Source organism: Uloborus diversus, chromosome 2 (assembly GCF_026930045.1).
Source record: "Uloborus diversus isolate 005 chromosome 2, Udiv.v.3.1, whole genome shotgun sequence".
NCBI lineage: Eukaryota > Metazoa > Arthropoda > Arachnida > Araneae > Uloboridae > Uloborus > Uloborus diversus.
In genome coordinates, this window is record NC_072732.1 from 69707493 (window position 1) to 69851671 (window position 144179).

Genomic DNA, 144179 nt, shown 5'->3' on the forward strand with positions numbered 1-144179 from the left:
ATAGAATTATTACTAATGTAAACAGATAAGGAAATGGGGTGATTTAGGAACGAATTGAAAATTTCACTAGCACGTTTTGAATGTTTGGGAGTTAAATATAAGTATACCCATCTCATTTCCTATTAAATGGATGCAATTCAAGATGTCTCATTGTATTTTTCTTTTATTACATTATCTACGCAGTTTTTTTAGCGTCTTACATAGGTAAGAAGATTTAAAAATTTTGCTCTCAAAATTTGCTCTTAATTACACGTATATTAATTCTGGATTTTAATTTTAATTTATTTGAATTTAAGTAATCTTCACGTATCTACGTAAAAATATCAATATATAAAGCATACATCTTTAAGTATTTATTTATTTATTGCATATTGTTGTAATTTTATACAAAGACTACTAACTCGTTCCATCATACAAAAAAAAACTTTTTAAAATATAAGTTGAATCTTTAAATGTTTACAGATTTCAAAAGGACGTTCTGTGAGTTGAGTAAATATACTTTTAGAAAGAAAAAAATCGGATTTATAATTCAAATCTTATTTTTGTCAAATCTACTAAAGGAACCTTAAATGACAATGTATAGCATTACTTGTTTACATTTGCCCTCTTCCATTCATTCTGTTGAATGTTGCAGCCAGTGCATTAGACGTTTACTTATCAATGATACAATGTCATGTTCAACTGTAGCTTGCTTAAATGTTTTTGATTCTATTTTTTCACAATTATACTGTGGAAATCACAATTTATTGATGCTTAACATGTCAACCTATGGAAACGTCATCTGAGAATTTCTACAAAATTATAGACTTTATTCCGATTTCGTGGATATTGGAGGGTAGGTAGCGGTTTCCTGCTTCTATCCATATGAACATAGGACAAAAATAGTCGTTTAAGCTGAACCGGTACCCACTACTTACCCTTCTATCGACCATTATGGAGGAGGAGGTTTGACGGTCTGGGCAGGCATCATGTTGGATGGCTTGCATACCCCTCCATGTCTATGAGCAAGACTCTGTGACAGTATGTGATGTGATGTATAGAGATGTGGTCTTGGCGCAATATGCTCATCTCTTGAGGGACACTGTAAGCCCTGAGTTAATTTTAATGGATGTTAACACAAGGCTACATAGAGCTCTTCTGATCGACGAATTTTCTGAAGGGGAGGATATTCACTGAATGGATTGGCCAAGCAGATCTCTAGACTCCAATCCTAAAGAACATGTCTGAGATGCTCTCGGGAGGGCAATAGCAGCTCGCAACACCCCTACGGGGACCATCCATAGCCTGAGAACAGCGTTGTTGAACAAGTGGAAACGATTGCCACAGGATCCTATGAACTGCTTTATTTTAAGTATGAAGTCACACTGCAAATCCTATGTGTCTATTAGAGGGGACCATAACTCAGACTAACCCATTTTTTGCTCACTTTTGCAACTGCTGTTTCATACCATCCTGCTCTGACGAGAGTTATTTATGATCATGCTTGTGTATTTTAAATTTTGGACGGTTATTTGTTCTGTATTGCTTTTATGTATGTCTATACCAAATTTCATTAAAATCGATCCAGTAGTTCTGCAGATAATTGACCAAATCTGAAAATTATTTTATTTTCTTACACCAGTGTAAGTGAAAACTAAGCTGTTATGCATTGTTTATTATACTTAAAGTTCCGATTTCAAAAGGCTCAAATTGAAAAACAAATGTCGAAATGACTTGGTGTTTCGTCTAAACAGTTGTGAGGAGCATGGGTATTTATTTGGCGAAAGCAAAAATGGATACCAAAATCTGAATACTGATGGCGCATTCAGAACTTGAATTGTTGTCACATTCATGAGTAGGTCCAGTAGATCCAAGATCTTAGTAATTGCTCATCACCAAGTCCAGGCATGCTTACCACATTCTTCAGGATAAGATCACATATAGCTTCTGATCAGGTGTGGAATGTGCCGTTTTAAATTTCCAATTAACAATTAGTAGCGGAATAAGGCGAATTAAAAAAACTAAGCGGTAGTAACTGTAAGGTTTATAAGGCTTTTTTTCCCTCTTATCAGTGATGCTACTTTCGCTGTAAATACTAAAAATTTGCTCTTAAGTCATTTGAGTCTATTGCATCTACCTTGGCATCACCATATTTATGCTTAACAAATATTTTTTGTCGGCTTTTCTCCATAAATTACCCTGACTTCGCCAATTATCAGCACATTTTTTCCTTCAAATTCCTTAAACTATGTTTTCAACAAATGATTAAGTATTTAACGAAAATAATATGATACTTCTTTTAATTGCATCTACTATTAATTAATTAACAGAAATATACTTTTTTCAGGTAATCAACAATTTAAATATCTTAGTTTTGAACTATTAATCCCGTTTTGTAATACAATTCTACCATAGGTACTTATATACATCTAGGCACTTCGAAATCACAGTAAGTTAAATTATAAATCTCCAAATTAAGTATTTTAATTATCTCTTAGTTCTTACATCTTATTATAATCAGTCTCTTCATTAATGAATTTAGTCTTTATCTGAGTTACAGTCAATACAAACAAAAGAAATAGTATCTCCTCTGACACATCCTACATGCGCCCACATCTTACATACAATACATTCAACCCAATCACCTTTTGAATAACGATACCCTTCGCTGCAAATTAGGCAATACCACTCTTCAGATTCAGATTCCAAATCCGAATTTAAAACTCTTTTCTTTACTCTTTCTATTCCATCTTTATTGTATGAAGATTTTTTACCTTTGCCTTTTCCCTTTACTTTTTCTTTATTTTTATCATCTTTTTTTCTGCTTCATTTTCATCTTATCTTCATATTCCATTCTCAAAGCTTCTTTTTTAGGTGTGTCTCTCAAAACAGTGGACTTCATTTTACGCCTGTTATTTATATTTGTTTTCCACGGTGGTGCCTTTGGTAATGGTCTAATTTTCGATGGGGAAAATTTGTTTAGATCAGAGCAACTCGGAGTTGGTTCGTTTGCAGTTTCGAGATTCAACGATAAATTTTCAATCACATTTAGAGAAGTTTCTGATTGTTCAGTGGGATCTGGACGATCAGTGACAAAAGAGGACGCAAATTCACTGTCATGGAAAATATCTACATTTAAAGACCAAACACCGGAAGGTAAATTACATTACAAATATCATACAACAATATGGGGCAAGTTGTAAAATGTTACAACATACCCCGAGATTTTGTTAGAATTAACCCCAAACCATAGTTTTTCATATTTAGCGTGTTAACTATTCAAACAATTTTGTAATCTTGAAATCTATGATAATACATCACACATAGATAAATGTTGGTACGAAATAAAATATTAAAAGCTCTATTTATTCAAAAATAATAAAGCTAACCAAAAATTTACGAAGATCAAAAAATACGTTATCTGCCAATAACGGAGGGCTCGCACACACCCACTCACTGCGTCGCCTGGCGGGACACTGGCGGTGATGACGTGACGCGGTACATTATAACAGTAAATTGAGTCAAAAAATAGGTTGATATACTTTAAATTCTTAGTGAAAAAGCACTGTTACTACTTACCCCTGTTACATCAAGCCCCTAGCTCCGCTATGGAAATTGCAAAAAAAAAAAAAAAAAAGACGTTTTTCAAACTGCAGATGAAAAATATAAAAGATGTTAAGACGTATATTGAGCCTTTTTAAAAAAGGCTCCCTAGTTTTTGAACTAAATCCCCTTAATCCAAAAACTCCTGAAAAAACATAATATCGCAATTCAACGTAGCACCAATAAAATTAAAGTAACAAACCAATCTACATTTCACTAATTGACAGTTATGTCTCTGATTTCAAATTTATATTTACATTATTTTCAGATTTTTATTCGCAACCTTGTCTAGGGAAAATGTCTCAAAATTCAGTATTTGAAATTTTTTTATTTTCGATTCGTAAAAATCAAAGCTGAAAAGTAAATTCTCAAAGTTTATATTGTTCTGGTAAAACAAATTTCTAAAAATACAACTTCTATCGAAAAAACTTTCATTATTTATGATAACATTAGCTAATTTCAGGCACTTTTTCATTTTTTTTCACATAGAACGTTTTTAGAGTAGATATTCACTTGTAGGAAATCTGAAACACCAACTTCGACATTAATGTTTTAAATATGAGATTTTTCTTCCTCCCTTAAAAGCTTATAATTACATTGAGAGACAGCACTACGCATATATTTTTTTAAATAATTTAATCGATTCTATATATATTTGTAAACTTAAAAACAATGTCTAAAGAAGAAGCATTTTGTTGGTTTGAAACACTCAGTTTGTCTTTCATTTCGCAGAAACTTCGGATTAATGATTGCTTTTGTTCAAGTTACATTTTTCTTTCCTCTGCCGACAAAGAAGCTGTCATTTGAAATGTTTGGAGAAAAAGTATGAGTGGAAAAGAGTAAAATTATTTCTATAAAGATAGATACAAAACTTGTGTTTTACCCTATGCTTTAAATTACTTTATTTTCTATTTTCACCTCTTAGCGACAAGATGTCAACTTCATCACAAAATTTATCTTCCGATGTTAAAGATTTTATATTTTTGTCTCCTTCTTTAGTCTTGTGAAATATTTGTAAATATACAAGAGGTAGTTTTCAGAAAAGATGAATCTTTCTTTAGGATATTAAATTGGAAATTAAAAATATAGTTTTAACAAAATATGTATTTTTCTTCGTATATGATTCGTAACGTATTTTTAGTACCTAACATAAACGCATTTTTAATATCTAACATGAAAAAAATAAAAACATGATTTCTTGAGAACTACAAGTACTATTTCTATTACAGTTGAACTAGCTTATAACGAAAGTGAAGGGACCGCGATATTTCCTCGTTCCAACCGAGTGCTAGCATAAAACGAGTTTGTGGAAAAATTCCCTAAAATTCATACTTGGTTACTATTATCATTATGATTATTATTAGTTCTGGTTAATTTGCTTTGACTGCCTTGTTATCTCTTTCTTATGCTACTTTGTTCGAGGATTTCTCGTTTTTTCCCCCACCTGCATTATCTTAAATTTACGCTACAATATTTTCGGACGTATAGTTCGAAAGATATAAAAATAGAGTATTCTCTTCTCCACAAACTAAAAAAAAAAAAAAAAAAAAAAAAAAAACGACTTTCGTGTTTCTTCAGAACATTTGAAAGGAATATTTCCAAGAAAGATTAAACTGAGCTGTATGTCAACAGAAATGTTATGAATCACAAAATATTGCTTTCTTTAAGCGAGGCTTGCTCGTTAAAAGAGACTTATGCTCCCATAGACTTAACATTGTACCAACCAAATCTATTTAATTTTCTATTAAATCCGGGTTCTCGTTAAATCAGGGCTTGTTATAAGAGAGTTCCACTTTACTGATAAAAATAATCACTTTACAATTATTCCTTAATAACTCGAAATTCCTAATTAGCAGCTAAAACCTTCAAGCTTTGGTAGTTCAAGTTATGAGACGTTCCCTTAGTCTTCTCAAGTGTTAGGAACCTAATGAAAGCTAAGAGGTTCACGGAATATTCGAGTTATGAGGCTTCGAATCATCGATAGTTGACTGTAAAAATATGAGTATTGTTAATTAAAAAAACAAAACTCTTTATATTTCCATACTTCGCCTTCGTAATTAATTGCGTGTTTTAAAGAAGTGTTTTAATATTACGCTTACTACTAGCGAAAATGTGTATATTATGAACAGAAATTTTTTTACATTTAACCTGGAATAAATAGAAAAAGCTTAAAAAGCAAGGAACGAAAAAGAGAAACACCGTTTTAAGATTGTTACACAGTACAGTAGTTAATATTTGTCGTTGAATAATGTAATCATTTAAAAAAAAAAAAAAACATTCATTTATTGTTAAGCAAGTGTATCGCACGACGACTTTTTTACACAATTCATAATTTCTTACTGTTTTAAATTTCCCTTAGTCTGCGTGTTTTTCTTTTTCTTTTCCCTTTTTTTTCACTTTAAAATGTTTTGTTTTAATTTCTTCGAAGGTAATAGAAGGCATTATTGATTTAACTTTGCATGAATTTTTAATCTGTTAAATCGCACTAAAAATAGTAAACTAATTAAGTGTCAGTTAGGCTATTTTGGATTATTGAAATTAGGTTATCATTCATTAATTCAGAAGAAAAACCCTGAGGAAATTAATCAAAATTGACGACAAGCTAATGATTTTTCTCAACTTACATTTTTATTGCAATTACAAACGTCGATCAAAATCGATCAATACAAAAGTGATCAACACAGCAGCTTTTCTTGTATTTACCAGTAAAGAGATTAAACTTAGTTATATATTTATACTTATCTGGTATAATTACATAAATAATTTGTTTTCGCGCACAAAACAAACGTTACACAAAACAAGTAGTTTTACCCCGCAAGCACATCACATGTTTATAGATTTTTTCGAATTGCTTCAGTTTCAAATATCTGGGAAATGCTTTTGGAATGCATGTCATTTAGCATTTTGCAAAACTTTCAAAACTTCTTTGTTCCTTATCGTTTAATCCATTAAATACATTGATAAAAGCCATCGACCAACTTAATAGCTTCCACTAAATTCCTTATCTTCCCAAGCTTCAAGTCGGTAATGGAAAATCAATCCGGTCACATTTAGGCTGTAGAAAACCGCTTATCACGGCCTCAAATGGGCTTTAATTCATCAAATGTTTCAAATGTCGAAATGCGTTGTGCGGAAATTTATACAAAATAAATTAAACATTAAATGGTTAGTCAATGCCGATTTTTGAAAGAAAGTTAATGATTCTTAATCGAATTCTTTTAGGGTGAAAAAATGTTAATTGATAGTTTTAATCTCAGAATTACCTCCCGATATGCTCGAATGTTTTTGCTTATCTTAATGCAACATTTTTGAACAGGAAGTTTTGATTTATTTGTTGCATTGCATGTTCCCATTTTACTTTTCAGCGCAATATAAATACTCACCCTCGCAAATTCTTTCATTTCTTTGATTTATTTATTGAAGCTCTAGACCAGCGTCTCTTAAATTGCGTTCCGCGGAACCCTAGGTTTCCACGATGATTACTCAAGGGTTCCGCAAAGCTTGAATTCTTGCTTTTAACTCAAAAGCCACTTAAAAACAAAGAAAACAAGGTTTGTGCGAAACTTGTAATGAATATTTTCATTAAGAGTATCAGAGAGAAAGTATCAAAATTGAGCTACGGGGATTAAAACCATTTAGTTTCAATCTACGACCTTTGACTTGCGCCGGACAAGAATACAAAAGTTTTGTTAAAACGACATTTTTGATTCATTTTTACAACAGAAATTTAAATTAATGCCTATATTTTGTTCAAAACGGTTTGGGAGATTTGGGGTTAATTATTGATGTTAAAATTTGCAGATGATAAATATTGTTTGAATAATTTTCTTTTCTGTTACAAAAAACCCATTTTCAGAATGTTACAATCAAACTTTAATGCTTAAGAAATACCAGGGGTTCCGTGAAAAAAGTTTACATAAAAAAAGGTTCCACTTATCCATCAAATTAAGAAACGCTGCTCTAGACTAAAACAACAAGTATCACAATATCCATATTGCAATTTTAAAAAATGATATTTATAGAAGTAATTGCTCATAATTGAGTACAACAGGTAAGAATACTTAATCATGGATGTTACTTTATTTATATTAGAAGAATTGAGATAGATACGTCAGAGATAGTAATATATATATATATATATATATATATATATATATATATATATAATAAAATAAGATGTTTGTGTGTGTGTGTGTGGCGCGCATCCCGGGAAAACGGTAAGGCCTAGAAAGATGAAATTTGGTATACAGGTGTAGTTTTTGCTGAAGTTGTGCACCTCGGGCTTCGATTTTTGATATTTTAATTAGAAAAAAAGTTATTTAATGTTTCATGTGATTTTTAGCACTTTTTAATACTTTTAACCTCACAGACCCCGAACCAATCGCGCCAGACAAATATTTTTTGTACTATAGGGCCGGAAATTTAATTTTAGATATGATGAACAAAAAAATTTTGAAAATAGAGCAATTTCTGTATTTTTTTATAAATTTTTGAAAAAAACTTTATTTTGCATTTTTTTCTCGGTTTTATATTTTTCTAATATCATCCTGCGAGAAATATTAAAGCCTCATTTCTAAAATTGAAGTTGGTAATAGTAAAAATATTTCGCCCTCTTCAGAAGAAAAAAGTTCTTAAAAATACGCAATAGTTTTTTTTTACAATTTTTTTAATGCTGAACACATCATGTCTTTCCACGCATCAGTCGAAAAAAAGCGTTCTTCAATCTTCTATGGCTGTGACGTCACTACTTGGATTTCGATTCGATATTTACGACGAAATCTTAATCGCAAACAATGTTAATCTTTTTTCTTTTTTACTATATAGCTTACTTCTAATTTTATGACGTGATGACCACGTGTTTTTCCGGCAGCGCTTGCTTTTTTTCTTTCCTTTTTTTTTGTTTTATTTAGGGATTGCATTTATTTCTTTTTTCGTCCCCCCCCCAAACTGGACGTTTTGTTGTATCTATATTACGGTACATTTTAAAGTTGTGCGCATTTAAGTCACTAAAAACAGCGATATTTTTTTTCTTTGTCACTTACTTTACTTTGTTACTTCTGGCACACTGCGGGGAATTTTCGAGATAACTTTTTTTTTTTTTTTTTTTGCTCTACTTAAATAAAAAAGCGTTTTTTTGGGTGATCTTTGTTTTTATTAGGAAATGAGCTCGGAGGTTAAAATAAATAGAGATTTATAAGAAATTTTAAAGATAAATCGTAAAGGTAGATAGCCGCCGAAGGCGTCAATCTTGGCGTAAAAATGTGAAAAGCACAAAAAAAGATAGAGATGGATTGATTAATACTGCTGCCAAATTTATTTAAACAGCCGCCAAAGGCGGCAAACTTGAATTAAAATGGTAAATGACAAGTTTGCCAAACAGCCGCCGTAGATGGCTGCTTGCATAGAAAGGTGAATGGCGTAAAAAGGCGATCCAGCTGGTCGCCGCAGGCGGCTAGTATATATATATATATATATATATATATATATATATATATATATATATATATATATATATATATATATATATATATATATATATATATATATATATATATATATATATATATATATATATATATATATATATATATATATATATATATATATATAGGGGAAATCCGGGCAACGTGAATACCTTAAGCTTTTCTTGATTATTGTCGTTTAGTTTTTACTTTGGAAATTGAAACAACTGTGTGTAGTCATTCTTCATTTAATGAACTTACGTAATGCAGTAATAGTTGTCCTTAATATTAATTACGCTATTAGATATAAGGCCAGTTTCAACAATGGCATAAATATCCACTTTGCCCAACACCCCGGGTAAAGTGGATTCGGTACCAGGGCAAAGCGAACACCAACATTATTTGCCATAAAACTAAACATTAAAAATAAAATAACCATCAAAAACTAAAGAAACATATTAGAAAAACATTTTTTTGCTACAATGCTAATTATTGTAGCTATTACAAACAAAGAAATTGAATTTAAAAATAAAATAAACGTCTAAAATTAAAGGAGCATATTAAAAAAAAAAACATTGTTTTGCTACAATGCTAATTATTGTAGTTTTTACAAACAAAGAAATAGAACTTAAAAAGAAAACAAGCATCGAAAATTAAAGGCTCATATTAAAAAAAAAATACAATACTAATTATTATAACAAACAGAGAAATTAAATTAAAAAAAGTCAATATCCAAAATTTAGGAGCATATTAAAAAAAAAAAAAAACATTTTTCTGCTACAATACTAATTATTGCAGTTATCACAATGAAAATCATTATTACTATTCTCGAATGCTGAGCACTTTTTATGACATCACTGAGTACAAATACACATTGTATCCGTTGGCCGATTCTTCAATGAACATTTCCTCACAGAAAATGCACCTTACATCATCAAATTGCTATACTCCATTCTTCTTATCATTCTCTAATGCAGTCCTATGTTTTGTGCCAGAGGTCTTTTTGGTAGTGGTCTTTTTAAAAGTCTTTTGAGAAGCTTTAGTCGAAACATCATCTAGTTACTTCATGACAGTCTTTTTTGATTTTTCAAATTTTTGTTTCTGATTGTCCTTTACCGGAGTACTTGTCATGAGTGTAGAACTCTGTAACTTTAGCTTACGTGTTGTTATTGCTTTAGCAGGCTGAGAAATAGGCCGTAAAACTGAAGGACTGTAGTAGTTCTTAGCACATCCACGGTGAAACGGAGGGAGCATCATTACCTTGGACATATTATGTTGTTTCAGGTCCCATCGGAGTATAAGGACGGTCTGCAATGGTAGCAATGTCTTGAGATCTTAAAATTGAAGAACTTCCAGGTTCGGATGAAGTTACTTGTCATGACCGGGCATAGTGAATATGGTATCCACTTTGCCCAATCCGCTTTGCCCTTCACGTACATTTTTCAGGTTACTAAAAAGTACTAAAAATTCAGAGCATCTAAACTCGTCGTCTACGGATAGATGAAAGCTACATAATCGTACATCAAATCCTAGTCATTACTAAGAACATGTCACAAATAGTATTCAAGTTATAGATGAAACACTAACCTCTGTAAACTAATATTGTTTTCCCCAAAACATACTTTGTTCGGTCACTGGCGTCGCGTGACGCGAACTCGTCCCAACGTGTATGCAGCTCACGGAGCGGCAACAGGCGATCGTTGCTATGACAACACGGCTGCTGGCCAACTAATTATTCGGGAGTTATCGGCAAAATTCGCTTTGCCCGGGGTATCCACTTTAGCCGGGTTTCCCCTACAGTCAGTCTTCAATATAGGATCATCCGCATATACGGTCACTCCGAATATATGGTTACTTTTTTCAATGTAGAATTCATGTTTTTAAACTATCTATCTCTATCTATATATTTTTTTTTCAGATCAATTGTACTTTCTATCTATAGTATTTTCAGATCAATAAAACAATTATTTCGGCAACAAACAGGATGGAACTGAAAATCGAAACATACGTGTTTCAACAAAAGCAATTTTAAAGTCTCTACCATCGTATACGAACAATATTCAGGAAAACTGTATCTGTATATTTGAATTCAATTCATATGTATTCTATTTTTGTTTTAGACTGAAGAAAGGAGAAAATATTTAATAACAAAAACAAACAATGAAAATACATTTTTCTGCAGCAGAATTCTCAAACTTATTTCATTCTTTCAAGGAAATAGCAAATGCCTGTCGATTATAGATTTCCGTTATGCGCCCGTATTTTTTTAACCGTATACCTCTCGTATTTTGCTATGTCACTGGGCTGACAGATATCCTTTTACAGGCGGGAGAAAGCAATTCGTTGTTTTCATTTCAACGTTATTCGCAGACGTACGGAAAAGAATTCGATTTTTAAATGCATTATAATGTGATATTTTGTTTCGGAATTGCTTTTACCAAATCTTTAGTGTTAAATTATTTGTAAAACCATTCTCATTAGTTTTAAGGGTTGCATAATGTATCTTAATGTGTTTCAATATATTAGTTTAATTTCAAATTTGCGTGTATCTTACCTAAAAACTTGAATAGCGAAAGGTCAAAATAATAGGGTAAAATCTTCTTATCAGGTTCCCGTGTGCGATTTCATTCCGTTAAGTTTCTATGGTTTTACACTAGGTGGCGCCACCGGTGATATGTTTTGTTGGTCACGAACAAAGACACTGTTGGTTTGTGAAATAATTATGAGTCTATATGGCTGCATTAACGTTCGCGAATACTTGTTCTGATTTTTAGCAGCGTCAGTGATTATAATGTACATGTTATTTGTGAATTACTAAAATGTGTTTATTTAGTTGTATTTGACAGATTCATTAAGGGTAAGCTATAAACTTAAATGTAAAATAAAATAAATAATAAGTGTATGATAAATAACAAAATAATAAATAATAATAAATTGTAAATGAAAAATTATATTTTCCAGTATTGCGACTTCTTGCTCCACGTAAAGTGAACCTAACAGGACAAGACGCTCATATCTACTATTGTTACCTTCTTTTACAATATGTAATGGAAGGGGATGAAAAGTGGGTTATTATATTCAGTTGTGGTAAAATTGCATTAAAATATATATTTAACGGAAAGTAAATTTACCGTCTATTTTTTATTAGACTACATTTTAAATGATCATTTCTTAATCTAAGCAGTCTGGGTTTTATGTTCCTGGGAGAGTCAACACCGATTACTATTTTTTTAAAGTGTTGGACAGAATCTGCATTAGGGAACTGCATTGACATTTGCGAGGGTTATGGCGACGAGATAACTTTTAAGGTTTTGAGCTTATGTTACCAGATTATCCATGTCGTTCACTTTTGCATGTGCAGGTATACATTGCATAAGACAAGTTTTCTATCTGCAATGCATATTTTCCAGTTTGTCATTTTTGTGAACATTTTGTTAGTCTCTCCATTTTCTATCAACTCGAAGGCTGATTGAAAGCTGATTTCGAATCTGAGAAGATGGTCAAACATTAAGGCTTCGGGCCTCTTTGGTCAGAGCATCTATGTCGTTCATTTTTTGCATGTGCAGGTATCTAATGCAAAAGACAAGTTATGTATCTGCAATACATATTTTCCTGTTTGTCATTTTTGTGAACGTTTTGTTAGTCTATTCATTTCGTATGGACTCGAATGCTGATTTCGAATCTGAGAAGATGGATTAAGGATTTCGGCATCTTTGGACAAATCATCCATGTCCTTCATTTTTTGTATGTGCAGGTATCCATTGCATCGGAGAAATTTTCTTTCTGCCATGCATATTTTCCAGTTTATCATTTACAGTTTAAGTTCTGTTAGTATCTCGATTTTCTTTTTAATGAACTCGAAGTCTGATTTTGAATCTGAGACAATGGCCAAATCCGTTAAATACACTATAGCTTGAAAGCTTGCAGGTATACAGTATACGAAATATTTTAGCCGGATGGCCAAAAGATTGCTCGTGAAGGCCAATGTTTATTTTATACCTACAAAAAAAATGATCAAAACTGAAGGTAAGAAACCGATGTAAGAAAATGACGTTGCGTTGTCTTTTCTTGTCCCTGTGTTGATAAATGTCAACAATGTGCCAAACCAAAAACAATTTTAAGCTTGTAGTATCTTAATTTGCAAAAAAAAAGCGTACACATTTTAAAAAGAATTTGTTTGTATGATTTCCCCAACATTTTTCTTGTTTCAATATCCTTTATAAGGTCTCAAAATACAGAATTTTATATGAGTTTTTCAAAAATTTTCTGGGGGAGGAACTCCCGTTTCCCATAACATAGTGAAGGTACTTCATACTGCATTAAAAAAGACGGACCTTAAATCATTTTCATCATATCCTCTCTCCTTTCAAGTTCAACCGAACACGAGCGAAAGGGGCTGCATTAAAATAAAAATATATAAAAACTTTGTATTTATCAGCGAAAAAGACACTCATTGCGGAAAAAAGTCAATAATAATAATAATAATAATAATAATAATAATAGTAATAATAATAATAATAATGATGATGATAATAATAATGATAATAATGATAATAATAATAATAATAATAATAATAATAATAATAATAATAATAATAATAATAATAATAATAATAATAATAAATTAAAATAAATTAATTAAAAATTAATACATAAATAAAAATTTTAAAAAATGGCTTGTTTTGCCTCACAAGTTTTCCTGACAGCAAAAGAAACCCCTATACCTGATACATCTTAGGTGCTATTTAAATCTAAATCAGGCCATGTATGTGTTCCCAATCTGCACTCAAATGTGTTCTTACGTATAAGTTTTGCAAATATGAGCGCAATACATTTGGCACACTTCAGAAATTATCCTACTCTGACAGAACACACTCATCAGTAGACTCTTTTGTAATAGTGCAAATTCAAAACAAGTCATAAAGTTCCATTTAGCACTAAGAACTCTTTTCCTGAAATAAGGTGCTCCAAACGCATTTAAAATGTGTAATTTGGAGAAAATTTCAGTCAAATTTCTTTTCAACGTAACACATTCGGAACACAGTTTATTGCACATTTGGGAAAGTGGAACACTTCTTAGGATTCAAATTGTTTGAACCGTTTCCATTAGGAGCTGTGAGTTTTTAATGCTGTATTTTCATCTACTGGAAAGATAAAAAAAGGATTCCTCCGCTCCTTCTGTTGAGAAATTTTCCTGAGAAACTGCGGTGATAAGGTACGGTCTGAATACTGTAGCTTTGAAAGAATTTCAGGTAAATAAGCTGTTTGACATTTGCTTGCAATTATGACTTATCTTCGGCCGTATTTGCTTTAGGAGCTATATGTATAATTTAACTTGGAGCGTGCCTGATTTATTTTGTAAGCACGACTGCCTTATATTGGAAGGGTTTCAGAGTTTTGCAGAAAGATTTCAGGTTAATTTTCAGAAGGTTACAGAGTTTTAGCGGGGAATTTTCCTGCTTTTTACCTGACATGTTATTGGTAGAAATGTAACACTCTAGCTAATCATTATTGTTTAAGAAATTATTTTAAAAAATGAAAGTATGACATTAGTCTTTACCTCCAAGATAAATATTAATTTAAATCATAGGAAAAGTATGAATATTATAATGGAAAAAACATGAATAATTATGTAAACGTTCGATAAAACTATTTGAAATAAGAAATAAAATATATTGATCACATTTTAAATTTAACCTTTCGCGTTTGACTATTTACCAACTACCAAAATGCTCGCAATGTAATTTTGCCTTAGGACACATTTACTACTCAACACAATTACGTTGCAACAAACAAACGTATTTATTCAGGTTTTCTCAATTAAACATATATTCTTTTGAAACTAAAAAACGACCCTGGAAACAAATATTAGCGGAACTTATTACTGGACTTAAAAAAACATGTTTATGCGTTGCAAGAATCGGTACGAGGATAAATATATTTCCATTAAATATTCTCAAGCTCAAATGTTTACTTAAAATTAGCACTCAGAATAGTGACGTGATTTCTACTCTTAACGTCTATTTAATAATATATATATATTATATGATAACTATAATCTGTTTCCAATCTAATATATAGAATTTGAACTTCTAAGTTCACTGAAATGTAGTATAACTAAGTTCATTGCCTCCTGAACCCAATTTCATTTCTTCCAACGGAATTCATTGACATTTTCTCCACTGCTGTACTCAGTTATTAAGTTTGTGGGATATCGGGCAGACTCTTCGAATGAAAATCAATGCCCTCTCAATTGATTAGTTAGTTTTTAACTCTTACCTACCTTTGATTTTCAGTGCTTCTCTTTAATTGATTTAAAAAAATCTTGCGCAGTTATGGCGATTTTATTCGTGGACTGAAAGGATTTCGTATCCCTGTAAGTTCAAATTTCAAGCCTTTGGATAAAATAGGTAATTTGAAATAGTTATATTTATTTTGAAGTTTCCGAAGTTCATAAGGTAGTTTATTACACACTCTGTATTACGTGTTTCTCCTGCTCCTACTATTGTCAATTTTTACACCATTGGGAGTAGGTTATAATCTATCCTAGTCCATTTTAAAAGTTTCAATTCAGTTCATATTTACTTTTGTTATTACCGACATTTGAGAGGTGCTTTCAGCAAATTCAAAAATCTGTTTTACTGCAGAAACTTTATATTTTACAAACCTTCTTAGGGACACATTTATTTTGAAAAAAATTGGATTGACAGCCTCATTTGACAAAGTTTAATAATTTTTAACAAATATTTTTATCAGTGAGTACACAGAAATTAATATTTTACGCTTCTGCACATATCATCAAAAATGATGAAATGTCATTCAATGATGCCATTAGTGCACAACGCAAATGGGTGACGCGGTTGACAGCAACCCGGAAACATTTAGCACACCAAAGTACATCACTTGTGACATGATAAAGACCACGCCGTATTTCAAAATTCGACATTTAAAGAAAATAAATTAAAAATAACTGCTGGGAAAATAAAACTTTTTTCTGGCTGCATGTTTTTTTTATTTACTTATTCTGTTAACTTCAGTGACTAAAAGTAGTTTTTACTACCCCATTATACTGCAGATAGAATAAAATCTGCACGAGGGGGGGGGGTTGGAGGCAGACTGGGAAACACGGGGGTTGAGGGTTCTGACACCCTCCACGGGGCTGTCAGACCCCCCTCCCGAAATTTAAAAGTTTTACATGCTGTACAAAAATTGCTAAAAATCTTGTTTTTCGGACTTTAACTTGGAAAAATTCGAGTACGAGCGTTGCTCTGTCTAGAAGGAAATTTCTCGATTCGATACTGGTAGATAAATTTTGATTGAATCACACAAAATTGAGTTAAATGAGCCCATTTATCCAAAGATCTTTGCCAAGTATAGCGTGTTCTGATTTTCAGGAAAAAAATGCCGCCTAGTTTATTAAGTTTATTTTATGTTTTAAACTGATTACACATTTATCTTACATTAATGCACTGACATCCTATTCTTTAATAACAATAAACAATTTGAACCTATTATTCTAATATTAATTTACAAAATACCAACCTAATTCTCGAGAACAAGTTACTATTCTTTTTAACCAAAAATTGTCTTTCGATAGTAAATCCAATGAACACTACGATCTCAGTTAAACAAGACGTCACAACATCGATTCCCGATATCGTCATCGTTTATTCCCAGCATAATGTTAGAGAAAAATGTCTCTACACATATCATCTTTCTTTTTTCTGGAGATGTTTATTTTATCTTTTCTTTATCTATTTTATCTGAACTGAAGTTGTATCACCGGAAAATAAAATGAATGCACTTTTCTTTTGTTGTTTGAATGGAATCGCCTTTGTTCATTTAAGGTATTTTCATTTTCCCTTATAGAAATACTTGATTTTTACTTAAAGTAAGAATTTTTTTAGGGATTGTTTCATAAATAAAATGTTACATCAATTTCTTTAGTATAAAACAACTCAGTAGAAAAAAGAAAATTAAATATGTTTGTTATTAGATATTATCTTAAAATCCTCATATAATAAAATCACTTACTATACAGGGTACATAAGATTATACAATATTTAATCTTACGTACCCTGTATACCTTGTACGTACCCTTGTACGTCCCCCAATTTTTAATCTTACATATATGTATAATATACATATATGGAAGTTTACTTATGACCAATTTCATCTCTCACTCGATTACGTATGTTTTTCGTAACTGAGCTCACAGACACTGTTATACGGTTTTGTAGATCACTTAAGCATGTGGAAAGAGGTGGTATGTAAACATTATCTTTCACAAACTAAAACAAGAAAAGAAACCGTAGGGTGAAGATCAGAAGACCTGATCATAGGGAATGCAAAAATCGTTTGTTCCATAGTAGCCATGTCGCTCTTAACTGATCAAGTTAGTAATTTAATAACAGCTGATGCAACATCATAGTATGCTTCTGGAACACTCTATTGGTCGTATTCAAAACTTAAAATCATCTTTTCTCAAAAATACCTGATCGAATCCGGGTAGAAAGTAAAGTGCTGGAAATACAGCGAATTGAAATTATGTCACTTTTTGAATCACCCTGTGTTGCAATGAACAAGCTGTAGAAGAGTTAACTTTTTCTGTAACTAAGCTTGCAGAAAGAAGCAGTCCTGAACTTTTGGTCGCTAAGTGTTTTTTTCTTTTTTTTGAGTATTTTAGATTGTCGTAAAACCAGAATAAAAATAGCTACTGCTATTGCTTGACTGAAGTAGATGGCTCTCGTTGCTTGCCAGTTGAACTAAAAAAAGAAAATGGTATCTTCAGTCTATAAAACGCAGTGTAACTTGACGTAAATCGAAATACAATCATCGAAAACCGTGCACAGAATGCTGCCCGGATATAATGTAAAGATCCGCTAAGCAGTTGGTAGATCTCAAAGGTCAAACACTTCTTTGCGCGGTCATGGATTATGTCGTTTTCACTAGCCGCGATACAGTATGCGCTTTATCAATGTCTAGTTTTTGCATTGCATAAAAACAAACAATATCCATTTAAAGCTAGCAAGACTGAAAAAGTTTTGCTCAAAAGTTTTTCATTCTTTGAGCAAAGTTTGTTTATTTTCACCAATTAGTACTTCTGCTACAGATGTTAAAAATGGTAAAGTTCTTTCTCGGCAACACTTTATATGGCATTGATTCAATGTTTTACGCAATATCGTAACCACTTAAATCCGTTCCCTGTCACCCCCATCAGCTTAGATTCGCAATGCAACTTTTTCTTGCTTTAGTCACTTTTCATTTCTTACGACTTAAACCTCAAACATTATAAATACTAGTCTTAAATTCTGGATTTCAGTACCAAAACTGGTATCCTTTTATTGCAACAGTAAGATAAAATTTATTCTTATGGGGAGTTTTGCATTCGAATCCTCCATTCATTTTCTTCTAAACCTATCTCTGACATTTTCGTCTCTGCTTCTTGAGCGAAACTTATTCAATCTTTAAAATCTGTCCGTGACAGCTGAAGGGGACAGTCACTTCTTAAAGTAATCTGTACCATCATTTTTCTTCGATTCCCTAGAGTAAAAAAAAAGAGAAAATTCTCAACGAAAGCGGCAAATTGAACTTACATTATTGATTCCCATAAACCTAGTAAAACGCTAGCCTGTCGTTAAAATCCGATTTTTGCTAACGTTGGAAAATTTTCTTTTGGTACTTTGTTTCCAATCATGTTCTCAAATGAGAATGCAAGAGTTCGATAAAGAAGCAAAAAAAAAAAAGTGGGATAAATAGAGGGGAAACAGAACATTCGCTGTTATTTCAGCTTATTTAAATATCCTGACGCAGTATTTGTAGTATAGATTCAAGAAAAATACCAGACGAAAAATATCTTGTAAATATGCATGAATTTCTCGTTGTTTTGCCATTGCACATCATGCCATTTCTTCATCGATTTTATCTTTTGTTTCTTCGGTCTAACTTCTTAGTTAAGATGATTTATTGTTTTTGGATACTGCTCAATTAAATATTTAGCCCAAGATAATAAATTATGTTTTTACACTTTTGGATGCATTCACTCATGAATGTAAAAAAAAAAAAGTTAATTCTGTTAATAAAACTACTGTCAATATTTAGGATTTCTAAGTCTAAAAAGACCGGATAAAACCTTCTAGTTAACTTATGTTATCTCATCTCCTTTTAGCCCTTCCTTAGCCTTTTCTTTCAGAAATAATGTTCAATCGACAGAACACCATGATAATAGTTTAGAATTAAACTAGCAATAAGTACTGCATCAAAAAAATTCTTTACAAATAATAAATGTTAGCAAGATACCTACTCAATAAAGATTTTGACTGTTTGTATTTGTTTTTTTTTTCATTATTAAAAAAAATAAAAACATTAATTTTGTAAAAACAATTTAAGTTCATTTTCCACATGTTTTGCAAGTTAGTTGAAATATAGAGATATCATTTTGGGAGGGAGGAGTGAGGGAAATTTAAAGTCAAAGATTTAATATATATATGCAGTTGGCTCTCTGTTTAACGACTTTCAAGGGATCACAAAAAATCGTCCTTAAGTAGAAAACATCCTTAACTAGAATGCTTTTAACACTACAGTGGACCTTCTGGGACCGTGAAAAGCCGTCGTTAAATAGAGAGTCCACTATATTAATATATTAATAATAAAATAGGTTAGCAACACTTCCTCGAGGGATGTTGATTTAGTCAGTTTAAACTTTTTATGTCAACGATTACATTGCTTTTTAATTCTTTTGAATGTTCATTTCGTAATTTTATACCAAACTGCTGTAGTTAATACATTTTTTTTTTTTCATTTTCTTTAGTAGTATTTTCAACGCACATTATTAGCAGCATAACAAATAGGCATGTAAAGAAATACTAAAAAGCTCGTTACAGTATCCTGTGATTGCAGCTCCTCCTTGTTAGAGCCGATCAATCTAGAAAAGTAATAGGAAAGCAGCAATGCAGTAAACCTATCAGCAAATTTGAGAATGGAACATTGACCCCACATTTTGAATGCAATAAAAAAATTGGAAAATGAGTCTCAAATCTTATGAGCTTTAAGCTCCATATTCCTGGCTAGAAATGAGAAAAAATATTAGAATTTAATTGTTATAAACTTCATTTTAAAATCTCTTAAACTCTTACTTGATTAAAAAAAGATATTTAACATAAAAGTTCAATTTTTCTTCTAACTTGGTTAATACTTTTAAAATTATTACGATTCACGTATTTATTTTATGATACCGAAAGTTTTAAAATTAACCTCCTAATTTTCCAAAAGTTCACTGTTGTCTTAAGTCAGTCTTAATTAAGAGAAAATCCGTTCATTTCTATTATCATATACGAATAATTGAAATATTGTTTTAGAGTTTTTATACCAGAAAGTTAAATGCTCGAATTTTAATAACCTGTACCTTTTTGACTTAGATCTTCTTAAAAGAACTGTTATTCCAAGAAAATTAGTGAAAGGTCTGGCATTGAAAAGTAAAATTCTTATTTTAACTTAAGTATGCTATTAAACAGTATTTTCTGGGATAATTCGAAGTTTAAAGTTTTGCTAGTTTTAATATGCATTTTCTTCATGCATAAATTGCTAATTAATGGGGAATTGTTTTGGAAAAAGGCTGGAACTTTAAAATAACATTGGGAAAATGTTTTTAATAATTCATAAATGTTTTTATTCAATGATTCCGAGTGTAATTGCCTTTGATTGTAAAAACTGCTATATTTTCCTTGAGAATAATTTAATTTTATACTAATTTTAGATTTAAAAATCTTATTAATATTGCTTCAGATATTAATGAGATTTATTACTTTCTCCTAACAAAAAAATATCGATGCCATTACAAGGACTGCAAAGCTCTCTACAAAAACAAAGAACTATTATGTTTCAATGCAATGCAAAAATGAGCAGATTTTTAAGTTTCAGTAAATCCAGTATATGATTGGATAATTGTTAAACTGCGTGAATAAGCTCCTATTTACTGAGAATTGCATGACGCAGTTTAATGTTTGACACTTAAAGAAACACAAACGAAAAGAAAGAAAAAATATTCTTGCGTACTCATACGATTTGCATAGTAAATTTGAATCTTATAAATTGGAAATCTCTCCGAAAATAGACTATTTTGTTCAAAACACAATTGCCAAAGTAGATTTTTAATACATAAGTGTTATTCAATGTTTTACATTTGAAGAAAAAAATAAAACGTTTTTACGAAAAATGTTTCACAGCTCTAGCCTATTTCTAGTTCCCTGAATACCCTGCGGTTAGAGCAGAGCTTGGTAGTCGCAATGGGTGCCCCAAACCCCCAGTGGTTGTTTGTACTATCTAAACTCCCCTCAGAAAAAAATCCATCCAACTTATTTATGCGTATTTCAAGATAAAAATGCAGCTAAACCATTGAGAAATTCTACACCCAAAAACTTATTATCTTCTGAATTACCGCTTTAAAAATTTACACTACACCACTTTGGAGTAAAATTACCTGATATTTTTTTATTCGGTGTGCAAAATGCGTGCCCATAGTGCCAGTTTACGGCTAATCGAGTATTTTGCGTCAGATTTAATATCAATATTAATGCATCTTTTACATATGGATTTGAGTCTTCGTGAATGAATACAACGACTTATTTTTCATATTAATATGAAAAAGCAGCTTAATGAATCAAAGAACTCTTTCCGTTTTGTAATCAAAAGAATACTACGTACTATGGTTTTGAAATTATTTATATTTGAAATAGGTAACCAAAATTTCTTGCAGTTTGAACACTATTTTTTGGTTTGACGTAAAACGACCTCACAACTAGTTATCTCAAAATATATTTACTTGCTATGATAGAAAATTTAGATTTGAAAAAATATCCATTTTTAAACAGTTTTTGAGAATTCAGAATAAAATCGTAATGAAAAGAACACTAAATAAGTTATGAGATTCAAATATTTTGGAAGGTTTACTTATTTTCTATAACGTTCTTCTTCACTCTACTGTTGCTTTTTATTTTCTAAGTTATTTAAACAAGACGCATAAAGTAAAACATTTTTAACATGATTTTTAGGCTGTGTTTTCAATAAAAATTATGATTTATTTTCTTGTCACATTTGTTCAAAAAGAAGCACAATTAATACATGTTTTATGGATATGCAGAATTCACACCATTTTTATATGAAAATATTGAGTTCAACTGCAGGAAATAATAGTAATATTCTCTTCTCATAAAACTTATATTTTCCTAAAATATTGCTTTTTACAAATATAGCTACTGAACCCAACGCATACTGTAATACATTAAAAAATTATATGCCATTTCTTCCTCTTTTACTAATTGCAGGAAAAGTTTTAAAATATTAATAAAATTAGATCTTAGATGATGGCAAAAACTTACTACTCATATTTTACAAAAACATTACTTTATCGAGCGTTTCCAAGCATTCAAATAATGCGCAATAAAACATTAAGATAAATAATATTGTTCCCACTCTAAAAACAGTACATGTTTACTACAGGAAGTACATTAACGATGTGCGGTTTTTTAAGTTTTTTAAAATTTAATAACACAATTAGGGTAATTTAATGGTGATAATGTCACCGTAAGTGGCAAAAGTGGGTTGACCAGCAAATCTCTCTTAAGCGGATTAGGTTAAGCTTGCAGGTTAATAAATACTGACAAAAAAAGGCTTTCTATTTAATAGTAAAATGAAAATTAAAAAATATGACCGAGTTTCTCGGTAAACAAAATATAAGTTTTAAAAAATTCATTTTGATGTAATTTAATGTGCATCTTTATTGTTTCTACTCTTACAGTGCGAACTCCTCTATATTACGGGGAGCTTGTCTCTCGTCCTAAGTGGTGGCACACAAGTCCACTGGAATCGACTTTTTTTTATATACCCGATTCTTTCAACTTTATACGACATCCCTTTGCACGTAACAGAAGCCTGAAAGCAGCATCTAGTATCCAGCTCCTAGCATTAATTTTAATTCTGTCGTTTTCAGTTCAAATTATGTTTATCGCACCTATGATTGGGATTGGAGACATTTGTAGGGGAAAAAACCGTAACGATTAGGGTCAAATCCCAATTCATAACTTCGAAAAACATAAGTTGATGTTTATATTTCAAAACTGAAATTAATGACAGGAGCTGGGTGCTAGATCATTTTTATAGAAATATTAAAAGGTTTCTTTATATTTATTTTCTTTTTCTCATATTAAAATACTATACGTAAAAACATAGTAATAGCAACAACAGTAACTACGTTCAGCCCCTGGCATTCATTTCCGTTTTGACGAATTCAAATTATGTTTTTCGCAATAAAGGATTACGATATGACAATACTCGTAACATTTCGAAATTTTGTAAATGGCTCCTATCAAAATTTGGAGAAACATAATTTAAGTTCTATTTGTGAAAATTTAAATTTTTCTCCGAAGAGAATAGCGAAAAGTCGAGAGCGATGGGTAAAAATAAAGTTGATTCTGGGGCGACATGGAAGCCCCCGCCCCAAGAAGTGGCACTATTTCCCTGAGACCCAAAGACCAAAGTAGTTTTCATTCTAAACACAGAAGAATGAAATCAACGTAACATCAACTACAGTCAAGTGAAAGAAACTGGTGACTCGTGAATGATACATAAAAATGCCACGGGTGACATGTTTTCTTTCCTTTTGTTTTGGTAATATTAGTCTATGTGTACGTAATGTATCTTCATCTACGTATGTCTACTACTAAATGTTTAAACAATTTCGTAAGAATTATAAATTCAATATTCTCTACAGTTACAAACATGACGCATTTTAGGAGAGAAATTGGTTCATATACCGGATAATAATTAAAGAATATATTTAAGACATTGAATGAAGAAAAGTAATAGATATTCATGCAAGATAAAGGAAATATTCTTCTCATGAGCAATTTAATTATTTAAATACCTATACTGTAAATGAGCTTTTTTAATAAATACGAAAACAACACAATGACAGTATCGAGAGTATCTCAATTTTTTCAAAAGCAGCTCACATTCATTCTCACCGCACTCTCCCCCCTTTTTTTGCTTCTATTGTGAATTATTTGTTTAATAAAATATCTTTACTGTGCTTTTTTAAATTATACAAAAGTAACGCATACAAATAATCGTTAGTATTTCATAAGACTAAAAAATAAACATACATCCTTTTCAACAATTTCCATGTTACTACTAGAATTAAGACGTCACTCTCGTGTCTTTACAACTGGTAATCCTTTCCTGAATTACGCATTTTTTTCTTTGCATTGTTACACTGTTGTACGACTTTTCAGCAAAAAAACCTCTTTCGAAAAAAAAAAAAAGATCACTGCTTCACATGCACTTATTTAAAAAAAAAGCCATTTATTTGCACGTAAAAGAACGTCAAGTTCTATTTTGTTAAAAAGGGATTTTCAACTTCCTTTTTTCCATCATTCAACATGTTTTGTACTTTTCGGAAAGTACACGCAAATAACAAAAATATTCAATGCGGGAGTTTTTCTACGTGTCAGGAATTCCCATCGAGCCAGTGGGCACTTTTGCTTTCCACAATTCTGGTTCTTCTTTCAATAGCATTTCAACACCAATGAAAAGAAATTGCATCGGCAACAACATCTAGTATTGGAGAAAAATATATCTGATTTTTTTGGGGTTAGTGCATTTTTTTACACATTTAATGCTTTCCATTTTCAGTCCTTTAATGACCATTCAAATATTTAAAAAAATAATAACAAAGTTTTAAACTAATTCTGAAAATAGTGTTTTTTTTAGCTGTAAAAAGCAGGAAAAAAATTCACTCTCAGAAACCTTTTTTTTTGGGGGGGGGGGGGGCATGGTTGTAAAAAGTTAGGAAAAGATCTGTATCAAAGCATTGAATTCGGTTTAAAATAGTAGTAACTACTCAGAAATGTATGCACTGCAAATAATCAAACACTTTTTGAACACTTTTTTCACACGGACACTTGTCTCCTTTTTTAGAACACTTATTTCGGAACATTTATTAGAACCGTTGTAAGATCACTTTTTAAAACATTTTTTGAACACGTACACTTGCCCCCTTTTTTAGAACACTTTTTGGGGTCAGTTTCCAAAACACTTCTAGAAACACAGTTCGGAACATATATTTAGTTCATCATTCTTTTTAGCGCACTTTTTAAGCACTTATAGGATCGCGTTAAAGACACGTTTTTGAACACTTCATTGAACATTTTGTGGCACACATACAAGTACAGTTTCTATAATGCGTTTTAGAACAATTTCTTCGCACTAATATCATCCGAGGATACTTACCGCACAAACATAAAAGTAGCTTTTATGTTCAATCAGACAGTTAATATCAAGTTCATTAACTAATGCAGCTAAATTTAAAATACGCATGGAATTTATGTTTCAAACTTACTAGGTTCTAAAAAGGGGGCGTGATAGGGAAAATGATGGTCGTATTTGGAAACAAGAGGTCATGGGGGTCATTTAACATAGAAATCAGCCAGAGGAAAGCCTTTTTGAATGAAGACCTGCGATTCAACTCGTATGCAACGTGCGACATTCACATGATTTTTTTCTTCTTTACGTCGCGAAAATTTTTTTGGACATAGGAGTCATAGAAGCTTAGTCTTATACTCTCATTCTGCTCGGAATTTTTTTTTTTACAAACATCTTTTTAAAAAAAAATCAGAATAAAAAGATCGTTTTTCGTGATCTTTTATTTTGAGAGGTTACACTCCCCCCACCCCCCAAGTTCCCCTTTTTGCGATCGGTGTCCATGATCTTGAAATTTGAACCTCTCTTGCCCACCGAAACAATGTTAGCAGTTAATATAAAGCTCCTTTCACCTCCAAAAAAAATAATTGCTCTAAAACTAAAGAAAATTGAAAAAAACTTGGGGGTCTTTAAAAAAAATGGTACGTATAGGGGTGGGGGGAACGGAGGTCATATTCGGATTCAGGGGGTCATTCTACATAAGAATCAGTCGACAAAATGTAAGAAGCATTTTGAAGGTTTTTTTTTTTTTTTTTTTTTTTTTGCCGCGCAGTGTTATTTACAAAATCACTTACGGATTCATTTATTAATTTATTTACATTTCTTCATTCATTAATTCACTTATTTATTCATGCCTTCACCCATTTTCTTATTCATTCACTATTTTATACGGTCATTTATTTTTTTTCATGTATTAAGTATTTTATTTATTTACGTATTCGTTCATTGTTTCGTTATCTTTTTATTATTCATTCTACCCTTCTTTTAATCTTTCATTTGAACAAATACATTTTTTATGAGTAAATAAAACATTTTTCATTCAGAAAAATATTTTATTTTTCACCCTTTCTATGAAAAAAATAAAGGGAAACATTTCCACTTTCTTTTTTTAATGTTCTTTCTTTGTAAAGTGTAATTTTCAAAAAAAAATTCCAATTTGTTCATTTAAAAAAAATCTAGCCAGCTTAGCAATTTCACTTTACCCCACATTCCCCTACTATTTTTTCTATAATAATAATGTTTTCAAAAAAAGCCCCTATATACCCGTCTTCCTCCTTTTCTCTTTACATCATCAAAGATAGCTAAAATGTTTTAGACGCGTCAGTTTTTACAATTTCCGGGATACCCCCCCCCCCTCCAACCAGAGTTTCCTTCCTCTAACATCACCAAAGATAGCTTTGTACTATACTTTAAAAAAAAATCAAAATATTGTGGTTAATAATGCCTTTATTCCTCAAGTTACCTTACAAAAATGCTTTTAACATTTTAGCTTTAAAATATTTTCCGCTGAAATGAACCCCGGAACATAAAACCCAAAGTTCCTTAAAAATGCCCTAAATGTACAGTTTTAAAACTGCATTCTTACATTTTTTCCTAGAGGTATCCTTCCCCCCTCTCCATACTTTTCCCCATCTTTACATAATCAAAGACAGCTTAAACATATTTTAGACTAGATAAATCTCCAAAGGAGATCTCCCTACGCCCTTTCCAGAACTCTAAAAATGGCTTAAACTTGCGTTACTAATATTGAATTCGATATTTTTCTCAGAAAAAGGTCTGATATTTCCTATTTCCTTAGTCTGTGGTCACCCTTAATCTATCTCTCAATGTGATAGAGCATATAACAACTAAATTACAATTGAAATAGTTTTTACACTGCAACAAACATCACGTTTAGTTATCCAACAATTTTTACTAAGTCTTTCATGGAACTTTTCATGGTTCAAAAAAAAAATGTTTTTGTATTTACGTTATCAGGTTGTACCTGTTTACAAAGAACTAAAGGTTTTTTTCAAAGAAATAAAGGGTGAAATTTTTTATTCACATGTTTTTTATCACACGGCAAATTAAAAAGTGGGATTAAAGAAAAAACTATTAAGTATTTTTTCTGAACTAGCGGTTTTAACTGTTTTGAACTCAGATTATTCATTCGAACAATACTTTGTTTGTCATTTCTGCAAAATATCGATCATGAAACTCAAATTTCATGATTTTTTTAGCTGCAACAAATAATAAAATTAATTATCCATTAATAAGATGCTAAATGGTACGCAATATTTTATCCTCAAAATTCAAGATAAAATTGATTGATATGAAACATTAGACAATATATTTTGTCAAACATCATTACTTAGAAGAATCTTGATCTCTGGACCTACGTTCGAATCTCATTCATACTATTGTGGTAGATTTTGATCATATTCAAGTTTAACCTAATCTAAGCCGCAGTACCTCCAGCGATTAATTTTTTTTCGGTTTGTTAAACCAAAAAGTTGTGCACAAGATGATCGATCATATGGGAAGTTTACAAGCAAAAATACTAACGTATCAAAAAATTGCTAACCAGAAAAATAAAATCACCTGAACTATATGTAAAAACAAAAAGTAGATGACAGAATTTATAAAAGCATTTAGATGAAAAAGATGCTTTTTTTTAAAGATTGAAATTGAACAGCGTATGAAATGCCCTTCGACCTTCATTAGAAATATTTTTGGGTCATAACCCGTAGTTTAGTAGCCCTTGTTTAAACCTCTAATTCCGATGCTCTTAAAAAATTCTAAATAGAAAAATAAGGATAGGAGGCCTAAATCAATCGTCAAGTTTCAAAATTAGAATCGTAACACGTTAGTTTTAACGTAACCACACAGTTTTAAAACACAGGATTTCATTTTATTTCAAAACTTAAGCGGTATGGTAAATTATTAGTTTATTTAAAACAAAAGTATGAAGCTCAGTAAATGTACAAATACAAAAATTATCTGTAAAGAACATAAAAAGGAAAGTGGCGTACCTTTCGAGCATTCAAAAATTCGCGGAAATGATTGCGGCCGATCCAGATCGTTTACAAACATGGCGTAGCTAAGAAAGCAGTGTTTTCACAAGCACTCTCAAATCTGCACGCTATGTGTTCTCAAGTGTATTCCCAAACTTCGACTGAATAGAGATTCCCAGTAAAACACATTATGTGCACTTTTGCAACGTTTTCTTTAAAACGGAACGGATTAGTAAAACATTTCAGCTTCATTTCTTTGTACACAACACATTCGAAATACATTTTAGCACATATTCAAGCAACTGGAACACTTAAAGAGTTTCAAATGTGTACTGATTATTTGCAGTGTGGCTGAAATCAAATGAATTTTCCTTAAAAAATACTCATATAAACAGGTAGTGACGTGGGGAAGGGAGTGGTTTTTTCGTCCGGACACATCTCTTAAAACTCCATATTTAACTAATATAATAACAACTAAAATTATTCTATTCTGGGAAAAGTGCACATTTCATTATCTAACCAATATGATGTACAGTGCATTCACATATAAAAGTGTAAAACTTGAATATTTTTAGTTTGAACCCCACCTCCCCCATGAGGTAATTCTTGCTACACCACTATCTCCGAGTGTTCAATTTTCCAAGATTGTCTACAGTTCTTCTTCCTTTCTGAAATATGCTACAATGGATCATTTCACTCTTTCAAAATAAAATTCTATTATTAAAAATAAATATTTCAAAGTAAAAACTAGATAACGCTTGACTGCGTTTTGTGGAAAGCTGCTAACATTAGAAGACAGAAAACATCACTTCTTTACTTTTTATTTTAGGACCATAACAGAATTTTCATCATCCTAAAGCAACAGCTCTTATATATAAGTATTTATATTCTTTCTTATGTTTCATATTCTCCTTACTTGTAAAACAGAAAAACATATAAAAACTTCCCAACAAGTGCGAACGTTCGAGTAATTACTGGTTATCGTTGTAGGTGAACTGTAGCTGGTATAACCTAGCAATGATGATCTGCTCGATCATATTTACCGAATCACGAACCTTGTACAAGCAATGTGCCTACTGCACATGGGAACATTTTGCAGAATAGATGTTTTGTCTTTACGAGTGTAAGACACATATTAATTTTATCGAATCATTATAAAAAGAAACCAATTCATAATAGTTATTTCTCTTTCTCAACTGAGTCAAACAATAAAAAATTATCTAGATCTTGGTTGATATTATTGAGTTATTGCAATTGCACAAGAAATGATAATGACCGCAATACATTTCTATGTTTCATGTCAAAATATTTGATGATCGAATATTCAAAATTTGACTTCATTCGCCGAAACAGAATCTTTAAGTAGATTTTGATTACTTCATCTGATTAATATTCATAACTTTATCATATAAATTAGCATAAAATAATTCATCTTCTACGAATGCATGGGTATGTTGGTTGCATTAATGTATTTTTAGATCAATTAATTCGTTGTCTCACTCCTTAGTTTATGCGCGCAAAACAAATACGTCTTATAACAATTATTAATAATGTATGAATCAAAACTATAGGAAATCTCTTGTAATATAACTCTGCAGTATTCAGTATTTAAATCGTGTGCCTTCAGCAATAAGTTTTCACGAGAATGGTCCTTGAAACAATACAATATGAAAAGGTTAACGATAAATTTATATTTTAGCATTAATGGAGAAATTAAAAGTATACGAAAAGTACTTTCAGAGAGGAAAAAAAAAACACAGTCATCCCTTAGACTATCCATTTTCCCAACTCTCATAATTGTTGTACTGAAGCATGCGATTGTATTTTATATGACAGGTTAAGGTTTAGCAATAACTTACTTAAACAGAGCTATCCCAACAATCGCTAAAGTTGACAGTATCCCAAAGTTGCACATGATAATGTACATCCTACTTTTTGTACTACAGATATCTAGTAATCAATGTTCAAATTAAAAAAAAAAAATGTTAAGCACATATTTGAAAAATAACAATGGGCGCCATTGATCCAATTTAGGAAACTGGCCGCCTTTATGGCGCCAGAAAATTTTACTGATTACGGTGGTACTTTTTTTTTCTTTTAAATAAGTATGACCTTAATACATGTCAGTAAAATGTTTTTAACTTTTTTAAAGATTATTCGTAAACTTAAAATACTGATTAAAAACCAACATAAAGCAAAAAAAAACTGAAACATATTAAAATGATAGTTTTACAATATTCTGCCAAAAATTCATTAAACACTACTTTAAATAAATGTTTTGAGATTTTTATTTTATCTTTTGAAACCATAAAATAATTTTCTAATATGAAATTCTGTGAAATAACATTAGGTTTTCTTTAATTAGAGACAATTTTAGGAAACTGACAAGTTAAGTTTAATTTATAACTAGAAAATCGCCCGTCAAGGTAAGACGGGGGAAAATTGCTTCTACATTTGGACCAAGCAATTGCCAATGTGGGGGATATTTGGATAGTTGAAACCTTAACTCTAACTTCAGTGGATTAACCTTAAACTCCACTAGATAGCGATGATTGTTGACCACTATTTCGTTTCTTTATCTCATAAAATTACTGTCTTATCAGTAAAACAGTTAAGTTACCGGATTCAGTTCAGCGTTGTCAAAATGAAGTATTTCCCTGCTTGTTGGTGACGTAGTCATAGAATTACTCGATCAGTGATGGTAGATATTATAAAAATGAGGATTTTTTATTTTTTCACTTGAAAGTATAAATTTGTTTACGCTAGTGCCGCCATTTAAAGCTTAATCGAGATACTTTGCATAATGCTATCTGCCATTCGTCTACCACATTTAAATCATCGGAACATCTAAATTGGAAGAAGTAGTTGTTATAGCCCAAGCTGTGTGTATTTCTTAATTTATTTTTTGGCCAGAGACAATTTCAAATGCGTAAATAGAAGTAAATTACGTATCAAAAAATGAAAGGCATTGCAATATTTTCGAAAATGTAGCCAAAATCTACAAAAGCAAAATGAATAGCTTCCATGTATCAGCTTTAAAAAAATAATGCATACTACTTTTGATACATATTTCTATATTAATGTTTGCTTGGAGAAAGACATTAGCACTGTTAACATTAAGACTAGATTAAAATATTATTTTGAGAACAAAAATAATATCTTCATATAATTGTTGATTTAATTACACCTAATAGATTTTTACTGAATCAGATAAAATGAAGTTTTGTTGCTCAACTCTAAAAAATTGTAAAATATTAATATAGATTGGTTTTTATGGATGGGGGGGGGAGACAAATGTTTTCCCTCTCGTAACGATTGAGGCTGGCTCTAAGAAGGCAAATATCCGATCATACGTCAAATTTTCGTGACAGTAGAAAAACACTATTGTGTACTATATAAAGCTCATTTAACACAGCTCTGAATATTATTAGTAATGACTTAAACATTATTTGTATCTCAACGGAATTTATGTTTTGTTCCGATGAAAAAAAATAGAGGAAAAGAACAAAAAATCTAACCTCTTGAACGCTATCTGAAAATGAATAAACCTGTAGTCAAGGTGGAAATTTTGACTGCAGGTTATAATGAATACTAAACAATCATTAGTTAACGTTTGTTGCTCATTTCTATAAACTAATGGAACTGTAAAATACGTCGCCTTTTATAAATTATTTTAAGTGACATATTATACAATGATTTTTTTTAATTTATGGCGCTCCGGTTTTTGTGACTAACTCCTTTATTTATTTATATTTTAACTTTTATGTTTCCAGTAATAAAACTGAAAAGGACTCAAAGTACACTGATGTTGAAAGATAAATTTTGTTTGTTTTGAAACTAATTTCAGAATAAAAATATCATTTATAATAATATTTAAATATATAAACACTTTTATGCACATTTTAATGTGTATTAGAGATTTATTACGAAATTTATAAATAATTTTTCTGAACATATACATTCTTTAAAAAAAAATTTATTCCTTATCATCTAATCTTAAATTTACTTTTCAATATGTGCAGATCGGCAATCAGTTATCGTTTATATTAAACTATCAGCTGTTATTTAACTGAAAGGCCCTAACGTATAACATTTATAAATAAAATCTGGCTACATTCCATTTTTACCATTCCAGAGTGTATTCGCGAATCGTGAGGTTGCAGTTAATGGGGGCTGATTGTTTCATTCAATTGAATGGAACCAAATTTTGCTTACTATTGAATCTATTTATATTGTTTTTCCCCGTATTCTATCTCGAATTCAAATTTATGGAATCAATATATGAGGAAATGTCGAAGGAAATTCAAGCAAATATAATACTATTAACGGTTGATTAAATTTAAATACAATTGTTCAGTTGCTTGAATCACAAGTAAAATCGTATAAAATTTGATCACGGAAATATTACAAATATATTTTGTATGAGAGAAAAAAATACAAATGGATTTTTAAGTTCGATTTTCGCCACTTTTTTAGACTTGAACTTTAAGAATGGATCGCAGTTAATGACGTAAACACAAGATGCATCTGGATATTTCTTCAATAAGTTACATTTTATGGTTGCGTTCGACGAGCTCGACCGAGAGCAACCGGTTAATTAATCACGTGACAGCTAATGATCACGTGCTCCAATCAACCAATCAACTGCTTAGATTGGTAACCGCCGTGGTAACCGGTTGATCATAGAACGATTCGGTTAGTAACCAGTTACTTACCGGTCGACCAGTGAGTTTCATCGAACGCAACCTATGTAGGGTAGATCGGGGCTCGTTTACGCAGTATCCTTTTTTCAAAACGAATTATTAATGAAGGGCCAACAGTCATAACAGATTTATGCTGCTCTCTAGTATAAGTTTTGAGCTGCTCTCTAGCAACGTAACAGAATTTTATCCTTTTTTGAGAATTGTACTTGTATGAACTGAAATGTTATTTTTTTTTTTTTTCACGTTAAAAATAAATCTGAACTTGGCGACGGGGCAAGTTTACTCGTTGACATCGGAGCACCTTTACGCACGTTCTTACAGTGTCTTACTTCCAAAAGCGCCCTACCGCTTTTTTCTCTCCGAACTGTCTCAAACCTTTTTAGTATTTTCAGGCTCTTTCGTTTTGAAAATCACCATTTATTTTTTAGTTGAGTTACAGATTCGTATCTTATAGGTTACAATCACATAGTGCTGTCTTCATGCCCATTCAGCTTTTACTTAATACACTCTTTAGTCTGTAATAAATTTGTTTTATTTTAACGGTAGTAATACGTTATGTTCGAAACACTAACAGAACCACGTTAGTTGTCAAAATAAACATGCCAGGTGTCCGGGGCGAGTTTACACAACCGACTTGGACTCAAAAATATTTTTTTAACGGTTAAAAACACAAACTGAGCAACAACTGACTATACCAATTTTGACTTCATTAAATGCTTCATGAAATTGCCACGTCTAAAATTTCATAAGTTGAAACATAAAAGTTAGAAAATTCATTGCAAAAAAATCCGCGTAAACATACCCCGGTATACCCTATGAAAATAGTTGGGTTTTTCTCCATGAAGTGCATTTGACAGTATACACATAATTTTAATCAAAAGCTACGTAAAAATGTGTGTTAACTATGAATTATAGGAAATATCTTACCTTAAATGATGTTGTAAAATATGTCAATAAATTGTAGATCATTTTGAATATTCGATCTCAACCATTCAGGGCGAGTATTTTTTTTTTTTTTTTACAAACACATTTGAACAATTAATAGTTTCTTCCACTTTATCAATGCAACACTTTATGATGTATTTATAAATATTCGTCTCCACTGTGCTCAAATTCAAGAAAATGCTTTTCTTTTTAGCATAATAACTGGTAACTGGTTGTCCCAAAAGTTGGTGAGCTGTCGTGTCTCGCTATTTAGTGTATATTTGGTGACGTAATATTTTGTAATTATATAGTCTATTGAAAATGTTCATAGATGAAAATTATAGTGATGTAGAACATACTGTAAGATATTTACGTTTGATTTTAAAAGAAAAAACATTAATAGAAGAAACTAAGAGATGATATTTTGTTGATTCCGTCGTAAATTGCAAACCAAAGGGTTAATAAAAAACAAATACAAAACTATCCTAATCACAAATTACAAAACTTCCTTTTTTTTAAAAAATGTATCATGTTTTTTTATTTTAAGCCTGGTTGCGCCATGCCGCTTCACTGCTGCTGCGATGAGACTGATAATAACTCGGGGGTGTTCGAGTAAATACGACATACGTAATCGTCGCCTCTAACACACCATGGGGGAGAGGGGGGCATACAAAGGCCTACCCGCTTTGGGGCGACCTACCCGCTTCGGGTCACCCTCCCCTATTTTTTAATAAAACAGTTGATTTTCCAATTTGTTTTTGTTTGCAATGCATTTTCATAAATACACTTTAAATATGGCAAGGGGATGATATGTTTTTAATAGTTTTTTTTTTTTGATAAATTTATAATACCCGTGTTCCGTCGCCACATTTTAAAAATATCAAATTCCGGTACCGGAGGTTCCACTATTATAATCACTAGGTGCGACCAATGTCATATTTTCTTGAATTTTGATACTAAATAATTTCATTTGTTGGGTTGCACTTTTACAACCAGAAAATTTAAAGAGAAGAAAACCTTCGGATGTTGAGAACCTCCGCAAATTACATTAGCAAGTATTAAATAAAGGCCATTTAAGTAAGAATCATTTTTTTCAATATTTTTCTTTAAAGAGTTTTATAGCTTTCGATATGCTTAAGAATTACTACATGAAGGATTTTTTTTTTCTTTTGAAACAACAAGTTTTCCTGCATACGGTTCGACGCCAAACATAATTATCTAATTATAACACAAAAGCATATTTTTCAAGTAAAACTGTCGGCACTTAGCACTAGCATATGATAATTAATTGATTTTTCTTAATTTTAGCTCACACATGCTCCTACATTTTCTCTCATATATATATATATATTTTTCAAATTTTGCTGTTGTTTTTATAACAATAATGATTATTACTGTTATTTTCAAGAAATCGATTAATGCACAGACTATCGCTGTTTAAAAACCATTGTATTTCTTTTATAGGCTATTTTGGGGGCTTCAGACTATCGAGAGTTTTTTTGGGACTGTTGATGCAAACAGAGTTAAATTTTCCTGTTTGATTCAATTGACGATTTTTTTCAGGTTGCTGATATATTTTTAAAAGCACTTTCATGCTACGTTGAGGTTATTTACATATTTACATCAACACCCAACATTTATCACGTCCACATTATAGGGTAAACGTGTTGCAACTGGTTTCTTTTTTCAAAAAGATTCTGATTTTTTGAGGGGGGAGGGGAGGGGGGTAAGTCAAGAATGCGTGCGTTTCAATACAAGGAAAACAACATATCTGCGAGTGATATTAAGCTTGACTTGTAAATACATGAACATCTTTTAAATTCTGCCATCGCGTACAATTATGTGGCTGGAAGATTTTTGTAGCGTAGGTTTATGAGTTACATAAATTATATTTGCCAGTTGTATCATTTTTCGACGAGTGCGTTTAAATCCACTTTATATTTTGTGATGATACATGACCAGTGTTGTACAAGACATGTTTCCGAGTATTTTTAATGGAGAAAAGGCGGGAAAACAAATAAAATTTAATAATGAAAATTAATAACCTTTTCGTCTATCACAACATATCAAAATTTGAAAATGCGTTGTTCCGTAATTTTGTCTTTCATAGTTGTTATAACAGGTGACCCGCCAAACGAGACTGTGTTTCTTACTTTTTTTTTAAACTGGAATATTCAAATATCTTCTTTAAAAAGACAAACTAGATAGTTTAGACACCTATCTTCAATTCGAAAAATTGCATTATTTAAAGTTCAAAGCAAAAGAAGGCTAGTTATTCAATGGGAAAATGATTATGGTTTTTGATATTAACGCACTGCATACGAAAGAAAAAAAGATTGTACTCAATCCCAGAGGTCTAAGGGTCTTTAACATTTTATATTTTCAACTTTCTAGAAAAAACATATGTAATGCATAATTTAGTTCTGAAGAATTTTATACCTTATTTATTACCATACGCAAAAAACTTTTCAAATCATCGTAAAAATGCTTAAACTTTTCCCGTAGAGAATTATGTTAACAGCAGCTGTTTAAGCCTCTTTTTCTCAGGTGCTGGTCTCTTGTTTTGCGTGCGTGATATCTCAGAAAGTTTCTTACATATTTCCGTAAAACTTTTCATGCATGTTTTTCTGGTTTATTTTTATGATATAAACCTATATTTTAACTATAAATGAAAGTTAATATTAGAAAAAAATATATTTACCCTAAATTTTGAAAAATTTTAATATTAACTTATAAAATTAAAAAAAAAAATTAAAAATTAAATAAATTTAGGTTTAGCTAATAAAAATAAACCACACAAACATACATTTAAAGATTTACGGAAATGTATAAGAAATTTTCTAAAATATCATGCACGCAAAACGAGAAGTCGGCACAACTGGCATTTGAGAAAAAGAAGCTTAAACCAGCTGCTGTTAACATAAATCTTTTTGGAGAAAGCACACGCATTATTTCAAAAATTTGATAAGTTTTTTTGCGTATGGTAATAAATAAGGTATCAAACTGTTCAGAATCAAATTGCGCATAACATATATATTTTTTTTCCAGAAAGTCGAAAATTTTGAAGGTTAAAGGTCCTTAGACTCGTTAAAACTAAGTGCTTGGCGTATTTAGAGCAGAAGACTTAAACTAGTACTCATTGCACATATTTAAATGAAAATTTTGCGCCATGCACATTCGTTCATTTCTTGCAGTTGCATGATTTTTCTGTGTTTACTAATTTTAATGCTGCCATTTTGACTAGAATTATATTTCCCGTTCTCTCACTTTTCACTAGTGCAACTTGTATTATCATCTCTTTTACGCAGATGACTTATTTTCACCAAATTTAAAACTTCATATTTAACTTTTACTAAGTTCTTCGAACGTCTATAATAATTGTCTTCTCTATGTGGTATTTAATTCCGGGTATTCTGCCCAATAAATACACACATACACACATACAAAGAAAAAAAAACGGACAACGTTAAAAGCGTTCTCAAAAATGTTTCTTGTTAAAAGCATTCTCAAATTTGTCTAAATTCATGCAGCCATCTTCCTACCGCCAAATCTTAAATATTACGTACGTAAAAGCAAGGGAACAGAAACGTTTATATATACACTCTACAACGAAAGAAGTCGGCGCACCAAGAATAAGTGATCCGATCGAGACGAAAATTGGTGGATAGGAAGACAATGCACAGAATAGTAAATGATTAAATTCTCAGAACAATTGAATAATTTATGTCAGAGTTACAGTAACAAGTTCAATAAGGTATTGACCCGCGTCTAGCCTGGATACAATCTGAAGCGCGGCGTGGCAAAAACCGATAAATCATCCCGAGGGTGTCCTACGGTATTTCCGATGCAATTCGCTCCAATTGTCGGACAAGGTTATCAACATTCCTTGCCAGATGCAATCGCTATCCCATCATATCCCATACATGCTCGATGGGAGAGAGATCTGGTGATCTGGCAGGCCACGGAAGATGTTGACAAGCTTGCAGACAGTTCATAGCAACACGTACCGTATTTAATCTGGCATGGTCCTGCTGAAAACCATCCGAGGGTACTGCGAAAGAAACGGTAGCAAAACAGGTCTTAGGATGTCGTCGACGTACCACTGTGCAGTAAGTGTACCTCTAATTACGATCAAAGGGGTCCAGTTATCAAAGGAAATGGCAGCCCAGACCATAAAGTTGTTGAGGGCCAGTGTGGCCTGCAAAAGAGAAACCTAGATCTCCCCTCTGTCCTGGGTGTCTCCAAGCACGTCTTCGATGATCGTCATGACACAATTCGAAGCGGGATTCGTCGCTAAAGACTATACGTCCCTAGTCGGCACCATTCCAACCTGATCGAGCCATGCACCACTGTAATCTGGCTCGATAGTGTGTAGGCGTCAGTGGCAGGTGGCGTAACGATCGGCACGAGCGTAGATTTCGTTGTCCCAACAGTCTGTAAACGGTCATGATGGACACTATTGTTTGAGTTGAACGTCTGATGTTTCATAGGGATGAAAAAAGAGCTGTGACAGCTGATCGGAAAATCACTCTGTCATCACGATCTGCTGTGACCCTAGGTCGACCGCTACATTCCCGACGCTGAACTCTGCCATTTTCCACCCATTCTTGCCTGCATATTCGAATCGCCGCATGACTTCGACTCAAATGACGAGCGATTCTCCGATTTGACCAACCGGCCTCTTTCAATCCAATGATACGACCTCTTTTAAACTCTGACTGCTGCTCGTAATGAGCACAAACCTTGCGGCGAGGCATTTTTAAGTTGTTGAAAGGTAACCTGAATCGCAGACAAACGAAAGTTTTAATAACTGTTAAAGAACTGCTCTTTATATACATCTGCTGGATGCGCAGTTTCGATGCGCTGGAGATCAAACTATTCATTCATTGGACACCAAATTTTAATCATTTGCATATCTGGTCAAAACACTCATGCCTACAAAATTTCAAAGCAATTAGATGATTGCTTCTTGGTTCGTCGAATCTTTTGTTATAGGGTGTAATTTTTTAATAATATATTTATCCTTTATTATGTACGCAAATAGTTTCTACTTTTAAAAGCAATAATTATTTTTCTTGCAAAACACATACGTGAGGAAGACTGGTATTAGTGCAGAAACATTTACTATTTTCAATGTTTCTTATTTATAAACAGATAAAAAATACTCCTGAACATCTGAAACTACTTGACTTTTTCTCAAATATTTATCTTCTTTTGCAATTTTATAATAATGCTTTTTAAGGGATCTCTAGTGTTTACAAGAAACTTTTATCTGCCCCATCGCGACCAATTTTATTTTCTCAAGAGTAGTATCACTTATTAGCTCTGGACTACCTTTTCTCTCCCTCTCTTGCTATATTTACTTATTTATTATAGTCACTAAATGAAAACTACAAGAACTAGAATATCTAGGAGGATATTCTGAAGGAAAAAAAAGTAGCAGAATGGAATAGAGGGATATTATCTTCGAATGCTTAGATACTGACTGGACTTATTTTATTTAAAAGTTTGGTTTTCTTAAACTAAAGATGAGAGTAAAAGAATACAGATAAGTGTTAGTTTTCAATATGTGTGAAAATAAAGGTGGTATAGATGGATAAAAAGAAAAGATCTGAAATTTCAAAATGCATGCATGTGTTTTTTAAAAGCCAAGATTTTTTTTCAAGCTCGACGAGGATAATATGAATTAAAAAATAACATAATTGCAATGTGTAGTAATAAAACCTTAGAGCAGGAATTACAATGAAGGAAGGAAGTCCAATTATTGGCTAAGCAGAAACTTGGGCAAAGAGCTCAAGTCCGTGACTGCGATTGGTGGAAACTTTTTGCGTAAAACTAACGAAAGAATCCTTATTTCGTCCAATGGTTTTCTTTAAAATATATCACGTGACTGGGGGGTCTTTCCTTCACAAATGAGAGTCTCGACTCCATCCATTTTATCTCTTATATGAATAAAACCTGTCCGTGAGTCTGTAACTTTATCTTCTAAAAACTGTTAATGTCTATCAGGTCATAACTTGTACCGTTGGATACAGGATATTAAGAGAAAGCCATTCCGTCCTGTCTCACCCCTCTAAAATTTAAGGGGTTGTACATCTAGAGGTAAAAGCATTTTAATTATCACTTGTCATCCACCGTAGACGGCATTGAGCCACCGCAGATGACGAAACGAAGGTGGCGATAAAAAAATGGCAGGAGGCAGAGCCCGCTCGTAAAAGTTAATAAAACTATAAAATAATATGCTTTTTGCTTAATTATTTGTTTACAAATTAAAGGAAAATTGTATTAAAAAACTAAGTTTTCTTTAGGAAATAAAATCCACATTAAATTTTAAAAAAAAGTCTGTAATATCTAGCAAATAACTGCATAGTTCTGGAAAAAAACTGACCTTTTGAAATCAAAGTATGTATTATTAGTATATTTTATGGTTTTTCTTGTTTCGTGGGCTGTCCTTCTCGTAATTCTTTTAAATAATCGTTATGTTCTCTATAAAAACACTTATACCATTCTCATATCAAAAGGAAAAATAATAGTGTTCCAGCGGTTCCTTTTTTTAACCCGGGAGGACGCGCTGGGGTCATTTTATGACAAAAAAAAGCACTTTTAAAATTATAATTTTTGAAAAACATGCCACCAGTTCATTATTTTCTTCTCAGTAGCTGAACTTGTTTCCCTCTTTTTAGCAATTTAAAAGTATTTTTGGATTTGGGCTCTACTAATACATGTCTAAATCAGTTCCTTGGGTCATAGAATGACCTGCGCGTCCTTGCGCTTGTTCCACAGACCAAATATTTCGTATGGCTAACAAGGTTAGTTTGTTTCTATACGTTCAGCATTCAAGTTTTTTCATTTATATAATAATGTCAAATGCAAAAGAGAAAAAAAAATGGGTCGTTTACATACACTTTTTACTATAATCAAAACAGATGATTGTTTCACTAATGAAAGGAATGGAGTTAAAGATATTTTAGAACATTAAATTCTTATTTATATTTAGATTATTAATTTCTTATGACAATTTCAGCAAAAATACAGAATCGAAATACGATAAATAATCTTGAAATAATGCAAATAACTCTGCATTTTTATACAGCGAAAGATGTTAATATAGAATTTTGCCAAAGATATGCAAAAGAATGGTACCAATTATATGGAATTCTAATGATAAAGAATTTATCCACATTTCACAAATAATACCAGAGAATAATTTAAAAAACATTAAAGCTAGTTTATTCATTGATAGTATATAAAAGTACACTGCAAATCATGATCGTATAGTTTAAAATGTTAAAGATTAAGAACTGGCCATTTTAAAAATATGATATTAAAAGATGCTGATCAGCACATGTATGGTACACAAAAGTAAAACATTGTTTAAGACAATTACTATCCAAATAAACTCATATATTTTATAAAACGATGATCACGTGGAGTCAAAAAAATTACATATTACAATTTGTTGATCAGTGAAATTGTAAAAAGATGTAGAGTCAAAAAATTGGATTATACGACCTGTCCGATGTAATACGTGAAGAATGATGGCATGTTTGCCATCTTTTTTTCAAATACCAATTTGCAAAAGTTCGGAGATGGCGAAGCACTCGATTTTTTATAGGAAATTTTGGTATCGCCCCGCACACGATTTCATTATATATTATTTACTTAGATGTGGTCATCTTCAATGTATTAGACAGGAAGTCTCGTCGGATTCAGTTTGACGATCGTCTCACAAACAAAAACCTGGTGTTCAAGTAGGCATCAGCCTCAGCTCAAAAAACCACACATCCAGCGAAACCCCCGAACACCAATCGGTGTCCGGGAGTCGCCACACGAACAACTTTTTCTTCCAACTACATTTTCATTCGATCTGATCCAAACAGCCGCCACATGGGAAAAAACAGCATGATGTGATTCAGTTAACTGAGTGGTTCCAGTTATTAGCGGCGTGCAATCGTAGGAGCGAAAGTGCGAGGCTGGTGACTGGAGGTGCGTTTCACGTGGAGGTCTAACCGCGTTTGGAGGCGGGTGTGACGAACAGGGTTGTCACAATGTTATAAAGTGGAATGAAGTGAGTCGGGACTGTTTTGAATGTAATTGTTTTTTTTTTCTTACTTAAATAAAAAATGAAACATTTTCAGCATTAATGCTGCTAATTTCTGCATTGAAAAGTCAAGCAGCAGCATTATTTGCATTATAATGTTCGTAAAACTCACATAAAGCGTTATTGTACGTCTATGACAATGATTTAGAAAATAAATATAGAAACGCTTTCATTATAAGTACTGATTTAAGCTTATTTATATGAACCGCACATTGTGTATAAAAGTAAAAATTAATGTCAGAAATTATAAAACAATCTTGTTTTTGACAGTAACTAAGTAGATGAATAATGTTTTTATTTGCCTAGGATTGGATTTTGATCTGGGGTCATTCAATAACCCCCGCGTGTCAAACGTTAGCTCAGAAAGCACGCGCGTTCTTCCGGTTTAATGAACATAACATATGATTCTTAAAAACTTTTCAAAAGCTATTTATGGTAGCAAGTATCTACCCTGTAATGTTTATAAGTATAAGAACAGATAAACTCTTGAAGTAATTAATTTTTTCTACTTTATAATAAATTCTACTTATCTCACCTTTTCATTCCTGATATGGATAAAATTTCAAATGAGAAAAAAATTTATACAGTGGCTCTCAAAAGTGTTCGTACAACTTAAAATTTTGTAGCAAAAACAAAATAACGAGAAACTGAATTCGAATATGAAGTCTAAATTTTTTCACATAATTCCTATGCCATTCTAAATAAAACTCAGTAATTTGTTTCAAAACATCACCAAATTTTATTTTTTGAAATTTATCAAAAAATGAAGATACAGAGCAAAAATACGCCACAAAATTTATCGTACAGTAAAATATTTTCGTATGAATTCATGGTTAAATGATCACCTGTCGTTTTTTTTTAAAATTATTATTATTTTTGCAATGTGTTGACAATGTACAGTCATTTGACTTTAATGTTCTGCTTATTCATTCCCCAATATTCTTCTTATTATTTTTAAATGTCTGTCAGTCGTAAAAACTCACAAGCACCATTCGAAATTTGATTTTTTTCCCTCACAGTGGCGGTAAATTGGTTTGAAATGTCTCTAAATTAGTTAATTTATTCCACTCTATAGTAAAGTGCTTGATAAAATGCTTTAGAGAAAAGAATCAGACAGAAAACAAGGTAAGAAAAGATCAACCGGCAAAATTGAGAAACCGTGATCGGAGGTTTAAAGTTAAAAAAATTATAAAAAATGCACATTTGAGTGATGTAAAAGTTTCTGAAGAGTTAAATGAAAAATTTTACATTTAATTTTCACCTAAAATTCTCGCCATGTTCTCTGATTAGCTAGATCAAATAAGACCTCTTCCCGCAGAAATTTTCTTGGTCGTGCGAAAAACAGAAAGCTTACACTTTTCGTCACAAAATATATCATAAATAAGCTCAAAACGTTTTGGAATTACGCCTTATTACTTACAGATAAAAATGAATTCAAAATTTTTGGTTCAATTGTAAAATAATTGTAAATAGAAGAAAAAAATAGGAAGTTAATCGTAAGAACTTAGGTGGATTAGTTGATCAGGACGGTGAAGGTGTTCTTGTGTGAAGGTGCATATCAGCATCAGGACTTAGCAGTTTGGAATTTTTTAATGAAATAAATAATCATGCTGTTCATTTAAATATTTTAAGAACCAATTTTAAACTCTTAGCCAAAAATTTGGTTATAGCAAACAACTTTGTTTTTTATCGAGATAACGTTAAGAAGAAGATAACGTTTGTGTGCCTTGAAAATTGTCCTAAAACTTAGAAAATATCCCCTCAATCTCCAGATTTGAACTTAATGTAACATATTTAGATATATCTGGAGGCTAGATAACGAAAATACGGCTTTGAGATGAAAAGAGAGCTAGAAACAGTAAGACTCGAAGTGTGGTTGAACACTTACCCAGAAATTACGCAAAAAAAGAAAGAAAAAAAGAATGAAATATATTCCCAAACGTTAATATGTGTTGTTGATAATGTATGATATTTTACTAAATAAAAACTTACTGAAAAATAAGATTACTCAATAATATATAGACAATTTTTAAAGTGTACGAAGATTTTTGTGAAATAAAATTTCCGGCACTTTTTGGTTTTTGATTTTTAAAAAATTAAGTTTGATATTTTTTAAAAACCTTTCATGTAGGTTTGTTAAACATTGTTCATAGATCTTACAATTAAATACCTATTCCGAAATAATAATTCTTACCAATGGATAGGGACCTATCTCATTGAAAGTCGAAGGTGTACGAACACTTTTGGGAGCCACTATAAATTAAAACTTTAGAGAGAAAATAAAAACAAATCATATTAAAAATATTATTTCACGGTAAAAACCGCGGCTGCGGACTCGGAGTCAGAGTCATTATCATTTTGAGACAAAAGAGTCAGGTATTTAATTCAAAGACTCGGAGTTGGAATCGGTCATTTCCCTTAAAGTCTGCAACTTTGCCAATTTTTGCGGAGTCGGAGTCAGATGAGATAAAGGAGTCGGAGTTGGAGTCAAAATTCTTTTAAAATAAAATAAGCTGCATTAAATTTTAGCAATAAAATTAACATTAGGTTCCAGGAAAATCATTTGCTTTTGGGCCTTTATATTGATTGTATTAAAAAAAAAAACCAGCAAGAGTTTAAATAATTGTTTGATATGTAAAGCTTCATGTTTTCTGAGTTATTACTTCTCATAAACTGTCCTTATCAAAATTATTTACATTTTTATTGTTATCTGCAACGCTTTTATATCATACACAGTTATTTTAAATTGTTTATTTTGTATTAATCTGTCACAATAATATGTATTAATTAAAACAAAAGCATAAATTTATAGTTCACATTTTCTGAGCAATCTGTGAGTCTAATGTGTAATATTGAATTTGAGCGTATTTTCTACTCTTTAAAAATTTACGATACGCTGCAAAAATTAGATTAAATAATTCGAGCTAACATCAAGCGAGCTTTTGTGTTTTCAGTTAATGTTTTATTTAACTTTTAAAGGGATCGTATGGAGCAGAATGACTCTTTTCAGACAGAAATATAATTATCCGTACTAAACTAAACACTTGTGTAATGTTTACAGTTATCCCCTCACTTAAAATTAGTTAATAAAATATCAGCCTTGTGTTTCAAATTTGCTGACCTCGGAAAACAAAGCCGATGGCGGAAATGATAGATATTTCATTTATGTGTTAATATTGGTTTCATGATATTTTACTAAATAAAAACTTACTGAAAAATAAGATTACTCAATAATATATAGACAATTTTTAAAGTGTACGAAGATTTTTGTGAAATAAAATTTCCGGCACTTTTTGGTTTTTGATTTTTAAAAAATTAAGTTTGATATTTTTTAAAAACCTTTCATGTAGGTTTGTTAAACATTGTTCATAGATCTTACAATTAAATACCTATTCCGAAATAATAATTCTTACCAATGGATAGGGACCTATCTCATTGAAAGTCGAAGGTGTACGAACACTTTTGGGAGCCACTATAAATTAAAACTTTAGAGAGAAAATAAAAACAAATCATATTAAAAATATTATTTCACGGTAAAAACCGCGGCTGCGGACTCGGAGTCAGAGTCATTATCATTTTGAGACAAAAGAGTCAGGTATTTAATTCAAAGACTCGGAGTTGGAATCCCCGGTCATTTCCCTTAAAGTCTGCAACTTTGCCAATTTTTGCGGAGTCGGAGTCAGATGAGATAAAGGAGTCGGAGTTGGAGTCAAAATTCTTTTAAAATAAAATAAGCTGCATTAAATTTTAGCAATAAAATTAACATTAGGTTCCAGGAAAATCATTTGCTTTTGGGCCTTTATATTGATTGTATTAAAAAAAAAACCAGCAAGAGTTTAAATAATTGTTTGATATGTAAAGCTTCATGTTTTCTGAGTTATTACTTCTCATAAACTGTCCTTATCAAAATTATTTACATTTTTATTGTTATCTGCAACGCTTTTATATCATACACAGTTATTTTAAATTGTTTATTTTGTATTAATCTGTCACAATAATATGTATTAATTAAAACAAAAGCATAAATTTATAGTTCACATTTTCTGAGCAATCTGTGAGTCTAATGTGTAATATTGAATTTGAGCGTATTTTCTACTCTTTAAAAATTTACGATACGCTGCAAAAATTAGATTAAATAATTCGAGCTAACATCAAGCGAGCTTTTGTGTTTTCAGTTAATGTTTTATTTAACTTTTAAAGGGATCGTATGGAGCAGAATGACTCTTTTCAGACAGAAATATAATTATCCGTACTAAACTAAACACTTGTGTAATGTTTACAGTTATCCCCTCACTTAAAATTAGTTAATAAAATATCAGCCTTGTGTTTCAAATTTGCTGACCTCGGAAAACAAAGCCGATGGCGGAAATGATAGATATTTCATTTATGTGTTAATATTGGTTTCATTAAGTTTACTCTTCAGCTACGTTATTTAATATATGTTCAGAAGGGAAATCAATTTCTGAGTACCCTCTGTTAAATGATAAGTTTAAATTCATGATCAGTTAAAGATGTGTGTGCGACAAAATCAGACTCGAAAATGAATTCTCGTGCTAAGTTTCAACTATACTGACAACGGTAAGCCAGTTCAATATCACCAAAGGAACAAAAACAAAGATAATTTGGTAAAGAAATACTCAAAATTCTCTATTTATACAATGAGCGCACTTATATGTAAACTTGGTATGTATGAACCTACTGTTTCAAGAATAGTGTACCCCTAAATAGTGTATCCCTAATAGTGTACTTGAACAACTCCAGTACAAGATTAGGTCAAGACATTATATTAAACTAGGGTTCCACTTATCTACCACTATAGTTTTGCCATAGCATCTAGTATAGCATATAGAGACTATGGTTTTGCCCTGATTAGGAATTATCAGTCTGAACTAGTCATAAAGGAGCTGGAGAGAGTACACCTTTGGTTGCTGAATTTAAATTAGCTCGCCTGCAAGGATTCGCAGACCAAGTGTAGCATACCTCTCATCGCTAAGCAAAACGTTTAGGTATATAATAGGGTGGTTCGAAAAAAATCGATTTTTTTTTTAAATTTCGGAAACGCATTGCTTCTCAAAAGTTGTAGTTTAGTATCCTCAACTGGGAAAAAAATTTAAAAAAGAAATCAATGTTGACGCCTTCAGTTCGTGCATGAGGCTGAAAAAATAGGTTAAAAATTCAAATTGTCAAAAAATAATAAAATTATTATTATTATTATTTTTTTATTTATTTATTTATTTATTTATTTATTTATTTTTGTAATTTTTCATAATGCAACAGCCATAAATTGTCAGAATATAGAGCAGTCTGAGCCTAAAAAATATTTTATAGCCTTTACATAAGATATTTAGTTTGCACATACGCCCTAGACTGGGTTTCACATTTCAGGAAATTTTCGCCCAATTTACAGCATATGAGCAAACAAAAGATTTTATGTAAAAGCTATAAAACATTTTTTTTAGGTTCAAATTACGTTATATACTGACAATTTATGGAAAAAACATAAACAAATAATTTTATTAATTTTTGTAAAATTCAAATTTTAGCATTTTTTTTTCTTTTTTTCATACTTTTAACCTCATTCCCGAACTGAAGATGTCAATTAAGAGTTGCCCCCCCCCCTAAATTGAGAATACTAAACTACAATTTTGAGAAGAAACGCGATTCCGAAATTAAAAAAAAAAAATGATTTTTTCGATCTACCCTAGTATCTACGCTTTTTAGCCTACTTTTCCAGGAAAAATCAAAGAAAGAAGAAAAAAGTATGAAAGAAGGCTTAATGCATCTTGAAAATATTACAAAAAAACAAAAAAAAAAAGTCAAAAATAAAAAATAAATAATTAAATAAATATCGAAAAATTAAAAATTGGAAAGTAGGGTATTGAGATGGGGGAAAATGTCTGTCGGGCTGTCTGTCAGTCTGTCTGTAGATCTGTCTGTCGGTCCCCCCCCCACACACACACTAATACTTTTGAGTGAATAGTCCGAATCGAACAATTTTTTCTTGTTGGAAAGATCTCAATGAGGACAAATCATTCCTATATTTCATTTTTTCATTTGAACTATTTTTTGTTCAATTTTGAACAGTTCAAAAGAACTTAACAATAGCACCTACGGGGAAATTCAAGGTAATTCCGAATTGTGAGGCGAATTTGCTTCAAACAATTTTTTTAAGAAAAAAATTTTGATGAAAAATTTGTATGTAAAATATCTTTTTAGTTGAACAATTTTCCGTTCAATTTTGAACAATTCAAATCTCTTAACATCAGCGCCTACGGGGAAACTGAAAGTCAATGTAGATTCCGTACTTGAAGGTGGATTTACTTCAATCAAATTTTGTTGAAAATAGCTCTTGACGACAAAATCCAGTCTCCGACTCCAAGAATGTAGACTCCTACTCCTGTGCCCGACAATTAGTCTGACTCCGACTCCCCGACTTTCACTCTGACTTCGTAACTTTGGCAAAAATTTATACACGGAAGAAAAATGACTGACTCTGATTCTTGTATATTCGAATCCGACTCCTTTATCCCAAAATGAGATTGACTCCGACTCCGCAGCCATGGTTTTAACTGTGGAATAATTATTGTCAATATGACTTGTTTTTATTTTCACTCTAAAATTTAAATTTCTGTAATCAGTTTTCGTCGGATGAACTCAAAGTCATTAATGTTTGCACATAAATATATGCGCAGACGATTTTTTTTTTTTTTTTTGACAATAAAAATTATTTCTCTAAGTTAACATTTTATTGTTTTTATTTATTTTGGTAAGTGCATTAATTTATTAAAAAATTTATCTTTGGTAACAGGGGAAAAAGAAACTTTTTTTTTTTTTTTTGATATGATGTATTTATATTGATGAGTTTATTAATTTTAATTTTTTTTTTCGGTTTGAAAGCTGTTAAAGATTTTTTTTTAATGGAAAAATGTGTATCAGCTGCTTTGTTTAAAAGGTGCTGCTATTTTATTTGTTCGTTTATTTTCCTTATTTATTTATTTATTTATTTTTTACGCATCTAATTTTGTAGATGAGTAAAACCTATTTTATTCTTAGAAATCAGCTTAAAACATTTTCAAAATATGTTTGAAACAATTTGCGATTTTAACTATTTTTGAGAATATTGATCAGGTACTAGAAAGTAGTATGGATATACGGGAAAGTATACTCGTTTAGTTCTAGATGGAACTTCTTGTTAATTACGCCTAATGTTGAATCTTTGTGGGGAATTCCTTTCCACGTGTTCTACATCAAAAGTTAATTTTCATTAGTTTTTTTTTTTCCCTTGAAGAACTTATTATGTGCTTCAAAATCAAAACCGATGCTAAAGAAAAACTGCGTTTGAAATCCTGCGTAAAAGTGTTTGCATTTATTTAGGTGTATCGAAAAAATCTCAATCGGAAATTAAAAAAAAATAATTTAATTGGAATTTGCATATTAAATACCTATACCACCAAAAACGTTATTTAGTTCGAAAAAATACTTGGGTGTGCCGCATCAGAGCTAAAATTCATAATTTTTAAGGGGAAAAAAATCCCAACATTTTAGATTAATGATTTTTTTTTTTCATTTTTAATGAAGTAACGAATGGAACTAAATATTAGGTACTGTTAAAATAAGTTTTGCTCTTCTGCTATATTGTCCTTCGCTTAGAAGGACATTTTTTTGCTTTAAACATGTTATTAATTTTTATTTTTTTTTGCAAATGCTGTTTCAAAAATTGTCATCTAATAAACTTTTTTGTTATAATTATCATACTCTTTTTTGAATAAGAGCCTATTTTGATTTACTTTTTGGTTATACTGTAAGAAAATTTAAAAGAAAAAAAATACAGAATAGTTCTTTAAGTGTTATTTTAATTACATTTCTTAGAATCAAATACAAGAATTAATTATGAAATCTTAACAAAAAATCAAAATATATATAATACATTAATGCTATGTTATAAACTTATTTAATTTCATTTTCATTTACACTAGTTTTGCTTGTCATGTATTATGCTGTTGTTGTTTCCAAATAGAGTTTTGGTCTATACTGAAAAATTATCTTATGTTTCTGAAAAGTATTTTTTAATAATTTCACGTTGCAACTATATTATTTCTAATTTTGTATTTAAGGAGACGTAGTAAGGATCATGTTTTAAACAAAATCTTTAGACTGAAAAGTAAATTAAAACCTTCAGTTTTTTATATTGTAAACTAGCAAAATGATAGCTTCTTTCTATGCTGTGGTTTTCACAACATCTTTGAACACCTTGTACACAATATTAAATTAATTGTCTGCTCTTTATATTTTCAGGCATTTTGTGTGATCGGATTTTTTGCACAAAAGTGATCGTAGAAGAAAAAAAAGTTTTCCGTTAAAGGGGAAAAAACATTTAATAAGCAATGTGGTGGGGAGAAAAACCGTGAAACAAATATTGCATATCATTGATTTTTGAGAAATAATTAATGAAATGAAATATGCTTGTGTAATTAAAGAGTAATCGATTGAGAAATAACTGCTTCTTTAACAGCCTAAAACTTACTACTCAGCCAATAATAAATTCTCACTGATGAAAGCATTGGTGCGGTAATTATTAATCAATGCCTCCTAGGAAAAAAAAAGTAATTATTACTTCCCATGACTAGGCTCTATTATCCGAAAATTCAGTTTGGCGAGAAAGGAAAAAAAAAATTACATCGGAAAAAAATATTTACACCTTTAACGTATTACTTTCTTTATCTTTCGATAAATAAATTGGATTGCTAATTCTTACAAATGACTATTGAACCGATCATATTTTTTACAAAATAAGTGAGTTATGGCAATCTAAATATTTTTTCTAAGTATTTTTACGAAAATGGCAGTTTAAGTTTTATCTCATAAAATATTACGAACTTTGAGACAGACTGTAAACAATAACCATTGCCGTAGTTGATTGCAATTTTTTGGCAACCTTCTAACACTAATAAAAAAATGATAAATCATACATAGTAGAATACTATATATTTACACACTGTTTTGACCCATATATTCGTAGGTCAGTCAGAAAGTACTTCGCACTACTTCGTAAAGATGTATTTAAATAAATTTACACATTTCTTCTTATACGCATTTGTAGTCACTAGAAATGAATCTAAATATTATGTTGCATTAACGTGAAGCGTTTTTAAATAAATGTATGTCATCCAAAACAGAAAAAAAAATCCTTTTATGGAGTGATTGTCACTAAGCTGTGAGCACTGTTTTCCAAGTTTGTTTACGATATGACAAAAGGAACAATTTGTGTGGCAGTATTCAGGGATGTTATAGTCAGATAATGTACTTTTTTTGTGACTGCGTAATGGATGAGACAAATATCCCTATGACACTTAAGAACAAGTAAAGAGTCTGTTTGATAGAAAGCAACTGGTTAGAGCCGCTAAAAGTAGACTAGGAATGCAGTCGGGAAGAAACATCTACTTCCTTGAAAATGCTAATACAATCTATCAAGTACTTTAAGAAAGGAGAAGCGTTATTAGTAACAAGAGTGACCCAAAGTTTTGAGACAAAATGAGGTTTGGCACCAAGAAGAAACAGCCATTAGAAAATTAAGAGAAAAAAAGTTACATGTTGTTGGTTACGACGGCATCATTTATGAATTTATTTTCTAACTGTCTCCACAACCACGACATTATCCATATTGGACAGCATGACTGCTCACAAGCTTCACACTTATATTTTACGTCAGAAGTATGGCACGCGCATTCTACTGCAAGCCATAAGGGAGACGAGACAGAGATAGAAACAGGATATGCTGGTTTGACCAAGGAGCTGGAACAGGCCTTTGGCCTAATCTTTCAGAAGGAAGAAGAAGAAGGTGAATTGGAAAATACCTACTCATTCATTGATTTCGCTCGATTTTGTTGCGTGCCGTAGATAAGAATAGAGCTCTAGAATCGATAACGGTTATGAATATAATATTATTTTAAAATATTTTTTCTATTTTTACATTTTTTAAGAAGTATACTTACTTTTAAGTATGTATACACGATTATAATTCTAAAATTAATAGTTTCAAAAAATAACATTATCTTTACTCTGCAAATATACAGTATACACATTTCGGAGGGAGAAAATCCATTATTTATTTCAATTCACCTAAAATTTACCGTGTAATTTCAAAAATAAAAATAAAAAAATCCTGCATCACTTATTAATTTCGTTTCTAAATATGTTTATTTGGACAGTTCAAACGTACTCATTTACAAGATTTTTTTTTACTGCATTTTCATTAATAATTACTGGTAAGCAATTATTTTATAACATCACGCAAAATATCTTTCCATTATTTAGAATTTTTTATCGTAAATATGATTTTTTATAAATGTATATTGTGTGGCATATTTAGCCGATGAAAGATAATTATCAAATGTTTCAATATATAAATAATAAAATACTTTTATTTTCATTGGCAGTACTTCACTTCATGCTGCATTATTCATTTTATTATTTTTCCAATATACATCCGCTTAATTACAGTTATTATTGTACCAAATAAAATACCGAAAGCCTCAGTCTTACATAGCAAACTATGTCATCACGTGATCTCCAGTAATAACATCAATAGAGACCATCCAAGGAGGGCAAATACTCTTAACGATCTCTGATCTGTTCTTTCCCTGATACATCCTTAATCACATGGCTTGCATGGAATCTGTGGTTGATGTGAAAACACAGGTGCAGGTTTATTTGCGAAAATAACCAAATCTCGTGCCGTGGTGTTCCTTCTGATTACCGTTATCATCACAGAGACATTTCTTTAGTCACTTTTTTTCGTGATTTTTTTCTTTCCTTTGGATCGATTCTTTTTTGAGATGCTATATAAGACTCTTTTAAAAGAATCTCTTACACGAAGAATAGCCATTTGTATTTTAGAATAGTTTTTCAGTCATATGTATTTCGTAGTAAAACGATCATTCTAAATGGATGTCTTGTTTTTTCCAACATGTTTCGCTGCTTTATTTTTAAACTTTTACTTATGGAACATTTTAAATTCATTAGTTTTTGTCTAATGGTTTAATGGTTTAATACATAGTTAGCATTTTAGTGCAAAGGATTAACCAGTCTTTAAAGTATTGAAATATTACCCAGAACTTTAAAGTCGTTTCTTTCTTTTTTAGAAATGTGACGTAAAAAAATATTTTTACCAATTTGTCATTGACAAAAAGTTTGCAACCCTTTTAAAAAAAGGGGGGGGGGGAAACAAGATTTATTCATTCTTTGAAGTGTGTTTAATTTGCGTTTAGAATGTATCGCACTCCTTATATCTTAGATAATATCTTCTTTTTTTTTTACTTTTCAATTGGAGAATTACATCACAAGGAAGTAAGCATGGAATATACAGAGTCCAGCAAAGAACTCCCTGGTTTCAAAATTAAATATCTCGAAAACAAAGGACGATATTGGAATAAAATAAACGGTATGTTTATTGTGAAACCCATAAAAATCATATAGAGGAACTTGTAAAATATTTTTAAAAAGTTCGAACAGGTGGCCCTGCACGTTGTAATTGCAATAAAAGTCTCCGTGAATAGTGCTGCGAAGAGGTTGGACGATAATTTCTAGCGTATTATGTAAGCATATCTGAGAGACTAAACTGCTGCTGAAACAACAAACCTCTTCACAGCACTATTTAAGGAGACTTCTATTGCAATTATATAGTGCAGCGGCACTTGTTGGCAGTTTTTTAAAACTAATTTCCGTATTCCGGTATATGATTTTTATGGGTTTCACAATAAACATACAGTTTATTTTGTTCCATTATCATCCTTTGTTTTCGAGATATTTAATTTTGAAACCATAGAGTCCTTTGATGGACATCCTGTATATAATGAAAATTATCTGATCATATTAATCAACTCTATTAAATGCAGAAAACCTGACATTCATTATTAACTGATACATTTTCAATAAGTGTAGTAAATATAGTTCGTACACATAAAATAAATCTGTATGTTAAATGATAATACATCCGTTAAAGAAACAATCCGCGGAATTTGCGAGTCGGAATTTGTGCTTCAATAAAGTCTAGAACGTGCCCAGTTATTCGCCCCTATGCTTCATCTATAGCTGCTTCAATACCACGCTATGCCTTTATGATATGATTCAAGGCAGATAGTTGGCTACAAGTAAAGGACCAGCTAAATCAAGGAGTATAAAGCCGAGTAGTTTCAAACTGAGCGGAACCGAGAAGGTGGTAGCTATTGTTCTAATATCTAGTAAACTTCAAACTACGCAGCCAAGTAATTTAACGATGACTTGCATATTAACTGAATGTAACTAAATAAACTTAATACAGCTTCATGGCCCTGTGTGAGTTGTATCAATGCATTAACATGAAAGTACTAAATTATGAAAATAAATTTGGAGTATAGTTATTGTTAAAATAATTTTGAAGTATTAACTTGAAGAAATGAATAAGGTTTCGGACACAAATTAAGTGCATGCGAATACTGTCTGATCACGGATTGTATGGAAAGACAAACATCCGTTTTACAGCCAGAAATGGACGAATCTATTATTTTTTAGTGATGCCAGTTTTTGCAGAAGCAGAGTCTCATTCAAATGAGAGGAATACCAGCATTAAATTTTTACTTTTCCCCCTCATTCAGATAGATTCATCTTATCTGGTTGTTTGAAAATTCCATACAATCCGTGGTTGGACAGTACAATACATATCTACGTATAGAGCGTGTAACTTTTAGTCTGAAAGACCCCTATCTCTATTATCGTGTGTCCTATACGTATACATCCACAAACAAGAAAATTCAAATTGAAATGCATAGTTAGAATATGGAAAGTTTGAAGGGAAACGAGCTGACGTGTGCATCACACGACTTCCTTTTACTCCAATTTAATGTATTTTCCTCATTACTGGCAATTTTACTGTGATTCAATAGTTTACTCTCTAAATATCACCAACAATGGCCAAATTGAAACCGATTTTAAAAAAAAATCGCCAAACTTGTCGTCAAGTTGGCGACAAAACTTGGTGACCAAAAGAGTGACGATATATCGCCAAGAGTCCGCCAAATTATAACATCACTTGAGTTTACATCGAAATTAACAACGATTTCCCCCCAAAAAGGGGCAAAAGACACTTTTACAAACACTCGAATGCGACCAAAAGAGGAGGTGCAAAACTAGACCCCACTAGGAGTCTACGTACCATATTCAACCTTTCTAGGACTTACCGTTCTTGAGTTATGCGACATACATACGCAAAACCGCACATACATACGTACATACAGACGTCACGAGAAAATTCGGTGTAATTAACACGGGAATCGTCATTATGGATATTTCGCTTGTCTATACGTTTTTAGGCACTTATCCACGTGTGGTGGACTCAAAAAAAAAAAAAAACTCAATATTCATTCGGGGGTGAGTAAAAAAGAAATTAAGGTCGATTTTTGAGTGAAAATTTTTTCGCGAATACTTCCTTTGTTGTAAAATGAAGTAAAAAAGAGCGGAAGAAATAAGAAATATTACTTTTTATATGAAGCCCCCCACTTTCCAAGGCAACCATATTGCATTTAGGGAAATACTCTTATTGAAAAATAACACCAAAAAAAATCTTTCACAAAGATCACTTTTTTAATCTTTGCGATGAAAAAGGGGAAACAATGTACAGCAGAAAATTTTAAAAACTAGCTAAATATATGTACTGCTAAATTATTTTGATTGCATCAAAAACGATAGAATTCAAAACAATTTTCTTGCGTAAAGAAGAAAAGCCATTTCGAAATTTTAGAATTTTTAAATAAACTACACTTAATAATTCAACCTGTTTTTTTAAAGTTAAGTTTACAGAGAAAATAACTACACGTTTTTACCCAAACTATTTTCTTCTTTTAACGACAAAAACTGAGAGGATATTCTCTGCGTGTTTTTCTGAGCATGATTTATTTATTGTTAGTGCCCTTGGATTTAAGCAAAAAATTTACTTTATCCAACAAATGGTAAACTTAAACATTTCTGAACTGTTTAACAAAAAAAAAAAAAAAAAAAAAAAAAAACGAACCATACATCTTTTTTGAAAGATACATACGACCAAAGTTCTTGCTGATTAGTTTGAAGTAAATCCTCTTGTTTTATAAGGCTTCATGTAGGATTAAAATTTCGCTGTAAAAGTTTATTTTAAGTTCTTTTGAACTGACTAAAACTATCAGAAACCTGTTATCTTCAAAATTGAAGAAAGCGATTGTACTTCTAATTAGTTATTATCATTATTTTTTAGTTAGATTATCTCATCGAAAGTTGTAGACGTGACGATAAAAACACTCATGTCATAAGTCTACTGATTTTCATTTTAATTCATTAATTTATTTATTTTTATTATTTGAATTAATTAATTTATTATTCGTTATTGTTTCTTTATCACGTATGTTTTACAGTACAAATTTTATCGTACAGTTACGTACAGTATAGTACAGTGTAGTATAGCACAATTTATCAATTTTGTATCGTGGTATTAATATGAGTTTACCGGGTCTTTTCTATTAATTTGTTTCACAGGAAACAAAAACTCCGTCGAGAACTAAACAATCATTCTTTTCTATGTACCAATATTTATCATTAAACGTCTGATAAAAAGCATTCTCAAATGGCTTAGGATAAATATGCTTTTTTTTCAGGTAGTATACACCTTTTGAACATTTTAAACATGAGCTTTATATGCATTAAATTTGTTAATTTAACAATTGCTTAAAATATTCAAGTGTATCAGCGTAGTGGAAACAAACTGAAGAATTGAATTATAAAAAACTATTTCATCTAGTAAACCTTTCGATTTGAAATTACTAAAACTAAATCAGTTAATAAATGTAGAAATGAATTGAATTTTTTTTTTTTTTTTTTTTTTTTTTGCGAAAGCAGTTAATCTTTTATCCTAGCCTATGGGAAAATGTCTTTGATTGTTGCTAAAAAAAGAATCAAAAAATAAAAGTAAGTGTGGAAAACTTATTAAATTCTATTCATAAAGAAAATTATTTTTAGCTTTGTCTTTTGGGTAAAAATAAAGTTATTTTAATTTTATGTCCCTGTTTTTGCCGTTGCCAAACATAAAGGCATAATATTGAAACGTTGAAATGAAAAAAAAAAAAATCCTCATTAATCATCATTTAGGTTGTATTCACTTCACTTTGCTTAATTATAATAATCTCTTATTTACATCAATGTTAAGTTTACAGGGAGTAAATGTTATGTTCTTTTATTAACTTCTCCTTCTAGTTAGGGAATTAAAAAAAAAAGAAATACCAAATCACATTCAAACTTTCTATATTCTTGATTCGTTAGCACAAATTAAAATGTATGAGATCCAAAACTAATCAAAAACCAATTTGAATCGCAGGCTTTGAATATGGGAATGAACAGACCCAAAGAAAATAGTTCACAAACATAGCATTATCTTTTTATTCTAAATCATACATCAGATTACGAAATGAATAAATAACTTTGTTGAACCCGGAAACATGTTAATTAATGAATAGTTTCATTTAATCCTTGAGACCCGAAACACGTAAGCGCAAAATGTGGTTAATATGTGCTTTATCAAGATTGCGTTTACTAAATGTTATATATATTAGACTATTTCTCAAAAGTTAATAGGGCACATGGACGAGAAAATATGCATATATTTTCTTTTCCTAAAACTTGTACTTTTTATCTATTATTTTCGAACTACACGTTTTTTCCCCCTTGCAATATTTTTGCAATAGCCAATGAGTTTTTTTCTCCTTCACGTTTATGAGAAAGTTTGCTAAACTAGATAATACTTAACAAACTACCGTCAAGCCTCGATTTCACGTCAATCTTGGGTATGTCTACAAATTCTTAATAACCGGGAGCATCGTTTTGAGTAGCATAATTGAAAATACCTTAATAAATTAACATATTCAACAAATTAAATAATGTGATTAAATAATTTGATGTTATTAACTATATTCAACTAACGAATAATGAATTGTTATCGGACAAGGTTTTGTTTTTTGTTCTAAAATAATTTTCAAAAGGAGTTAAACTTTCGAACACCAATTTAAACAGCCGTACTTTCTGAAAAAATGATTTTTAACTGAAAAAAAAGGGTTTCATATTGTTATTAGCCAGAAAGAAACCTAATTGACGAACTCTTCACCTTAATGGACTATATTCGAATTAGATTCTTATAGTTAATTCTAGTCTTTAAAGAACGCTTTCAAATTATCTTCTATACTTAAAGGTTGTTATGTCAATCCAATCAAGGCATCAGTGATGTTCTAGTTTTCTCATCGGAGAAGCTTGCAATAAAGGTGTACAGTTGAAGGAATTTTTGTTTTTTTCTCTTCTATTTCTACTTTCTTAGTCCATTTTTTTTAAACCACCTGCTTTTTTTCCTCAACCCTCATGTCAAAGGCTGAAATCTGTCGCTTTTAGAACCTGTGTGCTTGCCTTATCATTCTTCTGGAAGAGTGCTAGGGCTATAATAATACAAGTTTCTTATCGCTCTTCAGAAAATCATACTACAAACATTTCCAGTCATTTTCATTATTTTACTGAAAATATTTCAATTGTAAAAGAAAATTCAATCTTAACTGAGCAACTGTAAGTGTGTTGGTAAACGGAGTTTCATAGTAAGACACTGCCTTAAAATCCGAGAACAATTAACATTGAGATTATATGGCATAAGTTCGGGTAGTTGAAAAAGTGACGTGAAAACCGTAGTGTCACTAAAACATGCTGTCGCGATAACGAGGTTGGACTGTATTTGAATCTATAACTGTTATCTTTGAATAAATATCTAATTTCATTTTTGTTCCTTTTTTACAGGAGTTGACAGCAATCCAGAGCATTTACTAACAAGAACAGAAAGAAGTTTTGGTGGCTCTAAAGTAGAACCACCTTCTCGTCCGAACTCTTACTGGGACGATCCCCACTATCGTCCCTATTTTGATAATAGCACCGAGAGAAATGTGACAGCACAACTCGGAAAAACTGCATATCTGCACTGTAGAATTCGACAACTTGGCGATAGAACAGTTGGAGCGGTGAGTTGTTTTTTCTTATTAAAGCATAATAATATTTGAAACAACACATGTATTTAAAATAATACTTCTGCAATATATTTCAGCTTCTAATGATAGTTTATTTGATAAATCTTAAACGTTGTACATTTGTCTGTGTCTTATTTCTTAAAGGGTGTATCAGGCTTTGCATGTTTTTAAAAAATATTAAATATAATTTATATAGGGTTTGTTAATAGGTATTTATTGGGGATCATCAGGCTTTGCACGTTTTTTTTATTGTTTTTTTTATTTATTTATCTTTTTTAATATTAATTAAATTTTATAAAGTGATTGCGCTAATAGGTCTTTTACGAGCTGGCATTTGGAAAGGCTTGGTACATCAGCCAAGTGGCTCGTGTTCCGTAAGCTAAGAACGGGTACCAACATTTTACAATCTTAAGTTTAAAAGAATTTTAAAAAATGAAAAAAAAATAGCAGAGTTGAATTAATTGACAGTGAAACAAAAAGACCAGTCGATGCATTTCATTAAATATAAAAAATATATTTCAGACAAAGTGTTAAACTACAGTAATAAAGGAAGAATAAGAAAAATTAATGTCATGTGGGACATAAGTAATTTTTGAAAATCATTGTTGTACAATATGATGGTTTAAATACCTCCACATATTGCCGGCCCTTGAAATACTCTTTTTAATAACGTAAAGCTATTACCTCATTAGATTACTTTTAAGACCAGCTAGTGGTTTAAGGGAAAGTATTGTATGGAAGTATCGAAGATGGGGGGAGAAAACGACGAGAGACCAGAGGAAAAAACACTTTCCTTGACATGAAACAACATTGACAAATTAAATGATAATAATTAAAAAAATATTATGACAATTGTGTATACAAAAATGCAAGGCATACCCTTGTACAAATGAATGAGAGGATAAATGTTAGTAATGGCACAGCGACCACCTGCACATGACATGGTGCATGTTATGTGTGCTTCTTGTTGGGATACTCTTCAATGTTAAACAAATGTGTATCCTGCGAGTGTTAACATGAATTTAAGCCCTAGACTGAAACCACTTACAAAATCTTACACAACCTGAAATTTCCTCAAAATGTAAAGTAACCATAGATGCAGTTAATAAATTACATTGCGCATCGAAACAGAATCTCTCAAAATGCTTTTAATACTCTTCCTTCGAATTTTTATGTAAAATACCCGCCCTTCCCCGAATTGAACCGTTAACATTAGTTTGGGGGACAACAGAGAACTGAAGTTTAAATGCATAAACATTTGTTGTAGGAAAAAGGCCCATGGAGTATTTCTCTTCAATATTAAATAAAACCCATCAACAAGAAGTTCCGTCTAGAACTATACGAGCCTACTTTCCCGTATACCCATACTACTTTCTAGTACCTGATCAATATTCTCAAAAAAAAAATTTAAATCGCAAATTGTTTCAAACATATTTTTGCTAATTTCTAGGAATAAAGTATTCCTCACACATCTAAAAAAATTAGATGCGTAAAAAAAAAGATAATAATAATAAAAAGCAGCGCCTTTTAAACGAAGCAGCTAATACACTTACTTTTTTCCCTTAAAAAAATCTTTAACAGCTTTCAAAACGAAAAAAATAATAAATAAAATTAATAAACTTATTAAAATAAATACATCATATCAAAAAAAAATCGTTTCTTTTTCCCGTGTTTCCAAAAATAATTTTTTAAATGAATTAATGCACTTACCAAAATAAATAAAAACAATAAAATGTCAACTTAAAGAAATACTTTTCATTGTCAAAGAAAAAAAAAATCGTCTGCGCATAAAGTTATGTAGAAACATAAATGACTTCGAGTTTATTCGCCGAAAACTGAATACCTAAATTAAAACTTTAGCGTGAAAATAAAAAACAAATCATATCAAGAATAATTATTTCACAGTGAAAACCATAGCTGCGGAGTCGGAGTCGGAGTCAATCTCATTTTGGGATAAAGTAGTCGGAGACAAACATTCAAGAATGGGAGTCAGTCATTTGTCCTCCGTGTATAAATTTTTGCCAAAGCTACGAAGTCAGAGTCGAAGTCGGGGAGTCGGAGTCCGATTAATTGTCGGGCACAGGAGTGGGAGTCAGGTGCCTCTAAATTCTCGGAGTCGGAGTCTGGAGTTTGGCGTCAAGAGCTATTTCCAACAAAATTTGTTTGAAATAAATCCGCCTTTAAGTATGGAATCTACATTGACTTTCAGTTTCCCCGTAGACGCTAATGTTAAGTTTTTTTTTGAACTGTTCAAAATTGAACAAAATATAGTTCAAATCAAAAAGTGAAATATGGAAATGAGGTGTCCCCGCCGAGATCTTTCGAACAAAAAAAAGTTTGTTCGAATCGGACTATTCATTCAAAAGTTATTAGGGGGGGGGGAAGACAGACCGACAGACAAACCGACAGACATTTTCCCCCATCTCAATACTCTCCTCTCCAATTTTTAATTTTTCGATGATTATTTAATTATTTTATTTATTTGTGTTTTTTTTTTCAAGACATTTTTAAGATGCATTAAGCCTTCTTTCATGCTTTTTTCTTCTTTTTTCTGACTTTTACTGGGAAAGTAGGCTAAAAACGAGCTTATCTTTTGAAGTTGTTTTTCAAATTTTCGCTTTTATTTAGATGTAAAACTAGACTATTGCTATCACTCCCATGATTCAGAAATCTTAAAAATAATTAATGCTACAAACAAAAAGTTCAAAATGAAATTAAATATGTCTATAATATAGCAATAATGCGTATCTATAATTCTGGAGATGTACCACTGCCATAGCTTATCACTTCTTGATATAATGAATGGGCCTTCGTTCCGTGTGCTTTAATTTTTATTTTACCTTAGTTTTAACTCCGATTTACTCACTAAATTATTGATAAACCAACTTTTAGCAGCCATTTTAGTTTTCAAAATTTGCTTTTACTAATTCTTTATTAAGAAAAATGACAAAGGTATTTTTCCTGTATTAAATTTAAAAGTATGAAAGATTAATTTATTATAATGTTCAATTTATCCCATTTTCCCTGCTTTATAATTGCTATAGCTCCATCATTAGCAAAATAAATGAAATCTCAACACTTTAATAAAACAATTTGCACGTATTCTTCGAGGATCCTAATGTAATGGCTGCAGAAAATGCGTCACCGCATAGCCTCTAATTGTACTCAAGAGAATTGTAACAGTCGGCAAGAACGCGAGACCGACAGAGGACAAACGCGAACGGGGAGCAATTTAGTCTGAGGATAAAGACTAAGACTAACGTCATGGCCTTCATCAGACATTTTAGCGACATCATGATTGTGATTGGTTAAATTCTGCTAATTGACAGATTTCATCGCAAATACTTGTCAAGAGATTAAAAGGATTATAAAGGATTTAGATGCTCTCAGGTATACATAAGAAGTTTGAACGAGCTATGCTTTACTGATAATATTAAGTCCTACAAATTAATGAAGTAATTCTTTCTTTTTGTTATGCATAAATATATAAAGTTGAGAAATCGTAATACATGGTTTTAACTTCAGAGCAATTAGCTGACGACATTTCTCAACCATATAATATGCAGGTGTGAGACTTTCTGACTGGCTAATGTCTCTATTTGTCCTTCTGTGTTCTTGTCAATGGAAATTATTAAGACAAATGTGAAAGACTGTGATAAAAAAACTGCTTTTAAGCAGCTTTTATTGAATTTTCAGAAGCCATTTTATGCTAATACCTGAGGTGAGAAAGATCGACTTACTTTATTTGTGTTATTCTTACTTTATTCTTACTTAATTTTGTTGAAATATCTATAACTGCACCACTATTGGGGAAAACAGACTCAAACCGGAAATTAAACAGTTATGGCAAAAAAAAAAAAAAAATGTTACGGATTCTAAATAATTGTCCAAAATGCAGTGAAATGACCCTTTAGCAGTACTCTAACTCATGGTATTGTCTTTAATATACATCCGGGAGCCTTTTGAGATTACAGATTACTAGCCTCTTGAGGAAAAAGCAGAAGATATCAAATATTTTTGATACTGAAATGTACAAGCATTATTGAATCTTTATCAAAACGAAAACATTCTAATAAGATAATAAGTGGTAAGGTAGCTAATGTTTCCTTTTTGCCTAAAATATATTCTATGAATAATAATTCAAAGCAACAATATTTTAAATTATATGAAACCAATAAAAATGACCCTTCTTAATGAATTTGCCAAGATTTTTTTTTCATTGTAGAGTTTTCATGCAAGGAACGGTTTTAACGTTTCCATGTAATACTTATTTCATATTTAATTTTACAAGAAATCTGCCTTTAAGAATTTAAAATGTTTTTAAAAAATAAATTTTACATAAATTTTGCCGTTTTGATTAGGCAATTTATGAACACTTTTTGAATCCTTGTCAAAGTTTCAGAGAAACAATTTTGAAGATATTTTTTCGATACGCTGTGTGTTGATACATTCGAATTAAAATTGAATTTATTTCTAAGCACCCTGTATGTATCAGACAGAGTGAAAAAAATATATATACATACCTTAGAAGTAAGAGCACAGTCGAAAGCAGAAAGTCGGCATACACCAACGTCGTCTCAATGAGTTTTCCAATAAAAAAAAGTCTTTAGAGTTTACTTAATCTGTAAATGTCTATGTAAACGATGTGTCTTAGTTTATTTTAATTGCTTCCAAAATATGAAAATTTAAAACATATATAGTTGCATTGTTTATCTTCACCTTTCTGTTCCATTTATTATGATCTTTCTTTCATTGATGTTATTATCATTATCCATATTTTTTATTTTACCATAAAATAACTTAATGAGTATGCTTTACATTTTTTTTAACAAAACCAATGTAGGCTTGCGTTGTTTTGGAAAACAACATTTTTCTTTCAAATATTATTAGCTTACTTTAAAAACTTTAATATGGATTAAAATTTCAAAAGATTTCTAACATTAAAAGAGAATTGCCAACTATTTAGTTTTACGCTAAAATAAAAAATATAGCAACATCGAGAAAAACCGCGCATGTACGTATAGCTTTAATTAATGACACGATTTTAAAAAGGGAAATAAAATAGTAGAATAATAGTTATGTCAAACATAAGGGTCCTAAAATTAGTATTTTAAGTAATGAATAACATATTGTTGGTTTTTATGGCGGAAGTTCGTGTATTCAGCAAGTAAAATACTCATAAAATAAGCTCTTAACAGCGACATAAATGACAACGGAGTAAGTATAAAATATATCTTAGTGTTACCTTGGAGACCATTTAAAACCGTTGTTCTTTTATTACGTTTTATGAGTCTCTTCTCAGAAATAAGGTATTAATGTCGGTTGAATGGTTTTTATAACATTGACAAGTAAGAGCCGCAAATATGTTGGAGAACATCTTTTGGATGAATAATTGGGGTTGTAAAAATTACTTCATTTGGGCAAAAAGTGAAAATACATTTCAATATTTATGACGTTTTCCCTTTGCCGTAAAAATTATTGTCTGAGAAACAAAAAAAAATTACAAATGAAAATAAAGGTAATTTTACTGAATAATGATACTTCAAAAAAATAAATAAATATTTAAGGAACGAATCAATTTTTTTGAGCGTAAAAAATATATGAATCAATTATCCAACGTGTTCATGCACAACAAATGCAAATTGCTGCAGACACTCGTTTCGGTGCTACAAGAAGCACCATTTTCAAAGCGGTTGAATGAAAAGTCATCTAAAGAAAGATCACACCTAATTGCTTATTAAGCACGTAATTGCTTTGTTCTCGAAGTTTTAACCCCTTTTTTTCCAGATGCGCTCAATAAATGTTTTATAAAAGTGCGAAGGATTATTTAATTTTTCTCTTCATAATAAAACTTGTGTAAAGTGTCCGAAATTTTCCTCCGTGTTAAAAAGTCTGTCTTTGGCCGTATAAACTGATAAATAACACTGGGGAACAGCAATTTCGTTGTCTTAAATCTGTGACTTATTTTCAACTAACTTTTGGCGTCTGAATTCAACAAAAGTCGCAGTTTTTGTCTATCACGTCAACTTTTCAAACTACAGAATACCCTCAAAAGTCATACAAGTTAAGTAAAATGCAGTAAAAACTTATGAAATGCACTGTTTACAATGAATAATTTTATTCATACAAAGGCTATTATAGTATCGCAAGTAAAATTGTGTATTTATACAGATTAAGTTTAAAAATTTCGCTTATAACTTTTTCTGGAGTGTTTAATCTGTGGACTGGTGCTCCAGCAACAGTCAGCTATCATAAACGCATCCAATCTACCTTGATATCGTGTCTCCATGGACCTTCAAATCTTGATAGAATTGCTCACCCTGTTCATCACTGACTGTACCAAGATTTTTCAGGAAGTTTGCAAGATATAAGCTATGTAAAAAATGCAATTTGATGCTCATGTGGGAACCAAGCATTCGGAAGCTCTCCACAAGTTGTTGGACAATTTCTGCTTAATAAAAGGCTCGCATAGTTCCACGAAGACTTTTAATAATGTTTTTGAACGCCAATCAAACATTTTTTTTTGGAGTTTCTAACACTGTTCCAATGAAAGTTTCATCTTTAATCAGCTCCCGAATCTGTGGACCATCAAAAACACCGGCCTATATCTTTTCAAATGACAGGCTAGGAAATACGGAAATGAGACACTTAGAAGAACGTAAATTTGAACGTAAATTTGAAGAACGTAGAAGTGGAAATGAGACACTTAGAATGTAATAGTGCTTCCTATAATCCATGCATGCGCAGATCTGCGTATCCGCAGACGCAGCAGAGTGGCACTGTCTAAAAGGGCCCAACGACCCAAGAAATTGACAAAAAAGTTGGGGAAAAAAACAATCGGTACTGAGATTTATCGTTGCAAATATACACTGCTGGCCTCTGGAGAGGGGCCCTACAGATTTTGTTGCAGGGCGGCTCAAAATTTATAGATCCGGGCCTCGATCCATGCTCAATTCTGCGGAGAGTACTCACATTCTCATAAGTTGTAAAGAAAAAACTTGACGTAGCAGAAGAAAACTAAATGCAGCTTTGGAATCAGCTTGCCTAATTAACTATATAACAGCCCAAAAACCAAACTCAACAGAAATTATATTACAAATTGTTTCCTAGTGTAATGTTTTAATAAATAATAACTAAGTCATAAGCTTTTGTATTTAATATGTAATAGCTGAATGGCTAATTTAATTAAACAACTAATTTTACAATGTATCAACAAAATCATATGAAAAATAAAAATAATTCGTCTAAAAATTTTAGAAACCCCTAATTTTCATTTGAAATGAAACATTTTTTTAAATATTTTCAACCAGTGTCAAGATTGAAAATAAGACTTATAAAGTGATTATGCCCTTACGCTTGAGTGTTACTTTTTGTAAGCGTACATTACATTTATTTTTAAAAATACACTACCACGATCTCGTTCAACAATACCAATTGAAATAAATGAAATTATTTCGGTAAAATAAAATCGAATCATACATTTAGATTGTTTAGTTAAAAATATGTAGTTCCTTCCCTGAAACATCAGCTCTAACATACTGTCTTGTTGTCAAAAATCCGATCTAGTCCAATAACATAACCGGCACCTCATCGAGATTAACCCTGTCAGTATTAAAGGTCCGTATAACAAGAGCACAACTTAATTACTTCATATTTATGGACGCAGACTTGTCAAGGACACCCCTTCTGCAACAGTCAATTCCAGAATCTTTCTCCTGGTTAATGCATACATGACTCGTTTTCACCTTGCTAGGGGGCTGCGGCGGAGAGAAAGGTGCATACAACTTTAATTAGAAACGTTCGTAAATTTTGTCCAAGTTCCAGCTCTCGCCTCCCTTGTTTGTTGGTGGCGCGAACGACTTTCCCCCGCAATCAAACATGTTTCAGTCCGAGGTGTGAAGGGTGTTTGCGAGTGGAGTGGAGTTGAAGATGAATATAATTAAAGAGGAGAGGCCGTCCTGTCTCGTGTACAAAATTAACGCTGTTCAGGCGATTAATGAAAAACCTGTGGACAATTTCGAGCCGTATATAATTCAGTTAGTATACTTACCGAGTTGGCGATATTGGCTGTAATTGAATTTTAAGTTTCGAGGTAGTTTCCGAGAGGTTTTCGGAAAAATGTAACTTTGAGAGCTCGTCATAGAAAATATTTGCAGAAAGGATAAAATTTTTAGGGTTGAAGTTAATACTTTTGCGAAATTCGTTTGAAAATAGGTTAACTTATATTATTTTAATGTGGCCTTCTCATGCTTTGCGTATATGTATACACAATTTATAAAAATATTTAAATTTAAACAATTAGTTATCACATGTTGATGATGCTTTTCTGCAAGCGTCGAGCTATTTTTGTGACGCAAACATTTTTTACACAATATGAGTTATTAGTCGAGGAATGCGGGGCAAAGTGAAATAGTTAAAAAAAACTTACCTTTTTTGCAAATACCCAAATTGCAAATTTATTTAGAAAATTACCTTTCATAAACAAAGAGCAACACCTGCAAAAAACTAATTTGTCCTTATTTTTAGCAGTATTTTTTTTAATGAAATTGGAAAAATTTATTATTTTTTTACTAAGTAAACAAAAAAATATTTCCTACTTGATTGCTAAAAAAATTTCATCCATTGAATTAATAAATACGAAAATAAATAAATAAATGAATTAGCAACGAAACAATAAAATAATTAATACATTAAGTAGCTAATTAATATATGAGGCAAAAACCGGAAGAATAAATGATACTGAATGAACTAATGAAAGATTACGTCTGTTATTTAATAAATGAATGAAAAAGCAAACGATATCAATTATTTCACAATCTTTCGTGTGCACTGAACGAATTGCATTAAACATTGAAAATCAAAACATGCTAAAAATGAACTAAACACGTACTGCCCTAAGCATTATCAGACCTCAATAGAAGTTTAAAATGCTAATTACAAAAAAAAAAAAAAAAAGCATTTCATAATAAAATAACTTATTATTGATAAGCCTCTAAATATCAAAATATTGTTATCAAATTTTGAAATTAACTTTATAACGATATACCTTGATCTTTAGATAATTTATTTTTTTAATCGAATCAACTTTATTTTTAAGAACACAGTTAACGTATGGCTAGATAACTGGCTCTGAGAATAGTGAAAATATTCTACCATTTTATTTCGCCCCTGTATTATATCTTACTCCACATTCCTATCTATTTATCATGTTTCAAAATGCTACATTTTGTAATGAAAAAAAAAAGTAAAGCAACATTTTTGCTTTCAGCGTTACATTCTTACATAAAAGTCACTATCTTAACCTTTAAGGAACATGAGTTTAGAGTAGAAAATTGAATTTAGCGATATTTAAGAAAGAAAATGACAACATTTTTATTAAACAATATTTTCATTAATTTTCCTAAACTAAGATTATGTTGTTTATACAGCAAAAGAAAAGTAAAATTTAAAAATTGTTTGTATTCCTAGTTTCAAAATAAACTTGATTTTAGGGGCATATAAATCACCTACTAGTACTCAAAATGATAAGCAGATATCATTGTATAAAAAAAATATAGGTAAACATTATCTATTGCTTTTTGACTTGGTTGCTTCATTACACTGTTTTTTTTTTTTTTTTCACAGATGTGTTTTGTTGGTATGTCCTTTCATAAAGGAATAATTAATTTATTATTGCAAAAACTTCTGTAATTCGACTTTAAATCCTACTTCCAAATCTTTCTTTTTAGAAAAAACTCCTAATACACTATTAAATTATCCAAGTTAAAAATATTTCATTAGTTTTGAGTTTTATAGATATTGAAATATTAATTATAATGACCAAATTCATTTATGATTTAGGGTAAATAAGTACTGTATTGTAATTAAAAATAGTTTTAATTTTCATTATCGTAGGTGAAAAGAACATTGTATAACTTCATCAGAATACGAAAAAAACTATTTACATAGAAATATCCACGCACACTCACCGTAAGTTAAAAATGTAACAAAAAATAGTTATATATTTTCTAAAAGTGTTGCATTTTTCTCTGTTTCGTTTTCTTTTCCTTTCCTCCAGTAGAGCATAAAAGTGTTCAATAATTAAAAATTATTATTGAAAATTAACTATATGTTCTGGGTAGTAATAAAGATGTTTAATCGAAAATAAAGCGGAAACAAGTTACAAAAGGTTAATTTTCACATGATTTTTTCCCCTTTTAAAAATCTGATTTTTGATATTGAAATGAAGTCATTTTTTTTTTTTTTTTTTTTTTTTTTTTTTTAAGAAATATATTTTAAATAAAAGGCAAAATATGGAGCTAACCGTTTTTTCTTAGAATAACTTTTACAGGAAAAGCTAAAAACTTAAGTTATAGGGTCTGGTGGGCTAAAGTGGTCATAAAATCGTAGGTTTTCAACTTTGGTGGATAATAAATACAACAAATTATTTAAGCAGTTCAACTTTTTTTATTGTTATTTTACATTACATTATTAAAGAACACAGTACATTGAAGTTTAGAAAAAAAATATTGATTTAATTAGTTTTATAACACTTTCTTTTCCCTTTGTATTTATGACCACTTTACCCCATAGGATGGGGGAAAGTGGTCATAGTTAAAAATAAATGCAAAACCGTATTAAATAACCCTAATATTTGCATATTTCAGTTATTTTTATGGTTACAAGTATATGCACTAATATATGCGCGTATTCACGAGTATATACGTGTCGTAGGTTCAAACATTAAGGGGTAAACTCCCAGCTGGGCTGACGCCCAGCACGGGGACCTTCCCCGACGCAATAAGCATCAAGCGCGTCCGTAGCACGTTACGACTATCGACCGTCGCACCCAGCCGTGCGGGGGGGCCCGCTACGCGGACCCCCCCCCCCCCCCCCGGCGCTGGAACCTAAGGCTTACAGCTAAGTGGTGGGGTGTGTGCGGAGAAATGTACATATATGTATTCACGAGTATGTACGTCTATATACATGTATGCCTACAGAGTGAATCCAAGCTCTTGAGCAAAAATCTAAGGGGTGTGAGAGGTGAGGATAAAAAGCAAAGAATAATAAGGAGCTTATGGTCGTTGACGTGCTACATGCACGCAAAGCCAGAAACTGATGGATGTAAAACATGTCACAATTTTTTTACGCAAAGATGATTTTACTCAAAATTTTAGTTTTTAAGAATTATTTAGAGCACTTGTTAAAAGTTACGGCCCGTAGTAGTTCTAATACACGCATCGCAACAAAGGCGGAGCGACGGATGAAAGTTTTTCATAAGTCTCGTTATTAAAACAGAGAGTGCTTTGGGATTGCGACGCATGTATTACAGCTTCAGGCCGCAAATTTCTTCAATCGCTATAAAACTTTCTTACGACCTAAAATGTTGTGCAAAATTGTCTTAGTGTAACAAATTTGTGACCTGTTTTGCATCCGTCAGTCTTTGGCTTTGCGTGCATGTAGTGCGTCAGCATTGTGTTTGTGACCATATGTTCCTTGTGATTTTTGCTTCTTACCCTCCCCTCTAACACCTGTTAAAATTTTTCCCAAGAGTTTGAACTAGCCCTGTATATTTGTATGTCATATGCTTGTATGTAAGTGTCTACTCGAGTACGTACGTGTATATACGTGTCTACCTGAGTATATAAGTGTTCGTATACATACGAGTAAAAGCAAGTATACACTTGTATAGTCAAATGTATATCTGCATAGATAAAAAATACCCATATACGTATTTATTGGTGCATTTATGTGAATACGGTTATATACGCGCCTACACGAGCATATGCGTATGCATACGTATATACTCGTATATTTAACCCCATTTACGGTAAAAACAATACATATTAAGTGAAATTAATATTTAATTTATATCAGCCTTATACATAACTATTAAGTGACATTAGAAGAACAATATTCGTTAAGCCTAATATTATGACCTCTTTACCCCATCTTACTGAAATTGTTCTAAAAAATTATATAAAATATATTCAGCTAACTGCTAATGAGTAAGCGATCTTAAGACATGTAGGAAGCTTCCTGTGCCGTCAATCTGTTCATAATTCTAACAAACAAAATTTCCCCAAGAAGTTAAAAGAGGTGTTTAGATTTTTAAAATTTTCATATTTACACAAAATATTTTTTTTACCAAAATTTTTTTTGCCAGTTTAGGAAATTTTGTATTCAAAATGTAGTTTCTAACTCCCCGAACCTAAAATAAAATTTTAACATTCATTCGAACATTTATTTCCAAGCTATAGTCATTTATTTGACGTATGACCACTTTACCCCATTGACCACTTTCCCCCACCAGACCATATTGTTTCTATTTATTTTCAAAATTTTTGGAATACTGTAGAAAATGGAGACATATTTGTAAAATGAAAAGAACACTAATACAGAGTAGGTTTTTAAAGAATTTAAAAAGGAGCAATCTTAAGATTTTTACTGGAACAAAGCTACCTATTATGACGGAGCTTTCCATTATGGGGTGCATATGTATTATTATTTAAACATGAACATGCATTCAACATAAACGGAGAAAATTGGAACTAATTGTGTAAGGCATGATGCTTCGGGTTGTGACGAGACATCGGTTTGAGTTACATTATTGTGTAAAATCTTCCGTATTAACTTAGAGTGCGCTTTTTCAATAGTTTTTTTTTTTTTTTTTTTTTTTTCATTTCAAGTATTTTTAAGGAAAAAAAGTTGAAAAAGAGAGCAATATGGCTGAAGCCAAAATGCGCAATATGAGGCAATGAAAGTTTTTAGTCTTCGGAAAATGACGAATAGAGAAGTTACAGGAAGATAAAAATGGTATTGTGTGTGTTTGTTGCGTAAGGTCATCTTCAAATGACAAAAGTGTGAACATTGGGTTTGGTGTGACATATGCGACACATAGTCTCATCTAGTTTTTCCGTTTCGTTTCAAGTGCATATTATGCTCATGAATAAATAGTTTGAAGATCATTCAATTGGCTTATAAAATAAAAACACATAGATTCCAGTGATGTATTTGCGAAACCATAAAAAAAGAAGGCATCCAGTTTAAACAAACATTTTCCAATTTATTTTCTTCAAATTTGAATTCAAAGCTCAAGTTTTCGTTTTCCGTTTTTAAACTGGTATGATACTTATCCCGATATCCAAAATTTTATTTTATCGCATACATTTGTTAACTTTTTTTTTTTTTGAATATTCTTGAGCTTTTGACTACTTTTGCATTTGCGTTTTACAGTAGTACTACAACCGATTGTTTTCCCGTTTTACTGTAAATTTCGCACACGGTTTCACATCTACAAGTTGTCTGTCAAAAACGTACTAAAAATATATTTATGTATTGAATATGATAAACAGAAAATGGCTCGGAACGAGGACGTAAGGCTCAGAAAAGCAATTTAAATGTTGCGAAAGTCAGAAATCTTGAAACAACGAATCAAATTAATGAAACCTTGGATTACGTCGAAAGATGCTATTCCTCAGTAATGTTGCGGAGAGACATTTCTTTAAATTTACTGAACTAAATACATTACAAGAGCAATAATTTCACGTAATTAAATGTTTCTCAATTCATTCTAGGAAACTGAAAAATGTGTTTCATGACACTTTCCAAGAAATACCGGTTTCTAAGGCTGTAGTACTGTTATTAAACCTGAATTAATTTTATTGTCTGTTGCACATAAATTAAATAAAACACAACTGATAAAAAGTAAATAGCTTTATACACTAAATATCCAGGTCTTATTTCATTATTAAACTTAGGCTGAAAATCGTTTGTAGAAAATATTTAAATATTTTTAAACACAAGATCTTTTCATGATTATTTAGTATTTACCCCAGTAAATGCCGTACGCCAGTAACGCCATATTTGCTGCCAGTTCAATAACTTTTTACATTTTCTTTTTAAGCTAGTACCTTGTTGAATTTTCTGCTTCAACTGAGCTTTCGTCTTACCGTAGTTTGCATGAATGCTACTAAAATGTAATATTGCTCGTGAAATTAAGGTAGAAACTTGTTTCAAAAATTTTTAAACCATAAGCAATATTTCAATGAAGAACATTTTACCTCTTGAAACTAAGTAAACATTAATTTGAAGGAATCTCTGAAATTAATATAAGAACATTTTACGTACACTCGAAATACGAAAAAATATATTTCAATGTAATATAATCAATATTATTTATATTATTGTTTGATTACTCTTTAAAGTTATTTTATATTTTGATTGTGCTCTTCTAAAATGTTTCTAAAACCAAATAAGATACTTTAAAAGACACTGTAAAAAATTTCCGAAACGTTACTGGTTATCTCCGTGGAACGTTTCGGGATTTCAGAGGTTTTCACCTATTTCCCCACAAAATCAAGTATCTTCGCAAAAAAGTTTCCTGAATTGCTAAAATATGCACGAATGCAGACATTTCACTGCTGTGAAAGATATTTTTTGCTACCAGTTTAAAGAATGAATGAGCATGTTCATAAGGTGTATTGGCTTCAGTTTGATCACGGCCCGTCCAGGTTGACTGAACTCCCAATGGGAGCAAATAAGTCACTGGATAGCTGCAGCCCTGCGAGGCAGGAATTGCAGGCAAGAAATATGGTTGGTTCTTGCTTGCAATTATTCGCGCAGCTTTGACTATGGTCGCGGTAATGCTTCTGGAGCCTTCCTGGTAAACCAGGAAGGTTCTAATCAAATACATTAAACCTATTTAATTTTTGTAGAATATTCACGACTGGCTTTAACAGGGGATATTTCCCAGCATTTCAGGAAGGTTACTCACTTGTATTGGAAAACGTTCCTGATTTTTGTAAGAAATGTTACTGATTGAAATTGGGCACATCAGCTGCCTATTATTTTCCAGGAACGTTTCTGAATCGTTTTTACAATGTAAGTATATGTATTATCTTGATAATTAATAATTACTTGAAATGAAAGATCAACTCACCTAGTTACTGCTGTTATGAAAATGGTAAGGTTTTAAAAACTAATTATTTTATCTTTATACATAAATGGCTACTTCTGTACGTATGTATGTTTGTCCGGGGTAATCTTCAAAACTACTAAAACAATTTTAACCATTTTTTCACCATAGATAGCTACATTAACAGGGGAGCATATTAAGCTTCAATTTATTCCTAAAAAGCTCAGTTTAAAAACGTTATGATGGAAAACAGTAAACTTCATGTAATTTCCCCATTAAATGAATAAATATAAAACACATTGCTAAACAAAAATTCGTTGCCTCAACAGCAATATTAAAAGTAATCGTAATGAAAATTTTGAATCACGTCTCCTCTGGAGCAAGCATGACATTTATTGCTTTCTTAGAAATTGTATTCTCATCTCTATACATGAGTTAGTTCATATTTTATACATAAGTTAGCTCATATTTTGGAAATTCTTCAAATTTTTATATGCTTCAATTCGTGCTTTTGTTTCTAAATGAATACTCGTTCGTTCTTTATACTTATTGCTATTTTAATGTTATTAATAAGGAAGAAGCTCGATTTTTAATCACGTCAAAGCGGTGTGTTTTCAGTTCTTTCAGTTAAAAGAAAAAACGAAAGAAAGTAGAGATCGTTTCTCACAATTATTACTGACCCAAGCAACGCCGGATATTTTTGCTAGTTTTAAATAAAATGTTTGATAATAACGGGAAGTTTTGATTTATAAAGATATGTATTACATAAAGCGTATAGCTGCGAAAGTAGGTATCTCCATTTTTTTCACAGATGCGTTGTTCTTCTTCGGATGTTGCAATACTTAGATATCCCAGAAAACAGCCATATTTCTTCTCTATTCGTTGTTTAATTGTTTGTATATTGTGCCCATTTTATTTTGTGTATTTTGTACTCTTGTGCCTCTTACCTTCTGGCCTTATGTGATGCTATGTGGTGCATAGGGAGTTTCTTTTTGTGTCTCATTTAAAAAAACAAAATAGTCAGAGAGAGTAAAAATAGTTCCATAAATGGTTCAAAATCGAAAAGTTACTGAACCATGTTTTTTATAACGACAGATATGTGCATTTTCTAAGTTCTTTTATCATTTCTGGAAGTACCTACTTTTTCATCAATGTGCTTCACATAAACGTTATTTCGAACTCTTTTTGTACTTCAATAGGTTTCTTATTTATAAGATACTATTATCGCGTAGCATTTGCTATTGCAGTACACATTTAGAAAATCTATGTAACTAAAGTGTTTACTGATGGTCAGCAAAAAATACTTCATGTACAAATATTATTTTTGGTTTTAAGAAAAAATGCTTAATGTTATTAAATTTTATAATAATATGGATTTGAAGTGGGTAATACTTCTGCGCTTATACCATGACGGGTCCAAATTTCCTCCAGAATAGGGCATTCTTTTAACTAATCGCTTGGTAACTTTATTCTACAAAATTACTTATTGCTACGCAAGATCTGGATCTTGGAATCTCTGTTGTCAATGAAGTTTTATAAAATAGTTAAATAAACAGCCATGCGTTACATAGTACATAAATAATTAGAAGAAAGTCTTGATCTCATGTAGGCGCCCCACATATTTGAACTTTTCAATTGCTTTGTCAGTTGTAAATATTGAAGTTGAATTTATTTAATTTATGTGGGTTACATTTGGCTTTATTCGCAAATTCGATTAATTCCGTAATCGTTTTGAGAAAATTTTTCGTGATATAGGGAAAGCTGTTGTATCCACGGATAAAATTTACTTTTCAATTTTCTTGCTGATCTCCGGGAATGGATAATCGATCGGAAAATTTTTTTGACAGAATCTACAACTTATCATCTAATTTGGCAATTTTTGTCAGGTGAAAATCTCAAAGCTTTCAACCTCAAAAAAAAATTTCTTAAAAACCATCTTTTATGCCCGTGGGTACAACACCCGTTCACCCTTTGTACTCATGGACATATAAAAAAATAATATATAAATCGGTCTGAGGAACTCAGTTATACTCAATACATTTTCATAAGATATTTTATACTGGAATAATTCAAACATCCATTGAAAATAATATTAAATAAAATCTCCAACAAAAATTAAACTTTGAAAATTAATTGAAGTTTTTCCCTTTTTTTAATTTTCCTTAATCTTTAACGTCAGTGAACTCTTAAAAAAGTTATTAGTCTTAAGAGAGTAAATGTTATAAATAATTAATATGTTTTTGAACAAAAAAATAACTATATTAATGATATTATGGCTCTCTATGTATCCTTTAACCAAAATTAGCCCACCACAAAAAACTCAGCTTAGATCAAAGAAACAAAAATCTCGAAAAGTTGACTTCAAATGAAAACAGGTGGGATTGACGGCCTGTAGATACTACAACAGGTTACTTTAACACTATAAGTTCAAGCCATACTTCAAATTCATCATCATTGCTGAAAGCAAATTTCGGACGTTGATGACAAGGCACTATTTTAAGGTACTTCACATTGTAAGAAGACTAATGTGTGACCCAAGGATACTAAAAATTTATTTCCGTGGGTACACATGGTTAGGTGTCCTTGGGTACAAAGATATGCTATTTTGGTTTTGAAAGGCAGTCACATCAACAAGACTACAGTTTTACAACGTTAAAAAACAAAAACAAAACCTTCAAAATATAGATAATCATATACCTAAAACAAAAATGAATACTACAATCCACAACGGACGAAAAAAAATAATAAATTGCTCACGTTTTTTTTTTTTTTTACTTAGACCACACTAAAACCAAAAAAAAAAAAAAAAAAATGTAATAGAATCTTAAATGTTCGTTTGATGACGTTGAAACTTCCTGGAGTACTGGAGAGGGCTGTGACACACATGTTGAACCCCAATTAGGATCTCTCTCGACGGCCCCCGGAATTTCACGACCAACGTCCGTAGGTACAACCGTCTGTGGATACAACGCAACCACTTGAAGTCACATTAATTTTATTTATAATACGCATTTTAGTATGCCTATAACAATTGTAGCACCAAAATAACAAACATGGATTATATGTATCAAGTTCTTTTTTTAGTTGACTTTTTCCTTTGAATTGAAAATTGCAAAATACTAACAAGTGATTACTCTAAATTGAGCCTAAACTCCTGAACGTAGTTCGAAACATGTTCAAGGTTGGACTTTTACTGATTTTAATAGAACGAAAATCGATAAAAAATCTCTATAAATATCTATACATAAAGTAAACCAAATAATCTTATGTAAGTACATGCTCAAAGGATTGTCCTCTCAAAAGGTTAATGGTAGAAACTATCCCTTGCAAAATTCATCTCAGATGCACAACCGTAGCAATATTTAAATACTAAATATAAACCTCGCACACGTATCGTTAAAAAAAAACCTCATGAAAATAAGAAGTAAAAATACAACGCAAATGACCACGCTACCGAAAACGAAGGAGAAATAGAAAGAAGAAAGAAGCAAACCGTCACGCTAAAGTACCATTTATAAGTGAAATGCAGCGGAACAATGTTGAGACAAAAAATTTTGTCCTCACCATTCGACACGTAATATAGTACGTCACGTTATAGTACCATTTGAAAGAACCGCAAGCAAGTGTATTGTTCCGGTACCACTACAATCTGCTGTCAGTACTTTATTAAACGATAAGCAATTTTCCGGGATTCATATGATGTGAAAAAAAAAATATAGCAATATTTGTGAAGAGGCTTATTTCCTGTAGCCTAAAAATGCAATAGCAGAGAAAATAGAAAAAAGTATTTTGCTAAGAATTGAGACTTAGACTGTATGTATGATCTTTTTTGCTAAAGTTTTGAACTTTTTCTTGTGTAATGGCTATGGTGCTTTTGTGTTATTTTTCTTGGATGGTGTTTGCTTAGAAAAAACACAACTTTTTTATTTTTTATTTTGTCTTATGCAAAAGGACGTTTTTAAGAAAATAAGAAAAAGGTCATATGAGGCATAGAGAAGCAAAGGGATGTAAGTGACAAAGTTGAAAATTTGGAGATAACCAGTACAAATGGTAGGTTATTCATTAATAGCTAAGATTTAAGTTTATTAATTAGCTGTAACGAGCTTTTTTTCTGTGCCTATTGAGTGACATGAGAATTATCAATCCAATTTTGTAACTTCTGGATTAAACACTTAAAGTGCGTCATTGGGGCTAGAAGAAAGATTTTAGTGACCATTGAGTGAGCGCAGCGAGGGAGGTAAGATTGTGCAACGATATTCATGGGACTCGTTTCTCGTCTATCTTAACCCCTCGTCTATCTCAGGGTAAGATATGGTGCTGGTAGCCCTTGTAGGTGCTGTTATGCAGTATGATTTAGAAAAGCTTTTCAATGAAAGCCTACCTAGGATCCTATCAATAAACGCGTTTTACTCCAAATTTGAATATGTACACTTACATCAATTTGAATATCACTGCCTGAAATGTTTAAAAAAAAACACCAGAGTTGAAAAAAATGCTAAAGCAGAAACTGTTATCCGTATCAAATACGCAATGCAGTGAGGCAGTGGAGAAGAAAAGACAGCTAATAGCTCAAGGTTTTAACATTTATGCTAATACTACTATTACATACACATGATATGTATATACTTGTACGGACTGTTACCCATGGTCTCTCCGCCAGAAGGCAAAGTCATGCTGCTTTAGGGCAGTGTGGTCTAGTCCTAGGTCCATGAGTCACATTCCGTATTTGAATTTATTTTTTTAGCACTTCCTTTTGCTACTAGGTTCACAATTGGAACTAAACGTTTAGAAAGGAGATGTATAGGGGAGGGTGGCCCAAAGCGGGTAGGCCTTCGTATGCCCCCCCCCCCCCATGTTGTGTAAGCGGCGATGCATACGTATGTCGTGTTTACATGAGACCCTCTCCCACTGCCCTCCCCCCCCCCCCCCGAGTTTTAATCAGTCCCAACGAAGCAGCAGTGAAGCAGCATGGCGCAACCAGACATAAAATTTTTAAAAAATGATACATTTCTAAAACAAAATGTAGTTTTGTAACTTGTGATTAATCGAAGGCCAACCTTTCTTTTTTTTTTTTTGTAAATAATATTTAGTTATTCTGACACAATCCACCTAAAAAGTACTATAGTCATTTAGTTTGTTTCTTTTTTAAATTTAAGGTTATAATTATTGTAATAAACAACGCTTTTTTTGGGCGGGTAAAGGGGGCGTAGGATTAGATCATATTTTTTTGAAATAATTTCTTGACTCGTGTGCTAACTTAGTTTTTATATTTCATTAGGATACATATAACTTTAAAAAGTTATTTTTTTAGGATGGCAATTAATTAGTCCATTAATTTAATCATTAATTTATTTATGTTTTATAAACAAATGTCCTGATAATAAATTAGATAAGTACAACTGTTTCATACTTTTTTTAATAATGGTTGGTGGCTAGTTAATTATTTGTATCATTTATAACTCTATATTTAATTGGCTAATGCACCAAATCACAGTTAGTTAAGCTTACCCGCCTTGAATTCCCTAGTAGGGCAAAGCATGTTTTTCAAATGTTTGTAAAGTTTGATAATAAATAAATATTGGCTTTGAAAAAATTCAAAAATCACTTTTTGTTTAGAAGTTCAAAACCCTGCTAGGAAATAAAACCGAAATTGTTACGATAAAAATCCAAAAACTATAACTTTCAAGCGTTTTTCGAAAACCCACCCTTTTTGGGCCAACCTCCCCTATATTTTTGACTGCTTTCAATAACAATAAACGCCTCAATAACAATAAATCTGTCCTTAGAAGATGTGAATTAGCGGTGATTAGCAAATTTCATTAAAATGCTATTAGCAATGTTGGCAACGACTATTCAAAACAGTTTCTTTTTCCTTCAATGCATGGTAATAGCATCGAGCAATTATTATTTTTCCCACCAGGGCCACAGCAATAATAATAAGTTTAACTATATACTAAATTATTACTGCTTTTTATTTTAACATTATTACTTTTTATTTATTTATTTTTTTTTTGCTGTGAAATGCTTTTTTTTTTTCACTTTTAAGACGATATAAAAATATTTTTTTTGAATGTTACCCAAATGAGGTCCGCACTGACTCTATTTAAAGGATGAATTTACTTTAAAGGCTAGGTGATCTGAATTGTTTACTCTTATCATTCCAAGATAACATTAATTACTTTCACTCAGTAAGTTACCTACTGTACTTTACAGTACGTACTGAGCTGGCGGTGTATTTCATGTACTTTCACTCATGTTAAAACCTTAAAACAACTATAATATTTTGAAAGATATTACAACCGAGTAATTGTAGTCCCATGCATATTGAATGCCTTTAATATAATAGCCTAAGAAAAAGCATATCAGCAAAATATTGTTATATTTGCAGAGTGAGTACATATGCGAGCCTTAAATTGGAAGTGATAATAACTTAAACTTAATGATGGGAAATATTACACATTGACAGGGGTTAAAATAGTACCCTGTAAAAATCAGTTCCTTAAATTGTGAGCTTAAAAAAGTAAAAAGATGCAATTTTTTAAATAAAAAAAGAGCATTTTTTTTTAAAAATCAAACATTACCTAAAGTGAAGTTTTAAAGTATACGAAATGAAATGAAGTGTGTATAAAATAATACATTTTAGACAAAATTGAACTTCGTGATTGCGTTAAAGTTACTGCAAAGAACAAGAGAAAAAAACGTAAATAAAAATTTACGAACAAGCAATAAATATTTTTCCATTACAGAGTTTTCCTGACACTAAAGTGAACCTAACACCTTTTTTTCCTTTCTAGTGCGCACGCTAGTACGAATTCCATTCAAATATAGTTTTTTTTTTTTTTTTGCTCTTTATTATTTTGCGCTTGAATAAACCAGAACGAAGCAATATTTTCAAAAGCACTCAAAGTGCAATTACATTTCAACTTTTGTAACACAAGAAAAAAAAAGTGCCAGAAACGGAGTTTAAAGAAAAGAAAGTTAATGCTACAGCAATTTGAAAAAGTGCCATGCCAGAGCATGATTTCTTAGTCAACCGCAATGGAAAAAAAACAGTAAAATAAAAATATAAAAAAACCTCACCGATACGTATCATAGAATGCAACGCCGTGTCATTTAAAGAAGAAAACTGCTTTTGAAACATTTATTCTGAATGTATGTGATTATTGCAGGAAAAGTTGACTTTTTGAACGTTGTTTTCCCTATTCGTTTCTGTGTGTGCATTTGTTTTGAGAGAGAAACTAAACAACAAAAATCTGACACAAATTTTCATATTCTGAATTTTTTTAGTGATCTTCAGAGTTTCTCATCTCTTCTATTTGCATACTTTTCCTCATTTTAAATGTTACATAAACATTGATAATAATTAACGCCTTACCGGAAAAAAAGAATGGGCGAGTCACATATTTTTGGGCACTGTTTTGCTTTGTTTTTTTCTTTATTTATTTCCTTCATTTTCTTTCTTACAAAATAAAAAATCAGTCATTACTTACAGTTTACATGATGGTCTTTTTACATTCTTCTACTTTGTTGAATTTGATTTCCTCTGTCACCAGCTGAAATCACGATTTCTGATTATATGATAATATAACACAAATGATTTCATAAATCCTGACCCTCGTCAGATGCACCGAGAAACAGTCCAGTGCTGCGTCGTGTAAAGCAGGACAGAAAAAAATGAACAGCTCTTACATCAATAAACAGTCAAGATTGAGGAACCATTTACACAGAGTTGCGACAAATATGATAATTCATCCACTGAAGATTCAAATCTGTGAGAAATATTTGAGTGATAGTCTCAAGAAAAATGTAACTCTTGCTACGATTCTGAACCGTATGTAAATTCTTACCAATAAAATGGTGTGTGATCGGAAAAGTTTTAACAAACGTCCTCTTTGTCAATAATGAACAGCAAAATGTTATTTGTTTTGGATAAGTCTACTAATGCAGTGCATATTTTTGATTTTTTAGTTGTAAGAATTAAACACTATAACTGATTAAGGATGTAAACAAATTTTATTTTTTAAAATGATCAGGGAACCAGCATATACGTTTTGTTTATACGTTCTTTTTCTTTGTTAGGCAGTACCAGCAGTAATCTAGTTAAATGCATAAATGAAGCGTTTAGTTAAAAACAGCTAGATTTATTAATGGTTATATTTTTTTTCTTTTTTAATTTTATTAAAATGCATTAATTATTTACTTTTTGATGGATTCGTCCAAAATCACGATACAAAGTAATTTGGGACGAATCCATCTCAATCAGGTCAAAAAATACTTGCAAAAACCGTTTCACCTTCAAATCAGCTCAATCCATGCTTGTACCAATTGTATCGTACGTGACGTTTTATGACACTTAAAAATTAGTCTAACGTGCAATTTATAAACCATATCTTGCCCTGTTTTCATCATATGGTTTAGCTTTAAAATGAATTTATTAATAAACTTTAAAATATTTCTCACGTTATTACTGTTGTATGACCTCTTGAAATCTGCTGAAAAGAATTCAAAAGTTTTAGTCAATTACAAGATAAGTTTCACAAAATTACTGACTTCTATTTTAAAAATACAGACAACTATTGGAAAAAAGCAGACATATAAGTCCTGCATCATAACCGTAATACGATTCTATTCAGAAAATAGTTGTAACTGTCGCGCGTTTTTCCGTAACTTCTTTCGTAATAAGGTACTTAAAAGAGATAGATATGATCTATGAAATCATACAAAAGTTTAAAATGTGCAGTGTTTTGCATTCACGTCAGGTTTTTGATGCACTCGATTAATATGCTTATAAAAAATAATAAAGGTTCTAAACTTCTAGTTTAATTCTTATGTTTTCTATGAATGTAGATACATCAACTTCCAAGTACTAATGTACGCTATATTGTTTTTAGAGTAGAGGAAATCTTCAAACACTACTTTAAGAACTAAAATTTGCTCAGATTACCACAAGTAAAAAACATTATTGTTAGACATATTACCTTTTTTTTTAACAGGCACTGATAGAAAATATAGCGTTTTAGTTTCTCTGTTTAAATACGAGCTTATTACGATTATAAAACATTTTAAAAGAATATCATCGTATCAAGAAATAATTAATAAAAAAACTAATAAAAATTGTGCGAGTTAATTTTGCTGAGTTTAAATCGTTTTAAAAGGTTTTTTAAAAATAAGAACTACATAACATATGTATGTTCAAATCCCCACAAAAAATGTTTTAATAATGTATTATTTTAATTACGTAATATTAAAAAAGAAAACAATTTTTAATGTAAACAAACCCTAGGGAAAGAAATCTTGAAAGATTAACATTAAAAAACGCAGCATTCTCTTGCTCCTTAGGCATATTAAACAGGTTATTAAAACTACCATCTAAAGTATAAAAGCACAAATGCAACTAACTTTAAAACATTTTAAATAAGTTAAAGCGTAGCAAAAGTTCAAATTTCAAACAAATTATTATTTTTTTTTTTGATAAAGCTCCAGGGCAATATAGTGATGAAAAAAATATTATTTTTATGCAAATCCCCTAGACAAATAAACGCGAATGCTTTCATCATTAATCGAAAAAAGCAGGAAGCTTTAAAAGCAATTTCGTTGCACTTCATGTTTTTATTCAGAAGTCATAAAAGAAAAGAAAGGGAAAGCTAGTTTTGAAGATCTATTTCTAGAAAAGGAATCATTCTTCGTTAGTGAGCAGAGATTTTTGCATATTTTGCTCCAGAGGAGGAATTTTTCGTTTTTAATGAAGTTGGTATTTCAATTTATTTCTAGATACACAACATTACGATCTCATTTTTCAGTGTACAAAATGCATACATTTCTCTCATCCATCGTGCAATTGAATAGATGACGATAGTGAAATAAATATCCACTTCAATCCCTCGTGAAGTTATTTAGATTTTCATTTTTTTTCTATTCATCTGGAAAATGCTTTTCTTTTTTTTTACTTTTGGAGGAAGATTATTTCTTCTCTGTTCATTAAAAATATTCAAAGTTTGAGCACCTGAAAAATATCCCTGTTACTTTTTTCCCTAGACAATGGAATGCATGCTAAATTAAATGTTAACGGGAAGTCTAAGCATGCTATAAAGGCAATACTGAGTCATAGGTGACAGACTTTGGAAACGTTTTTTTATACCTACATTTAAATATAATATTTTTTCCGACTTTATTCATGCTTACATGCTTACTTTTATGAGAGATTAAGCGATATGAATTCCTACCTTTTATTCTTTTTTGTTTTTTTTTTTTTTAAATTTTTATACATACGTCTGTTAGCTGGTCAGTATTTATTTTGCCATGGACATAAGTTTTGAAAACAATAAGGTTTCCCTACTTAGAAACTTTAGAAACCTAGATTGTACTTTGAGGCAAGTATGGTAAGGGATTACTGCAAATCTGTCCAGTTATCCACTCTAGTTAGTTGAACACTTGTCTAAATTGACAGTCTTGTTAGTTGAACACTTGCCTAAGTTGACCACTTTTGTTAGTTGAACTATTGTCTAAGTTGACCACTATTTTCAGGTGGTTTATTTTCTTTCTTTTTTTGTAATTTTTTCACAGATTTCTGAACAACTTGTTAACTTGTTGCTAAAATCAATTGTTCAGACATCTGGGATATTTGATCGGTTAGGAAACTCTTCCCCCACCTGTTGGCGCAGCTACATTTTCTGCCGCCCAGGGCGGTTCCTGAATTTTCCGCCGTTTTGATGGGAAATAGTTAAACGTCAAAATATAATAATATTAAAACGTCAAAAGTATTTTAACAAGGTTTTAATTAAGAAGAAAACTTTTTTCTTTCTTATTTTTCTTTCACAATAAAAAAAAAGAATTTCAGAGCCTCACCGAAAAATTCCAGCATTTAAGTCAAAATTCAGAATTTTAAGCAATTTTTAGTAACGCTTATAGAAAAGAGGCTTGAAGCTCCCTAAAGGATTTTTTTTCCATAATGAAAATCAGTTTTAAGCTGTCTTTAGTGACATTAGGGGGGCAGGACTTCTAAAGGAAATTTCCGAAATTGAAGTGTTAAAAAAGCAATTTTAGGCTATCTTTGGATACGTGAAGATATTGAGGAAGGTTCGGGGGCGTTGTCCGGAAAGCTTTTCCACTAAGCTGAAAAACGCGTAAAGAGAGACTGCATCTAGCAGTGTAAGGGCCTTCCCTAACTCTAACAAAGAAATATTTTCCTCCCAAAATATTTTCAAACTTGAAATGAACTCTAGTCTATCTTTGATGACGTTAAAAAGAATAGGGAACGTTCGGGAGCTCTCTAAAAATTTTCTGATTTCGAAATTTCAAAAACACAATTTTAGGCTATCGTTGACGGCATGTCCAAACAAGTTTCAAAATAATTCCAAAAATAATCAGAGGTCGGATGGTTTTTCCGTCTCTCCTTGAAACTTTTTGAAAATGACGTCCTAAAAACGCGACGTCAACTGTTGTTTGACGGACAACGTCATGAGAGAGGGTTCCGAGGGATGTTTCCCACCAAAAATATTTTTCGAAACTGTGAAATGCTTTGCCTAGATATCCTTTTACTGATTAGAAACTTTTCCTTAAAATTAATGACTAAACTAAATGAGAAATCTATTGTTTATATATTTTTTAATAAAACAGTAATACAAGTAATTATTATTCACATTGTGAATAAGTGCTTCTATAAATTACCATAAATCTCATTTTCTCTTAGTGAAGATTTTGTAATTAATGACCAATCAAAGCAATTGTTGAAACAGATAAAGCTATCCTGAAAATGGGCAATTATCTCTCTTTTACTCGTGTTGTCACTTTCCTTAATTTTTTTTTTTTCATTTTTTTTTATTTTTAATAAGGTGGTTTTTAAGGAGCTTTCTTAAAATCAAGTGGTAGCCTCATTATGTAACGAAATGTTTTGAAATTTATTGTTTCCTCCGCAATAGTTAAATTTAACAGTAAAAGGGGAAAAAAGCATGGTCCCTTAACTTTGCACTACCACCTCCCTCTGTCTGTAGTTTTAGACAAAGAAAGAGAAAAGACAAACAATAGCGCTGAGGTGTTCGCAAGAAAAACACATGCTTTACATTAGAGTAATTTTATCATCAAAGTCGTACCAAAACTTACAATTCTATTTTTTTTCCAGCTGTAAACGATCAAATTATGATTTCCTTACTGTAAAAAAAACATTGAATATTTTCGCTTCATAAGTGTGAAATTTCCGCCCCCCAAATAGTGCCTCCCAGGGCGGACCACCCCCTCCACCCTCCCCAGCTACGCCACTGCCCACACCTAGTAACGAGGAGGATCATCGCAAAAAAAAGTTGTAAGTTTTACTGTTGTAAAAACCTCTGCTGCCATTATAATACTGGCAGCAGAGATTCAAAGGAAAAACTAAAATTTACAGTTCTAAACTATAAAAGTAGCAGTAATATACTGTCTTTTAATGGAATTACCATGTAAAATTAACAATGATAAACTAAAATTAACTGTAATATACTGTTTTTTAATGGAATTGCCCTGTAAAATTTGCAATATCAAACTGTAGAATTGGCAGTAGTATACTGTTTTATGAAGGATTCGGCATGTAAACTTAACAGTGATAATATGTAAAACTAGAAGTAATATATTGTTTTGTAATGGAATTGCCCTGTGAAATTAACAGTAATATTACAAAAATATTAATAATACTTTCTAGAAAAAATAACTCATTTTAATTCTAAAGAATTACAAGCTTTACGTTAATTTTTCCAGGAGAAAGATTTTGTAAAACAATCAGCTAAATGATTTTTACTATCAACAAATTTAATTTCAAATTCATTTTCATCAATCAAATTCCTTAGGAAATGGTATTCCACATCCATCTGCTTGGTTCTGCAATTTTGTATTGCAGTATTAGATAAATCGATCACAGCTAGATTGTCAGAGTATAGAGTACTATTAATCAGTACAAAATTCTGAATGATTTTCATGGCCAATTCATTTAAAATTCTTTTCATCCACATAATTTCTTTAGATTGTTCACAAATTGAAATATACTCTGCTTCCATCATTAACAGTGATGCGCATTTTTTTTTAATAGACACCATATTATTCGCTCCCTACACTGTAAAAACGATTCAGGAATGTTCCTGGGAAATAATGGGCAGCTGATGTACCCCATTTCTGCATGTAACATATCTTGCAAAACCCGGGAACGTTTTTCGCTGAAATTCAGTAACCATCCTGATATTATCCTGGAAGCCTTCTGAAAAATTCAGAAACATTCCCGTTAAAAAGCCAGTCGTGCCTCTGAAAAATTCGAGTAAACTTAGGAAGATATAATAGTATAATAGCTTGGCGTCTTCCTGATGCATCAAGGCAGTTCCAACAGCATTACTGCAAGCATGGCCGAATCTAAGCCAGAATTGCTGGTAAGTAACGAGAATTATTACTTACCTGCAATTCTTGCAGAGCAACGTAGTTCATACTTATTTGCTCTCTTTGGGAGCTTAATTAGCATGAACAGACCATAACTGAACTGAAGCCGATACACTTTATAAATACGTTCAGTTAATCTTTAAACTGGGACCTAAAAATATTTCATAACTGTGAAAAGTCTGCATTCTCACGACTTGTAGCAATTCAGGAAACTTTTCGACAATGATGCTTGATTTTTCCAGGAAGTGGATAAAAACCAATGAAATTCCGAAACGTAACACGGAAAAACACAGTAACGTTTCAAATTTTTTTTTTACAGTGTATCCAAAAACACTCCCCCCCCCCCAACCATTGTAATCCGGTCATCGTGATTCGATGCGTAATCTCAATCAGAATAGGCTTTTATTGTGACATTTTCTGTGGCCCCTAAATTTATTTTGTAGTCTTAGGTATATTTTAAGTACCCAATGAACAGAAGTAAACTGTACTTTTGTACACAGAAATACAACTACCCCATTTAAGCTTCTTAAATTATAAAATCTCAAACTCTCCGTCAATTTCACGGAATCAATTACGGCCGTATTGGAGCAATCCGTACAATGATTTACTTATTTTACACAACAAATTTAGATTTTAGAGATCGACAAACCATTTAGGTTGTCTCATAAATCTCCTCCTTTTAATCCGGATTGCAAACATCTACTTGGAAATGGACCCTATGTAGCTATGCAACAATGAAATGATGCCGTATCACGCAAGTTTCATTGCTTGTGACGTCAGGAGTGTTAGTCGATCAGTATATATATATATATATATATATATATATATATATATATATATATATATATATATATATATATATATATATATATATATATATATATATATATATATATATATATATATATATATATATATATATATATATATATATATATATATATATATTATTTTTTTTTCTCAAAAGTTTAAATTATCTTTTTACCGGCATTTTAATGACGCATTAAGATTTATTTTTGTACCTTTCAAAATACCTTTCAAAAAATAAATCTTTTATGAAAAAACGAAAAAAAAAACGGCTGAAGTTACAGCAACAGCATTTTTTAAACTATGCATTAGAGTGTTAATGGCATTTTATAATGTAATTTACCTGAACGTCAACTAAAACCGTCCATTTGAAACAAATACTTTTCGTCGCACATATATTATAAAAAAATGCTTTGACGTATTCAGGATATATTTTTGGAAATCAATAACATGTGTTACTATTTTATTCGATACACCAACATAACGGAACGCATCAGAAGCTTCTCAGAATGATTATTTTGCTATCTACCTGGATATATTTCCCAATGCTAAGTATAAAGCCAAAAATGTTTACCACTCTCTTTGCAATTCTGTGTGGATCGTTGCTGACGCGGCAGACGTTTAAAACGCAGAAAAGCCGTCAGAGGAACAAAAGGCCCAAAAAGTGCCAGCTCAGCGGAAAAGAAAATGGTGGAAGATTTCCATTTTATGCTCTCCAAAGTCAACGTCGGCGACATGTTTGGATAATGTTGCGCGTTTAATATTTCCGCTTTTTAACTGCCCAGAATAGTTATGGAAATATTTAAGTCGGTTACAATTTAAAAAGAAACACGTTTTCTTTAAATACCATTTATTTATTTTACAGGATAAAATATTGAGCAACATGTCAAAATGATTGTTTCCTTAAAGTAAGAAATTACAACGTCAAAATGCACAAATTGCAGATTACTACAGACACGTGCTTTGGCGTTACAAGGAACGCCCTTTTCAATGCAAAAAGTATTAAGCTTATAGATGAAAAGACATCGGTAAAAAACCAAGAGCAGATAAGCAAACAGCCTAAAAGGTAAAAATAGTGGATTAACCAAACACCAATGAGATAATTCTAAACCACTAAAGATCCAAAAGGAATGCAAACAAAGGGCAAGAGCTCTCTCACAGGCACAGTAAAGCCGAAAGAAAGAATTCAATTGAACAAAGATTAAGCCAAAGCTAAAACAGAAAGAAAATATTAATAGCCGTGAACCGCAAGAAAGGAAAATCTGAATGGAAGAAAAACATATCAAAAAAAGAAATAAACAAAAAAAATTTCAGAAAAGGAAAAAATAAAGATAAATATAGGAAAAGGGGGAGGGGAATGTCAACCAGTGACAAAAAAAGCTAAGAATAAACAACACAAGATAAATAAAAATGAATGGAAAATAAAAAACAATAAAGTAGGCGAAATAGAAAAAAAAATGGATGGAGAAAGGACAGTGATAAAGATATGGGAACCAGGCATTGTAAAAATACGAAACTGCTTTAAACTCATTAACTAAGTTAGAACTGTTCCTCAAAATATGGAAAGATTCCCAAAAATCAAGATCTGATGAATTGGGGCATCTTTGGATAATCTGATAAGGGTTAAAACTCTGATAAGAGTTATTTCTTAATTTACTTTTCAGCACAAAGGTTTTTATTTATCTTGGTTGTATCCTTATTTGTATTTGATATTGGCTGACTAATTTTGGACTGATATTGTGTGTACGTACATATATTTCTTAAGCAAAAAAATATCCAGAATTTGGTCGCATTAGTGTGAACGTTTCAAAAGAGTGAACCACAACACCCGTTACGAAAACATTTGTCAGTTGCTTAATTCTGTAAATTTAAGCCTCACTCCTTCTTGAAAACAAAAACAGCGACAAGAACTTTTTTGGATGTCTTTTCTACCCTAATTTCAACTATTTTGCATTGAAAATGGGTTTTCTTGTACCTCCGAAACACATGTCTGCAGATCTTTGTAAGTTCGTGAGATTTGGCATTCTAATATTTGTTTTTTATTATTTTTTTTTTTTTTTTTTTTTTTTTTTTTTTTTGTGATGAATGCATTATATTTTTCTTTTTGACAAAAATTATAAAGTGAAACATATTGCTTGAAGTGAAATTAGTACATATGTAATTTCAATATTACCTCCCTAAAAGTTGTTGTTTTTGCATCAGCATTTGTAAATAATGCTCTACATCATTCATTTTAATTGTTTAAAACTGTTGTGATTAAAAATAGTAGGATGTGTGTATTGTAATTTAATTCCCATATTCGTATTCTCACATTTGTGCGCTTACACATTGAAAGTATTTTCTTGCATCTATTTTTTTTTTTTTTTTTTTTTTTTTTGAATAAGGCATTTATTTAACTAATTTAAAATTTTTCTCAATACAGGAAAAGCCTTGAGCTTACGATGTTAAGCAATGGTAAATAAAGATCCTGCTTGATTAGTTTGAAACTGAATATTATCATTAATTTTTATTTTACGTTAAGACTCCATTGAATTTGCAAAACTGAGAATTTGTTTTTTCGTGTCAGGAACTCTGTGCAATAGTATTCTATAGTTTAAGCAAAAATTGTAGCTGGACTTCCTTAAGGGTTGTCGATCGGTAGACATAAGTCAAATACTGTATTCTTAAATAAGATAGTAACTGCTTCTTACATTCACCAGTTTTAGAACTTTTATCTTCTTAGCCCTCACGTCTGAATCTGTGTCTCCCGAGTTTGGCGGTCTCAAAATTTTCGACCCTTCCCCCACGGTTTTCTGTTTTAATTTTACCTTTTGATATATTTAAGGTGGGTGAATTGTCGTCGAAACTGGGAGATAAACCTCTGAACCATGTTCAGCACATTCAGTTGGAAGATTTTACACAATTGAAGGAATATCACTATCAGTAGCAAAAATCTTGTTAATTATTTTTTTAATTAAAAAATGAAGCTTAGCTAATAACTTTTGGCCGATTATTAAAACCGATCGCTCATAACGCTTTATCACCAGTTAGGTTTTCTGACGATGATGAAGTCACGATCTAGCAATTTTAACTATGCTACATCAAGAAATTGGGGGATGACCCTACTGGTCTATGTTTGGCAAACCCTCCTAACATGCAATTGATAATATCGATACTTTGTGGCACCTCTGACTCTTACCATGGCATTCAGTTTAAGAGTCCCAGTGGTAATGATTTCTTTTTTTTTCTCTTCAATAAAAATAACCAAATTTAGAGGACACACGATCGTACTTTCATACATCAAAAATAACCCCTTCCTATAAATCAGTAAACAATTATAACCAGGCCTTCGCAGGGTATATTGCTAAATGTGTACACGCAACAGCGTTATGTCAGTTTACTAAGAAATGAAACGTAATTTATTCTTTGTTTTGTTTGAATAATAAATCATCATATGAGTTAAATTAAAACAAATAATATAGCCTGAAAAAAGTTTAAATTAGTTGTCGAACAAAATTTATAAACTAAAACAGTCAAAATTAAACGAAAAATATGCATGTGTGATTCCTAAAATAAAAATAATAAAAAAAAACAAATCGCTTGTTTAGTAAAGTTTACTGATTTTCTTTCCTTGTACAATCATTTGGATTTTTATTTTAAAAATATTTGTAAAAAAAATAAAAAAACCACATGTTTGCAAAGAGTTATTTTCCATATATACATTAAAAGCATTCTTTTAAAGTTTTACTTTGCTGTGCGAAGATAATATTTTTTAAAAAAGAAAAAAACTGTAAGATGTAACTACAATAGGTATAAGTCAAAAATTCACTAAATGATTTGTGTTGATACTACTTCGATTTAATTGAGAGGATATATTAATTTAAAGAATACTTTTTTGTTCATAACTTGGCGCAAAAATACGTACGTCTGCTTGTGAACAGATCAAGTTTTATCAGTTACTTATTAAATTTGACAGAAGCAGATAACGCAGTAAGTATACTTCAGAATTTTTTTTGAAGTACGATTAAAAAGAGTATATCGCATCAAAATAAATATAATCGGAAGAAGAAAATATAAAGAACAATCGAAAAGAAGAACCACGAAACTTCAAGTTGCTGATAGCTGTCTCTTACTGACTCAAGTGTCAACAAAAACTTCACGTAAGTTTGTTTTATCTATAAAATGCCAGCTTTCAGAGAAATAAAATTCTTTCAGTTCGAAGCAATGGTACTTTTTATCTTTTCTTGAAAATATAAGCGTCAAGATGTGGTAGAATGTTTTTTTCTCAGTACTAAGCAACCGATGTCGCTTTGAGTTTCATATAATACCTTGGGGTACGAAAAATTACAGACGGTACTTGGGGTCAAAGATTTACGAACGCATTCGTTCGTGGCTGTTATTATAACTTAGTTACGTGATAGCAAATGCAAAATCTGTTTCAGTTTTTTGTACAAGCAATAAGTTAAAGTACAACTTTCCTTAGGCATTGTTTTTTTCTTTACTTTGTTTACTTGTATTGTATTACACTGAAACGTTTCACCATCTTTATGCATGTCATGCGAGTTTTTTTTTTTTTTGTATTTTTCATGTTCTACTTCTGTTAAGTTTTTTAATTGAACAATATTAAATTATTTTTTTTGTTTAATTGAACAATTGTAACTTATTAAGTTTTCGAAATTACTGCTAAACAATAGCTATTTTTTAAAGATTAATGATAATATAGAATACTTAGGCAGTTATAAAACCGAACATTTTTCTTTGTGATGTGCCGCTCTCCAGTAATAATAATAAGCTCCTTCTAAATAAATCCATTATGCTCTGCTGTCAGGCTCGCTATTTTGTTTACTTAAGTACGATTGTTGTAAAAGTATCTACTATTTTGACTTTTGTGCGCTTATGCAGATAAGGTTGCAAAAATAAGATTTGATCATGAGAAGCATACATTGTAAAATAAGTTTAGTCATTGAATAGTTACATATATTGTGCTAAAATCTGTTTTTTAAAGAAATTCTTATTTTTCGGCTGATACCTTTTAGTGAATAGTTAAGGTTGTTTTTACCAAGATAATGTATCGTTCAACGTGAGCAACTACTATACGTTGATACCATCTGCTCACTTAAGTACATCTAAAGATATTAGAACGTGTCAGATCTTATATATCAACCAAATTCTCATTCAGATTGTAAAACATTTGTTCAAGAAACTGTATTTTATTTTTAAAAAGATCACTCATAAAACGTAGAATTCTAAAGACTCGCACAATTATATTTCATGCCATCCAACTTAATTGGACGATGACGGCTCAGAATGCAAAATGTCTAGTTAGAAGTAGAACCGCCCTGTTTTGATGCCGCGGAAAAAAATTACTTTTGCTAAGGCTATAAATGAGACAGTGAGAAGCAAAGGGATATAAGTCGACATTTTCAAGTTTTAGTAAAATGCGTTTGAAGTTCCATACTAGGTAAGCTTTCAATGAAAAGTTTTTCTAAATCATGTTGCATAGCAGCACCAACCAGGGCTGCTGGTACTATCTCTTGCCGCAAAACAGAGGATAGCTTCACTTACCATGTGTACTAGTTATCTCCAAATTTTCAATTTTAGCACTTACATCCCTTTGCTTCTCTCTGTCTCAAATGGGAGTCTACAATGCTTCTTAACCAAATAACTCATAATTAGGAAACGTAAATGTTTTTGCGTTTCAAACAAATAAGGTAAGTGGGAGCATAGTTCAAATTTAAAGTTTTTCTAAAATTTTGCTCTTTTACTGTTAGGAAAACTGTTATCGTTAACGAAAACCGAGATGGACATAGTAGAAAGAAATTATACTTCAGAAACGAATCTTAACTCAAAGTTTACAGAATTCAAATGCATACAAATTAAAAAATATTATTATTAGCATATCAAAACTAACCCTCCTCAAAAATGAAATCATTACATACACTGGTGTCCAAAAGTTAAGCATAATTGTTATTTCTGTGAGTAATGTGAGAAATATACATCGAAATAGGGGGGAAACGTGATATGCGAATGCAACACGGTTACAAAATAAGGAAACTACTCAAAAAATCGGTAATATTTACTTTTATCATCCCAAAAAATAGTTTAAATGAAAATTAGGCATATGAAGAATTTACTCTTTGCACAAAAATTTTTCTTTAAAAGATGATGCTGAAGTTCAATAGTGTGTATGGCCACCTCTGACTGCCAGGCACGCTGCACAATGATTACTCATACTTTCTATGAGGTGGTGGATGAGTTGTGGGCTTAAACAGTTCCAAGCATGCTGGAGAGCTCTTTTTAGCTCCGGAGCGGAGCTTGGCGGGGGGCGAACGGGCTGCAAGTTGTCTCCCGAGCATATCCCAGACATGCTCGATAGGGTTCAGATCAGGGGAGTTTGCAGGCCACGTCATTCGCTGGATATTTTTTGATTCGAGGAAGTCATCGACCACAGCTTTTCGGTGACATGGCGCGTTATCGTCCATGAATATGAACTCAGGACCAACAGCATCTCGAAACAAGCGAACATAAGGCTCAAGAACCTCGTCTCTGTATCTTTGACCAGTGACTGAGCCTGTCTCAAAAATATGGAGGTCGGTGCGGCCATCCAACATAATGCCCGCCCACGCCATTACTCCTGCTGACGCAAAGTGATGTCTTTCTCTTATGCTTTGCGGTTGGAAACGAGTCCCCTTTTCTCTCCAGATTGTTACCTGACGAGAATCACTCTGTAGAGCAAAGTGGGACTCATCACTGAACATTACATTAGCCCACTGTCCCAGACTCCAATGCCGATGTTGCAAGCTCCAGTTTAAACAAGTGCGTTTATGCGCTGATGTGAGAGGAATGCAAACTGCTGGTCTTCTCTGACATACAGACCGACATGATTGAGTCTGCTGTAAACAGTTTGCCTCGAAATTGTTATTCCTGTGACGGCACTGAGCGCTGAACCCAGTTCTCTGGCACAGCTGGCCCTATGACGTCGTGCAGAAATTGCCAGAAAACGATCTTGGCTTGCGGTTGTGACTCTTGGTCGACCTGGTACTGGTCGGCGGGTAACATCTCCCGTATTTGAAAACCTCTGCCACAGTCTCGAGATTACACACTGAGGCACATTAAGAATACGAGACACTTCAGTTTGTGATCGCCCAGATTCTAGCATTCCAACGATTCTTCCTTTCGCACACATGTCCAATTGGCGTCTTTGTGCCATTATTAGTTCTGTTTCACCAGATCCAATGTTTCTTGGTACAGCAATTGCTTGAAACGCGCCTGAACTCTCTAAAGCTTGCGAGCTGTTTTATCCACATTCCGAAACGCGCACCTAATTCACGCATGACACCATCGACTATACTATTTTGCATAAACATATTGTTTCTTCTTCAACCAATGAATCTCCATAAGTAACTTTATATAATTTTACGAAAATTTACAGATTTTTCTAGCATTTTATGAATTATGCTTAACTTTTGGACATCAGTGTACAATGACGACTGATCAATGTAATATCTATCTTCAAAGTCAGTCATGTGCACTGCATACTATAGGGGAGGCTTAGGTAATAAGAGACAAAAGGGGTAATAAGAGACAAAAAAAAGATAAAATTTATACTAATATTCCAAATTACTTGAAACAAACACCTCATATTAACTGCATTAAATGGACTTCCCTTCATTTTTAGGTATTATTTAACTCAAATATTTTGGTTAAAAAAATGTTTAAAAAGTTTAATAAATTTTTGTCTCGAATAACCCCATAAGAGATAATAAAAAACAAAGGATGTAACTCTCCATGTATAGCAAGGTAAAATCGTGTAGGTAAATGAGGGACATCTACAAACAACTCTGAATCTGTCCATATTTTTTAATTTTTGTTATTTTCATCCGTTAAAAAATATTTTTTCTCACAAATTAATGTTTACAAATGTGTTCGAGAAATTCATTTTTTATAATTATAGATCCTAAATAATATAATATTAGACTAAATGATGGTTATAAATAATTTGCATAACCTAGGGATTGATCAAAAGCATCAATATAATTTTTAAAGTGGTCAGAAAATATTTTGAAAGTTCTCTAAAGTATAGTCAAAAATATGTAAAAAACGTGTAAAGAGTACAAGTGTTATTAGGGATTTTTACTAGTCCCTAAGTACAAATGAACTTAGGCTATTTATTATCTAATGAAGTAGTAATGACTTATTAGTAACTTACAGACATTTTACGCATAAAATCATACATTTATAACGTAAATATGGTCTACTCTGATGAGTATAGCTGATTTTTGATTTAGGCTACGTTGAAAAAAAACTATTCTATGAACTTGCTAAACTCAGACTAACCATCTAACTCCTTGTATTTTACCTAAAACAAACAAATTTGTTAGTATGATGTAATAAGACACACCTGTCTCTTATTACCCCCACACAAAAAATAAAAATGGGGTAATAAGAGACTGGTCCACAACCTGTAAATAAAGAGGGCTTTCAAGATTTCAAAAAAATAGTACATCAATAGTCATAGTCTGGGTCAGAAGTTTACACATTAATAACTCCCAAACAACTCACCTGTAAAATAAAAAAATAATAAGAACGTAAAAAAAGTTACGAACTTTTAAGGTGAAGGATTTTTTAATTGCATAAAAAAAATTCAAAACATGTTATAATCTTTTAAATAAGTATATTGTAGTAAAATATACATGTGGGTACTTTACATTACACATTTTTAAAGCAGTCTAAGTATATTTTTTGTGATTGCGTCTCTTATTACCTCGGCCTCTCCTACCGTGCCGTCGTTTTGTAATGCAAGATAAAATTACTTCTTCTTTCGGGTTCGGTCTACCCTCGCCACATTTAGCTCAACAACATTGCATTACGTTTATTAGAAATTAAAAAAAAATTCTTGACACAAAGGTTCAATTCCCTATTCTATTATCCTGTTATTTCATGTAACCATCCACATGACTTCAGTAACTTTTTGAGTAGCTTAAAGCTTCAAGAAATACTTTTGACCAAAACGTAAAGTAACATCTAGCTAGAACTTATATAAAATTTGAGTCATCCTTTAAAATATATTTTATAAGCACAATAAAAGCAAGGAATAAATATTACATATAGTAGCATTCGAAATTTGCCTACATTTTGGAACTAAAGCAACTTTTGAGATTTTATGTTCTACACTTTCGTCTTTATGACTTATTTCAGTGGACTTCCCAACTTTAATTATATTCAAACAAGTTTTTTGTTTACATCGAAAAACGTGTGCTGTTAACTGAAATGAACAATTAACTACTTCAGCAAACAAATGCAATTACGCTTGCGAATACGGTATTTAGGTTACATCAATCACTCTTACTTACAAACTTTTTCGAAAACTTATTTTCTTTATTCTCTTCGTTTTATTTTATTCCGAACTCAGATTATTTCTTTTTTCTACTTTCAGTTTAAAAAAAAATATATCGTTGTGAGACTAGAATTTAGAGCAATTTTTTAATTTAGTGCGTTTTGTTTTCAAGCTAAGCAACTCATCACAAGTAAAGTTATTCTTTTGTTGTAATTGTTAAGTAATGTTATCATTTAAGTACCAGTATTTTTGCTTAATTTTATTGCCATTTCCCGTAATTTATATTTTAGATCTCTATCAAATATTATACAGTTACTGAAAATTTGAAATTTTTCATACTATTTTTATTAAAAAAATAGTTAACTCCCATAAATCTAATCACAAAAATCTGTGTAAATATACATACAGCGTGTCCCCGTTCAAACTAAAACATCTTTATTTTAGTAACCATTATTCCTATATGTATACTATCAACTGCAAAACCGCAACCATTTCGAAACAATTGCAAACAAAATTAAAATTATTAATCATGTTCAAAATCAGTATGGACCGTGCCGTAGATGATATTGGAACTTATCTCCCTTTTAGAGAAGGACATGTTGTCGAAGTAAAAAAAAAAAGTATGCATTTATATTTTTCATTGTAATTGAGAAATAAAAGCAAATGTTATGCTATAGTGTGAAAACACACACTGCATATTTTCGTATGATTTGGAAGAAAAAAAATGCATGCATACAATTATGAATAATTGCTAGTCATTTCCCACTAGAAGATCTAATTCACTGCCAGTGTAAAGTGGTGTAAGTCACAAAATGTTGCGTTTCTTATCTCGGAGAATATTAGTCGCACTGGTGTCAACGTTTCTGTGTTCGATTTTTTTCATGCTTATGATTTCCCTAAATGCAATGTAGAGGGTATATTTTTTACTTGGAAAAAAATGGGGAAATTTTTCACTTTTTTCTTTTTATTTGCGTGGGGCAAAGTGAAAAATAAAAAAAAAATATTTTTTTGATACGCTATAAGTTACCGCCCTTTTTTCAGAGCTAAAGCATACTGCATGTATGCCTTAACTCTGAATAAAGCTAAGGCATACATGCAGTAGATCTTTTAATTGTTTATAAAAACGTTTTTGCATCAAAATTAATGAATAAAGAAACAAATAAATAACTAACTGAATAAATAATGACACGATAAAAAAAAATAAATAATAATAAATATGCTAGGAAAAAAAACGAGGTAATAAAATGGTGAATGAATAAGAAAATAAATGAATCCATAAATAACTTAATGGACTTATTTATAAAGGAATACAATGAAGACGATTATAAAGGTGATCAATGAAAACGTAGGAAATGTACAAGTTAACTGAATAAACTACTTCACTCTACCCTGCATGTACTAGACTAGCTGGATCGAGCATTAAAATTCAAAACAATCAAAATAATAGCTAAATAAGCACTGCACTGGCATATTATAAAAGTAAGAACAAGTTTTTTTTCTAAATATTATTTTCATATTCTAAAACAAATGTTTAGTTAAATGTGATCGTTACAGAAACTTACGAAACGTAAGGTTGAGTGTATTTCAAATCAGCGTTTATTTTATTCTCCATATATTTTGAAAAATCAAAGCCTTTTTTTCTGAGTTTGACAAGGGTATTTTGAATTGCAAACTATGTACTTTAATGCATAATTAAGTCTAAGTGCTGCATTACGCAATGTTAACTTTATGTACTCATTTTTTGCATATCCATTCCGTAAAGTTTAGAGTCATTAGTTACGTATGTTATACAGTTTTTTATTCACGTAGAAAGATGGAGAGAAAAAACAACATTATAAAATTTATAAATGGGTCACAGCTTGTAATGAAGTTTTTATGGACGTAATACCTGCAATGCTATCCGAAAAAACCTTCTTGAAAAAATGTATTTAATATTATTAACTTGAAAAAGTCTTAAGTTTTAAACACTTTTCTGCAATTTTTTATGCTCCTATACGAGTTTCTGCACGTATGTTTCCCTATTTTCTGTCTTTCTCTTTTTTTTTCGTTTTGGGAATTCTACATGACCTTTAAACAAACTCACCTAGATGGCTTAATGCACAAAATGTCTTACTTTTTTTTCCTTTTCCAACTCACAAAAACCGCGCAGTGTTAAACAACGCTTTGCCATGTCAGGAGCTTAGATTATATTTGTTGCTTTTAGTTAAGCCTTTACAATAAAATAGGCCAGTCAAGGCAAGCTGATTTATTGGATAAGTCATCTTGATCGCAGGCTCTGAGGAATTACAGCTTGGCCAAGTGTTATTCTTTACCCAATGTCTACTTAGGGTTTTAAATTCAAGCTTCTTTTGTGTTTTTTGTTACATGTACTCTCATACACGAGTGCATGTGTTTTAAAGTGAAAATTAGATTTTTCATTTAGTGTTGAAATTTTATTGCTTTACTCTTTTTAAAGATGCTGCATGAATTTGATTAAAAGAAGTAACATTTATTGTTGCTTAAACATACATAGTTTTTTAAACTTATTTATAGCTACTTATAAAAGCAACAACAGTCATTATTTTTTTTTCATTTTGTTTACATGATTGTTAAGTAGTTTGACGGATATTTTTTATTTTTTCAACGATATATCTACATTAATAACTACAAGTAAGATAAAATAAACAATCTTCATTTTACTTGCCTCAGTAATTCTCAAATATAATGTTTATGGTTCATTTTTATTTGTATACTGTAAAAACATCCTGAAATTTTACTGTGAAAACTACTAGCATTCATGTTACCAGTATTTGTCCCGTAAAATCATGTTGTACTGTAAAACAAATACAATAGATGAACAAGCAAGGGTTTTATAGTGGGAATCAAACAATCACTCTTCTTATTTCTATTACTGCGTTATCCGCTACACTGAATTTGTCTCAACAAAAGCATGATAATGGGGAATTTACAGGTTATATCATAAGTCTCTTGGATTAGCAATTTGCGCTGTAATATCTTACTTTATGTAGTAAAAGTGACTGTAAACATTTCCTGTACTGTAAGTACTCCTTTTTCTACTAATATTTACCGTTCCTGAAGCGTTAACAATGAAAAACTAATTAAAAATTTCCCTGCTTCTTGCTAGAATACATTAATTTATTTTGAATTTGACTTATGAGATATATACTTGACACGTCACCTACATATAAAACACAATTTTCTTACCAGTTTTATATTTACATGCTACGTGCACTGCTAAAAAACTCGTAAATAAATATCAATTTTTAACTAGCAGCTGAATTGAATGTGCAAAACGGTAAATGTTATAAAGTAAACGCGTACTTAAAACGATTTTTCCACATAAGGTTAAGTCATACTTGTTCTGTAAATTAATTTATAACTTTGTTTTTTTCACAACCTACTCGTAGTTTTTAGGGATATTTTTATGATGCGAAAATGTTTAAAATGTATATCGCTCTCTGCTTTCAAAAACGTCATATTTCAAAAATTAGCAATTTTGAGTTAAATATATTTTTTTTGAACTGCCATGAATGATTAGCATATCTCTGCAAGACCTGCATTTCTGTAACATATTTCGCAGTTCAACAGCAAAAGCATCGCATTTACTTTTTCAAGTATTTTCAGAATTTTAAGGAATGTCACATATTTGTCACTACATGAATATCTGTGTCGTTTAGTGAAAGATGGTATTATTTATGCCGAAAACAGTATTGCACGCAAAAAAAACTTTTTTGCTTCAATATTTTTTAAATCAAAAACGCACTATTTGCATTCATATCGGTACTGTCGGTATTGTAAAGAGAACAATTAGTAACAATAATGACACATTTTGCGATGTTTTAAACGGTATCTCTGAAATTTAGTACAAAAACGTCATTAATAACACGCAACACTTTTATAAATTGCACTTTTTATACTTATTATTCATGAAATAGAGAAGAAACACCATAGTTCCTGGAAAATATCTTATGCATTAGAAAAAGTCAATCAATGACTTGAAATATAATTTTACTACATGACAGCTTGATTGAAATTTTTTTAAATCGTTCACTTGAAAAACAAGTTTTTGAGACATTGGCGTTGTTATGTATTGAAAAATACAATGGAAATATAAAAGTGGTATATAGTAAGAAATCTTACTCGTTTATAAAGAAACTCTATGTTCACGGATTTGTTTCTACTAAAAATATGCAATCGCCTCTTTGTGCTTATAATAAGAAAATACTTATTTCCAGTTGTAATTTATTTTCCAGGGTAACCTGTATTCATATGTTAGCTAATATTCAAACGTATATGTCCTAAAGTTAATTGCAATTTTGTCTCATATGTAAACATATTCATCAAAACAAAACAAGTACAGGTACTGGACTCATTTTATGCCCTGCCATGCAAACTAGTTATTGGATATTTTCAGCTTCGTTGTATGCAAATTATTTCATAGAAAATCGTTCTTTCATACCAATACTTAAGTAAGGAAATTTGAGAAATAGATAAATAAGAAGTAAATCCTAAATAAATAAGTAAATTTAATTCACCAATAATTTCCAGGGATTTTAATGCTAAGTTTTCTTTTATTTTGTAATGTAATATATTCGAGACTAGTCTGTCTTATTTCCTCATTATAAAAATTTAAGCAAATGCAAACTGTACTTAAGGAATAGTAGAACAGTTGGCAGAAACCAAAACCTCTTGTATGGTGCTCTTGTATTTTTAACGTACACGATGGAGAAAATCTAATTTCACATCCGGTCGAAATGAAGCCATTGAGCAAACATCTGAAAGGAAAGCTTAGAGAAGGTAAATTACCTAATCTGAATTTCACGTGCGAATACCTTTTCTAATGATGCAGCAAAAATGTGGCTGGAGATTATGTCTACTTTCAGTATAACTGATGTTATTATTGTAATTTTGGGACTGAGTAATCACATTTTAACTCTGCAGTAAAGATGATGCGCGGTTAAACAAGTGACACATGTTTTTGGAAAAGATGTAACTTGACTCAAACTCACACACGTAATCTCCAAGTGTTTTCAACTCAAAGGCTCTAATGAGTTTTTACTCAAAACAAGAACTTTAAGAAACATTTTTGGAATTGCATAAGATTTGTAAAAATGTTTTAAAAGTACTCGAAGCTTGTAAAATTTCGCATGATTCGCTTTTCTTTATTTATATTTATTTAGACTTGTATATTTTATACCTTGGTTTTCTGTGTTGGTAAATTAGAACGTCTTTTATACTTCATCTAATGTCATAGGTAAGGCACTGTTTAACTATCTCTTTCACCGATATTGGAAAAAAAACACCAAATAGGATGGTTTTTTCGAAAAAAAAATACACGTAAAACCGGGGTTTTAAACATGAGTTGCGCCAGTTTTCCATTAGTAGGCTTGTGCTCTCGTCTAGGAATAAGAGATACTGGTTAAAGTAATGTCACTGACGAAAAGTTCAGCGTCTATTTAAAAAAAAGGTTTACTGAATATTATGGATAACATTTTTATTATGTGCAGTCAAAAGGTTCTACACACACTGCAGTTTAAGTACCATCACGATCTAAGTTTCGTGTTGTTATCTTGGTTCATTACTGATCTTTTTATTCCACTTGCTTAAGGATTTCATACTTCTCAAGAAACTAATGAAAATTAGATTTTCAAAACTCTTTCAACAATGCGGCTTTTTTACACATCATATGGCCATTAAACAGGAGGAAGGTTTTATACGTAAAATATTTTTAATGTGTTAGTTGTTTTTCTCAGTTCGTGAGAATATGATGACGATATTACCGGCATTATGCAGTTTTAATGCATCACATGAGTAAAATAGAATTCACAAAAAGCGATAAAATAAAAGTTTTCTTTTTTTTCCCCCCCATTTTTCTGTTGTTTTCAGTTTTCAGGTTTTGAATAAAGGAGAAATTCAAGTTTTTCTATTCTTGTATAGATAAGATGTTTTGTTATAGAAATCGGCATGCGGCTTTATTTTGTATTTATGTTAACAAATATCATTAAATCCAACGTAGTTTATCAAGAAAAGGTGTATTTAATTGGACATTTTCATTTCATTTTCAATCGCGCTTTTGTATCTCTGTATCTTTTTCAAAGAAATATTCATATAATAAACTTTTTTTTTTCAGGTATCATGGGTAAGGCAACGAGATTTGCATATCTTAACAGTTGGAAAATACACTTATACCAGTGATCAAAGATTTACTTCAATTCACCTAGAAAACTCGGAAATATGGACATTGGAGATAAAATACACCCAAAAGAAAGATGCAGGAGTCTATGAGTGTCAAGTCAGTACTGAACCTAAAATGAGCCTCAGCATCAGACTAAACGTCGTTGGTAAGTGCAAGAGAGTGTGTTTTCTGCTCTAGTGCATATCGATTGTCGTTTAATAGTGCGTGCAAACTTTTTTCTACCCCTTTCTGCTACTTTTTTTTTTCATAATATCATTAGTGGAATATCATATTATTAACAGCGCCACTCGGGGCTGGGGGGTGGGGATTTAGGATTCTGTAAAAAGAAATAATAATAGTGATAATAATTTATACCGTACTTCCGAAACTGTCCCCTTATATATCTTAAATTGTATTGCATCTTACAAATTACAACGAAGATGTAGAACAATATTACAAGCGGGAAGTTACATTGTCCAGAATCCCTGGTTTCAATACTAACAGCAATCTTCGTGTGGTAAGTTAAAAAACATAAATTGACACTCAACTCCCTTCCCCCCTCGCCAAAAAAAAAATTCATTACTAGTGGATAGAGAGCACTTTTCACGTTTTTTCATGGAAAATCTTCAGACCCTCTCTGAACCTTTTTTAATCGAAGATACATTTGTAGCACACTTTAGGTTCAGCACACTTTTTAACACGTTGAGGACCGCATTTAAGAATGCTAACCACGTATTTTCGTTTTGAAAACTTTGTAGTTATCCTTTGATTTTACCAGCATGTATTTTTTCCTGTTATTTTAACAACAATCTTCCGGGACAGTTGTCTACTACCGCCAGGTAATAAACGGCTTTCGGCCAGGGAACGCCAACCTTTTTTTTGGAAATATTAGTGACACTTGCCGCTACGTTAGACATTAACAAAATTTCTCCTAGTATTTTGAAACGTACTTTTGAAATTGTATGTATGCGAAAAAAAAGCAATAATTTCGGAAGTGGGCCCAATTGTTTTCTTTACTTTTTTTCACAAAGTTGCTCACAATTTGGGATTGGACATAGATACTCAACGGGATATATTTGGAACAGATTCGCAGCATATTTTAGTACACTTTATTTTTAAGAAAGTACATTCAGCGTATATTTTAGTGCACGATCTGGCAACAGGACATTTTTTGAACTAAAATCTTCCAAACATGTTTATAATGCGTTCTGGGAATTTTAAATATACCATTTCTTGTATTAAATATTCATGCTAAGGGCTTGTCATTTTTCTAGGCAACATTTTATGGGTGAAAATATAGTCTTGTAATAGCATTCACACAGCAAAATTTCTATATTTTTTAAAGGAACAATATATAAAACAAATTTACCGTAATTACAAATTAACCGTACTTCCATTAAAACATTAGTTTTACTATTAATAATCACATTGCTTTAAATACAAGTTTCCGTTTGAATGCTCAGATGGTACAGAGCGGCCGCGAATAATCGTAGCCGCCTTGCGACAAACCGGAATTGCTTCATGGGCAAGCGGCTAGTTAGACACAATTGTAATGACACCAAGCTCGCATTTCACAAATCAACCAAGGATAGGCATTAGCGCAGGATGGTGCATTCACTCAGACATCTGACGCTTATCGGGCCAGAGGTGATAAGCGTGTATCAAGTTTGCATCTCACCTCAGCTTACATCTAGATAATAGGCTGATGAAGCAAAGTTAATACTTAGCCCTAAATCCTTTGGAGATATTATGTCACATTGTTTGGTAATGCTGTTGTAGCAATATGTATCAAACTTTAAAACAAATCGAGTAAATTATATTGTAAAGAGTTTAGTAACAAATTTTTTGTTTTCTACCTTTACTAAACATCTACCAACGCTCTGTGTAAATTTTTTCGTCGTCATTAGAACACTCGTGTATTTTTCAGTTTACTTACCCCGCAATCTCAGAAAAACAGTATTTACACCATGTATTTCAACTATAACTAAATTTGTTCACGTGTTTTGTTCAAAAAAAAAGTCAGGCAATAAAATAAGTTGAGGTGTAAACGATACGCAGTTTCAGGTTCAGTTCAGGATTACCTATTAAGACCGTTTTTTTTTTTTTTTTTTTTTTTGATAAATGTAACATATTACAAATTGTAAAACGTAGCTTTTTAATATAAAAAAGCATGGCAATTGATACTTAAACTCTAAAGCCCTAATGTATTTTATGACATAAGCACTTTAGAAGTTAATATGTTGCTAATATTATTGCATTAAGTTTTAGCCAATCTAGAATTGAAAACGAGAAATCAGCAATGTCTTAGAAAAAAATGAATCATATAAAAAATTAAAAAAAAAAAAAGATTTTTTTTTTTTGTGAAAACAGAATTACTAATATAAAAAGCTTCAAAATTTTGGACATAATGAAGCGAAGACCTATAAATTGACCGAAAGAAAGCTCTTCAAGACTCTTTAATATAAAATGAATACAATGTCCAATATTATGCGAATTTTCCGGATATAAGCATGCGAGGCTTTATAAATTTAAAGAATCCATCCTATATCCGGCTATCAGGTGAAATTACGGGCAGGTACCTGGTAGTTTTACGGCAACTGGTAGGCTGGAATTTCATCTTTTTGGGGCAACTATCAGGTTTTGGTAGACTTATCAGTTATAGAGCAAATAAATTCTCACACAAGCTGAAGTAACAAAAAGTATTTCGCTCGCACATGAACTACGCCACAACCTACAGCCATTATTTCCTGTATTTTTACAGCCGTCATTTTTAGTGCAAAATAAGAAATGAAATTTTTTTTTTTTTTTTGTGAAACTGTTGGAGCGTCAGTGGGTTTTGAACGGATACTTGAGCAATGCGCATGTTAACAGAAATTCCTGTTTTTTCTATATTTTTACAAAGTGATAAAAAACAATACATTTTCTGTAAACTCTTATCTAGACACTTAGTAGTAGCGTTTGAAAGAGTACTTACGTTATTTAGCAGTTATTATTTGTTCTTTAGCTGTATTTTTGCAAAAATTATTTTCAATAATTGTTTTCCGGAAAACTCTTATCTAGACACTTAATAAGTCGCGTTTGAAGGAATACTTAAGTTATTTAGCAGTTATTATTTGCCCTTTAGCTGTACTTTTGCAAACATTATTTTCAATAACTGTTGTCTAGAAATCTCTTATCTATACACTTAATAAGTAGCGTTTGAAGGAGTACTTACATTATTTAACAGATATTATTTGTTTTTCAATTGTACTTTTGCAGAAATTTTTTTCAAAAATGGTTTTCTGTAAAACTCTTATCTAGAGAGATACTTAATAAGTAGCGTTTTAAGGAGTACTTAAGTTATTTAGCAGTTATTATTTGCTCTTTGCATTTTTGCAGAAATTATTTACAATACTAGTTTGAAAATGAATTCTATCATGAAAGAGAAAAAAAAAATCATGCAAAAACCAAAGTTATTTGTTTTACTTCAAATAGTTTCTGGTGTTTATATACACTTTCATGTACGCCGCAAGGTACATGAGTTATGTCTGTACTAAACATATAACTGTTGGAGAGGAAATTTCTTCGGCATAAACACAGCAACAATACTGACTTGACGAATAGGAAAAGATCCTCCTTCGCGTCCATGAATAATGCTATTATAAATCAGGGTGGGACTTTTATTCCACAGAAGGCATCTCAGGAATTTCCGCCGTCATTTAGTCATTTTTCTTGCTTTATTTTGTGAACTATATTTATACTCATATCATTTTCTTCTTGCTTTGGATAAAAATGATTTATTGATTGGTTTCGGTACCGCCATCACGGTGCTTGTAAAAATGAGTTCTAATCGATTTTTGATAATAGATTTTCTACGAGTTAAGTTTGTTCTTCGTCTTAGGTGCCATAACTTTTTGAAGACAGGAATAAATTTACCGCTTTGTTTATGTTTTTTTTTAAATATTTTTATTTCTTATTTAATTTTTAATTTGAATTTTGGAAAAAAAATACAACTTACATTTTAAATCATTAAATGAAAATAAATGCTAAGAATTAACACGAAATATGCCATCAATAATTTCCTTCTATTAAAAACAAATATATAAACAAAGATATTAAACACTTCGATTGCGTATACTCAAATTTTTTACGCTCAGGTCATATCTTTTAATGCTCGAAACTGCATAGGCAACAGCTATTATCCAACAAAGTGTATTTCTTCTAATTCCTGTTTAAATAATAATAAAATTAAAAAAAAAAAACAGTCATACGTTGTCCCTGCCAAAAATTGGTGAAATCATAATGCTTGATTTTATTTTATCATTTACCGAAATCGTCTAAAATCAATAACTTAAAACTGGACTATTAATTCACACGTGCATATATTTTTTTAGAATTTCGTTTTCGCTTTGTTATATATGTTATAAAAATTATCTAATTATAACACATACCTAGATTTTACTGAAAAAGAATATTTTTCTAGTGCATATAATAATCAATTTCATTCCTTTCCATAGTTTCCAGAGCCCACATACCGGAAGGTCCGAATTTATACATCCAAAGCGGCTCCACCATCAATCTAACCTGCATCATTACAGAGAGCACTTCGCCGCCAGTATACGTCTTCTGGTATCACGACGACCGGATGATTAACTATGACTCATCCAGAGGGGGCATTCGCGTGACCACCGAAAATGGCCCAACGACAGTGTCGAGGCTAAGAATCCAGAATGCTCGGCCAACTGATTCCGGTAACTACTCGTGCCAACCTTCTTATGCAGACCCAGCCAATATCACGGTCCACGTCTTGAATGGTGAGTGAGAATATTATTTCAGTGGCGTCAGATCAAAACGCCGCGCAAAATCTACATAACATCTACACTAAGTTTTGTTTCTATGTTACAGGTATTTTTAATGTTAAAACTAACATGCAAATACCAACTTAAACGTTTAATTTTAATTTAAACCTTTGTAGGTTAAAATAAGAAATAATAAAGTATTATTGCGCAACAATTGAATTGTTTGCAGCAACAAAGAATTAACTCAATTTTTTGGTCGTTTAGTAGTTATCTCCCATTGATATCTCACCCCCCCCCCTCTAGTTCGTTTGGTTCAACAAAGACTTATCTCCTGTTGGTAGTTAGTTCTCAAGTTTTTCGCTAGAATGAGTTAGCTGCTTTATTCGCTTGAGGCAACATAAAGTTACTCCTGGAGATTCCCCAAACATTAAAAAAAAAAAAGAGTTAAATCTTTGTTGGTGCAAACCCTTCAATTGTAGAGAACTGCATACACGTGTTTCAGTTTTATAAGGAACCCCTTCATTCAATGCAAAATAAGTGAGCTTATTGATGAAAAAACATCCAACAAAAGCGTTTGCTTAACTTAGAAGCTAGGGATAACACAATGAAATGAAATCGTACTTGTAAGTTCGTTAACAAATGATTAATGCATTTATTTTATTTTTTAAGTTATAACCATTGTTAACTATATTTTCTTGACCATGAAATATTTCTTAAACACGTAGGAAATCATCACATTTTAGGAAAAATTTGATCTTTTAAAATGCTGGGCAAAAATATCCATATTTCTGTTGATTGCTAGGATAATGTTTCTTTCTTATGAAAAAAACATTTAGAAAAGTAATGAGTTTCGACATCAAAAAGGAATTAGCGTAATATCTTAACGAACGTGTTTAGAATAAGTGCTTTAAAGCAATTAAAGTTACGGTGCATTTCTCGTTAGGCTGCTGAATAGAAAATGAAAATCACACAGGAGTTTCGAAATAATTTGAAAAAGCATATGTTGTAAAAACTTTGAAGAAATAGTAATATAATTGACAAAATGCTTCGATATAAAGCAAGTTCTAATATCCAAAAGAGTTCATAGGAGCAGAGTTCTTGCCATTTTTTTCAATTTTGTGCACATTTAGCAAAATTAAGCGTAAAAATAAGTTAAGAGAACTATTGTAACTTCTTTTGTTAGAAAATACCCCTGAACTAAAATCTACTTTGTAGTTCCAAGTGGTTCTATGTCAATCGAGAGACCGACTTTCACTTAAATCCAAACAATCCTTTTTCAATCATTACTATGTTTTAATTATTGAACTGATGATGTTTTGATTTAAACTTTTTTAAATTATCTCTTTTACTTCGCTATTCGTTGTAATCAAATTACTATTTCTCCTAGTATTCCTGTTTTTTAAACAATTTTTGGTAAGGGAGAAATTGGCCTCAATTTTATCCCACAATAAATCGTGAAACATATTTCAGGCAATCTAAAAAACTTCCGAAAGATGGCATTACAGTTGGTAACTGTTTATTATTCTGCTGTGCTACAGTTTTATTCTTTGAAAAATTCATTCATTTTTAAATATTAATATTTTTTTCATATCCTTCGTTCACATTGGAGTTCTTTAAAGCGAAGAAAGTCTTTCTTTAAAAATGTAATTTTCTTCCACGGAAGACTTTGAATAGATGATTTTTATTCTATTATTTCTTTGAAAAATAATGAGACCTCTTTTTAACTTCAGTCAGTACTTTCAACGTAGGAAATGATGCAAAATGAAACAGTCTTTTGTGTTTCTCTAGGTTCAAATATTTACTCTTTCGTTAAAAAAAAAAAACCTCACAAAGTTGATGTTAATTATGGTTTAAGATTTTTTTAAGTTATTATTTTCAGAAATGATTAACGTATGTTATTTGGATTGTGCGAAAAAAAAGAAAAAAAAAACACATTATGAAAAATTTTTTATTGTCTTGGATTTATATATACTAAAAGTGCTAATTTAAAACAATGTCCTAAGTGAAAAAAAATGTCATTTCCATCGAGCCCTTATTGTTTACTAAAGCACTCAGATCCAGTTTTTATGTCCTATATTTTTGATTTACAGTGAAAAGGCATACAGAAAAAAGGCTATTATTTGAAGATTATTGTAAGAATAATATATTGTGCTTATACATATATATCTTTAGTTTCTTATGGAAAGATTGTAAGACACCTACAGATACTAGGAAAAGCATCTGTAGCAAAAGGCTATGAATCTAAAAGGCCCCTGGCCTTCCGTTAGCGGTTCGCAAGACAGTGTTTGGAAAGAGCTGGGCAATCACAAGATGGTCAGTATCCATGACCCGTCCCAGATAAGAGAGACTGCATAAAGAACTTGAAACGATTAAAATTCGAAACAGGTGTTTTGGGAGACAATTATGAACCGTGGCAAGCCTAAGCACAGCCACCATTTCATGTTTGGGCCATTTTGTAACTGATGAAATGGCTTTTGACTTAATCGTTTAATTGCTCCAAAGGATAAAATAAAACGATTTGATTGTAGCGTCGAAACACCCTTTTTGGCCAATGAGTCTGCAACCTTATTGCCATGGATTTCGCAATGCCCAGGGATCCATTGTGAAACGATTTCTTTTTCAGAAGCGGAAAGACTTTGGAATTGGTATTGTACGCATGTTGCCTAACGTATTAACAAAATATATCACAGTTGCAATCGGAGTTTTCCTGCTCCTGAATATAAATGATAGTTTTTTTATTACTATTTCTGCTATATTGTTATTTAAAAAAAAAAGCTTTACTTAAAATGATGCCAAACTTCGACGTTGAGTGGTGTTAGACAACAATACCGAAAATAGATAGAACCTTATCGCATACCTTAAAAAAAGTTTTTACAAATCATTAACGATTTTAATACCCCCTTCCTTCCGCCTAATATGCAACCCTTTGATGAGTTAGGTTTTCGAGTTTAAGAACTTGAAAATATTTCATAGATGCGAAATGAAATTATTTTTATTTGACTACAGACTTCTTGCATCACCGGAAGAAAGTTAAATAACTTTAACTACTTATCATTTCACTTAACTATCATGTGCAGTTTATATTTATCTTATAAAAAATACACACTTGTCTGAATTATGAACTGCAAAATTATATAGTAATTTTTACAATCATAGAATGTTTGAGCTTAAAAAGAACATACAACAACATTTAATTTTTACTTATGTTGGAAGTCCTGTCATGATTTCTCACTTGGGATTCTCGTCAAAATCTTTAAATTACGCTATCTCACGAACGGTAGAAAATATTTTGTTACGAGTTGTTTTATTTAAAATGATATTTTTTCTTGTTTAAAAAATATGCAATATTTTGAAACACGTGCTTTGGGGTTTTTTCCTCAGTCTTTTGAGTTGAAAAAAAGTTTAAAATATGTTTTTTGAGTTTTCTCAAAAATATCAATTTAAAAAAATAAATATTTTTTTTACAGTTTATTAGAACCACTGAAGACTACATTCCATGAAAAGTAGAGCTTCCACTTTTTCTTTTAACATCACTTTAACACATTTTAGAGGCATTTGAAAAAAAGTGGGTTTTTAGTGAACTTTTACGTGAAGGCAGACCTGAAAATTCTATTATTTTTTCGCAGCAAATGGCCAAAAAGCACTTTTAATTCAGTCATACAGCGAACTTTCATTTTGAGGCGCCATTTTATTCAAGATATTGAATTTAGTGAGAACAAGATGGCATATTGCGCTCAACGATACTTTCTACGTTACGCTGAAAGGTTGCGCGCAGGAAGAGCAGCGAATCGGAAGGCGACCAGGTTCTTGCTTTGATAAAAAGTAAACTCTTGGATAACGTGGAGACTCAAAATGAAAATTTAGCTATATAACTTAATTAAAAGTGTTCTCTGGCCAATTGTGGGGATTTTTTTTTTTTTTTTTTGAATTTTCAGGTCTGCTATTAGGGGAGGATGTTCCAAAATGAAACATTGTAAATTCAGAAATAAATACAATTCTGAAAGCTACCACCACCTAAGAGGAGTAAACATAACAAAAATTTTTCCCAGAGTTCCTAGTTCCATGCTGTTCTATGCTTTTGTTTCGTAGAAAAAAAAATAGTTACTGTCTGGACACACTGAAAGTTATTTGGATATTTTTTTGCACTTATCATAATCTTGAAAAACTTCAACAATTAAGCTAAGTGTTGTAGCTTATGTTGTTACTGACACTTTATACTTCTATTATTCAGCTATATTATTTTTAACTCATGGTTTATTTTAATGATATGAAGCGAAATATATTTGCTTCATATCATTAAAATAAACCATGATTTGTTGTTTGGGCCACAATGAGACGTCTCATTGTGGCCCAAGCAGCAGAAAGCAAGTGCAAAATACTTATCTACTTCTTGTTTTAGTTTACAAAAATGAAATTTAACAATAAAAAAACAGGCTTGATTTAAAAATACTTTTATTTTAACTAATTATCACAACTGAACTTTTTTTTTACTACACAGCTTTGTACAAAGCAAAACTAGAAACTGGTTAGGTGTTAAAAAGGATGCCAAACATGGTACTTATTTCAAATCATTTTATTATTACTAGTAATATTTTTATAAAATATTTTTTTAAAATTAATCATCAATGAATATTTGGCATTTCTTATTTTATTATTTTCCTGTTTTTTATATTATAATGATTTTTTTACTAACTGCAATTAAAATCGTTTCGTAAGTAGAAAAAAAAACAGTTTTAAACATTTAAAATATGCTTTAAGCAAAAATAATATGTTTATTTGCCCTCTCAGAGTTTTTTATTACTCTGGTTCTAGTTCAAAAATGTGTTATGGAAAAAGCAAGAGAGATTTAAGAGAATTAGAATATAAGATTGTATTATTTTAGATAAAAATACAGTGATTATTCAGCTGTCCCATTGTGGCACTACTTAATATCCATAGTGGCTCGTAACTGGGCTACAATGAGACAGTTTTCATCGAATTTATAAAGCCTCGTAACTTTTTTTTCCTAAAATTAAATGGGCTAAATTTTGTGCAATATACTATAATTTAATGCCTTTGATATAATCAAATATGTTTCTGTGCTTTAAAACTCTCCAATACCCGAAAAATGAAAAATATGTGTTTTTTGTTTCATTGTGGCTCACCCTCCTTAACTTAAAGAGTTTCTTTAAAACCCTCATTTTTTCAAATGCCTCTAAAGTCTGTTAAACGAAAAGTGGAATTTTCCCTTTTCAGGGAACGTAGTGCTCAGTGGTACTAATAAACTAAAAAAAAATGAAAATTTTCTAATTTTTCATTTTTGAGAAAAGTAAAAATAAATAAATAAATTAATTAATTAATTAATTAATTTAAAAAAAGAAGACTGAAAGAATGTGGAAGTGTATCCTTTTAAATAAAATAAACCGCAAAGAAGTATGTTCAACCGTTCCTGAGATAATGTACAAAGATTTTGACGAAAATCCCAAGTGAAAAATTATGAAAGGACCGGCCATCTTTGGCGACCTGTATCTCGGCCCAGGAATGATTTTGGACAAAAAAAAAGGAATTTCTTAATTTTTTATGAATTTTAACCTATGTTAAATTCAAAAAAAAAATCGGAGACCATCATGTTACGCTTCTTGCTGAATTGACATGGATTCTACCTTATGCAATATTCTCCCGTTAAGTATTTGAAAACTTTGGTAAGATACGCGTTTAATAATAGTTATATATTTAGGTATGTCATTTCACCGTCTTTTGTTCATTTATCCGACTTTTTTTTGCATTCGTTTCTGTTTTTTTAATTGTACAATTGTCATTAAGAAAAGCAAGAATACATCGGTTTATAAAGTGACGTAGTTTGGTTTTAACCAAAACATCAATATTCAGTAAGTTACCGCCCTATAGCCAGGGCTAAGGCAGAAATACATGAAATACACCGCCAGCTCAGTCAATTCCAGCCGAGGACTGCAGTTTGGTGCTTATTAGCACTCATCAGCCCGGCATAGGACTAACTGAGCTGGAGGTGGGAAACCTCTTAAGGAAGCCAAGAGGTCACTCGTCTTGTCTGCGCTAATTCTATATTAGCTACCAGTTTGTTTGGCACTCTTGGCTTCCTTAAGAGGTTTTCCACCTCCAGCTCAGTTAGTCGTATGAGTGCTAATAAGCACGAAACTGCAGTCCTCGGCTGGAATTGACTGAGCTGGCAATGTATTTCATGCAAAACATCAATGTTTCAAGAACATCGACATCCATATCACATCACTATTATATACCGTACGCAGAAGATCATACAGCTGGTGCGCATTTATGCTGCTCACAATAGCATACTAAAAATTACTACATTAAAATTAAGTACATATTTTCCATTACTCATGTTATGGATTATTTAAGAGTGAATTTATACTTTAATAGCTCATCCAGAAGTTTTTTTTTTTTTTTTCATTGTTGTATTTTTTCTCCTCAATATATTTTTATTAGGATTCGATGCAAAACTATTCACTGCACAAGGGTCTAAACTTACGGATTTCAATTTGATTAATTACATTCTTTTGGAAATATTGATGTTATTACGCATTTTCTCTGCGTTCAGTAATTCATTCTCTTTATTTTTCTGTGAAACGTGACATTTTTCAACATTTTAAGTTTCTTATTGGTCGTAGTAAATGCTATACATAGCAAAAACACGCACCATTACAGAGTAAAAAAAAAATGCGTATCTTAATCAAATCAATATGAAATGCATAACACGTATGTTTTCTTTGTTTCTAGGTGAAAAACCAGCTGCGATGCAGCACGGGCGATCAACTAACATTGCCGTTGCATCGAATCCTGCATCAATCCTCCTAGCTGCTTTACTCTGTTCGCTCTTCCAAATTGCTTCATCTGTCATACGGAGATAACCACCTTGAACTAAAAAATCAAATGATTTCATGGATTTACGTTTATTTCCCAACTGAATAAAGTCTCGGTTGGTGTAGAGGACTACCAGAAAGGTGAAGTACACAATGAATGGAACGCGTGTGCGGGAAAAACTATTGATATAACAGTCATCAATCATAACTGTTTCGTAAAGTATATAGTTCGTGAAAAAGTGACTGCGCCGTGCAAGGAATTCCACGCCGGTTTTCATGGCGATCTTTTCGTTTGGCATCATATTGGGAACAAGATTCTTATGCTTATGAATTAATATAGTATACATGACATATGAATGAAAAGCATTAAGTCACTTTCATGAAGGTAGGAAAAAAGTTTTTAAATTGTATTTTGTGTAATAATGAAACCCAAAAGAAGAAACAAAAAGCAACATGGTGAACATTCCGTTGGGCTAGTTCTTATTAAAATACGTTTTATTAAAATAAAAAAATAATAATATCAAATAATTAATGAACGAAAATCAACAATGACCTGCAACTATTAGTTGAATTAATCAGCCTAAAATTCAGTTAAGCGATTTTTGGGGTTATTTATCTGTTTATGAAAGCATATTGCTAATCTCTGTATAGAGAAATGTTTAAATTTTTAATATTTCCGTTTTTTAAGGCTGTAGGAGTTTAAGTATGATCATGACCATTACAAACATTTATACAAAAGAACTTATAAACATAAATTACGAACTTTATTGGAAAAGAAATCATTGGATATACTGAAAACCTGCAGTATTCTTTTGGACCAATGACTGAAGACAGAAAACTACTTTTTGTGCAAATCAACAGTAGTCGGACTCTTTTGCAATTCGTTTCTTTTCATGCTTGAAAGAAAAAAAATGTGAACAGAAATTGTTTTGAAACTGTATAACGGCTTGTGTGTTTCGGAAACAAATGCTCTGTATAATAGGAAATAGATGCTATTTCGGAAATAGCATGATATAAAAACAATTTATATACATAAAGACATATTACAATTATATATCAGAAATTGCACAAATGTAATATAGAATTTTATACTAAATATTATCTTTTGTTCCGTGTCTTTTTAAGCACGTTACTATTGTTTTTCCTTCTAAAACTATTGTCAGTTTTAATTTTCAGGAATATTTTTGTTTTCAAAAATATGGATAAAATCTTTCTAGTATTAAAACATATTTTTTCTACCAAGAAAAGTAATTTCGTTGCATTTGCTCATAACATCAGTAATGACTAGTACGACACGCTTTCTTTCCTTATCTAGTAATGAAATGGTGGAAAATCATAGTTTCTTGAACAATAATTTGATTAAGACGAAGTCAGTTATGAAAATTAAGTAATTTGTTTTTATTTTTAAAGCATATTTTATGAAATTATATAACAAATCAAATAAGTCATAAGTTAAGATTATGCAACAGTTAAAAAAAGGACTGAGCGCCAAAATGTCTATCTGTAATGATAAATTTAAAATCAGGTGAGATAATAAAGTAAGTTGGTCTAAAATATGTACATAACTTATAAATATTATAAAGTATTATAACTGTATTAAGAATTTTATGAGAGTTTCACAATTTTTATATCAAAGCATTTGTAAGAAAAGCTCTCTCTGAAAAAGCTTACAGCCATTTTGGGTAATTTTGAGCCACTTCAAATTCTTTAGTTGACGAAAAAAAACACAGTTGGCCGAGTGTTGCACTCTCCTTGCAAAATAATGAAAAATAAGTATAACGGTATTTGACCCGAAATCAGGAATTCTAGGGATCGCGACCTGTCCGGATATTTAGATTCTGACTCAAAAAATAGTGAAAACTTTTCTGTCGTGCTGTATTTGTCACGTTTTTCCTTCTTTTGCAAATTTTGGAGGTAAATATCATTTATTTTTAAATCAATCTGTATAAAAAGGGAGGTTCTTTATTACGCAATGTTCCAATCGATACAATAAATAAGTCACATTTTTACTAAAAATGATTTTGTACTTTTTTTCAGTAGGCTTTGTACTGCATACTCATAAGAAAAAAAAAGAATTATCGAGAATCGCAAGCGAATGTTAAAAGATTGCTGCAAAATTACAGCAAAATGCTTATTAACGCGAATCAAAACAACTGTTTTAAACAAAGGTTGAACTGAAAGTACTGTGTTTTCAAGAAGTAATTGCCGAATATTAATAATTTCGAACTCAAAAAAAAATAAATAAATAAATAAATAAATAAATAAATAAAATATATTTAAGGCGTTAAAGTTCTGTATTTCGATATTCTGGATTCGGGGTCTTATACTGTACCTGATTAAAAATAAGGGTAATATTGTACACGGGTAATTGCATCATTCAATAAATCTTAAATGATACTTTAGAAGTTATTTTGAAGTCTAGTTGATATTTCTGTACCTACATTGTACTTTATCATATGCAGATGGGGATGACTTTAAACCAGGCTAATAAACTATTTTAAATTTATTTTATAATTATTATTTCTCGGCTTGAACAGATATATAAAATACCAAGGAGTTTTACGTCTGTTTTATACCAACAAATACAATAAAACTATAAAAATGTGAATGGTGCAGTTTAAAAGAGAGAGTTTGTGGCTCAAACTTACCCTGAATGAATGTAATCTATGAAGACAAATTTAATGTTAAAATAATTAACAGATGATTAGTATTTTTAAACTTGTATTGTTTCTAGGACATGTGTATTGTAAATAAATTGAAATGAACTTTTCTATACTTGCCAACTGTATTGACAATTTAAGAAAAGAACTATTTTGAAGGGCAACAATTTATGTTGTGAAGATTGCGTTTGAAAAGACTTCGTAAATTGATTTGGAGAGAGCCTAAGAAATGTATTTTTTGTAGGAAGGAGAGATAAGAAAAGAGAAAGGTATGTGTTTTTATTTTATGATGTGACACTTTGTGATATTGATGTTTTAGAAATTATTGAAAAAAGGAGCATGATGTTTACATATGCTTAAAGAAAGCACGTGTAATAAAATAATAAATACATTTTTTAAATAAATTAATCATTTACTTTGAAATAATCTTTTGTCATTGCTTGAACGATACTTTTCATTTCTTTGAAAAATATTGGATATGAAATAATGCTTAGTACTTTTATGGTGAAAATATTTTATCAATGAAGCATGTTATGTTTGAATGTTATGATGTTTAAAAATGCTATGTTACATTATGTTTGATTGGTTCAATATAAATTTATTATTATACATTTTCTGCTGTTACATTATTCTGCATTTAAATTTTTATTTACATTTTCTGTTGTATATAATTGATTGTACTGAAATAAATACGTTAGTTCATTTTCAGAAAAGAGTTTTTTAACTGATTTATTTTTTACATACACACATAAGAACATGATTCACGTAACACTTTATGGTCCTCGTGTGTGCCTACTTTTATTGTGCATATTTCAAAACATTTTATTGTTTAAAACATTTTTGATGCGTAATAGGAACCTCAAGCTCAAAAATCTTTAGTTCTTTCTTTAACAGTTTTTTATGAGTATTTGAAAAACGTTTTAGTCAATTAAAAAAACTTTTTTGCCAAAACGTTTATTATGCTATAAAATGTCAATCGCTTGAAAAAAAAAAAAAAAACTTTTATTTTCCTACTAAATTTTACGAGGTTCGATGAAGAAATACAATTAAAAAACCCCAACACTCATGGAATACTGAAGTAATAATATATTACATTCAAATTTCAGGAAAAAATGTAATTAAAATATAAAAATAGTATTTTCCAAAAAAAAAAAAATGCATTTTCCGAAATACAGAAAATTGTTTCCGCACTGGAATATTGTCATAATTTGCTATAAAAAATGAGACAGCCTACGCTGTATGCTACTTTTGCAGTCAGTAATAATGTGTTTTAAAATTGTGACGAACCTGCGTAGTAGTGTGGGCCGTAAAATAACATTTTTTTTTAAATTTCGATAATGGGTAGTGCGGATAAAGTACCATTGTTAAAGCAAAGTGGGCATAAAAAATTTGAATCTTTTTGCATATTTTTTTGATCTGCCACAATTGGATTGAAGTTTCTACCAAATGCTGTTTTTTTTTAATGTTTTTAGTCAACATTAGGAAAAATAGTGTGCTTCATTTTTCAACAATAAGTTGCACGGAAAAAAGGCCATTTGTAGAACTTTACTCCATTAAACATTCTTAGGTTTGTGGTATAATGCTTTCTTTTGCCACAACTGAGTAGAAAATTTACAGTTTTCAGTTTTTTTAACGTTTTTATTACATTTTCTCAAATAGTAAACATTTTGTTTTCACAATACTTCTCTGCCATAATTATATCATTTTATCACATGTGATGCAATTTTAAATGCATGGTGTGTTATAAATTAACTACTTTTTGCGTATAAATTATTAAATTTAAAACATGCTATTAGAAAACTTAGTACAGCTCTCTGATTTGCGTTCAAAACCAACGGGAGTATCACAGAACTCGTTTTTTATCACTGGTAAATCCTTTCTAAATAAGGACAAAGTTAGTATCCCTTAACTTTAAACGGTAGTTTGAAGTGGCACTCCCGTAAGAGCATGAAAAGAAAAACAAAAAACAACGGTGTCATTGCAGGTGTTAAAATAAAAGATGGAAATAAGTAAAGAACTGCAAAACTTGGTGTACATTTTTCATACGAAAGAACTCCCGGTCCGACACCTGATAAATAAGATAGAGAAAGCACTGAACCTAAAACCTTTCTGGTCCAATCAAGCCCAAGCTGATGGCATGCGAAAACCTACTTATGCAATCATTCTAGGTTACCTCTGTCATGTTACCTACACTGGCAAAAGAAAAGGAAAATACTGAACATTTGATCACATACCGAAAACACGTAATTGATAGCTGTGCAACTGTTTCAACTGGACTGGGCTCCCCCCGAAGCTTCAAGACAACCAACCAGAACATATTATGTATAGTCCAGGTGGCTCACTGCTGCCTACAGAACTCGTTGCTTGCACATTGTACCTCAAAATCCTAAGATGCCTTACGATGTCTCACACTGTTCGTAATATGAATTGATTTGCCCTTATGATCCGCCTAAAGAAAGGACCAGGTTGCGCAAAAGGGGTTTAAAAAGTAAATAGCATGGCCATCCTAAGAATTCGCAACAATGGAAATTGACGAATACTAGGATTGTGATGTGTATTAATTTAATAAACAGATAGCAATTAAAAGAAAAACAAAGATCAAGATTTTCGAGTGTTTAAGATTAAAGGTTTCAAAATTAAAATTCAGGTTAACGGAATACAAATATATGCTCGGTTGGATTCTCACCCAATATCAAACAACCTCGAATCACGAAACGTCTTTCGTCACAAGAAACTGAAATAAACATAGTATTCGAAACATTTTTGGAATCTAAATTCTTACGCTAGCTGTGTGTAGTAAAAAAAAAAAATGTTAGTAAAATAGCGCAGAATTTGCAGATGACCGAGAAGCAAAAGATGCTTTCATTGTAACAAAAGTGTAACAGAAGTAAAAACGCTAAAATGCAGAAATTCAACCCGAAAAAAGGTTTTATTACCTAAAAAAGTATAGATAAAAACTATCTTTTGAAAGTACCGGCAGAAGTTTTCTGTATATCTGCACCATCTTCAGTTCTTCGTTGAGTTCTGTGCAGTTTAATCTTAATTTTGAACGTAGCTGCACAAAGTTTTCGAAGAGCACATTTAAAATTAAAAATTTTATACGAAATAAGTAGTTTATTTATGAGACACCACTCATCTAAAAATGTATCGCATGTGATAAACTATATAATTACTTCAGATAATTACCAGGAAAACAATATTTTACTATTTGACAGAAATTATTGAAAACGTTAAAAAGAAAAATAGAAAATTGCCCAAACTTCTACGCAATTGTGGCAGAATAAAGTACTATACCACTCACATCATTTTTTTACGGGAGTTTAGTGCCATCAATGGCGTAACTCATCATCGAAAATAGAAACATACTATTTTTATTAATATTTCTAAAAACATTGAAAAATAGCTTTTGGTCAAAAGTTAACCTAATTGCGGCAGATCAAGAAATTGTACAAAAAAATTCAAACTTTTAGTCTGAACTTTTGCTCCACCAATGGCACCTTTTCCGCGCTACCCATCATCGAAATTTAAAAAAAAAAAAGTTGTTTATCGGCCCACCCTACTGGGTAGTAGAACCAAAAACCTTTTTTTTCTATTTTTTAAGACGGGTAGTGCGGAAAGAACGTAATTAGTGGAAGAAAGATCGCAGAAAACATTTTAAGTTGGGGGGAGGGGGGGCAACTTCTTTTTTTGCGGCAACTGAGTTGATGTGTATAGAAAATTTTGAAAAAAAAAAACAAACCCTTTATTTGCGGCAATTCTGCAGAAATTGTGCGTAATTTCTGCGCTTTAGCGTTTTAATTAATTTTTCTCGAAATATGACTGCTGTTTTTTTCAAACTTAAAAGAAATAGTTAAATTTTATTCAATAAATTGTGACTTTTAAATGCTTGTAATATTATAAGTTTTTTGCTGTCAAATTTTAAAGTGTAAGATACTACATAGTTCTCAACTTGTCTTTAAAGTTAATTAATGGAAAATATCCCAGAAATCACCTAATTTAACTTTAGATTTTGTAAGTAAAAACAAAGGTGTTATTTCTTAAGTAATAGCAGTTGAAGTGATAGCATTTTCTTAAAAAGAGAGGGGAAACGGTGTTATAATAAGTCATGAAAAAATGTATGAATAAGAAATAATACATTTTGTGTACATTTTTCGTACCAAAAATCTCCAAATCATATGTGATGAACAAATCTGACGCAGAAAAGCTGCTACATTTAAGAAACTGCTTCTGTCAGATCCAAGCAAATGGGGTGCAAATGCATACTCCTGCTATCATTTCATTTCTATTACATTAAATAGACAGAAGAATAGAAAATACTGAACATTTAGGGAAAGGTTGCCGTCAATGAACCGGTTCCATGAATAGACCATGAAGATATTCGCCGTATCACAGTTACAGCAGACAAGTAATCAGTTTTAGTACTTTCCTTTGTCTGAAAACAGTCTACTGCAGAGTCGTCAAGTACAGGGTGATCAGCGAATAAACCCTGATTGCAAAATTAAATATCTCTGCAAGAAAATTCGATAGAATTATGCGGCAAATTGTACGTTTATTAGCAAAACTGTAAAATTGATGCACAAAGGTTTAGAAAATTTATTTACGAAAATCCTCAACAGATGACGCTCTGCGCTAAAAACTGTTTCTTTGAAAGAGTGGAAAAAAAAAAAAAAAACCAATAAAGTAAACTCGAAGCAATAACTTGGCGTAAACGAACAAAGAAATTTGTCATGACGTCTTGCAATGGCTCAACGGAAATAGAATCACATGCAACACCAATCAACGATTCAAGCTCATCTAGAGTAGCGGGATTGTTTCCACAGACACTGTCTTTCAATTCGCCTCAAAGAAAGAAGTCACAAGAAGGCAGATATTGAGAACATGGAGGCCAATCTATTCCTGTGTCAGAAAAAACAGTCGATACCTGGTCAATCCTCCAACGCTTGAGAAGAACATTGAATCGGTTTTGAAAACTGCTACATGTTTCCGTAGCACTGTGTTGAAATCGGTGGTATTCCTGTACCAAAAAACACACGTTCATCAATGGAATACATTTTTTCATTTTCTTGGCTAGCCTCTTTTCACTATCCAACAGTCGTATTCGTTTTATACTTCGAAGCACATTTTGCAGGAATTGAAAGGTCATTTTGGTTACAGCGCAGTCTGTTGATGATTTTCGTAACTAAATTTTCTAAACTTTTGTGCACGATTTTTAGTTTTTCTAATAAACGTACTATTTACCGCATAATTCTATCGATCTCTGTTGTAGAGACATTTAATTTTGAAATCAGGGCTTATTCGCTGATCACCCTGTAGCTCAAATTACTTCATCATAGTGTTAATCGTTCAGATAATCTAACATGATCTACCATTGTCTTACAAATTATGGATATTTTCTTTTAGTCATAACATGCTTTGAATATCACTTTTAGCACTCCGGAGCAGCAAATACTTTTGCTGCTCCGGAAAAATGCATAATTTAGTAAATTATTGCTAGTGCACAAGTGAGAGCATGTAACGTAATACAGTAGCTTACGAAAATAGTGTCATTGACCTTAATGAAGTCTGCCAACAATATCCGATCCTGATAGCAATTTTAAACAGTAGCATGGATGATAACCAGCTTGTTGTTACCTTAGTCACTTATTAGAAATTTCGAAGATATGTACTCCGAAATAGGAATATAATTAGTGAATCATATTTTGAAACTATGGAAGATGTTTTTGGAATTATTTCCAAAAAATTGGGGGAATTGTTCTATTAAGATGCTGAGAAAAATAGCGTGTCCCACAGATTTAATTAAGACAAAAGTTCTGTTAGTGCTATTTTCTCTGGTAGCTTGAGATTTAAGGATCTGGTTTCAGTAATAAAATTAACAATGAATTCGATGATATTTTAGAGAGCAATTTAAATCTTGCGTCGAACGCAATTTTCAAAATGGATTTGACAAAACTATTAACAGATCAAAAGAGATTGAAACGATATTAGCTAAGAACGGTGTTGCACAGGTTAGGAAAATATCAAGTGCTGAACGAGGTGGGATGACAGCAGCAGTGTGTTGTGTGAGTGCTGTTTTTTTTTTTTTTTTTAATATTCCTCTTATCCGAAAATAAAACATTTGAGAAAATAAATATCTTTTTCTATATCTTATTGTTATTTTTCGTGTTTATTGATCGCCTGTAATAAGTATTTGTAAGTTTCGCATTGATTTTTCTAATTTGAAAATGTGGTTTATCGATGGAAACTTGATGGTCCATCCATAGCAACCGGTTGCCGTGAATGGACCACAAGTTAAAATATTTATTTTTAATTTTCATTCTTTTTTGTGTACATTTATCATGAAAGTGAATAGTATTATTAAAAAGAGAAATACGCTGAGAAATTCTTCCTGTAATTAACGTTAAATTTAAGTTGGATATCCTTTCTACAAAAATCGAAAACTGTTATGTGGTTTGACGGCAACCTTCCCCTAAGCATTGATCAAAAATGTCTGCTCTATTATTGCGCAGTTATTTTGACTGAACTATGCCACCCCCCCCCCACCCCAAAGCTTCAAGACACAAGAACATGAGCATGGTAAACAGCTAAATTACGCAAATTCTTTTAAAAAAATACGTAGTATGTCCTGCCTGAAAATTCACTATTCTCAACGGCAACTGGCAAAGACCAAGATATGAAAACATTAAAAACTAAACTCAATATTGATATTTAACAATCCGAAATGTAAAGAATTAATTTCAATTCTGAAGAACAGTCCCTACTGTTTGACTGTGAGTAGTTGGCAGTATTTTAAATTTGGAGTTTCATCCGACTGTAAAAATAAGAAGGTAAATGTGAAACTAGAATGAAAAGCACTTTTTTACGCTGCAATGATTAGAAAAATGAAACAAATTCTGTTTTTAATGTAAAATTCCTCGTAGACACTGTGGCCTCCTGTATAAGGTCTTACTTACTAGGTTTAGTACGACCGCGAACATGTGGCCTTTGTCAATCATTTGAGAAAACGAGTTCATTTCTTAAAGTAGATAGCGAAGGAAGAAAGGAAGCGTGCCATATTTTGGAGTTTAACATCATTTTGGCGAAAAGAAAAACAAAAAGTACTTCTAGAATATTTTCGTTCTGTGACTATTTAGACCTTGAAGGAATAAGTTGCGTCAATAACTGCATCGAGTTGGCGAAAAAGCAAAAATAATAAGCTTTGCATTCTTTATTGCAACCTTTTTCCCTTAAATTTTCAATTGAAATCAGTTGAAGAAGGCGTTATTTCTGACCAATGGCTGGAAAGAAGTAATGCCAAGGCCCACCCACTTACATGGGATGTGACCTGTCTAATGAGACATATGCCTTTATCGCACAAAATTAAAATGTTTTATACATTTTTGGCATTTTTTTTAAATTCCAAGGTGACGTATTCAAGCTCTAGAAAAAGTACCATGTACTCCATGTACTATTGCCACGTCACAAAAATGGATAATCCGAAAAGTAGGTAGAGTCGAGTGTAAATTCTTCACGGACAGACTTTATAAGTGACGTTAATAATTTGCTTCGAGGCTAATGACTAAAGACTCGAATAATACTCAAACAGGTTCATATTAAGAAATGCCAAAATGTTCTTTCACATTTAATTAGTAAATATTCGATTTATTGCACAACAAACTCTGAGAAAAGGCACAAATTCCGCTCAGTCTTTCTAGCGTTTAAGTCAAGAAAAGGTTTTTATTGCCTTAAAAAAGACAAATAATCAAAAAGGATCTGATGGCACATATTCCGTGTATATTCCATGTCTTTTTGTTGAGTTCTGGGCTGACTTACACTGGATTTCGGCGTAGCAGTTCCAAGAATTCTAATTGTATATGTCATATTTAAAAACGATATAAAAATAAATTCTTAATTAAAAATGCATTAAGCATCGGAGAATACATACTAGTTGGCACTCTGAATAGTTGCTTTGCATGAATCCAGCTTAAAAATTCTGAAGATTTACTTTAAAAAGTAGGTTATAAAAACATAATACGTATTTACTGCAAATGAAACGATTATACCCTGACTTTAAAATTTCATAGGGTGTCAAAATAATGCATCTTTTACATATAAACTATCATTTTAAAAAATAAAAATACATTTTGCTTAAAACATCAATACACAGCATTAGTCGGATATAATACATATATACATTGTGTGCTTCAGTGTTTCACTATTATTGATGTGGAAAAATTGAAGGTTTAAAAATTTTAAACCAGTATTCCACATATAAAATGGTTGCTTTATGTTGAGACCTAGCAGTTGTTTTCCTAATATAAGCTAAACAAATGGAAGAGAAAGGTATTGGACTTCATCCATTGTGTCATGAATTTCAAAAGTATTTTTTCTGGAAACTTCCGTGATGCAGTTTTTTTGTTTGTTTGTTTGTTTCGGAGAATTGAAGGAACAAGAAAAGAATACAAAAAAGGCATCGTTGGAAAATTCGTCTGTTGTGTTTTTACATGTTTATTCAGAGAAAACTTCCACATAAGTTTGGAAATTTCCAGACAAAATCAATTTAAATTTTTTTCTTTAATTTCAAAGTACCGTATGAAATGAGTACCCAAAAAGGAAGCAAAATATTCACAAATCTTTATTAATGCACATTTTTAGTATCATTTTCTAAATGCCAATGTGATTTTATCTTCTCCACTATGCTTCTGGGCTATTCATCTTTTAATATAACAATTGATGTTGACGAATACCTGTTGTGTAGTCTATCAACTCTTTTCATATTATATGTTGAATGGTAGCAAAATGTGTAATATGTAAGGACATAATTAAATATTAGGGCCTGGCATATTCAAAATCTTTATACTATAAGAAAAAAAGGAGAGCAGCATTACTTTATATGCTCATATTTTCCCTAATTGTATTCTGCATATTGCCTCATTTATTTAATAAGCATTTAAATCTTCCTCTTTTATTAGCTTTACAAACAAAAAAAAAAAATGCACAAGAAAAAAAAGATAAAAAAGATAAAGGAAGCAAGACGTATAAAACGTATGGGTTAGAAAAATTTAAACTGGAACACCTTTGTTTACAAACATTTAAACTAGTATGTTGTAGCCACTACGGAACTATCTTTGGTATATTTTTAATAAAGTTCCGTATCCTGAGTATAATCGCAACTTGAAATACATATTGCTTTCTTCACGGCATTTTCAGTCTAAGTATTTCTGCTTCCAGATTGGCACAATTTACTTTCTTAGTTGAATTTATAATTTAAGTATTAATAGAAATGATAATAGTGACATCAAATTACAGTTTTTTTTGAGCTCCAATAAAATAACGCCCTTATCAGTTGGATCATTAGAAAAGAAGTATTGAAACGTCAAAGCAGAATCAAGACAGAAATTTAAAATTAATTTTGAAATTGATAAATTAAATATTGCTTTTGTTCTAAAATCAGTCTTGATTATTTCATTTGTTAAAAAAATGAAAGTGGCAGTAAATAAAAATTGATTATCATTGAACTGTCTCCCATCGTCTTCAATACCTGCAAGAACATTTTTATCATGTGCGTGAAATATATAAACTTTTATTTTAAATTTCTTAAAACGTTTAACTTCCGTTTAATATGAATTTGAAATTTCCAAAGTAAATCCATAAAACGCAAAAAATTGGCTCTTTCGATAGGTGCCAATATTTGAAATATGCAAGTAAGTTCAAGTAAGTTTTTTCTACCAAATTGCTAATGTAGAATTTAGTTCATATTCCCGATAAATAAAGTAATAAAATTTCATACTGAAAGTCTTGGCAGCTTCTCAGTTTTGGCATCTATGATCCCTCTAAGTTATTCTTAAGACAATTGTTGTTTAATTCAACTTTCATATTGTTTATTTAATCAAGCTGTTTACAACTCACTGTGAGATAGCGAAAATTGATCTCATTAGGAACACTTAGTGCCAAAATTAACTAACTGTCCTTTTTTTTAGTTTCACAGTTCACTTGCACACAAAATGTTGGTTTAATTATCGCTTTCCTTTTTGCGATATAGCAGTCGGAAGAAACGAAAAGTAACTTTTTGGTTGTACCATTCCTTTTTGAGCTATTGACACCAAAATCGATTTATCACCAGCCCCTTATGGTGTCTATTTGTAGACTAATTTATGTCTGAAGATTTCTTTTCTTTTTTTTGAGAAATAGCTGTCCCAAATACCGCGAAAAATATTTGACATTTTTAACTTGCTAGGAACTATTGCTATTAGCACTGCACTAGAATAAGGATACGTAGGCGGACCTCGTTAAGCCGCCAACCTTAGTGGCAGGTCGAAAGTTGGCGAAAGTCAAGGGTTGCTGTTGAACGAGCTTTCTCTAATTCTTCGTTAATACATGTTTGTATGAAAATATATTAGAATTCATGTATTTCAATTTTCAAATGAACTTTAAATAATAATGGTGGATTATGTAATGGTGTTTCTATTTCACACCATTTTTTTTTCAGTATGTTTCCGACGGTTTTTTTGTTGTGTAGTTAACCCTTTTTTTCCACATATTTTTCGAAAAATGTTTGTACTACTTAAACTGCTGGCTTGCGACTTGGTTTTTATTATAGAGCTTTTATTTTTTTAAGAAATACAGGATCATAGAAATAGACAAGAATAAATGCTTTTGTATTGTGAGTACATTTCAAAATAAAGAGTTTGGTGGAAAAACCCATCAGCCCACTATACGTTACGGTAGCCAATCCACGAAAATGTCTCCCACCTTTAGGGGTCTACACGACAATCATCATAACTGGCTTGATAATCTAGTGAGAGTCCTGGCGTTAAGTTTCATCCAATTATTTTTTATCAAATTTCTCCTATTTGTGGATTTGACAGTTTTAAAGAATCCTTCCAGACAGTGCAGCCATCTAATTTTTAGTCTTCCTCTCAGACGTTTGCCAGTTGGTTTTGCATTTAGGATCTTAAGTGGGATGGACTCGGGAGACATACCTGCCATCATTGTTTGAAATGTTATGTTTTTTACTACTTCCACATCTTGATAGCATTTTTCAGGTCAGGAAATGCGATTTGCTGACTGAAAAATATACGTTATTAGGATATTTAATATACATTCGACAAAATGTTGAATACATATCTAAAACATGCACCGATGTTGTTAGTGGACTCAACAAAATGTTATTTTTGTGCAAAATTACCTACAAGTTTAATATACGACACGGCCATTTGTAAAGGAATTCATAGCCATAAGATGGACTTAGTGCAAATTTCTGCCCCACATCGTCAACGTGTTTGGAACACTAACTCAGAAAAAGTGTTACAGTTGCCTGAATGCGTAGTGCATAGTGTTCCGAATCAGCTCCGTTAAAAAGAAAAATATCAGACATGTATTTTGATTGTTTTCCAAAAGTGCAACGATTGCGTTTTGCTCATGGTAAATGTTAATTTTAATTTTGGGAATGCATTTGGAAACCGATTGAGGCCTCATTTGAGAACAGATTCTGAATACATTTTGACTCACTTAAGAAATTATTATTACTTTTTTTTTTGTTACAACAAAAATGGCTAGGAAGAGGTTAAATAGTTGTTATACGTATTGTATGCATACTTTTTTTTGAATACACCACAAACTGAAAACCAACATATTCCACCACCAATTATATCGTTTTCAAAGTGTTAAACAACTATCAGTGTTAAAAACCTTTCGATATTATACTGTTAGAAATTTCATAACAATGATTAGGGGTCTTTGAAGAGAAGAATTCAACTTTCGTCGGTCCTCTTTCCATGCGTGTTCTATACATGTTTTAAAAAGTCCCTCCTCCCCCCTCGCCCCCCAAAAGTGTGCTTCTTATTATTCTAAAAAGGAGAAAGTGTTTGTGTTCAAAAGTAATTAAAGATTTGCAGTGCAAGTAGCTCTAATATTTCGGTGCATAAAATTTCCAGCTAAAGCAACATGTAACATACAATAATTTTCAAAATTGAAGAAGATTCAATTCTATAACCATGGGTTTGATCGAGAAAATACATAACAGAAACGCGCAAATTTCTTCTCAGTATCAAAATATATCAATAGAAACAGTTTTTCATATTATTATTTTATTTTATTTTATTTATTTATTTATTTATTTATTTTGATCAAAAAGCAAAACACAACCGAAAAGTAAAACTATTTTTTGTAATTTTTCATTGAATGCATTTTAAAGACATAGTTCTGTAAAGTGCACACACAGCTATAAAAGCTAAATTCTATAGATTTTCATTGCATCCCATTGAAATTATAATTAAGTACGGTTTTAAATAAGAAGTATTATGCTGTAATTCCATTAAAATTCAATTATACGCCGGTGAAAGGAAACTCCATTTTCCGGCTTTGAAATTCCTGTTAGATAATATCTTTAAATAACCACAGCAGTCGGAGAAGAAAAGCGGGGATATTACAGAGCATAAATGAACATGACTTTATGAAAGGATAATTTCATAAAGTTTTAAAGAGGACATTTGCTATGAATCTCATTCTAAGAGGAAATAAATTCCGATTCATTATCTACAAATACTTTTTCCAGCATTTTAGGTTTAAAATAATTTGTGCAAAGCGATTTATGGAAATGGCAAACCATTTTTCAAGCAATAGTCAAAAACGTAATTTTATTCAAGAAATAATAATAAATTGTACAACTGAAATTGATTTACATTTTAATAAGTATCTCATGGAATTGCCATGGTTTTAATACATGGAACATTGAAAAATGGTCATTTTTCTAAATTAATTTTCAACTAACGTTTGAGACTTATTTTAATACTCTTTTTCAAATGAAATATCTATGTAAAGAAGTATGTCACTACACTGAGAGAAATGTGATAAAAATACATAAATTTAAATGTCAAGTTAAATTTTAAAAAAAAGTGTTGCAACAGCCCATGGGGACCAAGGGATACTGTTCCAATCTCAGTTTTTTTGTCCAAGGGCTCTGGGATGTAAAGCAGATGTTTCCGTTAGGTGGTCAGCCAAACGCGTAAAGTACAGGGGCTAGTTATCAAGTACGCTTGGCAAGCTTGATCATTTTATCTACCTACAGAAGGGATGAACAGCTGAATCGACCATTCTCAACCAGGAAGGCTGAATCAATAACGAAAAATTCCTTTATGTAAAACAAAACGTGCAAAACGTCGAGTATAATAATTTTTATTAATACGAAGGTTGTAATGTAAGTGATGACAGCAAAGCCATGAACAATTTCGAACCACTTACAAATACAATTGCACTGGAATCTTCCTCGTATTTAATCATCAGAAAAGTTCCCTTTTTTTAATGTCGAGAAGCTAATGGAGACCACTAGCCAGGTTTGTGCGGTGGATTTCAGCGACAGAGCGCCCTGATACTCGGGGCACAAGCTGAGTAAGACCAACCTCTAAGAATGATTTCACAATAAATCAATAGCAAATAACAAAAAATTCCTTTATGTAAAACGGAATTTATAATTGTTAATATTTTATTTTATTTCGAATCAAACATTAGAAATTTTTTTGACATGTTATCATTGTTTGTCTTAAATAATTGAATGCAAATTAAGTGCTAATAAACTATATCAATACTTAAGTATAGTTCGCGACACATATTTGAACTAGTGTACTTGATCTTAAAAGATCAATTTATGAAATGTCACACATTACTAAATAGAGAAACCATTGTAAAGAAGAGGGGACTGAAGAAGTCACAAATTACATCTGTTAGATTAGAATAATTCCGATTTTTGCACTAAACTGTGCCACAATACGGCGAAACCACTATTCCTGTTATGTAGCTTTGTATTTGAAAGTTGCTTAAACCCACATCTAGTGTTAAATTTAAACCAAATTAGGAACACATTTTAATAATTTCCTCAGAGGAATGAATTCCAACTTTGTAAAACAAGCATCATATTCCTTTTTTAGCCTACTTTCCCAGTAAAATTCAGAAAAAGAAGAAAAAAGCATGAAATAAGGCTTAATGCATTTCGAAAATATTGCGAAAAACAAAAAAAAATAAGTAAAAAAAAAATAAATAAAAAATATCAAAAATTAAAATTTGGAAAGTAACGTATGGAGATGGGGAAAAATGTCTGTCGGTCTATCTGCTGTTCCACCCTAATAACTTTCGGGTGAATAGTCCGATTACAACATTTTTTTTTTTTTTTTTTGTTCGAAAAAATTCAGCAAGAACACTTTATTTCTATACTTAAATGTTTGATTTGGACTATTTTTCGTCAAGTTTGAACAGTTCATAAAAACTTAACATTAGCGCCTGCGGATAAATTCAAGGCAGTTACGAACTTAGAGCCAAATTTGCTTTAAACAAACGTTGTAGGAAAAAGCTTTTAATGAAAACCACGTACGTAAATTATCTTTTTTTTTGTTTGAAAGATCTCGGCGAGGACACCTCATTCCTGTATGAACTATTTTTTGTTCAATTTTGAAGTTCAAAAATACTTAACAATAGCGATTACGGGGAAATTCAAGGTAATTCCGAACTGTGAGGCGAATTTGCTTCAAACAAACTTTGTAGGAAAAAACTTTTAAAGAAAAATTTGTATATAAATTATACTTTTGATTTGAACAATTATCCGTTCAATTTTGAAAAGTTCAAATCCCTTAACATTAGCACCTACGGGGAAACTGAAAGTCAATGTAGATTCCACACTTGAAGGCGGATTTACTTCAAACAAATTTATTGGAAATAGTTCATGACGAACAACATCCGACTCCGACTCTGAGAGTTTGGGGCACCTGACACCGACACCTGTTTCCGAAAATTAGTCAAACTCCAACTCCACGACTTCGACTCTGACATCGTAGATTTGGCAAAAATTTAAACACGGAGGAAAAATGACTGACTCCGACACTTGGATATTCGACTCCCACTCCGACTCCTTTATCTCGAAATAACTCCAACCCCGACTCAGCAAACATTGGCACAGTTGGGTGCTCTAAAAGATATGACTGATTCCAACTCCGAGTCTTTGAATTAAATACCCTTAGCTCCTGAATCTGACTCTTTTATCCCAAAATGATATTGACTCCGACTCCGATTCCGCAACTATGGTATTTACTGCGAAATAATTATCGTCTATATGATATGTTTTTATTTTCACTTTAAAGTTTAATCATGTATTCAGTTTTTGGCGGAGAAATTCGGAGTCCTTTATGTTTCTACTAAAAGATATGCGCAGACGATTTTTTTTTCGACAATGAGAATTATGTCTTTAGTTGAAATTTTATTGTTTTTATTTGTTTTTGAAATTACATTAATTCATTTTTAAAACTATTTTTGGGGGGGGGGGAACAAACATTTTTTTTTAATATGATGTATTTTTTTTATTGAGCTTATTAATTTAATTTTTTTTTCTTTTTGAAAGCAGCTAAAGATATTTTTAGATGGGATAAATGTATTTGTTGCTTTGTTTAAAAGATGCTGCTATTTAATTTGTTCATTTATTTATGGTTTATGCATCTAACTCTTTAGATGAGCGAGGTATATTTTATTCCTAGAAATCGGCTTAAAATATTTTAAAAAATATGGTATAAATAATTTGCGACTTTATTTCATTTTGAGAATTTTGATCAGATACTAGAAAGTCGATATTGGTATACAAGAAAGTAGGCTCGTTTAGTTCTGGACGAACTTCTTGTTTCCTTTTAAAATGTCAGAGATCAATGCCTTTTTTAATACTGAAAAATAAATACCTGTGTAAAAGTCTTAATTGTTACGTGAGATATAAAAAAAAAATGTCTGCGATGGGATTATAATTCTTTTTTGGCACATTGTATAAACAAATAAAATGCGTCTTCCATGGTTAAAGTTGTTAATATAGGATAAAATATTACTTTATATATTTTTTCTCTCTCGAGGCTAAGAGTAAAACTAACAAACAATGCTTTTTAAAAACACATTTATTTACTTTGTGAAATAGCTTCAAGCAAACTTATTTCAATGACAGATGCAAGCAAAAGACTAATTACGGCGCTATTACAGTTTTGAGAAACTTTCAAGCATTGGTAATGGAGTAGATGACTCGCATTTTACCTGTAATTGAAAAATGTATTAATTGCAAAATATTAGAAAACATTTTTATGAATGGCATATTCTTTTCTGCAAGTACACAACATTAAGAACATAACACTGAAGAATAAACTGGTGTTCATATGCAAATTTAAATGAATAATTTAAACATTCCTTACATTAAAGAGTAGTTATTAAATAAAAGATAGGAAACAATTAATGAACTTTTTTAAGATGTGCTTACTAAATTTTGATGTGAAGTAAAAAAAAATAATATGGCGACAAATAATCAATGGGAAATAGTTTATAAACTAAACACGATTTTTTTATGCAATTAAATTACCTTAGATAGCTATTAAATAACATATACGAGTAGTATGCGTACGTATCATCTTTTTTTTTTTAGCTGTGTACTTCTTCATGTGCTTCTTAATGGGATTTAATAATCCGTCTCATCAATAAACACTTGATCCAATTTTCAGTAAAAGGATTAAATTGTTCATTTAATGAGAATTGAGCCATGAATCATTTCATTCTTAGCCGAATTCTTCGAAAATAAAACATTTTTTTTTCTTTTCTTTTTTTATTAAAATTCCTGTTTCCGCAAATTGATATGCATATCAGGTTGAGACAAAATAATTTACTTTTTCGCATTAAAATAATTGTTTTAGATATAGTAAGTTGATGAGTAACTGAGGGTGGCCCAAAGCAGTTAGGCTTTCCAAAGGGGTTCGAAATCTATAGTTTTTGAATTTTTATCGCAACAATTTTGTTTTTATTTTCTAGCTGGGTTCTTGAATTTTATAATAAAAATTGATTTTTGTGTTATTTCAAACCCAATATTTATTTACTTGAAATACGCCGCCAGCCCAGTCAGTTCCAGTCGAGGACTGCAGTTTCGTGCTTATTAGCACTTATCAACACGGCACAGGAGTGACTGAGGTAGAGGTAGAAAACCTCTTAAGGAACCCAAGAGTACCAAACAAACTGGTAGCTAAAACAGAATTAGCACAGAGCAGACGAGTGACCGAGGCAATGGTTCGGTTCAACTGGAATATTGAAGGCAAGTCAGGTATATTCAGTAAGTTACCGCCCTATACCTAGGGCTAAAGAAGAAACACATGAAATACACCGCCAGCTCAGTCAATTCCAGCCGAGGACTGCAGTATCGCTAATTCTACACCATGGGGGAGGGGGGCATACAAAGATCTACCCGCTTTGGGTCACTCTCACCAACATGGGGTTAGTGGAACATGTGGTGGTTAATATCTTAAAGAGGTTTCAGCTTATTAATCATATTATCCGTAATGTTGTAATATTCCGGGCTGTTGTGTCGTGGTTTAACATGGGCGCTCATATGCAAAATTTTAAAGGGGTGACTCAGTTATTTTCTCTACAGTTTAGCAGAATATTTTTTCCATAGAAACCAATTACAGAACAGATTAGAGTTCGACATTTTTAATACCTTATTCATTAACGGCAGGTTAAAAAATGTTTTTTTCATTTTTGCAAAGAAAAAAGTACTAAAAGCAAGGAAATTCTAGTTTCAGGCGGGGGGCGTGATCAGCGCTTGTTAACGTGGTAGAACTAGAAACTTCGATCATGTGAACACTGAAGATGACCGCCCCAGTTAGAGATGTTTGTGGTAAGAACAATCAGACCATGGCACAACAGCCTGGAGTCTGACAACATTATTGACACCGGCTGTAAAAGCCTCCATTGTTACATGTTACCCATATATATATATATATATATATATATATATATATATATATATATATATATATATATATATATATATATATATATATATATATATATATATATATATATATATATATATATATATATATATATATATATATATATATATATATATATATATATATATGGCAAGTGTACTTAACAACGACAAGAAACCGAAAAGAATATTAACAATGTAAATTGAAAATGATGTAAATAGGAAAAGTTGAACAATATGAACATTAAGATAAATAATGGAATGGAGAGTAACTGCTGCGTTACCAAAGAGCTGAAGCAGCTGGCGTATAATAATATGCAGGCTTCTGTTGAGGTCAGTAACGCATAAGTCAGCGAGTATTTGCATTTTTATCCAATTAGCAAGAATTTTTGCTTATTTCAACTGCGTGGTTGGCTTAGTGTTGGTTGACATTAAACGAGTATTTTAAAGATAACTAGTTTATTTTAAATTGCTTATATGTATTATCCAACCCCCGAGCTCTGACCTGCAAAAAAAAGAGAGAAAGCAGAAAACTTACCCATTCCATTAAAAAAAACATGAAAACGCCAAAATATCGGTCATCCAAATGCACAAATTCCAGTTCCATGCCAGTTCTAACAGGTAACCGAAGACTGCATCCAAGAGAATGCCTCCCTTGCAGAAGGTTTTGAGCGCTGGTTATCATTGAAGCCATCCAGTGGACCTTTTGCCATTCGCAGTTATTTGGGCGCAGACTATAATTATCGTTGTTTTAAAAAGATTGCTTGAATAAATTAAAATAAAAGAAGGTAAAATTGGCCCGATAAAAACTGTAGTAGTACAAATTCGCAGCAAATTTAAAACATTGCTTGTTAAATTGAACATTGTTGTTAAATATCTTAAAAAATCTGCTTAACTGTCCAATTATTACATTAATAAAAATTTTCTTATGCAGATTGCTAGTGACATTAAATTGTATAGTATATATAGGGAGAGGTTGCCGTCAAAAGCGAAGTTATTTCCCGTACCAGAGTTTGTGCAGACGCGTAATCAGTTTTAGTACTTTCTTTCGTCTGAAAGCAACCTACTGCAGAGTCGTCAAGTAGCTAAAATTATTTATTCACATTGCTAATTTGTCGGAAAATATTTCTACCATTATCTTACTAATTATTGAGATTTCCATTTAGTTATAACACGCTTTGACTATCAATGATAAATTAAACGTGAACATTAACTTAAAAGAGTGCCTTTTTAAGTTAAATTCCCCATACTTCATGTTTCATCATGAGTTCTCACAGCAGTAACACCTATCAGAATATTCAAAATGACGCAGTTGCTATCATTGAATCACTAGGTGTTTCCACGAATGGACCACCTGACAAATTGGTTCATTCATGGAAAATCTCAAATATTGTTGTAACTTCAGTTCAATTACTTTTAAAAATTGCTCAATTGTTTTAAAATAAATGTGACAATGTAAAAAACAATCTCAATAATTCATGAAAACTCTAATACTTTATTATAATTTAACACCACGAGGAACTTACGCGAGTGAGCTGAAAATTGCAGGAAATTCAAAGTGGGGCATGATATGCAAAGGATTAGAATTTCAGACCGGTAACGAATAAGCATGCTCAACAGCGCCCTGTAACGTAGTGAGTCACAGAAGTAGCACTGAAAAAAATCCAAGCTTTTAATTTAATTCAGTCACACCACGAACCAAAGGAAGGACTAAACCCCTTTTAAAATTTAACAAAAAAAAAATTATTTACAGAGAAAAAAAATAAAAGACGATTAATCATTACATAGATTGGGGTTACACTTTACTCCGGCAAACACAGTTGCCTCGTGGTGATCACAAAAATCACGGTTTCTATACGAAACCGGAGAATGCCTCCTGACACCTATTTCAGTCAAGTCCAAGAGCAATATGCTCTCCCAAAGTTCAGACCAAAGTCTTCGTGAAGGCAAGGGGCTTGTCAGCTAAGCCCCCTTAAAATTTCCCATAGGTGGGAACATGTTGACGAGCACAGCTACGTAGCGGTTCCGTCGAGAACTCACGACCCGGATTCGTTGGTTGATCCGGCGCCTCATTAACATGAGGATACACCTCCACGTCTGCGGTTTGCGGCAAGTCAAAACGGATCTCCAGCCAGGCCTGACAGGAAACTCGACACACTTGATTTCGAAACTGTCAAAAGAGTCGCCAGCTGGTCGTGTCCATTCTTCAGGTGCGGGAATCCAACCCAGACACAAAAGGGTGAAGAGAATAGCTGTCCGTCAGTTCCGCAGAGTTCGGTTGGCATCCCCGTCGCACAGTGGACGCGCGGCATCAAAAAGGGCACAGGACTGAAAATGCCACAGCTCCTCCCCCTCTTTTGCATGTGCAATCACATCAAATTTAGGAAGACGCGGGTGTCCATTGGTCAGAGAACTAGACTCCCGAAAAGACAGCTACAAATTCGAAAAACAAACCCAATTAAAGAGTACAGACATCCGATGCGTGAACCAACCTTAGGTTTTCAAGACTGCCAACTCTTTCAAATTAAGTTCGTCAAAGACAAAATTTTACAAGCATATCCTGCGTCACTTAAATCCAGTTTGGAAGTGCATCATATTCCTGAATGATTTTTCTGACGTCCAAAACTTTAAAATTTCAGTAGCTTACACAAAAAAAAATAATTAAGCAATTTAAAAATTTTCACAATGTTACCCACAAAAACAAAAAAAATATCCCAAATAAATTTCAATTTTATTCGACGACCAAAAAAATTGAAAAAAAAAAAAACGATAAAAATACCAATTGCAAAAAAATGCGATGTATGGCAATTAAAAACCCACATAGTCTTTTAATTACCCCAATTATTTACAAATAGCCTCGGGGATTGTTATGGGTCCCGTCCACTAAGGCCGTCCGCGTTTCCGTTTAATTTTCCCGGCTTATCCTCGATTTCAAAATTGTATTGCTGAAACACAATGCCCAACGAGTAAGCCTAGCATTAGTTTCCATCCTTTCCATCAGAAAAGTGAGGGGGTTATGATCAGTTTGGATTTTAAATTTTTGGCCATTTAAATAGTGATCAAGTTTTTTCAATCCAAAAATTACAGCGGCTAACTCCTTTTCAACAACACTATTGTTTTTTTCGGCTCTAGAAAACTTTTTACTGAGGTAAACAACAGGGTGTTCTTCCTCGTCAGAGATCTGAGCTAAAACTATCCCCATCCCATTGTCACTTGCGTCAGTTTGAAGGACGAATTCTTTAGAGAAATCAGGTGCAAACAGAACGGGGCTTTTCAACAAACTTCCCTTTAGAATTTTGAACGCCTCCTCACAGTCCTCTGTCCAAACTACCTTTTCTTTCCTAATCCGCCCTTTCAACGCACTCGTTAGGGGAGCTGCTATCTTGGAGTAGTTAGGAATGTACCTGCTGTAATATCCTACCAGTCCGAGGAACGATCGCACCTGTGTTTTGTTAGTGGGGGTGGGAAAATCTTGCGCGGCTTTCACCTTCGCTTCGCTAGGAGATCTTTTCCCCGAACCAACGTCGTGACCCAAAAATTTTATCCAATCTTTCGCGAAACGACACTTAGATGGCTTAACCGTTCGCTCAGCCCTTTCTAACCGTTCCAACACCGTGCTTATATTCCTCAGCGGAATTTGAAAATACCCCTTGGTCAAATCCATTAGCGTGATGTATGGAGCAGCACTCACGCGCTCAACCACCTCTTCAATATTTGGTAGTGGGGAAAATTTTGTGCGAGTAATCTTGTTCAATTTTCGATAGTCAACACAAGGTCGGGGATCTGTCACAGGTACCTCCACCAAAATTAGGGGACTGGTATAATCTGACTGCCCGATTTACACAATCCCCAGATCTAGAAGTCTTTTTATTTCCTCGCGCAATATTTGCGTTTGCCGCGGAGACATTCTATAAGCTCGCGATCTCACGGGGTCGGCGCTGGTCAGCTCAATGTCCATAGTGACCAATTTAGTACTCCCAGGGTTCGATGAAAACACCCTTATACTCGTATGTTTCTGAAGCACTTTTCCTAATTGGTCTATTTGTTCTTCGGTTGCTCGCTTCTCTAAATTGCTCGCCCGAAGCATCTCTTGGAGATCAAAATGAGTAGGGGCTGGCAAGGGATAAGGGATTTCCGCCTCTTGTTCCACATCTTCTACTTCCTCCTCCATTATTAAATTAACTCGCTCGGTGAACTTATGATATGGTTTTAGTAAATTCACATGATAAATGGTGCCTTTGTCCCTTCTCTCAGGGACGTCGACAACATAGTTAGTTTCCAATATTTTGCTTGTAACTACTCCTGGACCTATCCAGTTCACTGCCATTTTATTCGCTTTATTTGTCGCCAGTACTAATACCTGATCGCCCACCTTAAATTGCCTATTTACAGCATTCTTGTCATACCAAGCCTTTCTTCGTACCTGCATTTCACTCATTTTTTCTACCACCAAATCCTGACATCTTTTCAAACGGTTGGTCAAATTTAGAATGTACTCTACTACATTTGGGTCAGATTCTTCTCGCACCATCCAATTCTCGTAGAGCAAAGTTTGTGGAGTCCTCAAATGTTTCCATGAACGAGCTCGGCTGGGCTAAATCCCGTACTCTCATGATTTACTGAACGTAGGGAAAACAAATCCAACGGTAAATTCTTTTCCCAGTCTTCTCCAGATTCCGCGCATAATGCTTTTAATACACGTTTGATGAAGAATGCATCCGTTCAACCGGATTTGATGACGGGTGGCAAATAGAACTGTGTCTAACCTTTATTCCAAAACTGTCAAAGAATTCTGTCGTTAATAAACTGGTGAAGGAGCGCCCTAGATCGCTTTGCACTTCCCGAGGGAACCCAGTCTTGGAGAACGTTTTTAACAAGGCATCAATTACATTCGGGGACTTAATATCGGTCACGGGTATAGCGTCAAGATATTTTGAGGCCATACAGATGGATGTTATTAGATATTTGTTCCCATTTTTTGATAAGGGAAAAACTCCCACAGCTTCTATATTTATGACGGCAAACGGTTCTGAAATGATAGGCACGATTTTTAAAGGCGCTTTCTTTCGATAATCTTTCTTTCCTACGCGTTGACAAGCATCACACGCCCTCACATACGACTCAATTTCAGCATAACAATTCGGCCAAAAAAAAATGACGTAACACTTTATCCTTCATCTTTGTAGCATCCAAATGGCCTGACGCGCCATCATGACAAAATTTCATAATTTTTTCTGTCAACTTCGAGGGTATACAAAGCTGCAACCTTTCCTCTCCCAGGTTAGATCTACTCAGACGGACCAGTTTTCCTTTCATGCATTTAAAATCCTTTCCCTCCCCTTTCGAAACCTCTTCCCACAAGACACAATTTCTGCTCTTTCTCGAATGATTGTGAATCTATTTCAGCTAACGCTAATCCCTCAAAAGGCTCTATGGGGGGTAAAGAGCAAGTGTCCAACTCTTCCACTCCGGGAGGGGGAAAAACGTTTGCGTTCAAAGTTTCCTGAGTTGTGGAATTCACTTTCGTTCCTCCCTGTTTGCAACGGAAACTTCCCCTCGTTTCAACTGCGTTTAAGACCTCTGGTTTTGTTTTTGACTGAGAAAATAATTCCGCTGTCCTATTCCCCAAAAGATAGAATCTCGCGTCGCTATCCGTGTTTTTTATCGCTGCTTTAGAATACACACAACCTTCGTCGGTTTCTATGTATATTTTTGCCAAAGGCAAGCATTTGCACTCCTCATCTAAAGCTTGCTTCACGTAAACATATTCTCCCGTAAAATCTTCTGTTTTGATCCAACTGCGGGGGCAGACATCGATGGAGGCCCCGCTGTCCCGAAGGATTTTCCGAACCTCCCCATTTATTTTCCCGGTACTTATATAAGGGGCAAAACACTCGCTTAGTTCTTTCGTGTCTCCAATATGATTGATTTGTTCCCCTTGCGCTCTCTTAAATTCAGGGCAATTGGGTTTTATGTGTCCCTTTTGTGAACAAAAATAACAAACAATTTCCTTTCTTTTTTCGAAATTACTGTTTTTTTCCCATTTGGGGGGCTCTTTCTTATTAGCACTTTCCGATTTAGTATTGCTAGTTTTTGCCGGATCATTTCCTCCTTTCATCCATTTTTTCTTTTTTGTGCGTTTTGGGGTCGTTTAGTTTTCCCTTCGATTTTTTGAACGTACGCCGAAGGCTCTCGTAGTGATCTAACTTTTCAGCAAGGTCTGACGCCTTACGGAATTCTTCCCAGGAGTCCAAAAAGTGTTCCCTCACCTCTGCAGGGGTTCTCTTTTTTAACTGTTCCGTGAGCAATAACTCCTTTAACTCCTCGAATGTATTTACCTCCGCCGTTTCTAGCCAATTGTCTAGATAGCTTCTTAATTCGAAGGTGAGATCTTCCCAGGAGGAACCAAACTTCCGATTATGTTCTTCAAACCTAATCCGCAATTCCACAGAATTTAGTTTGAACCTCTTCATTAACAAGCGCTTCATGTGAGGAAAATCGTCGCTTTTCTCAAGGGGTTCCTTCACAATTAGCTCTGCTACTTCCGGGGGCAACAAAGGAATAAGCTGGGAAACCCACCTCTCTTCCTCAATCTCCTCTTTCTTAGCCTGTCTCTCAAAAATTTCAAAAAATAACGAGACATCTAATTGCTTCGGGTCAAATTTTGGGACCAGATGCTTTAAATTTGATCTCCTAGAGGTAATATCTAGACTCGCTGACCCATTTGAACTCAAGCTAACCGTTTCTGCTGCGGTAATTAGTTTCAGTTTATCTAGCTCAAATTTTCTTTCTTTGTCTCTTTCCTGACATTCTCTCTCTAGTTTTTCATTTTCCCTCTCTAGGTTTTCTCTTTCCCGCTCTCTCTCCCTTTCTAAGTTTTCTCTTTCCCGCTCTCTCTCCCTTTCTATCTCTTCTTTCAAAAGTCTCCAAGTCGATTTTACAAATTCTTCAACATAATCTGTAACCCCTACAATCGCTTTAACTATGTACCGACGTGTATCTGAGTCAGACGTTTGCACGCCAAACTCCGAGGCTATCTTTCTCAGATTATCTTTTTCGATTCCAAAAAGAAAAGAACCCATTTTGCTCAAATAGATTTTTAGAGCGTTCCCCTTTTATTTTTATGCAAAACCCTAATTATTACATGCAAAATCCAACAATTCACAATAGCAGCATGCACATAAATATCATTCTACAGCTCAATTTCACTAGATTTGATTAACCTAAAATCTATATCATCAAAATAAATCATTAATTTATATGACTTTCCTTTCCAAACTGAATATCAAAGATCTGCAAAACAATTTTTGTGCAGTCACTCACAGAATAATTCTCACAAGAAACCTTTAGTCAAATTCTATTTTCGAAAACATTGAAAATTTTTACGAACATCAAAACCTCAATTTTTCCACATTTTACACAGTTTAAATTCTCTCAAAAAAAAAAAAAAAAAGAACCCCACAAAAGCTGCCTCATCGGTAACCAAGAAACAAAGATCGGATTCACCCTTTTCTGCGTCCTTTTCTATCATCAGTAATCCAATAGGGGGAAAGGCACACACAAAATACCTTAGTTTCGATCAGCTCTTGGACTACTTTAGGTAAAAATAATCTTACGTTTTGAAGAGAATTATATTGCAAAAATACATAAAAAAGTAGAAAGACTAAAGTAACCATGGGTCCGTTTCAATCTCTCTGAAACATGATCCCACCGCTGCCACCAAATTAGTTCTTAGCTGTGACGTAGTGAGTCACAGAAGTAGCGTTGAAAAAAATCCAAGCTTTTAATTTAAACCAGTCACACCACGAACCAAAGAAAAGACTAAACCCCTTTTAAAATTTAACAAAAAAATTTATTTACAGAGAAAAAAAATAAAAGACGATTAATCATTACATAGATTGGGGTTACACTTTACTCCGGCAAACACAGTTGCCTCGTGGTGATCACAAAAATCACGGTTTCTATACGAAACCGGAGAATGCCTCCGGGCACCTATTTCAGTCAAGTCCAAGAGCAATCTGCTCTCCCAAAGTTCAGACCAAAGTCTTCGTGAAGGCAAGGGGCTTGTCAGCTAAGTCCCCTTAAAATTTCCCATTGGTGGGAACATGTTGACAAGCACAGCTACGTAGCGGTTCCGTCGAGAACTCACGGCCCGGATTCGTTGGTTGATCCGGCGCCTCATTAATATGAGGATACACCTCCACGTCTGCGGTTTGCGGCAAGTCAAAACGGATCTCCAGCCAGGCATGACAGGAAACTCGACACACTTGATTTCGAAACTGTCAAAAGAGTCGCCAGGTGGTCGTGTCCATTCTTCAGGTGCGTGAATCCAACCCAGACACAAAAGGGTGAAGAGAATAGCTGTCCGTCAATTCCGCAGAGTTCGGTTGGCATCCCCGTTGCGCAGTGGACGCGCGGCATCAAAAAGGGCACAGGACTGACGATGCCACAGCCCTCTAAACGGCGGATCGAAACGAATATAAATAGACGGCTGTAGCAAGGCGTG

At 31.8% G+C, this 144179-nt stretch overlaps 1 protein-coding gene across 1 annotated transcript; it reads left to right on the forward strand.

Moving 5' to 3' along the window:
* Positions 1–51607: 51607 nt before the first annotated feature.
* Positions 51608–115315, forward strand: LOC129216353 (uncharacterized). The gene is made up of 5 exons (XM_054850567.1): positions 51608–51857; positions 58847–59064; positions 103612–103822; positions 108153–108449; positions 115185–115315. The coding sequence occupies exons 1-5, from the start codon at positions 51608–51610 to the stop codon at positions 115313–115315; spliced, it is 1107 nt and encodes a 368-aa protein (XP_054706542.1).
* Positions 115316–144179: the final 28864 nt, after the last annotated feature.

Excerpts from the sequence above, each read along its gene's own strand:
- LOC129216353 (XM_054850567.1), top strand. The coding sequence starts at position 51,608 with ATGTTGTTGGTTACGACGGCATCATTTATGAATTTATTTTCTAACTGT. Across the intron at positions 51,858-58,846 it reads TCAGAAGGAAGAAGAAGAAG|GAGTTGACAGCAATCCAGAG; the intron begins GTGAATTGGAAA and ends CCTTTTTTACAG. Across the intron at positions 59,065-103,611 it reads GCGATAGAACAGTTGGAGCG|GTATCATGGGTAAGGCAACG; the intron begins GTGAGTTGTTTT and ends TTTTTTTTTCAG.